Genomic DNA, 144179 nt, shown 5'->3' on the forward strand with positions numbered 1-144179 from the left:
TCCGACGGCGACAGGCGATGAGAAAAATACGCGCATGGGTGGACCTTGTCGTCAGAGAGGGAGCGCTGAGAAAGAATGGCTCCCACGCCCACCTCTGACGCGTCAACCTCGACAACGAACTGTCTAGAGACGTCAGGTGTAACAAGGATAGGAGCGGATGTAAAGCGATTCTTGAGGAGATCAAAAGCTCCCTGGGCGGAAACGGACCACTTAAAGCACGTCTTGACAGAAGTAAGGGCTGTGAGAGGAGCTGCCACCTGACCGAAATTACGGATGAAACGACGATAGAAGTTCGCAAAGCCGAGAAAGCGCTGCAGCTCGACGCGTGACTTAGGGGCGGGCCAATCAATGACAGCTTGGACCTTAGCGGGATCCATCTTAATGCCTTCAGCGGAAATAACAGAACCGAGAAATGTGACGGAGGAGGCATGAAAAGTGCACTTCTCAGCCTTCACAAAAAGACAATTCTCTAAAAGGCGCTGGAGGACACGTCGAACGTGCTGAACATGAATCTGGAGTGACGGTGAAAAAATCAGGATATCGTCAAGGTAAACGAAAACAAAGATGTTCAGCATGTCTCTCAGGACATCATTGACTAATGCCTGAAAGACAGCTGGAGCGTTAGCGAGGCCGAAAGGAAGAACCCGGTATTCAAAGTGCCCTAACGGAGTGTTAAACGCCGTCTTCCACTCGTCCCCCTCCCTGATGCGCACGAGATGGTAAGCGTTACGAAGGTCCAACTTAGTGAAAAACCTGGCTCCCTGCAGGATCTCGAAGGCTGAAGACATAAGAGGAAGCGGATAACGATTCTTCACTGTTATGTCATTCAGCCCTCGATAATCTATGCAGGGGCGCAGAGACCCGTCCTTCTTCTTGACAAAAAAAAACCCCGCTCCGGCGGGAGAGGAGGAGGGGACTATGGTACCGGCGTCAAGAGCTACAGACAAATAATCCTCGAGAGCCTTACGTTCGGGAGCCGACAGAGAGTATAGTCTACCCCGGGGGGGAGTGGTTCCCGGAAGGAGATCAATACTACAATCATACGACCGGTGTGGAGGAAGAGAGGTGGCCCTGGACCGACTGAACACCGTGCGCAGATCGTGATATTCCTCCGGCACCCCTGTCAAATCACCAGGCTCCTCCTGTGAAGAAGAGACAGAGGAAACAGGAGGGATAGCAGACATTAAACATTTCACATGACAAGAGACGTTCCAGGAGAGGATAGAATTACTAGACCAATTAATGGAAGGATTATGACAAACTAGCCAGGGATGGCCCAAAACAACAGGTGTAAAAGGTGAACGAAAAATTAAAAAAGAAATGGTTTCGCTATGATTACCAGAAACAGTGAGGGTTAAAGGTAGCGTCTCACGCTGAATCCTGGGGAGAGGACTACCATCCAGGGCGAACAAGGCCGTGGACTCCCTTAACTGTCTGAGAGGAATGTCATGTTCCCGAGCCCAGGTCTCGTCCATAAAACAGCCCTCCGCCCCAGAGTCTATTAAGGCACTGCAGGAAGCTGACGAACCGGTCCAGCGTAGATGGACCGACAAGGTAGTGCAGGATCTTGAAGGAGAGACAGGAGTAGTAGCGCTCACCAGTAGCCCTCCGCTTACTGATGAGCTCTGGCTTTTACTGGACATGAAGTGACAAAATGACCAGCAGAACCGCAATAGAGACAGAGGCGGTTGGTGATTCTCCGTTCCCTCTCCTTAGTCGAGATGCGGATACCTCCCAGCTGCATAGGCTCAGCTCCCGAGCCGGCAGAGGAAGATGGTAGTGATGCGGAGAGGGGGGCAACGGAGAACGCGAGCTCCTTTCCACGAGCTCGGTGACGAAGATCAACCCGTCGCTCAATGCGAATAGCGAGTTCAATCAAGGAATCCACGCTGGAAGGAACCTCCCGGGAGAGAATCTCATCCTTTACCTCTGCGCGGAGACCCTCCAGAAGACGAGCGAGCAAAGCCGGCTCGTTCCAGCCACTGGAGGCAGCAAGAGTGCGAAACTCAATAGAGTAGTCTGTTATGGATCGATTGCCTTGACATAGGGAAGACAGGGCCCTGGAAGCCTCCTCCCCAAAAACAGATCGATCAAAAACCCGTATCATCTCCTCCTTAAAGTCCTGATACTGGTTAGTACACTCAGCCCTTGCCTCCCAGATTGCCGTGCCCCACTCACGAGCCCGTCCAGTAAGGAGAGATATGACGTAGGCGACACGAGCAGTGCTCCTGGCGTAAGTGTTGGGCTGGAGAGAAAACACAATATCACACTGGGTGAGGAACGAGCGGCATTCAGTGGGCTCCCCAGAGTAACACGGCGGGTTATTGATTCTGGGCTCCGGAGATTCGAAAGCCCTGGAAGTGGCCGGTGGATCGAGGCGGAGATGGTGAACCTGTTCTGTGAGGTTGGAGACTTGGGTGGCCAGGGTCTCAACGGCATGTCGAGCAGCAGACAATTCCTGCTCGTGTCTGCCTAGCATCGCTCCCTGGATCTCGACGGCTGAGTGGAGAGGATCCGAAGTCGCTGGGTCCATTCTTGGTCGGATTCTTCTGTCAGGTGCGTGAATGAGGACCCAAAAGCGAATTAACAAACAGAGTTTCTTTAATGATGAACACACGTGGGCTCAGATGGACAGGTAGATTCCGACAGGACAGGACAAGGTTGCAGCAAACACGATGATAGTCTGGTTCAGGCATGAGACACACAAACAAGAATCCGACAAAGACAGGAGCAGAAACAGAGAGAGATATAGGGACCTAATCAGAGGGAAAAAGGGAACAGGTGGGAAAAGGGGTGAATGAGGTAGTCAGAGAAGACAAGGAACAGCTGGGGGAAAGAGGGACAGAAACGGTAACCTAGTACGACCAGCAGAGGGAGACAGGGTGAAAGGAAAGGACAGAAAGACACAACATGACAATACATGACATTAGCTAGCTAGCCAATGTTAGCATGCTAACTACGCTAGTCAGCATAGGCTGCTACATGATTCTTATCCCAACAGCTTAACCAGAATGAAATTTATGCTCAAGGGTGGCCAAAAATAACTATCTGAAAGCCACGCCCCTAATAAGCAACGCCTCCAGTCTTCTGATCTGACCTGCTGGGTCATATTTCAATAACCCAGCATCAATAACTCAGCATCAACATTCCAATATTGTTATTTTTAAAGAAATCAACCCAACTAATTGACTCAATGCTTGTAAAGCAGCAGTTGATTCTTCAAAACAACCCAGCCTTCTTTAGAGTGTACTAGCACTAATGTGTTCGGAGTTACCTTTCCAGCTAATGGGTCAACATAATGAAAATCTTTCTACCAAATATATTCATTTTGAAATCTTGATTACTTTTCCTTGCAATTACCTTTCACCTGATGATAAGACAAGACAGCTGGGAAAACATTTTTTGCTAAAATATCATGGGGGTCCCTGGGTTGCCAGTTTTCCTGGGCGGGGGTCCCTGAGCAAGAAAAGTTTGAAGACCCCTGATCTAGCGGTTCAGAGTCTTCTACTAACCAGTTGTGGTTCCCTCTCAGGTTATAATAACATACAGTTGGACAAGGCAGGTAGGTCAGATCAGAGAGCGCTGTGTGTGTTATCATACTAGAATGTTGTAGCTGGCATGGGGCCTGTCCTAATACTCTAATGCCTTACAGAAGGCCCTACTCACCAAGAAAACACATTGAACATAATATTTCCCTTCTGTCCCAACTCTCTCTGTATGTCTGCTGGCTTTAGGCAGGTTTTACTCTGAGACAACAATATGTCAGTATTTCACTAATCCTCTGATGGGTGTGTCTGTTATACTACCTTGTGAAATATGTCTGATGACCTTGTTCTCCCACAGACCGTCATAGTAAACCAAATATCTTTCTTCTTTGTCCCTGTTATCCACATTCACCACCCGTAATCCTAACTGGAGATGTGCACTTTTTTCAGACATATGTAAAAATTGTATTTGTTTTATTTTATCTGTCATTCACCCTCTCTCTCACACTCTCTTGCATCTATACCAAGGTCAGAAGCTTGGTCTCTCACTTTATTAACATTGAACCATTCATTGTCTCAGGGTCGGGTCATTGAAGTCATTTTCTTTAACTGTGTTTAATTTCTCTCCTCACTCCACAATTACTGCTGTACAGGTAACTAAAGGTCACTGCTAATATGTGTAGTGAGTCTAGCTGTACAGTTCACTCTCAGATGGAGAATGGAAAGTGTCACTAATCTGTTTGACAGGGCCGGCTGGTAGTGGACTAAATGAATAGTGATCCGTGTTGTTATGGTCTGGCTGCTTGGCTCTTTCTGTTCACTTCTTATACAAATACTGTTTCTCATTCAGCCAGTGAAAACCAAAGATACAAATTGCTTTTAGCAACACCAGTTTTCATTCAAGTGGAGCCCTATTTACATGTTTACTTGTTAATGAAAATAAACTCTTCGAATTTGTTAGCTGCTGAATGGTTGTGTTTTTGTATCATTATGTTTTAACGTCTTGTAAAATACTTGACTACTATGAGTCCACTGTTGTCGGTACATAGAACAACATGGAGAAACTGTTGTCTGACCTAACCAAGAGCATACTAATATTAGCTGACTTTCCGCTGAATATTTATCACACCATACACACACACACACACACACACACACACACACACACACACACACACACACACACACACACACACACACACAAAAAAAAAAACACACACACACAGCTATTCAGTCAGCTCTGATGAATAACTAAATAAAAACGTAATGCTGGGATACATTGACCTGTGCAATGTAAATTAATTTGATTTAAATTAGTTATAGTTCATGGCATATTTGTGAGTGTGTGAGAGTGCGTGTTTGTGTGTGTTCAGCTCAGCTCAGACATTAATCAACCGCTCTGTTTAATTCAGAAAAGGATTCATAATAAAGGGATTTATATAACTGCTTCTGTATTCACTTTGTCTCCTCAGATCAGGAGAGAAACAGGACAGATGTTATGTTTTAGACACACACACATGCACAGAAGCTACGCAGCTTTTAATTTCTGTGTTTTCTACCTGGAAAGGAACTGCCTGCCACTGTCGTGTGCTGGGAGAGCTGTGTGTGTGTATGTTTCTGTGTGTGTGTATGTTTCTGTGTGTGTGTGTGTGTGTATGTTTCTGTGTGTGTGTGTGTTTCTGTGTGTGTGTGTGTGTGTGTGTGTGTGTGTGTGTGTGTGTATGTGTGTGTGTGTGTGTGTGTGTGTGTGTGTGTGTGTGTGCACGTACATGTGTGTGTGTGTATTTGTGTGTGTGGTTTTTAATTTAGCGCACTGACAACCATCCGACAGTCGTGTGGCGACCCTGGATAACTTTACTATCCCAAAGCAGTTTGGGATATGTACCAAGAAAGTATGTCCAATCCCAAACCGACCCCAGCCCCTACGTCCTGTTGCAATTTGGAACCCAATTGTGTTTCCACTGTTCCTAAACAGTCTAGGACACAGGCTGATGGTCAGGGGCTGAGAAATAGTTATAAATAATTTGTACACTGCAAATGAACCTCAAGAATCCCAAACAGATACAGTATTTGATAAAAAAAAAAAAAAAAATCAAACTTGAATTATATTGAGATACAATCACATATGCCTCTATTTATTCATGGGAATACTTTCCTACATTCAAATGTAGGACTTCCTGGTTATTTTACAGTCTTGTATGTTCAACAACAAAAATTATTAACCCTTTAAACCTATTCTGATCTGGCTGGTAGAACATGTTTTGACAATGGATTTAGAAGTGGATATAAAAAAAAAATCTTGGCTTGAACTTGATTGGTCAACTCCCCCAGCCATTCTGCATCAATTAACATAATTTGTAGAATTTTGGGAATTGTGGCACTCTAATTTTGCCCACTCAGAGGGCTATAAGAAAACTCATAATAAGTCATCAAAGATATGGGATAAAAGGCAAGAAAGTATTTGGTAAGGGATTAATATTGCACCATTCCTGTTAGTAGAGACCTTGAAGAGTATGAGTAAGACATGTAAGTGTATTAACTCTCGCAAGGCTGCTGGCCCAGACGCAATCCCTAGCCGCATCCTCAGAGCATGCACAAACCAGCTGACTAGAGTGTTTACGGACATATTTATTCTCTCCCTATTTTAGTCCTCTGTCCCCACTTGCTTCAAGATGTCCACCATTGTTCATGTACCCAAGAAAGCGAAGGTAACGGAACTAAATTACTATTGCCCTGTAGCACTCACTTCTGTCATCATGAAGTGCTTTGAGAGGCTAGTTAAGGGTCATATCACCTCCACCTTACCTGACACCCTAGACCCACTTCAATTTTCATACCGCCCCAATAGATCCATGGATGACGCAATCGCCATTGCACTGCACACTGCCCTATCCCATCTGGACAAGTGAAATTACTATGTAACAATGCTGTCCATTGACTACAGCTCAGCCTTTCATCATCATAGTACAGCAACCGCAAGGCCCTCCAGAGGGTGGTTTGGTCTGCCCAAAGCATCCCCGGAGGCACACTGCCTGCCCTCCAGGACATCTACAGCACCTGATGTCACAGAAAAGTCAAAAAGATCATCAAGGACCTCAGCCATGGGCTGTTCACCCTGCTACTGTCCAGGTCAGTACAGGTGCATCGAAGCTGGGACCAAGAGCTGACAAACAGCTTATTTAAAATAGTCACCACTGGCCGGCCTCAGCCCAGTACCCTGCCTTGAACTTCAGTCACTAGCCGGCTATCACCCGGCTATCACCCACTCAACCCTGCACCTTAGAGCTGTCTATGTACATAGACATGGAACACTGGTAACTTTAATAATGTGTACATACTTTTTACATACTGTTTTACCCAATTCGTATGTAAATATACAGTACCGGTCAAACGTTTAGACACACTTACTCATTCCAAAGTTTTTCTTTATTTTAACTATTTTCCATCAGAAATCAAGGTTAGACCCAGATGCAGACTGTCAAAGTAACAATGTTTATTGTAGCAACAGGGGCAGGCAAGACAGGTCAAGGAGGCAGGGGTCGAAGATCCAGGGTAAGACAAAGGTACAGGACGGCAGGCGGACTCAGGGTCAGGCAGAGAGGTCAGGTGGGCGGGTACAGGGTCAGGGCATGCAAAGGTCAAGAACCAGGAGGAAGAGGAAAGAGAGGCTGGGAAACGATAGGAGCTGACAGGAAAAACTCTAGTTAGCTTGAACGAACAAGACGAACTGGCAACAAACAGACAGAGAACACAGGTATGAAAACATAGGGGATGATAGGGAAGATGGGCAACACCTAGAGGGGGGTGGAGACAAGCACAAGGACAGGTGAAACAGATCAGTGTGACAATTGTCTACATTGTAAAATAAAAGTTTAGACATCACAATTATGAAATAACACAAATGGAATCATGTAGAAACCAAAAAAAGGTGTTAAACAAATCGAAATATATTTTATATTTGAGATTCTTCAAAGTAGCCACCCTTTGCCTTGATGACAGCTTTGCACATTCTTGGGCCCACAGCATGATGCTGCTACCACCATGCTTCACCGTAGGGATGGTGCATGACACAAGTAATTTTTCCAACAATTGTTTACAAACAGATTATTTCACTTATAATTCACTGTATCACAATTCAGTCGAAGAACACCATCCCAACTGTGAAGCAATGGGGTGGCAGCATCATGTTGTGGGGGTGCTTTGCTGCAGGAGGGACTGGTGCACTTCACAAAAAAGATGGCATCATGAGGGAGGGAAATCATGTGGATATATTGAAGTAACATCTCAAGACATCAGTCAGGAAGTTAAGCTTGGTCACAAATAGGTTTTCCAAATGGACAATGACCCCAAGTATACTTCCAAAGTTGTGGCAAAATGGCTTAAGGACAACAAACTCAAGCTATTGGAGTGGCCATACACAAAGCCCTGACCTCATTCCTATAGAGAATTGGTGGGTAGAACTGAAAAAGCATGTGCGAGCAAGGAGGCCCACAAACCTGACTCAGTTACACCAGCTCTGTCAGGAGGAATGGGCCAAAATTCACCCAACGTATTGTGGGAAGCTTGTGGAAGGCTACACGAAATGTTTGACCCAGTTAATTAGAGATAGCCTCCTTTTTTTCAGTTTTCACCTAAATGACATACCCAAATCTAACTGCCTATAGCTCAGGCCCTGAAGCAAGGATATGCATATTCTTGGTACCATTTAAAAGGAAACACTTTGAAGTTTGTGGATAAGTGAATGTTTTTTAATTTAAAGCAATTTAAAGGCAATGCTACCAAATACTAATACAGTGTATGTAAACATCTGACCCACTGGGAATGTGATGGAAGAAATAAAAGCGGGAATAAATAATTCTCTCTACTATTATTCTAACATTTACATTCTTATAATAAAGAAGTGTATGTGATCAACTGTATGTGATCAACAACATTTGATAAGATTCGATTTGATTTTGGCATTAACTCCGAACTTTAAGGTAAGGGTAAAGGTTTGGGATAGGCTTAAAGCAAAATATATCAAATTAATAACTTACTGTAATTGGATTCAAACTTGAACCTTTGGAATGGTTAAGGCTTGGAATAGACTTAAAACAAAAACATCAAAACAACTTTATATCAAACTTTGAACCTTTGGAATGGTTAATTCTTGGGATAGGCTTAAAACAAAAACATCAAAACAGCTTTATATCAAAATTTGAACCTTTGGAATGGTTAAAGCTTGGGATAGGCTTAAAACAAAAACATCAAAAACAACTTTATATCAAACTTTGAACCTTTGGAATCAGAGGCAGATGCTTACGCCCATCCTCCATCCCCATCCACAATGCCCTATCAAAACCTAAATTTACATGAACGTAACAGTGCTCACTGTTGCACCTAATAGCTGTTGTGCTGTTTGTGGCTACTTGGCTATCTGCCAAACACTTCGGTTTTTACTTTTAATACATTTACCAACGTCATACTATTTTCCTCGCTCTACTTTTTTCATTCAACTTTTTCACCCTGGATGCTTTATCTGGACATGGTTCTACAGGACCTCCACCAGCTGAAAAAGCCAAGTAGTAACAATAACACTATGCCATCTAATTGCAGTCGCTGTACTCATAACATGTAGGAGAACTATCGCCTTATGGTGAGGATAGCCGTGTTGCAAGCACAGCTTCATATTCAATCGTTAGTCAAGGGCAATTTTAAGTGTTGGAAAGAATGAAGACTCATCTCTTCAGTAGGTCCTATGATTGAGTGTAGTCTGGCCCATGGGGTGTGAAGATGAACGGCAAGGCACTGGAGCGACGAACTGCTTATACTTATACTGCTTATACTCCCTTATTGTTTCTGTCTGGCCAGCTCCCCTCTCTCCACTGGGATTCTGTGCCTCTGACCCTATTACGGGGGCTGAGTCACAGGCTTACTAGTGCTCTTCCATGCCGTCCCTAGGAGGGGTGCTTTACTTGAGTGGGTCAAGTCACAGACGTGATCTTCCTGTCTGGTTTTGTGCCCCCTCGGGCTCGTGCGGTGGAGGAGATCTGTGTGGGCTATACTCAGCCTTGTCTCAGGATAGTAAGTTGATGGTCTGTTGCTATCCCTCTGTTGCTATCCCTCTAGTGGTATGGGGGCTGTGCTTTGGCAAAGTGGGTGGGGTTATATCCTGCCTGGTTGGCCCTGTCCAGGTGTATCATCGGACAGGGCCACAGTGTCCCCCGATCTGTCTCAGTCTCCAGTATCTGTGCTGCAATAGTCCATGTGCCAGGGGGCTAGGGTCAGTCTGTTATATCTAGTGTAATTTTCCTGTGTGAATTTAAGTATGCTCCCTCTAATTCTCCATCTCTCCCTCCCCTCCTGGAGGACCTGAGCCCTAGCATCATGCCTCAGGACTACCTGGCCAGATGACTCCTGGCTGTCCCCAGTCCTCATGGTCATGCTGCTGCTCCAGTTTCAACTGTTCTGCCTGCGGCTATGGAACCAGTACTGACCTGTTCACCAGACGTGTAACCTTGTCCCGGACCTGCTGTTTTCGACTCTCTCTCTCTCTCGCTCTCTCTCTACCACACTGTCACGATCGCTGTCTTGAAACCTTTTTATTTTGGAGCTGACTTACTCAAGAAAAAAAAAGAGACCATGTGTCTATAGAGCTTTATTAACTGAATTATGTATTTTTTTTACATTGTGCCTCAGGGTTGGATAATTTAACCTTTGTTTTTGTTAATCTATATCAATGACCTTGCTGCTGTGTCTTCTACCCTACTTCCTAATTTGATTTTATCACTAATTAATGAAGCCAACTCAGGCATAGTCACATTTTCTGAATGGTTCCAGAAAAAAAAAATGATCTTGAAATCGAAATAAATCGAACTTTATTGTATTCACATCCACTAGATTCCTTGGCGTTGTAAATGATGAAAAGTTGTCCTGGAAAGATCATATTCAATGTCTGCAGCAAAGTGGTAAAATAGATTGGTATCATCGGAAAAATGTGGGATCAGACTTGCTCTCTAACTCTATACTATAGCTTAATTTACCCATATCTCATTTACTGTAATATTGTCTGGGCCAGTACACTTGCCTCCTATCTACACAAATTAATCATCATACAAAATACATTTGCAAGACTAGCCACCTCCTCGAATTACCTGCATCCATTTGCACCTTTGTTTAAGAAACTCAATATCTTGTTTATTTACAACATTAATGTTAGACAATTATGCACCTGTTTCTACAAATAATCATAGCTCCCAGACAGTTTACCTAAACTCTTCAGTGTAGTCTTCCATGTTAATTCTGAATTCCATTTATATAACACAAGACACTGTGATAACATTCACCCTCCACACTGCCACACCTAACATAGTCAATTCTCTATCAGATTTAGAGGTACCATACTCTAGAATTCTTATCATCACATTGCTAAAACCTCATCACCCCTAGACAACTTCAATCGAAGACTGGGGTTCAGCCTGATGAATCAAACTACTCAGTAATCTCCTCCATATAGCCCAACTTTCACACACTCACATTCACACATGCTCACACATGCTCACACATTTAAACAAAACAAATACAGTTTATTTTCGTGATTGGAATTAAATTCATTTTTACATTTATAATTAGTAGATTTTGTTATCTGTTTTAACAAACCTTTTTAATTTTGTGCTTATGTATTGTATATACAGTATATATTTTCATATAGGCCCTTGGGCTTCCAACCACACATGCATACTGTTTTCTTTTCGGGGGCAAATAAATTAAACTTAAACTTAAATTGCACTGTACACCACTTGAAAACACATTAATTACCATAATTAGTACAAATGTCTTATTAAACAATTCTTGCCTATCTATAAAAGCCATTAAAGCAGACCTAAAGTAATTCATGTAATATTGTTGAAATGAGTATAAAATGCTATGCTAACTACTATTCTTATGTGGCATTGATGGTATGACCTTCTTTTGACTTCTCATCTGATTGGTAGAGATTTGTTATTTCCTAAATAAACATCCCAGTTGTGAAAAAAAACTTTTGGACGTTCCTATTTTAGTTTTTAGTAATAGGAATTTAAGGTGACATTTTTTTCAAGAAGGGGCAGTTGAAAAAACAAAACAAAACTGGCATTTATTGATTTTGCTCAGAGAACTTGGAGTGCTAAATGAAATCACCCGCCGGCCGAATTTGGAATGCAGTCTGCCTATTGGGAAAACCTGGTATATAGTGTAGCCTAGTTCACTGAACCTAATCTATACAACAGTTGTTTTACAGAGTAACACGTGTGCCTACTGTAGCGGCACTCTATGATACTCTATGATATTTTAAGGATTTTGATGCTAAGTACAGTGGTACTGGCAACCCAGGAACCATTCACTCTGTCCCTACCAACATATAATGTAATCTACTCTGTTTCTCTTTACGCTATTGACGGAAGAACACTCACACTAGGGGTGAGGTGTGTATGGAGGGATGTTTGTGCCCAGGCTCATCCTCTCCACAGGGATGGATTCACACAGCTGTGACTCTCTCTCTCTCTCGCTCTCTCTCTCTCTCTCTCTCTCTCTCTCTCTCTCTCTCTCAACATATATATATATATATATATATATATATATATATATATATATATATATATATATATATATATATATACATACATATATATATATATATATATATATATATATATATATATACATACATATATATATATAATTCCACGCACTTTCATGGGCACACATGCAGACATGCTCTGTGTCTATAGTGTTGTGCCAGCCAGCCACAATCCCTCTGCCTCTATACCCTGTGACGTATCTACTCTACTCCCAGGTGGAGGAGCAACACCCTCGGGCTTCACACACTGCCACACAAATATCCTCAGCTCTGGGGGAAAGCAACAGTGTTGATCAGAGGATACTGCAGATTGTACAGTAGTATAGTGCAGAGAGAGAATAGCTCCCACTGCCCCCCTGCCCACTCACACTCACTCTGCTGTTTCTGATGATACTCTACACTGCTGTAAGAAGAGCTGAACACACACACACACACACACTCACCAGGGAATCTGTACAGACAGTGTTCTTTCGTCGATAGAGTGGAGAGAGATCACACTGTAAGTAAAAACGTTTGTGTTAATCTAATGATATTTTAATATAATTTAAAAAGATTCAATATACCCTGTGGTGATGAACGATATTACTGTGAGGGGTATTACTGTGAGGGGTATTACTGTGAGCGGTATTACTGTGAGCGGTATTACTGTGAGCGGTATTACTGTGAGCGGTATTACTGTGAGCGGTATTACTGTGAGGGGTATTACTGTGAGGGGTATTACTGTGAGCGGTATTACTGTGAGCGGTATTACTGTGAGCGGTATTACTGTGAGCGGTATTACTGTGAGCGGTATTACTGTGTTGTTATTGGTTCCATAAAGTCCTATTGTGTTTTCTCTCTAGTATCAGGGTCAGTAGTTCAGTGATTACTGTCTTAGTCACAGTGTTTTACTGGTTTACTATTACTCTTTGTTGTGGGCGTAATGTCAGATGTGTAAACGGTGCCAAGACATATACCCGGGAGACAGTACTGTACACACCATAGATGCAGATTATACAAGTTATACCAAAGTGTAAGTGATCTCTCCAGGTCAAAGCAGACTGTAAATTAGCAGCATCTTTACCATAGTGGTGATAAGAATTCTGGTTGACTGTATGTACACTGTGTATAATTAACTCCTTGAGTAAAACTATGAATTGTATGTACTATCTGTATTCAATACCCAGTCATTATTAGTTAGGCTGGCTAACAGGTATTTTCAACTCTGAAAATTCACTGTGGACCTAATTATCTCTACAACTCCAGGGAATCATCAGAAACACCAGACAAAAAGTAATTAAAAGGTTATTGGGATTTCTGGGGAGATTGCCTTATCTTTTTGTCTCCATACAGCAGTCTGAGAACTGTTGAAGACACGCGCATGCACACCGCTGTGCCCCAGTCCCCTCCTTGTCTAACCTTGATGCCAGTAGTGGTATTTGAGGTGTAACCTGAGCATACATCTAATGGCTCTGGCAAGGATGACTCAGCTCAATCACACATTCCCTAGTCAGCACCCTGATTCATCTTCACTGGAGACTTTAAAGAGGTGGTTCACACTAATGATTGAATAAATGTGTTGATAATACAGTCTATGAGCCCATGCATTAGTCTTGTTTGGTTTGCCACTGCCACCAGCTGATAGTAGCCAAGACAGAATGTTCAATCAACAGGTCCATTCATTATTTAAAAAAAATTGAAATATATCATTTATCTCGGCTCTTCCACATGTCCTTTGATTCGAGGGAAGCAATGAATACGCTGAAAGGGTTCAGATTTTTACAAGTACAAACATGTGTGCCACTTGAGTGTGACAGATTCCACCGAACTCCGTCCACTACTCCTAACAACATGTGGTTGTGCATAATAACTGCTGTGTTCCGCTCCCTACGACCATCTTATACATGCTAATTAATAGTCATGTAGAGTAGCTTACTGTAATTGTCTCAATGAGCAGGGTGAGCTTATTTACTCCTGCCGTGACGTAGAGACTAGTTAAAGGTGCTGACAGTGGCTCATGCCTCTATGAGCCAGCTCTAACACACACACACATTGCCTAATGGAAGCTCCAGCCCATTAGGCAAAAATAGATCTCTCACAGCTGCCCTCTGTGTGTGTGTTGGTGTGTGTGAGAGAGAGAGAGAGAGAGAGAGAGAGAGAGAGAGAGAGAGAGAGAGAGAGAAAGTAATTTGTTCAGAGTTCCAGTTTGATGCATTAGTGAATGTGCACGGTTGCAACATGGTCTGTTAGGTTTAGTCACAGAGTGGGGCTCCACTAGCTGACCACTACCACAGAGAGATTAACACAACTACTCTGCTACTAAAACGTGATGTAGCTCAAGACACATTTCCATTTGACATTTGAGTCATTTAGCAGACACTCCTATCCAGAGCGACTTACAGTTAGTGCATTCATCTTAAAATAGCTAGGTGAGACCACCACATATCTCAGTCATAGTAATTACATTTTTACTCAATAACGTAGCTATCAGTAAAGTCACAGCTAGAAGATGGTATGGGGTGTTGTCAAGTGCAAGTGATGGTTAGGTATTTTTTTAGTGTGTGTGTGTGTGTGGGGGGGGGGGTTGATGTGAAGAGATAAGATACTGTTTGAAGAGGTAGCGTTTAAGATGTTTTCGGAAGATGGGCAGGGACTCTGCTGTCCCAGATAAAGGGGGAAGCTAGTTCCACCATTGGGGTGCGAGGACAGAGAAGAGCTTGGACTTGGCTGAGCGAGAGCTGCCCTCCTGTAGGGGTGGGAGGGCCATGAGACCTGAAGTGGCAGACACCTCACTAGTCTCACAGAAATACAATTTTACTGTGAAGTTGTTGCACTATAAAACAGCTAAAACTCTGACATAAACTCTCCCTATCTAGGACATAGTCTAGCTCAGGTAGCTGAATGCCCAGAAAGTGTGGTCATCATCAGACTTCATTCAACATTTAATAGCAAGGCAGAAAGCATGGAGTCACTTATGTCTATTTCCTCTCATTACACCTCTTCACACACAGCGTGTTAGGGTCAATGAACACAGGTGTAATTGAGCTTCCGGACCGCTCCTCTAAAACATGCTACCAGTTTCCTCCCCCATAGACTTGTCACTGGGATGAAAGAGCTAGCCCCCAGTACAAAGTGGTTGTTATGGTTTCCCTCCGGAATGAGAATTCCTTTTTTATTAGTAGGCTCTTTGTTAACACCCAATATGAATTCATGCTCTCTCAGTGGCAGGACTGTGATTTCCTGACCTCAGCTAGAATGTTAGAGGAATGCTTTCAGATGTGGTTTGGGATTCATCTACAAACTCATTCAGGTAGTTGAAGTGAATAGCAGTGTGTCAATGTGAAGTGGAAAATAGTAATCCTTTATACGAGGGTAAATATCACCAATCAACTCTGCAGTCAGGGAAGTCCAAAACATGATTCTTATTTGACAGGAATCTCAATTTTAATTCTAAGGAATGTTTCCGAAAAGAAAGCTAGAAATTCTAAAGTTGCAGAGGACAAACAAACATGCTTTTGACTCCTGGAATGTTGGTCACCAGTTTTATTGGAATGGGGCTCCATGAGAGAATGTGCCAAAGTGACTCACCACCTGGATTCGGTCTTATGTACCAACACTTTAACAACAAAAACATTTAGATTGGTAAAAAGTGGAGACTTGGTATATCATACACTGCATTTTTGAGGATTTTTGTCTAGCTGTGTCCAGTCCAGATGGTGCTTGTACAGGCAGAAGCTGAAACTGGGTCCCGATTCAGTCAGAACCCTCCTTGGCAACAACAACACCAGGCTCCAGAGCATCGAAGCTGTAAAACAGGAAATAACAAAACAAATTTGAAGACATTACAACCTTGCACTACATCAATTCACCTCCCAAGTTTAGATAATAAGAATAACCTCATACAATGCAATGAAAATTATATTAACCTGAAGTGCTGGTGCTTGATATGTGGCAGCAGCCTGAAGTACGGAGTCAGGTGTTGTTGACAGCCATAGCTTTCCACCAGCACCGTACCATCCTCCAGTCCAAACCAGCTGTGGGATGTTGACCCCTGTCACAGTGATGTCCTTCACAACACCAACAATCTCAGACAAAGTGTTCACACTGGTCTTTCTGAAGCGCTGCTTGATGAGGCCGAAGCACCAGTCAGGGGCAAACTTGGTGTGGCCTTTGATCAGGAAGTGAAGGTCCAGATTGTGGTGGAGCTTGTGCATGGTCCACCAGGCACAATAGCAGAGCACAAACTTGTTCTTGTTTTGGCCACTGCAGTTATCACAATTCAGGTCCACATGTGTTTCCCCAACTCCGTAGTTGGTGAAGAAATGGAGCATGTTGATGACTGCGCTTCTGCCTTTGCTGGATGACATGCCTTCATCAATCAAGTAGTTGACTTGTTGTGGTAATCCTTCACAGCAAACACCAAACAAGCCACACTTGCGAGGAGTTAAAAAGTAGATGGGACCTGGCTGCATAGGGTCAATTTTTTATTTTTCTGTTATTTAACTAGGCAAGTCAGTTAAGAACAAATTCTTATTTTCAATGACGGCCTAGGAACAGTGGGTTAACTGCCTGTTCAGGGGCAGAACGACAGATTTGTACCTTGTCAGCTCGGGGATTTGAACTTGCAACCTTTACGGTTACTGGTCCAACACTCTAACCACTAGGCTACCCTGCCGCCCCTACCCTGTCAAAAGGATAGTGCACCTGCAAACAACAAAATAACACAAGATAAATTACAATTATTTGTCTCACCCTTGTCAATCTGTCTTTACACCGCTCAGTGAAATGTATTTGCCTGCCTACCTGCCTCCCATATATACAGTGGGGCAAAAAAGTATTTAGTCAGCCACCAATTGTGCAAGTTCTCCCACATAAAAAGATGAGAGAGGCCTGTAATTTTCCTGCCGGGGCGGCGGGGTAGGTTGAAAATAAGAATTTGTTCTTAACTGACTTGCCTAGTTAAATAAAACAAAATTTTAAAAAATCATAGGTACGCTATGACAGACATAATTAGAAAAGAAAATCACATTGTAGGATTTTTTATGAATTTATTTTCAAATTATGGTGGAAAATAAGTATTTGGTCAATAACAAAAGTTTATCTCAATACTTTGTTATATACCCTTTGTTGGCACTGACAGAGGTCAAACGTTTTCTGTAAGTCTTTACAAGGTTTTCACACACTGTTGCTGGTATTTTGGCCCATTCCGCCATGCAGATCTCCTCTAGAGCAGTGATGTTTTGGGGCTGTTGCTGGGCAACACGGACTTTCAACTCCCTCCAAAGATTTTCTATGGGGTTGAGATCTGGAGACTGGCTAGGCCACTCCAGGACCTTGAAATGCTTCTTACGGAGCCACTCCTTAGTTGCCCGGGCGGTGTGTTTGGGATCATTGTCATGCTGAAAGACCCATCCACATTTCATCTTCAATGGTTTTCACTCAAAATCTCACGATACACGGCCCCATTAATTCTTTCCTTTACACGGATCAGTCGTCCTGGTAACTTTGCAGAAAACAGCCCCAAAGCATGATGTTTCCACCCCCATGCTTCACAGTAGGTATGGTGTTCTTTGGATGCAACTCAGCATTCTTTGTCCTCCAAACACGACGAGTTGAGTTTTTACCAAAAAGTTATATTTTGGTTTCATCTGACCATATGACATTCTCCCAATCTTCTTCTGGATCATCCAAATGCTCTCTAGCAAACTTCAGACGGGCATGGACATGTACTGGCTTAAGCAGGGGGACACGTCTGGCACTGCAGGATTTGAGTCCCTGGCCGCGTAGTGTGTTACTGATGGTAGGCTTTGTTACAGTTGATTTATTCAAACCAAGCTGCTTACCTATTGCAGATTCAGTCTTCCCAGCCTGTTGCAGGTCTACAATTTTGTTTCTGGTATCCTTTGACAGCTCTTTGGTCTTGTGGCCATAGTGGCCATAGTGGAGTTTGGAGTGTGACTGTTTGAGGTTGTGGACAGGTGTCTTTTATACTGATAACATGTTCAAACAGGTGCCATTAATACAGGTAATGAGTGGAGGACAGAGGAGCCTCTTAAAGAAGAAGTTACAGGTCTGTGAGAGCCAGAAATCTTGCTTGTTTGTAGGTGACCAAATACTTATTTTCCACCATAATTTGCAAATTAATTAATTAAAAATCCTACAAAGTAATTTTCTGGATTTTTTTGTCTGACATAGTTGAAGTGTACCTATGATGAAAATTACAGGCCTCTCTCATCTTTTTAAGTGGGAGAACTTGCACAATTGGTGGCTGACTAAATATTTTTTTGTCCCACTGTATATATATACAGTAAGTATAAAGGAGGAAATGTTGCTTACTTGTTGAGCAAAATCAAAGCTGTAATGCATCCTGATGTCTTTGCCTGCTGGTTCAGTAGGGCCTCCAGAGACAACTGCAGGTCTTGACAGGTGGTCTTGCAGTCAGCAACCATCTTCAGGTAGACAGACAGCTCACTCTGAAAAAGCAGGAGATGCTGCGCTTGCTTCTTCAGCTTGGCTGACTTAACAACTTCTAACCTCCTATAACATTAGTTAGCTAACAGCAAGCTTTAACTACGGGTCTTTTGTTTAGACATGTAACATTAACGTTAGCTAGCTAAAAAATTTACTAAAATCCCAATCCGTAGAGTAAAGTTAGCAAGCCAGCCTTCGAACTCCAGCTGGCTAGCTAACAGCAAGCTTTAACTAGCAATAGCAATAACAAACTGATTGTCATAGCTAGCTAAAGTTAACCGAAGATAGTAGGTTCAATGTTAGATTCCTACCCGTATGTATACATGGATGAAAGCTTCACGGCAGACTGCAACCCCTTTTATTAAATAAGATGTCCTGTGTCTTATTGCTTCTACCAGACATTCCACTGATTTCAAAACTCGATCAACTTCTTCCGTGACAACAACCCTGTTGATTGTCGACAATGTTTTCTTCAATTAAAATATTTTTACCTAAATCAGGGATTTCCTCATCATCTGATTCATTTTCAGAGTCAGAGAGAGTCAGCATGGCACGAGCGTCCTCCAGAAAGTAGTCCATTACAACTTTTTCCCACTGACCTTTGTCGATAAAGGGCTGCAATGTTATTGAGAGCAGAAGCAACATATTTGCAGTTTTCCATGGCTAATGTTTTTTCTTTCGAAAAAACTGCAGTAGAAAGGATTATCTACGCATTACGAGTAGCTCATTTTATAGACACATGATGCAACACCGCAGACCAATCTAAACTCATCTCCCGGCATGTCCAGCCCACTCATTTCTGCCTTCTCTGAACATGTGAATATTTGAATTACGTTCAAAAGGCTCTCCTGTAAAGTCGTGACTTACGACATACGCCTAGTTTCCTGAATCGGGTCACAAATATCTCAATTGGTCAACCAGTGAATTTAAACATTTAGAGAAACCTATTCCAACATCTAACAGAAAATGTACCCTGAAAATCCCAGTTAATAAGATATATTGTTTAGACATTGTCCCTCTGAAACATTAGTATGATGTATCATATTTAGCCTAATTTAGCACGCTACCTTGCTATCTCCAAGGTTATCTCAGAGGAGATCCCATCACAAACACACACAAACACACTCTTACACACACACGTGCACACACACACACACACACACACACACACACACACACAGACATGCACACACCCACACATACACACACACGCAGACACATCTGCTCAGTGTCAGGTTTCCCTCTCGACACTCTCTCAGACTAATGGTTGGGCCTCCAGCCAGTCACAGCTCTAATGGATGACTTTGTTATGTTTCAACCCTTCGCTCTGAAGTCAACAAAATGACACCATGGGTATCTTCTGATCCTGCCAAGCTCATTACAGGTTCTGGGCTTCTGATCTGCCTCTTGAGAGTTAGATTGACTAGATGTTTGGAGGGTGGGGTTTTTAGTTGGGTTTAGGGTGTAAGTAGGATTGTGCTACGTTTGCCATCAGAGGCTTTTGTGAAAATGTATTGGGGGAATCATCGGTTGTATTTAAGAATCACAACAAAGCGAACAAATTGTAGAATACCATTCAATGGCTGGTCTTTCCTTTCAGAAGGAAGGCTCCAGATAGAGACATCTGTAGATTAGTAGAAGTAGCGCATGCCTCTTTGTTATCCACTGATTCTCACTACTGTAGGGTTTTCCTGTGCATTCTTCCTCTCTCCACATACTCCTCCTACTCTCCCTCTTCTATTTTGCTCTTTCTATCCATCAGGTCCTCCTCTCCACCCCCTCATCTCTCCCTCCTGTCTTTCTGCTCCCCTGCCTCCTGTGTTCCTCTACTTCCTCTGCTCCCCCTCCCCCTCCCTTCTCTGTTCCCCTCCCCCCTCTGTTCCACCTCCCTTCTCTGTTCCCCTCCCCCCTCTGTTCCACCTCCCTTCTCTGTTCCCCTCCCTCCTCTGTTCCCCTCCCTCCTCTGTTCCCCTCCCTCCTCTGTTCCCCCTCCCTTCTCTGTTCCCCCTCCCTCCTCTGTTCCCCCTCCCTTATCTGTTCCACCTCCCTTCTCTGTTCCCCCTCCCTCCTCTATTTCCCCTACCTCCTCTGTTCCCGCTCCCTTCTCTGTTCCCCCTCCCTCCTCTATTTCCCCTACCTCCTCTGTTCCCCCTCCCTTCTCTGTTCCCCTCCCTCCTCTGTTCCCCTCACTCCTCTGTTCCCCCTCCCTTCTCTGTTCCACCTCCCTGCTCTGTTCCCCCTCCCTCCTCTATTTCCCCTACCACCTCTGTTCCCCCTCCCTTCTCTGTTCCCCCTCCCTCCTCTATTTCCCCTACCTCCTCTGTTCCCCCTCCCTTCTCTGTTCCCCTCCCTCCTCTGTTCCCCTCCCTCCTCTGTTCCCCCTCCCTTCTCTGTTCCCCCTCCCTCCTCTGTTCCCCCTCCCTTCTCTGTTCCCCCTCCATCCTCTGTTTCCCCTCCCCTTGTCCCCCTCCTCCATCCTTCTGCCAGTTCATGCTATGTGACCCGTCAAGTGTAGCTCCTCCCCTTCTCTCCCCCTGGTTGCCAATGTTTGCAAACTGTGACAAAATATCAAATTCTGTCTATTCAGGAGGTGCAGGGAGTGTGTAGGAACAGGGCATCTGGGCTTGTTCCTCTACAAACCCCCTTGAATGCCCTCACATGCTCACACACTCACTCAAACCCGTGGCATCCTGGGCCAGGAAACTCAGACAGGTGGTTCTGCATGAGCTTCTGCCTCCGGTTGGTGAGTGTGTGTGTGAGTGTGTGTGTGTGCGTGTGCGTGTGCGTGTGTGTGCGTGTGCGTGTGTGTGCGTGTGTGTGCGTGTGTGTGTGTGTAAGGGCGTGGGGTTTAAAGGAGTGATGGGGGAATACCTCGCTTTACCTTACCCTGAGTGATTTGTCTTTCACTCCAAGCCCTACTTGGTGATCCAGAAATGTAATCCTCAGGTTCTCTGGCCCTCTTCGCTCAGCTGTGTGATGGACAAAGCAGAGAGCGGGTGGGGGGGTTCAATCAATATTTGTCTGGATGTCTCTGGGACAAGAGAACTGTGATTCCCTGTCACAGACAGGCCGTTGCCTGGACCGTATCAATGAAAGGAATCACAGGACCACTTTGTCTGATGCAAATACATGGCTGAAAATAAGAAACACACTGTATGGGTGCCAATAAGGCCTCCTCGAGGAGACACCTTCATACATGTTTTCCCGGTGCCCACCCCATAGCACCCAAATAATATATACACTTCCCCTCTGCCGCAGATTCAACTCCTCACCTGTGATCAGGGAGAGAATGAAGAGAGAGAGAGGGAACAAAGAGAGTACAGAATAATAACACTAGATAATGACAGCACATAACTTCCATTCATACGATTACTTAAGAATAACGACTAGGCCTGAGAATTTATTATAGACAGTGAAAAGTATGTAATTTGATAAACTTCTCTAAAAGGTGAGGTAAAAGACAAACTTTGAAAACTGCTTGCTGTCTGAACGGCATAGCAGATATCTTAATCTGTGTAATGAGTCATGGTCTTCATAAGGGAGTAATTAAGATAAAGTTAATGAACGTAGCTATAATTAAGATATGAGGAATGGTCTTGTCTGGTACTCTCATTAACACCACGCTGCCTGCTCATTCCTGCTGCTCTTATCTCATATTACAACAGATGGTTGGCTGCTGTTTAAAAGTGTTAAAAATACAAATCCTTATTTCTATTGTTTTATTACAGATATAATGACATTGAAAGGAACAATAAAGTTATTATAGTTTTAAAATTAATATTGTGTCCCCTATTCTACATTAAATGTCATTAGGATGGATGACATTTACTCTCAACTCAGACTAGTCAATGACTTTCTAGTCTTAGGTATTCTTCATCAAGTCTTTGTTAGTTGAAGTCAGAGTTGAGTCTTTATAGGGGGCCTTTGCTCCCTAAAATGGTGTTGAGGTGGAAAGGGGGTGCCCATGCTGGAGTGGTGGGATGCAGTTGGGTATACAACGTGCCATATAGTGATGGGGTGGGGTCCCCACAGACCACAAACATAAAGCCTGGGTGCCCATTATGTTTTATTTCATTCAGGGGGACATTAGTTGGGCACAGGTTTTGTCCAAACAAATTCCTTATGATTTTAACAGCAAATGAATTTGCTTTTTTACATTTTAAGTCTTTCTTTGGTGCTTTGCATATCCACCTCAAGATTAACAGCCTACATACAAGTCAACAGTGGTTGTTTGCGTGACATTCCTTAATGATGTTTGGATCTAGGCTCAATTCACAATTTCCAGCAGGCATGTTCAGGCCCACCTCAGAAAGGTAGCTAAGGTCCCATCGCGTGCCTAGAACACACAAACACACACCATAACCACTGTCTTGGCAGGGGCGTGATCCCAAGCAGTGCTTGTCAGGTGGTCGCTCAGTGTCCTGACCCATTTAAGCCTGTCTCAGACTAGAACTAGACGATGGGGATACCTTACAGTATTTCCATGTTTTCTTCTTCCTGGAGCCTAAGTGAGTAGAAACCTTGGCTATCAATGTTTTGAGATATAGGTGAAGTAATATGGTGATTTTGAACATTTAAAGCTCAACTAAAGGCAATATAGAACTTATCTGATAGAAACAGCCTATGTGGCATCAATATTAGTCAGAAACATTTATTGTAGTCTTAAAATTGACTATAATGTATAAAGAGGATAATTTTGGTCATAATGTCAGTTTTGTCCAAAACAGTTTTGTAAGTCATCACTTACTCTAGGATTGGGTTTGATTTTGACAATGTTCACTTGCCCACTAACACTGGATACACAGCTGAGGTGATTGCCTCTGTCCAATCCTACCATAGAAAAAACAGACAGTGAGACATGCTGCCCTTGAGGAATTGATACTGGCTAATGGCGTCTCACGGGGACAAACATCAGTAACTGCCACATCGAATCACACCCCAAAGACTGAAATCTTGTTTTTCTTAATGAGCAACAGAGAAACACATGCGGAATTGGTGTGTTCAGTCGCTCTTTCAAGATTTCGAGGAAGTCTGTTTACAACAGGAACCAAATGCTTGCCTGATAACTCTCTCTGAATTTAATACCTGCTGCTCTATCGATCGCTCCATATGAGAAGAAATGCTAGTTTGTGTGGCGTTTGGCCGATGTGGATGGTTTGTCTGGCAATGTAACTGAACAAGAACAGTTGGCTCCCAAGACGACTACTAGGTCTTTTTTATGGCATAATTAATTTCCATAAATGAGCATACATTGTTGGACAAGTTCAGCGAGTCTCTCCTCCCATTCGGTGCCTACTGAACCTGAGCCTGGCCTGCAGACTCTGACATCTGAGCCATACACAGTACAGAGCAGACAGAATGAGACTGGGACAATAAACGGCTCTCACAATCTGGGGACAACACTACAGTAACACAACCTCCACAATACATTATGCAACAGCAGAGTAAGCAGGGCAGACTAGCCTCTACCCACCCCCAATAAATGCCACACAGACTGGGCCAGGAGAAGGGGGTAGGGCTGGATAGAAAGGTGGTAGGGCTGGAGCACAGTTAGGGTTTTGCTGAACACTGTTTTCTCTTTACTAGCCAAATCGGAGACAGAATTCTGAGATACATTAAATAAATATATAGATTTCACATAAAAATCGAAGTATCATAATGCGTTATGTAACTCTGCCAAACTTTGGCCCAGAAATCCTAAATGTTTTAGATGTGTACATGGGAGAGAGAGAGCTTTGTTTATTTTGTTTGTGTATGAGACAGCATTACATCAAACAACACCATGTCTCTGGTAAATGAACAGAGAGAGTAGAGTACGTGAAACGGGGGAAAGCTTGATCCCTTTGTTGTGTGTGAGGGGTAGCAGTGCCAATTTTCCCCCTGCTTCCAAACAGTGGCCCCCTTAAATTTTTGTCCATGTCACCCAGCTAAGCTCCCAGCCATGGTCCTGCCTCACCATCAGTGTTCTATGGGCAGAGGACCGCCAGAGAGGAGAAGAGAGTCAAAGGAGCTGGAGAGGGAGAGAAAGAGGACACAGGAAGGGGAAAGGGAGAACGAGAGTAGCAAAGGATGTGAAGAATGTAGAGGACATTTGGTCATTTTTATTTTATTTAACTAGGCAAATCAGTTAAGAACAAATTCGTATTTACAATGATGGCCTTTGGAACAGTGGGTTAACTGCCTTGTTCAGGGGGAGAACACATTTTTACCTTGTCAGCTCAGGTATTTGATCTAGCAGCTTTTCGGTTACTGGCCCAAAGCTCTAACCACTAGGCTACCTGCCGCCCTGGCAGGTAAGCAGAACAATGCAGAAGAAGCCCGTGCTTCTTCACCTGCATTGCTTGCTGTTTGGGGTTTTAGGCTGGGTTTCTGTACAGCACTTTGAGATATCAGCTGATGTACGAAGGGCTATATAAAATAAATTTGATTGATTGATTGATTGAATGCAGAAATACCACTACTAAATGAGAGACCACTTCCCTTGTCCGTCACTGGCAGTGATTTGTTCTGGGTTTAGGGTGGGCAAAAGGGACAGTTTTGCAGTTGGACAGAGTGTGACTGTAACTATGCTGTGTGCCTGGGGCTTGGCAGAGAGAGAAGCCTGGCTAATGTAGCGTGAGTTACTGGGCACAGAGGGTAGGAGTTTCTGGGCATGAGCTTCTGCTTAAAAGGACAGCTGGGCCCCTCTCCTGCATAGATACACAATACTGGTTCCCCTTAGCTCATTCTCCTCTCCTCTCATCTCCTGTCATTTCTTCTCCTCTACTCTCTTCCCAATCTGTTTTCAGTGCCTGAATTCTCCCCTCTCATGCTTTACCCGATCATGGAGAAAGTGGCTGTGGTTATCAGCTCTTTTATCAGAAAAAGAGAGTTGGTTCTGTGTTTATCTTCTCCCTCCATGTAACAGCTTTTCTCACTGAGCCGTAAATCCAAGCAGTTACTGATACTCCAGCTAAGGGGGCTATAGCATAAACATAACACCCCTTCACTTTTTCTGTTTCGGGAGCTCTAACTCCAGCTGTACGGTGAACATCTCATATTAACTTACAGGGATGTGGGCTGTCTGCGTGCAATAACCCTAAACACAGAAACACTACATAGTTTTAATGCATTTTGAATTACAGTTTATAAAATGTAATATGCTTATGAATATGTTTGACCACTAATTAATAGACATATGTATGCACTTAATTTGTTATCACTTGACATGGCTCTTAAAGAATGCTCTACAGAGCAAGCCCAACTAAAATAGTTACCTCAAACGTGACTTAACCCACAATCAAATTACTCTATAATGCTGAAATCGCAATGGTCAAGAGAAAATATTGTCATGTCTCCTTGGTTTTATAGCTTCACATGGTCATTTGTTATTTAACTAGGCAAGTCAGTTAAGAACAAATTCTTATTTACATTGACAGCCTACCATGGAACAGTGGGTTAACTGCCTTGTTCAGGGGCAGAACGACAGATTATTTTTACCCTGTCACCTCAGGGATTCAATCCAGCAACCTTACTGTTACTGGCCCAACGCTCTAACTGTTACATAGATAGCAGTAAAAGTTTGTTCACCAGCTGAGGTTGTTAATACCTGTATATAACAACACACACATGTGTTAAGAGCAGGAAGAGAGAGTATCCTGTATGGTTTATGATGGTCTGTGTCCCACTGTTTTTTAGGTACATTGACCAAAAACGTTGCAGTTCATGGTCTAGTAGCGTAGTGTACCCTCTGAAACCTTGGGAAATGGACAGGGTATTGTCACGCCCTGACCTTAGAGATCCTTATTTATTCTCTATGTTTGGTTAGGTCAGGGTGTGACTCGTGTGGGAAAATCTATGTTTTCTATTTCTTTGTTGTTTTGCCGAGTGTGGTTCCCAATCAGAGGCAGGTGTCTATCGTTGTCTCTGATTGGGGATCATATATAAGTTGTGATTTTCTGTTTGGGTTTTGTGGGGTGTCATTTTCTGGTTAGTGTCTGTGCCTGACGCAACTGTTCGCTTTCGTTTTTGGATTTGTTATTTCTGTTTGAGGTGTTTCTTGTAAATAAATATCATGAACATTTTCCAAGCTGCATTTTCCACCAAAGAAGGAACAAGCAGCATGGCCGGGAGGACTGGACATGGGAGTAAATCCTGGAGGGAGAAGGACCCTGGACACGGTCCGGGGAGTATCGCCGTCCAAGGGAGCAGATGGAGGCAGCGAGAGTGGAACGGCGACTATGCGAAGAGTTAGCTCAACGACGGAAGCACGTCGGGGGGCACACGGGGAGATTGGCGGAGGTAGGGTTTAGACCTGAGCCAGCTCCCCGTGGGGAGCGTGTGACTGGTCAGGCACCGTGTTATGCGGTGATGCGCACTGTGTCTCCAGTGAGCATTCACAGGCCGGTGCGCTCTGTGCCAGCACCCCGCATTTGCCGGGCGGAAGTGGGCATCCAGCCAGGACGAGTTGTGCCAGCTCTACGCTCGAGACCTCCAGTGCGACTCCACGGCCCAGTGTATACGGTGCCTGCTCCACGCACCAGGCTTCCAGTGCATCTTCCCAGTCCAGTGAGACCTGTTCTGGTTCCACGTACCAGGCCTCCATCATGTCTCCCCAGCCCGGTAAGCCCTGTGGTAGCTCCACGCACCAGGCTTCCAGTACGTCTCCTCAGTCCGGTGAGACCTGTTCCGGCTTCACGTACGAAGCCTCTAGTGATGATCCATGGCACGAAGCCTCTAGTGATGATCCATGGCACGAAGCCTCCAGTGATGATCCATTGCCCGGAGCCTGTAGTGATGATTTTCCATTTGGGTTTTGTGGGGTGTTATTTTCTGGTTAGTGTCTGTGCCTGACGGAACTGTTCGCTTTCGTTTTTGTTATTTTTGTTTGAGTGTTTCTTGTAAATAAATATCATGAACACTTTCCACGCTGCGCTTTGGTCCACTCTTCCTTCCACCGACGACGAGCGTTACAGGTATGGTGAGAAGAACGAAGAGAGTCTGAAACCTTGGGAAATGGACAGGGTATGGTGAGAAGAATGAAGAGAGTCTGAAACCTTGGGAAATGGACAGGGTATGGTGAGAAGAATGAAGAGAGTCTGAAACCTTGGGAAATGGACAGGGTATGGTGAGAAGAACAAAGAGAGTCTGAAACCTTGGGAAATGGACAGGGTGTGGTGAGAAGAATGAAGAGAGTCTGAAACCATGGGGAAATGGACAGGGTATGGTGATAAGAATGAAGAGAGTCTGAAACCATGGGGAAATGGACAGGGTATGGTGAGAAGAATGAAGAGAGTCTGAAACCATGGGGAAATGGACAGGGTATGGTGAGAAGAATGAAGCGAGTCTGAAACCTTGAATATTTAAATATACAAATATTCAGTTTTCAGTTGGCTTTCTCTCATTCAACTGACTTGGCTACTCTTATACAATTCAAAATATCCAACATACAACAACAAAAAAACATTTTGTAAAAAGGTATTAATTATCATCTTATCTCGTAGATACATTTTCATCATGTAATTCTCAACATATCCCTAGGAACAGAAAGTTACAATGTTTTCCTTCGTTTACAGTGTGTGAATGACAGGCTTGCTTGACTGGAGCTAACTTTAGCCAAAATTAATTAAACTATAACAACATCATCAAGGAATAAAAACAATGATATAATTACACTCCGGTTAACTTGGTGTTTCATATCCTATGTGTTACAACTCGCTCATCGTGATGATAACATTTCAAATATTTTGTTTATCTGGCGCTTCTCTTCAGTTTTCTTTTGGCTCTCATTCAACTGACTCAAGGACTAAGGAGGCTGGCACAAGAGCCACTGTAGAGTGAGAGCGCATCAACCAACCACTAGAGTGAGCGTCTCTCTCTGCGGGCCAAAACAAGCTTAACACCCCTTGACTGTAAATACTGTAAATTATTATGCCAAAGATTAGCCTACCATATACAGTTGAAGTCGGAAGTTTACATACAATAGGTTGGAGTCATTAAAACTAGTTTTTCAACCACTCCACAAATTTCTTGTTAACAAACTATAGTTTTGGCAAGTCGGTTAGGACATCTACATTGTGCATGACACAAGTAATTTTTCCAACATTTACAGACAGATTATTTAATTTATAATTCGCTGTATCACAATTCCAGTGGGTCAGAAGTTTACATACACTAAGTTGACTGTGCCTTCAAACAGCTTGGAAAATACCAGAAAATTATGTCATGGCTTTAGATGCTTCTGATAGGCTAATTGACATCAATTGTGTCAATTGGAGGTGTACCTGTGGATGTATTTCAAGTCCTACCTTCAAAAACTCAGTGCCTCTTTGCTTGACATCATGAGAAAATCAAAATAAATCAGCGCAAGAACTCAGAAAAACCATTGTAGACCTCCACAAGTCTGGTTCATCCTTGGGAGCAATTTCCAAATGCCTGAAGGTACCACGTTCATCTGTACAAACAATAGTACGCAAGAATAAACACCATGGGACCACGCAGCCGTCATTCCGCTCAGGAAGGAGACGCGTTCTGTCTCCTAGAAATGAACGTACTAAGGTGCAAAAAGGGCAAATCAATCCCAGAACAACAGCAAAGGACCTTGTGAAGATGCTGGAGGAAACAGGTACAAAAGTATCTATATCCACAGTAAAACAAGTCCTATATCAACATAATCTGAAAGGACGCTCAGCAAAGAAGAAGCCACTGCTCCAAAACCACCATAAAAAAGCCAGACTACGGTTTGCAGCTGCACATGGGGACAAAGATCATACTTTTTGGAGAAATGTCCTCTGGTCTAATGAAACAAAAATAGAACTGATTGGCCATAATGACCATCGTTATGTTTGGATGGAAAAGGGGGAGGCTTGCAAGCCGAAGAACACCATCCCAATCGTGAAGCACGTCGGTGGTAGCATCATGTTGTGGGGGTGTTTTGCTGCAGTTGTGGCTGAAATACATTTAAACTCAGTTTTTCACAATTCCTGACATTTAATCCTAGTAAAAATTGTTTTTTGACCTGTTTTATGTCAGTTAGGATCACCATTTTATTTTAAGAATGTGAAATGTCAGAATAATTGTAGTGAGAATGGTTTATTTCTTTCATCAGAGGATCTCTCTTTCACCTGCAGCTGACAATAACTGTATGCAAGATGTTCTACATCATTGTAATTATATGTCTGAATTGCAGTTTGTCTTAATTTTGGCAGATTAACTCGTGCTTTTTTCTAAAGTCTTAACTCATGTTTTTCTTCTTTTTTTCTTCTACTCTGGAACCAGTCCGGCAACAACCCTTACTGTACTGGTGGTAGGTAGTCCATCGGCTTTGGAGTTGGACCTGTGACAGCACTTGGTCCTATGGCTGAAAGATGGCCGGTTTGAATCTCGGGCTGTGCGCTGGAAAAAAAATAGGTGGAATTGATTTGACAACTGGAAGGCTTCTGGCTTCACATCCTCAAAACATTCCCCTACCGTTGGGCCCTTGAGCAAGGCCCTTAACCCCACAACATGCTCTTCATTCAGGTGCACTGCACTGCAGCTTGAACCTGTACTCGTCTCTCAACTGTATTTGTGAAGTCTGCTGTTTGTGGGGGTTGAGAATGGAGCAGAATACACATCTTTGTTAATGGTAACTAATGAACAGAGTTGTATTGTATTGTATTAAAAATGTCAGCCAGAGTTGACATGGGCCTTCATTTAAACAAAGAGATGCCTCCCTGGCCTCCAGTGCACATTTACAAACAATGTTTGCATATAATGACAATAAATTATTAAAGCTCTGCTGGTATTCTCTTGTCCATTATTTCATTGTTTATTCACTTTTGTTCTTAGAAAAATAGTAGTAGCCATAATTCATAAATGGCACCATGCAGGGTTCTCTATGCAACCATGTTGGCTCAGTGAAGATTCCGATCAAAGAACCCTATAAAAGGGTGCTATATAGAGCTTTTAGGGTTTCAATATATGAAGCAAGAGAACCCTTTTTGGTTCTATAAGGATTTTTATTTTAAGAGTGTACAAATAATGTCCTTACAAAAGGTAAGTGTGGCTTGTAGTGAACCATGTTCCTCCCAGTGTAAGTGGCCTGTTTCTCTGAGATGTTCAGCTGTAGACAGGGATAACTCAACACTCTCAGCACTAACACTAACTAATGATCCTGTCCCCTGTCCTCTCTGTGAAATGAATGGGCTTGTGTCCCTCTCTCACCCCACTCCTCCTCTATAGCTCTAGATATAGGTGATTTAGGATGGACAGATATGACCAGGCTACAGGACCAAGCTCAGTGGAGATTGTCAGGTCTGTGTGTGCGTCAGTGTTTTGTGAGGAGGTGTATATCGGGGAGGAGGGGAGTAAAACCCACTGATCCTTTATATGTTTGACCTCAGTTTAGCATTACAGACAACTGATAAAGTACAGAACTGATTGATTGTGTGTGTGTGTGTGTGTGTGTGTGTGTGTGTGTGTGTGTGTGTGTGTGTGTGTGTGTGTGTGTGTGTCTGTCAGCTCAGGCACTGATAAAGGGTGTGTATTGTTTGGACTGGTCCTCTTATTCAGCTGCAGTGAAAGCCATAGAGATAACCATCAAGTTTATTGACCTGTATTCTACTTCTCTCCATGGAGAGAGATTATTCATCTCTGACAGTAATTGTCCATGGCCCACGGCCCCTATTGCTTATGTTTGTAGAACATCATCCACACTTTCACCATTAGATCATTACTGCAGTGACATCGATACAACCATCCAGTAATCACAGATCCAACATTACTGGATGTGTATAATGTTGGTGATCTCGCTCGCAAGATGAGCAAACTTGCCAGATACCTGATAATTAATTTGTGTTAGCTTGCCAAGCTAATGCCTAGGCGTTAGCTCAGCAGGCTACCAGAGTCTAATGGCACGAAGGAATAGGGGGAAGGAAGGACGCAGTTGTTTTCAAACTGTTCAAATAAGACCTCACAAGTTTGCCTCCATTTCAGCTGTTCCAAATTAATTCTAAAACAATTGGACATCAGGCTTAACTCCCTGTGACACATGGAGCCCCCCTCTGCCCTGATCAAAGGGACGGCAGGGGTACTGTATTAACCCCCTATGGATGTTCAATGATTCACCCCCACCCGACCTCTGACCCCCTGCCTCTTGCCTGTCTCCTCTGGTCCTTCATGCTGATTGGATTGCAGATGATGTTGAATGTGTTATTAATTTGTCTAATGGATGGTTCTCTCTCTCCCGCTTTCTTTCTCTCTCTCTCTCTCTCTCTCTCTCTCTCTCATAAACAGACATGTTCTTGTTCTGGACTAATTCAAGCCATGTAACACCACTCACTCTCTAAAATAGGATGATTATTATTTCTACTGCTTCTGTAGGAGTTGGCAGAACACTTCACTGAACATAGAAAGATTTGACTCTTTTAAAAATAGTGTGTATCCTGAGGAATGTTAAAAGTGTTCTGTTTGAAGGAGGTGAAACAGTAGCGTCTGTGTTTCACTAACCACTCTGCTTTGGGCACTGCCCACAAAGAGGGAACGAGGAGTCCAGAGCCAGTGCCATTTTAGCTGTGGAGAAGTTATTGTTATGTCTACTGCAAGGAGGTGTACCATTACTAACTAGGCTATGTGCTAGTCCCACTCTCCCTTTCTTTGTTCTTCTCCTCCACTCTCTCTTTCATCCTCAGACTTAATGGAATCATTTAGGTGGCTTCAGCATGAAAGGAGAGAGAGATGGGGGGTACATGGTTTTGTTCAGTGAGTCTTGTCGAACCTTGAGCCAGTGCATGTGTGTGTGATGTCTAGACCCTTGTCACTATGGACTGACGTAGGCCTGACCACTGAGTCAATAAACAAGACTAGTGTGATTGGTTTCAGACAGGTTTTTACTAATAACATCTACATGTATCCATTTTTAAGAACACTATTTGGTATTTTTCCGGACACTAAACTACAGGATCATACACACACAGTCATGCACAAGCATACACACATACCCACACGCACACACACACACGCATGCACATGCACACACACACACACACACGCACACGCACACGCACACGCACGCACACGCACACACACACACGCACACACACACGCACGCACGCACGCACACACACACACACACACACACACACACACACACACATACACACACACACACTGCATGGTAGTGAAAGTTGAGCAGTAACTGAAACCTCAGTTTGCTAACGTAGGTGTTTTATTCATAAGTGATTTAGGACTTCTAGGTCAGTAAATCTGTAAAACTGTTCCACTTTTACAAAGCTCATAAAAATATACATTACGTGTGACAGATGTCTGGGTTAATAATCACATACAGTTTCACATGCACAACGCCCAGGATGGAAATATGATCTCCACTGATTAAGGGTGAGGTAGCAGAGGCAGTATTTCAGCTGTGAGTGACATCACGTTACTGTTGTCTCGTTTGCTGAAGTATTTTGTCATTTAGCCTACCTCAGAAAAACAGCAAGGCAAAATGCTGTGAAAGTTGAGTGAAATACATACATATACAGCAATACATACAATATAAAAGATACACTATATATATGAAGTCTGTCTTTAGCGTCACGGGGAGGGTGGGGGGGAAAGATTAGGTTTCTGTGTGTGTGAATTCCCAGGCATGGTGAATACATTAGAGCACAGCTGCACTTCCCCTGGCTTCTCAGAATCAGAATCAGATTGTTCATGTACGTATTAGACATTAGCGATGAACAATTAATCAAAGTACAGTAGATGAGCATCAAACACAGTTTTTACTGAACAAAAATGCTGACAGCTGTGCCATACAGGTTGCAAAATAGATGGGAAGAGATTTTGAATGTTTCGATTCCGTGTTACCTGGTGTATGAACTGATACACAAAACAGGGCTTGATTCAACATTTTAAGTGTTTCAATTTAAATTGTTATGTACAATTCTTGCCACCAACAGAATGTTACATACATACAGTACCAGTCAAAAGTTTGGACACATCTACTCATTCCAGGGTTTTACTTTCTTTTTACTATTTTCTACATTGTAGAATAATAGCGAAGACATCAAAACTATGAAATAACACATATGGAATCATGTAGTAACCAAAAAAAAACGTTAAACAACTCAAAATATATTTAATATTTCAGATTCTTCACAGGAGCCACACTTTGCCTTGATGACAGCTTTGCACACCTGGAATGCTATTCCAAAATGAGTAGGTGTGTCCGAACTTTTGACTGGTACTGTATATATGGGGCATACAACAATCTCAGCTCTGCAGATTTTGCTGCGAAATGTCAGAATAATTAGATAAGTTATTCTGGACTTTTCCTCGTCACAGGTTCAAGAATGGCTGAAAAATCACAACGTTAATTTAAAATTAACTCTACAAATAGCAATGTTGGACGATTTGGAAAGCCATCAATCAACAATATCAATCATTCGAATGTATTTATAAAGCCCTTTTTTCATCAGTCGGTGGCACAAAGTGCGATACAGAAACCCAGCCTAAAACCCCAAACAGCAATGTAGATGTAGAAACTCTCAGGGCATTGTCTTCATCGTTAACTCACAATCTGTGGATACTATGCAATTAGAAAGGTTCAAATTCTTGTAAGACATCACATGTCACGCCCTGGTCAAAGTATTTTGTGTTTATCTTCATTTATTTGGTCAGGCCAGGGTGTGGCATGTTTTTTTTTTTATGTGGGGTGTTTTGTCTTGGGATTTTCGTACGTTTTGGGATTGTGGCTTAGTGGGGTTTTCTAGGTAAGTCTATGGCTGTCTGAATTGGTTCTCAATTAGAGGCAGGTGCTTATCGTTGTCTCTGATTGGGAACCATATTTAGGCAGCCATATTCTTTGAGTGTTTCGTGGGTGATTGTCCTTAGTGTCTTGATGTTCCTGTCTCTGTTTGTTGTCACCAGATAGGCTGTATAGGTTTTCACGTTCCGTTTCTTGTTTTTGTATTGTTCGTTTCGTCTTCATTAAACATGTATGAAAATTACCACGCTGCATTTTGGTCCGACTCTCCTTCACCCAAAGAAAACCGTAACAGAATCACCCACCACAACAGGACCAAGCGCCGTGGTAACGGGCAACAGCAGCGAAAGGAGGAGAGGACATGGGAGGACATTATGGACAGCAAGATTATGGACTATACTAATTGGGAAGAGATAGACAGGTGGGCGGTCGACCCAGGGAGAGTGCCGGAGCCTGCCTGGGATTCGATGGTGCAGTGCGCGGAAGGTTATCGGAGAATGGAGTTGGCGAAGCAAGCACGGCGGCGCGGACGGAAGCCAGAGAGTCAGCCCCAAAAATGTATTGGGGGGGGGGGGCTAACAGGGAGTATGGCTATGCCAGGTCGCAGACCTGAGCCAACTCCCCCTGTTTATCGTGAGGAGCCAAGGAGGAGACCAGAACCAGAGCCGGTATTGGAGGTGAGCGAAGCAGAGACTGTGAAGGAGTTAATGGGGAAAGTGGAGGAGAGAGTTATGAGGGAGTTGCTAGTTTGGTGCTTTAGGTACGATATTCGCCCAACGGAGCGTGTCGGGGACTTGATGGCACCTGGGTCAGCGCTCCATACTCGTCCTGAGGTGCGTGTTAGTTGGCTGGTGAAGATTGTGTCAGCCTCACGCACTAGGCCTCCTGTGCACCTCCATAGCCTTGCACGTCCTGTGCCAGCCTTGCTCTCAAGTTCTCCAGTACGCCTTCACGGTCCGGTCCATCCTGTGCTACCTCCACACACCAGTCCTCCGGTGGCAGCTCCCCGCACCAGGCTTCCTGTGTGTGTTCTCGGCCCAGTACCACCAGTGCCAGCACCACGCACCAGGCCTTCAGACTCTTCCAGATCTGCCAGTCAACCAGACTCTTCCAGATCCGCCAGTCAGCCAGGATCTGCCAGAACCACCAGCCAGCCAGGATCTGCCGGATCCAACTACCTGCCTGAGCTTCCCCTCAGTGCTGAGCTTCCCCTCAGTGCTGAGCTTCCCCTCAGTGCTGAGCTTCCCCTCAGTGCTGAGCTTCCCCTCAGTGCTGAGCTTCCCTCAGTGCCGAGCTTCCCCTCAGTCCCGAGCTTCCCCTCAGTCCCGAGCTTCCCCTCAGTCCCGAGCTTCCCCTCAGTCCCGAGCTTCCCCTCAGTCCCGAGCTGCCCCTCAGTCCCGAGCTGCCCCTCAGTCCAGTGGGATTCTGGGTGAGGACTACTAGGCCATGGTCGGCGGCGAGGGTGGACTATCCTAGGACGTGAGGAGGAGGGACTAAGACATTGATAGAGTGGTGTCCATGTCCCGCGCCGGAGCCGCCACCATGGACAGACGCCCACCCGGATCCTCCCTATTGTTTTAATGTGCGTTCGGGAGTCCGCACCTTAGGGGGGGAGTTCTGTCACGCCCTGGTCAAAGTATTTTGTGTTTATCTTCATTTATTTGGTCAGGCCAGGGTGTGGCATGTTTTTTTTTTTATGTGGGGTGTTTTGTCTTGGGATTTTCGTACGTATTGCGATTGTGGCTTAGTGGGGTTTTCTAGGTAAGTCTATGGCTGTCTGAATTGGTTCTCAATTAGAGGCAGGTGCTTATCGTTGTCTCTGATTGGGAACCATATTTAGGCAGCCATATTCTTTGAGTGTTGATTAGAACGCTTATTTAGAATGTCCAGTTTCGATTGACACAACAGTTAGCATTTGAGCTAGCCACATTGTTTTATTTTACAGAAAGATTTTTCACAAACACAGTCCTTACAAAGTTATGTCCTGAATGTGGCCCTTTCATTTTTGGACGCAATGTTCAGACATTCACAGAAGTAGCTGCAGCATAACACAATCATCTAAATCGGGAAATGTAGAATACATTAGTCCTGGCGCTAAAGGAGGAAAGATTGACATAACACAAGAGGTCATATTTAGAGAACTCTCGTCTGACAGAAACCACAATATGAATTAGCTAATATCAATTACTATTTATAATTCATCACATCACGGTTCAGCTCAACATTGATCGAAATAATTGAGTAAAACACTTTTCCAGAAATCAAATGTAATCCGATGATGGGTAGTTTGTGCACGCCGCCCGTGTTTGATTTTTGGCGTCAACCGAAGATAATAAGAGGAGACAAGATGAGTTTGTTCTGTTTGCAAGAAGTACAGTATATTAAAGGGGGTGTGTCATCTACGGTCGTCTACGATCATTTACTTCTGGAAGTTTACTCGAAAGACAAGTGAACAATTCCTTCACCTCATTATAACATTTTTGGTCTGACAGATGTTTACGTGACACGCAGAACGCATTGTATGATGTCAACAAACATGGCGCCACACATAGCTGGCAAGAACACTACCGTTCAAAAGTTTGGGGTCAGAAATGTCCTTGTTTTTGAAAGAAAAGCACATTTTTTGTCCATTGAAGTAACATCAAATTGATCAGAAATACAGTGTAGACATTGTCAATGTAGTAAATTACTATTGTAGCTGGAAACGGCAGATTTTTCATGGAATATCTACATAGGCGTAGAGAGGCCCATTATCAGCAACCATCACTCCTGTGTTTCAATGCCACGTTGTGTTAGCTAATCCAAGTTATCATTTTAAAACGCTAATTGATCATTAGAAACCCATTTGAAATTATGTTAGCACTTGAAAACGGTTGTCCTGATTAAAGAAGCAATAAAACTAGCCTTCTTTAGACTAGTTGAGTATCTGGAGCATCAGCTTCATTAAATAGTACCCGCAAAACACCAGTCTCAACGTCAACAGTGAAGAGGCGACTCCAGGATGCTGGCCTTCTAGGCAGAGTTCCTCTGTCCAGTGTCTGTGTTCTTTTGCCAATCATAATCTTTTATTTTTATTGGCCAGTCTGACATATGGCTTTTTCTATGCAAATTTGCCTAGAAGGCCAGCATCCCGGAGTCGCCTCTTCACTGTTGACGTTGAAACTGGTGTTTTGCGGGTACTATTTAATGAAGCTGCCAGTTGAGGACTTCTGAGGCGTCTGTTTCTCAAACTAGACACTCTAATGTACTTGTCCTCTTGCTCAGTTGGGCCTCCCACTCCTCTTTCTATTCTGGCTAGCGCCAGTTTGCGCTGTTCTATGAAGGGAGTAGTACACAGCGTTGTAAGAGATCTTCAGTTTCTTGGCAATTTCTTGCATGGAATACCCTTCATTTTTTAGAACAAGAATAGACTGATGAGTTTCAGAAGAAAGTACTTTGTTTCTAGCCATTTTGAGGTTTAAAAAATAAATCGTAATCACCTTTCTTTAACTAGGTAGGCCAGTTGAGAACAAGTTCTCAATTACAACTGTGACTTGGCCAAGATAAAGCAAAGCAGTGCGACAAAAACAACGACACAGAGTTACACATGGGATAAACAAACGTACAGTCAATTACATAATAGAAACATCTATGTACAGTGTTTGCAGATGTAATGAGATTAGGGGGGTAAGGCAATAAATAGGCCATAGTTGCAAAATAATTACAATTTAGCATTAACACTGGAGTGATAGATCTGCAGATGATGATGTGCAGGTAGAGATACTGGGGTGCAAAAGAGCAACAACAAAAATAAGTTATAATAATAATATGGGGATGAGGTAGTTGGGTGGGCTATTTACAGATGGGCTGTGTACAGGTGCAGTGATCAGTAAGCTGCTCTGACAGCTGATGCTTAAAGTTAGTGAGGGAGAAAAAAGCCTCCAACTTCAGTGATTTTTTTCAATTCGTTCCAGTCATTGGCAGCAGAGAACTGGAAGGAAAGGTGGCCAAAAATGAATTGGCTTTGGGGATGACCATTGAAATATACCTGCTGGAGCGTGTGCTGGGGTGTTGCTATGGTGGCCAGTGAGCTGAGATAAGGTAGGGCTTTACCTCGCAAAGACTTATAGATGACCTGGAGCCAGTGGGTTTGGAGGTGAATATGTAGCAAGGGCCACCCAACGGTCGCAGTGGTGGGTAGCATATGGAGCTTTGGTGACAAAACGGATGGCCTTGTGATAAACTACATCCAATTTGCTGAGTAGGGTGTTAGAGGCTATTTTGTAAATGATGCTGAGGTCAAGGATTGGTAGGATAGTCTGTTTTACGAGGGTATGTTTGGCAGCATGAGTAAAGGAGGCCTTGTTGTGAAATAGGAAGCTGATTCCAGATTTCATTTTGAGTTGGAGATGCTTAATATGAGTCTGTAAGGAGAGTTTAAAGTCTAACCAGACACCTAGTTATTTGCAGTTGTACACATATAAGTCAGAACCGTCCAGAGTAGTGATGCTAGTCGGGCGGGCAGCCGCCCTTTCCCTTGTCTGCACCTGTACACATATTCTAAGTCAGAACCGTCCAGAGTAGTGATGCTAGTCGGGCGGGCAGCCGCCCTTTCCCTTGTCTGCACCTGTACACATATTCTAAGTCAGAACCGTCCAGAGTAGTGATGCTAGTCGGGCGGGCAGCCGCCCTTTCCCTTGTCTGCACCTGTACACATATTCTAAGTCAGAACCGTCCAGAGTAGTGATGCTAGTCGGGCGGGCAGCCGCCCTTTCCCTTGTCTGCACCTGTACACATATTCTAAGTCAGAACCGTCCAGAGTAGTGATGCTAGTCGGGCGGGCACCCGCCCTTTCCCTTGTCTGCACCTGTACACATATTCTAAGTCAGAACCGTCCAGAGTAGTGATGCTAGTCGGGCGGGCAGCCGCCCTTTCCCTTGTCTGCACCTGTACACATATTCTAAGTCAGAACCGTCCAGAGTAGTGATGCTAGTCGGGCGGGCAGCCGCCCTTTCCCTTGTCTGCACCTGTACACATATTCTAAGTCAGAACCGTCCAGAGTAGTGATGCTAGTCGGGCGGGCACCCGCCCTTTCCCTTGTCTGCACCTGTACACATCTGCGGGCAACAATCGGAGTGCTGATCGCTTTGAATTTGATGTCGGCATTTGAACTTGGCCTTGTAAGTCTTGTTGTAATTTGATAGCCAGGGGTTCATTTCATTGGGAATTGTGAAGTTTGGAGCTCTCCGTTTTTGGTTGACCATTAGAAACCAAAAGCTGTTTTGTGGATATTAAAATATAGGTGGTGAGAGCTGTAAACTTAATTGTTATTTTCATTTATTTTCCCAGTAGACTAGTGCAAGTTTGGTTTCATGTTTCAGGCCTATTGGTATGAATATAAACAACTAAACATCTTCCTATTTAGAGCATTCCCCAAAAGACATGTCTTGTTTTAACTTCAAAGACAATAGCAATTGTAGACTATAACAAATGTGCATTGTCATGCAATGACATAATGATAATTTAGATAATGCAAACAAATAATGATTACCTAGTTGGGCTAACTTTTTTTTACTTGTTGCTGTAGGCCTACGTCATCATCCTCTGCCTGCATCTCTACCTGTAGCCTACCTGTCTCTGGTATATTGCATCTCCACTTCCACCTCTCATCAGTCTTGCTTGTCCATCTTCCTGAATTAAAATGAGATATTCTAACAGATCAATCTTGCTGGCAAAAAGTCATTACATATTGCTAAGTTATTTAGTGTGAATGAAAGGCTGTTTTTCTGTATATAATGAGCACCCAGATGCTGCGTAGGCTACACAATAATATCAGACATAGATAAGCTGGCCACCTCCTCATTGCCTACTATGTTGCAATATTAATATTCTCAGAACTGCCTCGTTCATTGATATTTTTTTTTAAATATTCTCAGAAACACCTTGTTGAGGCAATGCTTCAATATTCTCAGAATGTTTCCCTTCCCTGGTGTAATAACGTAGCTGTGAGTCCAGAAGCAGGTGCAGGTGAAACGTTTAATAAAGCAACAAAACCAGTAACGAGACAATTCCATAATGCTACACGCCGGTAAACATGTAGATCTTGCGTCTGGAGCTGTGCGTCAGGGAGGGGGTACTGTCACGTATCCTTGCTCTCTGGCCTCTAGGTCACCAGACTGCTGATTATTACGCACACCTGTCACCATCGTCACGCGAAACAGCGCTTATTGACACTCACCTGGACTCCGTCACCTCCTTGATTACCTGCCCTATTTATGTCACTCCCTTTGGTTCCTTCCCCAGGCGTTATTGTTTCTGTTTCATGTTGGTGCGTTGTTCATGTCTCTTGTTTTGTTCATGTTAGTTTATTTATTAAATATATTCACTCCCTTACCTTGCTTCCCCACTCTCAGCGTACATCGTTAAAGAATAACGCTTCACCAAAGGGAAGCATCAGAGAATGTTTTTTTTTCTTTGTGTTGGAGGTGATGTCGGGTCTGGGTTCCGCTGCCAGTGGATCTTCAGGATTTCATGCCTCAGCCGGTACATCAGGGTGTCAAGACTCTGTTGCCGAGTCTACTGAGGATGCCTCAGCTAACTCGTCAGGTTTTCAATACTCAGTAGACTTTGCAGGCTCCCATGCCACAGCTGGCTCGCCAGGCTCCAGCTCTTCAAGCTGCTCATCAGGTTCCTGTGCCTTTACGGAGGTAACCGATCCACTCCTGATCCCCGGGAACGTCTCTCTGGTCGGCATCCTGCTGCTCAAGCCGCGCGTTGGAGCGGTGGTGCTCTTTCGTCTGCTCCTTCTTCGGCCCTCTAGGTCACCAGGCTCCCACGCCCCACCCGGCTCGACAGGTTCCCACGCTTGGGCAGAGGTGTCCAGTTTGCTCCTGATCCACGGGATCATCCCTATTGTTGGCGTCCTGCGTCTGGAGCTGCGCATCAGGGAGGGGGTACTGTCACGTATACTCCCTCTCTGGCCTCTAGGTCACCAGACTGCTGATTATTACGCACACCTGTCACCATTGTCACGCACACCAGTGTTTATTGACACTCACCTGGACTCAGTCTCCTTGATTACTTGCCCTATTTATGTCACTCCCTTTGGTTCCTTCCACAGGCATTATTGTTTGCTGTATCTGTTTCATTTCGTTGCGCTGTTCAGGTTTCTTGTTTTGTTAGTTTATTTATTAAATGTATTCGCTCCCTCAACTTGCTTCCCGCCTCTAATTGTACATCGTTACACCTGGCGAACAATGCAGTCAGGCAAATACAAAAATGTATTGGCCGCACACATTATAAGGAACATCTCTAAACACAAAGCAACACTTTTGGTGGGAAGCACACTAGACAATGACCCTGTATGCGCCATTCCACAAGGGTGACGTCCTATTGCCTGTAGCAGGGGCTCTGCAACGTTTTCATATGAGTGACATTTTCCAATTGATCCTAGAATTTCTAGGTCTGCGCGCCAGTTATGATTTTGATATAAGCATTGTAGGCTCCTCAACTGTGCCCAGAAAATGTTTAAGTGCCCACAAGCTGAATAGCCTAATTCTAGCTGGCTACTAGACAGAGGCCAGTCCATTCAGCCACACCACAGGGAGCTTCACTGTGTACCGAGGCGCTGTCCATTAAGCGGTGCTGAATCACGGGTGAGGCCTTAATGTGTAGATTGTTCTTCTTTCCTTGGTCAAGTTTGTTTGTCTTGATGTGTTCTTGTTGATTGTAAGCCTAATGAATTCCTAGGATTTATCTGGTATGGTTTGCATTTGCAGTCAGCTGTTTTATGCTCTGGTTGCACTGTATGCGCTGTTCCACAAGTAGGCTACATAAGTCAATGTAGCCTATGTATGATGAAGTTGAGTAGTACATTGTACACACCATTCCAAAGACTGTTAAACCTAATATAAACCTAATATTGCGGTGATGATGCCTGGGGGACATTTTTGTTTGTTGGTTCTGTTCTCCAAATTGCATTTTAGAGTTAAAAAAAATACACAAAATTAGCTTCTACTGTTGGGGGTATTTTTACACACCCCACTTTACCATACCCTAGGTTTAGCTGAACTGACAACTCCCCTCGTCGGGGGAAAGAAATGGAGCACCCCCACCCCCTAACTACTTCCAGCGGCTATGGTCATGCAGCATAAGACAGCATCTCTGTCCAAGTAACTTATTGAGCTGTACAGTTATATATTCTTTATTTTTTCTCATCCACCAGAGGACCAAATTATCTTTGAATTGCATGTTTTGTTTTTACATATACAGTACATTTTACACACATTTGACATACAGTACATGGTACTTTAATACACCACATTCACAGACACAAAAATACACATTACATTTTGGATAGATAGTACTCAGACACCATCAGTATACAATATACACTGAGTGTACAAAACATTATGAACGTTCCATGACATAGACTGACCAGGTGAATCCAAGTGAAAGCTATGATCCCTTATTGATGCCACTTGTTAAATCCACTTCAGTCAGTGTAGATAAAGGGGAGGAGACAGGTTAAAAAATGATTTTTAATCATGAAGACAATTGAGACATGGATTGTGTATGTGTGACATTCAGAGGGTGAATGGGCAAGGCAAAAGATTTAAGTGCCTTTGAACGGGGTATGGTAGTAGGTGCCAGACTCACCAGTTTGTGTCCAGAACTGCAACGCTGCTGGGTTTTTCACACTCAACAGTTTCCCATGTGTATCAACAATAGTCCACCATCCAAAGGACATCCAGCCAACTTGACACAACTGTGGGAACAATTGGAATCAACATGGGCCAGCATCCCTGTGGAACGCTTTTGACACCTTGTAGAGTCCACGTCCTGATAGTAAGGGGATAGAAAGATAAATAAAACACAAAGGCATGAAGCGATAGATAGGTATGTACATGTCGGCAGTGATAAAGGGGGCACCAGGATAGATAATAATTAGAGTAAAAAACTAGGTAGCTGCAACATATAAGATGAGTGTATACAGGACCTTCAGAAAGTATTCACACACCTTGACTTTGTCCACATTTTGTTGTGTTACAGCCTGAATTGAAAATGGATTCAATTGAGATTGTGTGTCACAATACCCCATAAGGTCAAAGTGTTTTTTACAAATAAATAAAAAATGAAAAGCTGGCTTGGCAAAAAAATGTGGCACAGAAATCTACTTCATGTCCTGAATACAAAACGTTATGTTTGGGGAAAATCCCAAACAACACATCACTGAGTACCACTCTTCATATTTTCAAGCATGGTGGTGGCTGCATCATTACATTTACATTTTTACATTGAAGTAATTTACCAGACGCTCTTGTCCAGAGTGACTTACAGTAGTGAGTGCATACATTTTCATACTGTTATGTGTATGCTTGTCATCGGCAGACTACGGAGTTTTTTTAGGATACAAAGAAACAGAATGAAGTTAAGCACAGGAAAAATCCTAGAGGAAAACCTGGTTCAAGCTGCTTTCCAACAGACACTGGGAGATGAATTCACCTTTCAGCAGGACAACAACCTAAAACACAAGGCCAAATATGCACTGAAGTTCCTTACCAAGACAACATTGAATGTTCGTGAGTGACCTAGTTAAAGTTTTGACTTAAATCGGCTTGAAAATATATGGCAAGACTTGAAAATAGCTGTCTAGCGATGAACAACAGCCAACTTGACAGAGCTGGAATATTTATTGTTTTAATGTGCAAATATTGTATTTCATTTTCAAAACATAAAAAAAATGTCTAAAAACATGTTTTCACTTTGTCATTATAGAGTATTGTGTGTAGAAGGGTGAGAAAAAAATATGTTGATTTTGAATTCAGGCCGTAACATAACAAAATGTGGAATACAACACGGTGTAGGAATACTTTCTGAAGGCACTGTACATGTGTGTGAGCGTGTGAGCGTGTCAGTGCAAAACAGAGTCAATGCAGGTAATATAGGTAGCCATTTGATGAACTATTATGCAGTCTTATGGCTTGGAGATAGAAGCTGTCTCGGAGCCTGTTGGTCCGAGACCCGATGCTCCGGTACCGCTTGCCGACTGTAGCAGAGAACAACACTTTTCAACACCGTATTTGTAACAGATGATTTAACAGAACCCTAAGCTCAACCCACAGCAATAGAACCAAGACAACTTGGCGCGACTGTGGTAAAAGGTAAATGTCCCTATCCCAGTTCGTGTCATCTCTGTGTGGATAAACATGCCGGTGCAACTCAGGAAGACTCACAGTGAAATATTAATGACAGATAATAAATGAATGTGGAGGTTGAACAGGCTGAGAACAGTGAAGCAAGGCCCTTAGAGCTCTGCTGATCCTGCCAGTTATCCAAAGGAATTCCTAAAGACTACTCCCTTATGACAGGTAGGCTCACTGTATTTAATATACTTAACTCGAATATACTGGGTCAAATATCACCTTCACAATGTGCACCTATTAGTAAACAGCACTGTGCACTAGTTTACTAGTCCTGCAGAGGGATTTAGTGGTAGGAATGCTAAACGTTTGTCAAGATGACTGGCAGCAGGTAATGTACACCCTAACAACGCTAATTTAGCGTAAACATCTGTAACCGGTTCATAAACAGCGTTTATGTGCTTTTACGCTCCACTACATCCCTGGCTGCATGGACATATAGGGTGGATAGGGTGGATAGGGTGGGGCTGCGTGGACATATAGGGTGGATAGGGTGGGGCTGCATGGACATATAGGGTGGATAGGGTGGATAGGGTGGGGCTGTGTGGACATATAGGGTGGATAGGGTGGGGCTGCATGGACATATAGGGTGGATAGGGTGGGGCTGCATGGACATATAGGGTGGATAGGGTGGGGCTGCATTGACATATAGGGTGGATAGGGTGGATAGGGTGGGGCTGCGTGGACATATAGGGTGGATAGGGTGGGGCTGCATGGACATATAGGGTGGATAGGGTGGGGCTGCATGGACATATAGAGTGGATAGGGTGGGGCTGCATGGACATATAGGGTGGATAGGGTGGATAGGGTGGGGCTGCGTGGACATATAGGGTGGATAGGGTGAATAGGGTGGGGCTGCGTGGACATATAGGGTGGATAGGGTGGGGCTGCATGGACATATAGGGTGGATAGGATGAATAGGGTGGGGCTTCGTGGACATATAGGGTGGATAGGGTGGGGCTGCATTGACATATAGGGTGGATAGGGTGGGGCTGCATGGATGTTGAGGACAGAACACTGTCCCCAGTCATTTATTCATAGCTCTGTGCTTTTCACTCTGTTTTCTGATAAATGTTTCATTAAGAAACAGTCAATTACCAACAACGTGTGGTTTATTGTTTTATAAATACTGCATGGACTACTCTGTCTATTTAACCATACTCTGTCTCTGTAACTACAAAATGTTTACTAAAACATTGTTCTGTGCTCATACTGTTGCGGCATATTTTCCTAGCACATCTCACCCATGAGGGTTTTAACTGTCTGGCATGTCTAAGGGACACATTTCATTTTAACTTTAGTCCTCAGAATTAGGCAATGAAGGGCCCTGCCTCAGTGTTTCCATTGTGGTAGACAGTTGCTGAGTATAAAATATTTCCATAGACTAACCAGTGGTAGAATAGGTTCCCTCACTCTAGCCAGTCCTGGTAGCTCCTTCAGTGATGAAAGACAGACCCTTCTCTCTCCCAGGTCAGAGCCCTAGCTGCCTAAACAGCTGGCTTCCATCACTGAGGGAAACATTTGTATGTGTATGTGTGTGTTTGTGTGTGTCCATTCTGACCAGGATACCAATGCATCTATCTCATCGTCACCGGCAACTCAATATCCGTGGCAATGGGAGAGACTCACTCTTCTGTCATTCAGAGATATTTTTATTCATTCATCGGTCATTCATTCTGCTATAAGACAGACAGAAACAGAAGACTTTCCCTGACAAATCACAGAAGAACCCACTAAATGCATTATCATTAGCCCAGCCACTGCATCAAAACGGGCCGTAACAGTGAGACCAGTCATTTATATCTGGGTACATTTCTTCAGCATTGAACCTGTTACAGTAACTATTCAGATGTTGAATGCGTATTGTAGGGGGTATGTGGGTAAATGGAAAAGGATTGACTGTGTAGACAGTCTTGTATTGACGGGGGTCGGTGCGTGGTTAGGGAGATGTCTGTACATCAGGGGTCGGCAACAGACGCAAGCCAAAACCATCCCGCAAGAAATTCTGGAATTCTGCAAAAATAAATGTTAATATAGTAAATATTATCCCAAGTATTCCCACAAATTAAAAGAATTGACATATGTGATTGTGTGTCAATGTAATCAAGGTACATGGGGGGGCAGGGGGTGCAGCGATGGGGGATGGTATTGTTTGAGAGGGGCTGAGTGAGTTCTGATGGGGGATCCTGAATCCCAATTGGAATTAACAGAACCCCTCCACTAACCCCCAATCCATAACATACCACAACCACTCTACTGCCTGATAAACTCAACCCCTTCCCCCTCTCACCCCAGAAACATCTGAGTTTAAAGCTCTTCAGTCCTTTGAGGTGAGACCACTTGAGGTCCTCTCAGTTGAGTTTAGACTCTGCCTCCTTGAAACACAGAAACTCTCTTTGAGCTCTGTATATCCACGGACCTACTGGATACTGTCGGAATAATAAAGGACATATCTGTTAAATTAGACTAACGTAATTTTGTGTGTTTCTGAACTGTAACTGAGCTGAAAGGAAAGGCAGAGGAGACCAATATTCAGAGGTTTACAAGGTTGTAAAGATGAAATCAGACACCGTGACCGAGAAAAGGAGAGTGAGAAGGAGAGAGAGGAGAGAGAGTGAGAGTTTGTGTCTGGTTCAGGGGATTTGATAGCACAAGAGAGAGGAGTGAAGAAAGGAGGAGAGGAAAGGAGCGAGAGGAATGGAGAGGGGTAATGGAAGAGGAGATAGATAGGAAGAGAAGTGGGGGGGTGATAGGGGGTGATGAGTGGAGTGAGGTGGAAAGAAGAGAGGAGGAAAAGAGGAGTTAAGACATGAGGAGGAGAGGTGGAGAAAGGGACAGAAATAAGTACAGATGGTTGAAGAAGGAGAACAGTTGAAGGGGTGACGAGAGGAGGAGAGGGAGCAGTGGAGGACTCTTGAGTTGTCCTGAATACATTCCCTAAAAGGAATGGATGGGTACTCACCACTCTCTGTCTAGGAGTCTGAACACAGGAGGTTGGTTCCACTCTTCTAGCAAACTGATAACCTTCCATGAGATTGAATTATAATTCAATCCCAGTTGTCAACAGATGGGAAAGAAGACAAAGTGTGTTTTATCAATCTCAAGTGGGCCATTCACCAGTCATCCATCTCAACAATAGTTCTGTCTGGTTTCAGCGTAGCAGATAGGGTTACATCCTCAGAATAATGAACTAGTGTCGCAACGCTGCCAGTCCCCAGTTTCAGATAAAAGCTCCTGTCTGTTCCACCTCTTAATCCAGCCTGTTTAGGAAGTACTATGTGTGACACTCGTTCTGTTTGTGTGTGTGTGTGTGTGTGTGTGAGAGTGTGTGTGTGTGTGTGTGTGTGTGGGGGGGGGGTGTGTGTGGGCGTGTGTGTGTGTGTGTGTGGGCGTGTGTGTGTGTGGCTACATTACCATAACCATGAGTCCATCCGTTTCAGTAGGGGATTAGTTCTGCTGTTCTCTGTGTGTCTGAAGGGTCTTTATACACTCTGCTATGGCCTATTAGTGGTCCCTGCCATCAGCTGTAAGCCTAGACCAGATACATAGACCTAGAATAACTAGAACACACATCGCCATTCAAAGTTAGGTTCTGTGGTGGGTAGAGCACTGATGACCAGATGTGCCATTTGAATTGTTGAATTACTTCAATTCTGAATTCGGTACACAACATAATTCAGTGTCTTGCTCAGTGTTAAAAACATTCAACAATGACACATTTTATTCTGCTCATTCTGATACTGGGTGGGAAATGATGTTGATTTCAGGGTTATGTCAGTTCTATCAGTCCTGAGTCTATGGCCAGAGCATCCTCACTATAACTCATTATCATTCACTATGGTAGGGAGACAGCTTGCTAACTGTCAGACGTTTGTTAAGGAGTGACGTCCCACTTTACCCGCTTTAAGAGGGAAGTCAACCGTCCTCTTGTTTAGTCTATGATTGATGACTCTCTGGTTATGGCTTTGTGTGTTGATTGATGGTGTTTATTTATATTTTCCAGTTTTAACCTTACTTGTTTGTGAAAACTGGGCGATATTTGCTGATTGTGGAAATATCAAAACAGTATGTGATAGTGAAAGAAAACTGTACGCTTTTATCTTTTAATTGCGAAAATATCTAATTGATTGTATCTGGTAGTTTGTGTATGAAATAGGTATGTACAGTGGGGCAAACAAGTATTTAGTCAGCCACCAATTGTGCAAGTTCTCCCACTTAAAAAGATGAGAGAGGCCTGTAATTTTCATCATAGGTACACTTGAACTATGACAGACAAAATGAGAAAAGAAAATCCAGAAAATCACATTGTAGGATTTTTAATGAATTTATTTGCAAATTATGGTGGAAAATAAGTATTTGGTCAATAACAAAAGTGTATCTCAATCCTACAATGTGATTTTCTGGATTTTTTTTTCTCATTTTGTCCGTCATAGTTGAAGTGTACCTATGATGAAAATTACAGGCCTCTCTCATCTTTTTAAGTGGGAGAACTTGCACAATTGGTGGCTGACTAAATACTTTTTTGCCCCACTGTATGTATATCTCATTAAACTGTTAAAACAGTGTACATGGACCAAACAGTGGTTCTGTCCTGTCCTGAATTCAAAGCATCATGTGATCTCAGTGAGCTCCTATAACAACAGTTTTCCAGTTCGCTTCTTGGAACGTCCTTGTGTGACTGTATGAGTGTGGGAATACTATATATATCAGACAGAGAGAGATATGGAGAGCATGGTGTATGTCTCTATGTGATCAGGGTGCAGAGTGTCTGAGTACTATAGCCTTGCGGGAACTTCCCCAGAAATGCATGTCCTACATAGTGTATATACATGTACCTAGGATGTTTTGTATTGTGATAGAGCCAGCATGGTGTGTGTCTGTCTGTAGGATTAACCATGTTGAATCCCTTACATCATGTTGTTTAGACCTTGGATGTTTGAGAACCTGATGATCACACAGAAAAAATATCAAGGGCACAGTTAAGGAATGGGACATTGTGCATTGATGACCTCAGAAACCAGGAGAGGACAATCCTTCAACACTGCACAGTTTTCTCAGAAATACACAGGGTGTACGTTGTGCCGTAACACCGTGAGCTGACCGCTTTGGGCACCGATAAGATTGGGTAACTCTGTCGCCACTGAGTCTTACTTAAAGATAGGTTGTTAGATATCTATGTCCCCTTGAATGGCTGAGGTTCCACTACACAGTGCAGCTTTTGTATTTGCAAGAGCAACTGAGAAATCTACCAAGAAGTGATGTAATAACAGTAGACTTTCTGGTACTTCAAAGCAGTCAACAATACACATAATAATTTCCTAGTAGGCTTACTTAAAGGACTTTAACCCTCAAACTACTGACTGGGGTCATTTTGAACATGGCTCAAAGGTGGTTTATTCAAATCTTTAATTTTTTTCATGACTTTGTCAATCAACTTGCTCTTGACAATGATGTGTTTCTGTATCAATATGGACTTTTTAAGTTTGGGTTCATTTTGACAGCAGCCAAAAACACCTACTTCCAACCAGTGGCGATACAGTAAATGTCAAAGTTTGGATATGTCACGTTCTGACCTTTATTTCCTTTGTTTTGTATTTATTTAGTATGGTCAGGGCGTGAGTTGGGTGGGCAGTCTATGTTTGATTTTCTATGATTTGGGGATTTCTATGTTTCGGCCTAGTATGGTTCTCAATCAGAGGCAGATGTCATTAGTTGTCTCTGATTGAGAATCATACTTTGCCCTGTTTGTTTGTGGGTGATTGTCTAGGTTGATGGCTTGTTTCAGCGCAGCTCGCATTAGCTTCACGGTTGTTATTTTGTTTACTGTTTTGTATAGGGTTTCAGTGTTCAGTGTTTTCTTTATTAAAATTCACGATGAACACATATCACGCCGCATTTTGGTCCTCCGATCCTTCTCGTCTCTCCTCTTCAGATGAGGAGGACAACCGTGACAGGATACACTTACTCATTCAAGGGTTTTATTTTATTTATACTTTTTTTCTACATTGTAGAATAACAGTGAAGACATCAACTATGAAATAACACTTATGGAATCATGTAGTAACCAAAAAAATGTTAAACACTTTTTAGATTTTAGATTCTTTAAAGAAGCCAACCTTTGCCTTGATGACAGCTTTGCACACTCTTGGCATTCTCTAAACCAGCTTCACCTGGAATGCTTTTCTAACAGTTGAAGGAGTTCCCACATGCTGAGCACTTGTTGGCTGCTTTTCATTCACTCTGCGCTCCAACTCATCCCAAACCATCTCAATTGGATTGAGGTCGGGTGATTGGAGGCCAGGTCATCTGATGCAGCACTCCATCACTCTTTGTCTTTGTCAAATAGCCATTACACAGCCTGGAGGTGTATTGGGTCATTGTCCTGTTGAAAAACAAATGACAGTCCCATGAAGAGCTAACCAGATGGAATTGCGTAACCCTGCAGAATTGGTAGCCATGCTGGTTAAGTGTGCCTTGAATTCTAAAGGAATCACTGACACTGTCACCTTCAAAGCACCACCACACCATCACACCTCCTCATCCATGCCTCACAGTTGGAACCACACATTCAGAGGTCATCTGTTCACACACTCTGCATCTCACAAAGACATGGCGGTTGGAACCAAAAATCTCCAATTTGAAATCATCAGACCAAAGGACAGATTTCCATCGGTCTAATGTCCATTGCTTGTGTTTCTTGGCCCAAGCAAATCTCTTATTATTATTGATGTAGAGGTTTCTTTGCAGCATTTTGACCATGAAGGCCTGATTCATGCAGTCTCCTCTGAACAGTTGATGTTGAGATGTGTCTGTTACTTGAACTCTGTGAAGCATTTATTTGGCCTGCAATTTCTGGGACTGGTAACTCAAATGAACTTGTCCTCTGCAGCAAAGGTAACTCTGGGTCTTCCTGAAGGTTCCATGAAGGTCAGTCAAGACTGAACATTTCAAGAGCTTGTACGTTTCTTCAAGTGCAGTACAAAAAACATCAAGTGCTTGGAAAAAAGCTGTCCTTGAAACAGTCTTGAAATGTTTGTCAAAAGAGAGATCAGGGTCCAGAGTAACGCCGAGGTCCTTCAGTGTTATTTGAGACAACTGTGCAACCATCAAGATTAATTGTCTGATCCAACAGAAGATCTCTTTGTTTCTTGGGACCTAGAACAAGCATCTCTGTTTTGTCCAAGTTTAAAAATAAAACATTTGCCACCATCCACTTCCTTATGTCTAAAACACAGGCTTCCAGGGAGGGCAATTTTGGGGCTTCACCATGTATCTTTGAAATATACAGCTGATCTCTCTTTTGACAAACATATTTGACGACTGCTTCAAGGACAGCTTTTTTCATTCTATGTAACATTACAACAATCTGAAACGTTCTGTCTAAAAATGATCCAGAAAAAATGTATCCTTGCTTTTGTAACTTCTAGATTAGACTACTGCAATGCTCTACTTTTTTAGTGCTATACCCGGCTGCTAGAATAGCAATGAAAGTTAACATTATGTTTTCGAATGACATTACCAAGAGGTAGAATATATAGTGAAAACAATAGTGGTCCTAAAACGGAACCTTGAGGAACACCGACATGTACAATTGATTTGTCAGAGGACAAACCATCCACAGAGATAAACTGATAACTTTCCGACAGTGTAGCGATGAGACAATATAGTAACTACTAACAATTGGATACCATGAAATTGGGGAGAAAAGGAGGTAAAATTCATAAATAAATAAATGAATTATCAATGTTTGACAAAGCCAGATATGGCCTGGGCATTACTGTAATGGTAGTGTTTTCACAGGACAATAATCTAAAACTTAGTCCGTTCTCAGAGCTACTAATCTGTAGCCCACTTCAACTACGGTAGCAAGCTGTTATTACAATACCATTAGCTATCCCTCTCTCGTTCTCTCCCGCCGTCTCTCTCCCACACTCATCCCTCTCTCTATCTCTATTTGTTCTTTCTCAGTCTCTACCCCCTCTCCTCCTCTCTGTCTAACACCCTCTCCTCATCTCTGTCTAACCCCCACTCCTCACTCTCTATCTCTCTCCCTCTCTCTGTTTCAAGGACAGTGAAGTCCTTGGGCCTGTTTTGCGAGGCTGACCAGTAAATTGTGTGTCTGGCTGTACAGCCAGCCAGGCCTGTAGAGGCTGTATGGGAATATTATTATGGAGCATTTAGACTGTTGAGTGACTTGGATCGAACCTGTCTAATACCCATTAGACCAATTACTTAATGTCCTGGCAGTGGTACTGAAAGAGTCCTGCTGTCAAAGATACAGTATATCAGGATACGGTAAACTGGGAGAAGGACAATAGAGGAGGTCAAGGGTAGAGGAATAGGGAAATCTGAGGTAGAACAGTAGAGCTCAGTGTAGAAAAAAAACAGTCACAACCTCTCTGTTACAGGATTCACTTACAGTACAACATTCACTTACAGCACTTATCTATACTACTCTCTCTGCCTTCCTTCTCTCTCTCTCTCTCTCTCTCTCTCTCTCTCTGTCTCTCTCTCTCTCCTCCTCACTTTTTCACTCTAGCAGCTCTCTCACACGTCCCTGTGCTCTTTCTCTTACTCGTCTCCACTCCCTCCACCCCCTTCTCTCTGGCTGTGCTGGCTCCCTCAGCTGTTCTCAGTTGCTCTGTGTGCAGTGTGTAGTGTGGACAGGGCTAGGCTGAGCTGGGCTATGTTGAGGACATAGAATGTCTCAGTGAAGACTATTTCCCAAGCTAACTGGATTAGGAGCTGGAACATACTGGACCTGTTTGTCTTTACTAACTAAAGACAGAGTTTTAATTGAGGGCATGCTGGAAGAGAGAAAAGAGAGAAACAAATAGAGAGTCAACACTAGAGAATTGTTGGAGCAGAGACCCACGTAAAGACTGATCTCTAGCCCAGCTCCCCTCACTCTCCCCGGGATCGGTATTGTGGGACTCCCCTTGCCTCTGACCTCCAACATTGAGGTGGTATGAGTCTGCTGTGTGGGTCCGGTTCAGCTCGGTTCAGTTCCACTCAGTTCGGTTTGACTCGGTTCTGTTTGGCTTGCTTAGACTGGCTGTCTATAGCACTTACCCATACCCCTGCTCCATTTTCAGGTTCTGTGTCTCTGGAACACCTGACCCATAACCCCTGAACGTAGGACAGGTTCTGGTCCAGTTTTGCAAAATTACTGGACTGAACAGACTTCTGTTTGACAGTATTTCAATACTTTTTTATTTTCTGGAAACTCTACCCCTGATCTGGGACTGATCCTGGTTCTGCTGACATCTATTCTGTGTTCCGGAGGACTGGTTCTTCAGGGACCTGTCTGGCCTCTCTCTCCCCAGGATCATGGCCTCTTTCTGGGGCATGGTGGTGTTGCTGTATGGGATGGTGGTTATTTCTGGAGCACAGAAGACGAAGAGCAATATGCCCAGGCTAAAACTCTCTTATAAAGGTGAGTCTTATTCATTTACCTTGACACTTACTGTACCATATTTCTTCCCTCTTTCTACTATTACTCTAAAGCTATCTTAAAAGAAGAATCATCTATGCTTACTCTGTTCTTACCAGCTGCTCTATATTCATACTTGTCTGTATGCATATCCAGCAGGGATAGAGGTTTCTGCTGGTGCCTGTGTCTGTCTGTGTTGAGAAAGAAGTGATTCACTTAACTACTAAAGATTGACTGTGATACGGCATTTCTGCTAAAGTGTGTGTCAACATAAAGTGCAACCTATATTTCCATGATGTTGTTTGGTTGCTTTTAAAATGTTTTATGTATTTGGCTTTATACAGCACATTTTCAGCATCAATTAATTTTTTTTTACTGAGAATGTAAGATATGTGTCTGCCATATGCATGGGATTGAAAAGGAAACCACATTGATAGCCCATGTACTCTGCATCTGAGATATGTTTGATGTGCATAGGTACACAACTTTCTTCCTCAGAATTCCATGTGCCATATGGCTGATCAAAGACATGCTTACTGAACATAGTAGGATCTGTTACAAAATATAATTACTGACCATGTAGACCTTCAGATCAGAGGAGATATGTATCAGAGTGGATATGGAAGAATCTGTTAGATCACACTGGATCGAATCTGTTAGATATTTATTGAACATACACTGTTACCAGCTCTGTGAGATACATCAATCTGTTCTGATATCCATCTCTAGAAAACTATACACTAGAATTGATTTTATACTATTTTATACTATTTCCACTGTGTTGTCATGGGTAACCTTTATTTTATCAGAGAGTCATACTGAGACCAAGGTCTCTTTTACAGATGAAACCTGAATTATATAAATTACAGAAAATACTAAACGCTAGCAGAAAGAAAAACACAATCATCAAAAAAAACACATTTATCTGTAAAAAGGTCCTCAATCAGGTTTCTGAATTGCTCTGCCACGCTGATCCTCAACAGGGGTGCGTGCTTAGTCCCCTCCCGTTCTCCCTGTCTACCCACGAATGAGTGACCAAGCACGACTCCAACACCATCATTACGTTTGCTGACGACACAACAGTGGTAGGCATGATCACCAACAACAATTAAACAGTCTATAGGGAGGAGGTCAGAGACCTGGTAGTGTGGTGCCAGGACAACAACCCCTCATTCAATGTGTGCAAGACAAAGGAGATTAATGACTATAGGAAAAGGAGGGCCGAACAGGCCCCCATTGACATCGACTGGGCTGAAGTGGAGAAGGTTGAGAGTTTCAAGTTCCTTGGTGTCCACATCACAAACAAGCTATCATGGTCCAAACACACCAAGACAGTTGTGAAGAGGGCATGACAACACCTTATCCCCCTCAGGAGACTGAAAAGGCATAGGTCCCCAGATTTGTAATTGAAGTGCTATGATAAACTGCATCTAACGGCTTTAATGAAGTGGCAGCTGAGTTCGTATAGATGATGTCGCCATGGTCTAGGACCGATAGGAACGTCATTGCATTCTACTATTGAGCGAGAGGCAGGACCTATTTCTATAGAAGCCCATTTTTATTCCCAGCTTGTTAACTAACTCATTAATATGTTTTTAAAAGACAGCTTTTCATCTATCCAGATGCCCAGATATTTGTAAGCAGGGACACGGTCTACATGGACACCACCCAAAGTACATATGCTTAAATCATCAGACTTTTTTTAATGCTCTCTAGAGAACAACATATACTTAGTTCTACCTGAATCTAGTACTAATTCCAGGTCAATAAAGTTTTGCTGTATTACAATGAAGGCATACTGTAGTTCAGATAGAGCCTGGTTAACAGTAGGGGCAGTAGATTACACAACAGTATCATTGTCATACAAGAGGAGTTTTTTTACGGACAAGTCGATATTGTTAGTGTAAACAGTAAAAAGTACAGTACCCAGAATCGACCTCTGCGGGACACCTTTAGTAATATCCAGGAAACCTGATTTATCATAATTTATAACTAGGGATGCAGTAGAGATATTGCTATGACCTGGTCTAAAACCAGACTGATGTACATTTAGAATACATTTCAAAGACAAGAAACATATTAGCTGAGATTTAATAAAGGACTCTAATATTTTAGCTAGGCAAGATAGTTTAGAAATAGGCCAATAATTATTTAGGTCACAAGGGTTACCACCTTTGTGAAAGGGCCACCTTCCAAACCTTGGGGATAGTACCAGATATAATCTTCAGGATAAAAATATAGGTTAATGATTCAGCAATCAGGTGAGCAGAGAGCTGCAGCAAAAATGGATCAAGCATATCAGCCCCAGTGGATTTTTTACATCAATCTTAATCAAGGCATCTAGCACCACAGATAGTAAATTGTTCAAATGAAAACAAAGATTCACTAGAAGTTGATGGGTTAAGCATTGAGTCAGCTAGAGGCTGGCGCAGAGAAGAGCTGACCAACTACACCACCGTTTCTCTCAAGTAAAAAGCCTGCAGAGATAACATGATGATTAAAAGCATCACTTATCCCATTCTTCTCAGTTATGACGCCAGTCAGACAGAACTTGCTTGGGAAGAAGAGGAATTTGTACTCTTCAGTGCATTTACTGTTTACAAACTTCAGAAGGATCACCAGCAGAGTCAGGGATAGAGCTTAAAAAGTAGCTTGATTTAGCTTTCCTAATCAAGATAGTACATCTGTTTCTCATCTGAAAGATTTCTAGTCCACTACAGAGTCAGTTTTCCTTGCTTTTGCCTAGGCCTGATTTCTCATCTGAATGAGCTCAGATAACTCAGAAGAAAACCAAGGATTCAATCTGTCATTGGAATCTCAAAGTATCTTGGACTCAGCAATGTGTATGAGTGTACAATATTCTCTGCTGTCTACTGTTGTTAATGAAGAGACATGCCAGAGTGACTTGCCAGTGGTTAAGTGAAGTATCGTTAATCTGTCTATCCGTCTCTCCCTCTCATATTCCTGGTTGCCGTTTTTCCGCTCTGTCGTTCACTGCATGGTAATTACGTTGAGGATGAATGGTGTGAGTCTGTCTCAACAGATGGCTCTCTCAAACAGAGACATTTCTTTCTCAGCACCACCACAATCATAATTATACACGCGCATACAAACACACTCACACACGCACATACACACACATGCACTCTCTCTCTCTCTCTCTCTCTCACACACACACACACACACACACACACACACACACACACACACACACACACACACATTCTCACACACTTTGGCCATCAGTAGATAATGATACCTGTGTGTGTGTATCAGTCATCTCTATATCACGCCCTCTGTGATTTCTCTATTGGACCACAGCACTACACATACAAAACACAGCTGAACTACTGTACTTGGATGGAACAACACACAAACAGCAGACCTGCACAAAGAACAGGGTAGAGAGACAGTCTCTGTTAATGATATGGACCCAGTTTTCAATTATAAATATAGGCTTACATACAGCTGTGGATAAAAGGTAAATTAATGTTTGGCATTGCTAAACATTTGTGGAGTGAGATGTGAGGTGTGTGTGTCTGTGTCTGTGTCTTCTGAGTGTGGGGTTGGCTGTTGCCAAGGTCTGTTCTCTGTGACCGACAGGTCCGGCAAGTGTAGGGACCCTGATCCTTACAGGCGCCACTCTGCACACACATGCATGCACATCCCCCCCCCCCCCCCCCCCCCCCCGTTCATACATGTGTCCTAGCCAGGAGAAGTGTGTGTGTGTGTGTGGGGGGGGGGGGGGGGGGGGGGGGGGGGTATTGTTAAGTGTCTGGGAACTAGAGGAAGAGAAAACTAAAGAGTATGAAGGAGAAGAAATGAGAGGGAAGGAGAGTGAAAGAAAGGGTACTTTAGTTTAATGGCCGGTGGGGGGACTTCCAGGAGCTCCGTCTCTGTCAGACCTGTCCACCCCTTTGATACCCGCATCCAAGAGCATCCCCCCCCCCCCACACACACACACACACACACACACACAAGTACACTCACGTGACATAAACACTCATGCACATGCATACTCACACAACACATATACTCTCATACAGCAGACACCAGCCAAGATCTAACCCCACAAAAACAAAAGCCGATGTTTAAAACAATAAACCACTGAACAACACCAGCCAAGGTCTAACCTCACAAAAACAAAAGCCACTGAATTGCAAAAATAAAAAAAATCTCTCCCTCTTTCTCTCTATCCATCTCTCTCTCCTCCTGAGGTCATGCAAATCTTATTGTAGTAATGTTATCCTCTGGGTTTGTCTCGGTGTGAATAGACTTTTAATTAGGGCATGGAATGAGGAAGGTTCTTTTAAAATGTTTAGTCCATAAGTATGTAGAGAATCTAGAGACCAGGGTTGGGTTTCTCTCTGTGTGTGAGACAGAGAGGTTCTCCATAGGTCAGTATCACACAAACACTGGAGTGGGGGTGGAACTGTATTACATGGGCTTGCCTCTCTACACATCCCAACCATGCAGACAAGAATGTGTTGTGATTGTGTGAAATCTCCTGTTGTGTTAATGGGAACTTCTCTCATCACCTTCATAGTTTTTTATTTATTTGTATGTTTTTTATTTACCTATTCAGACAATGATGTAGTTATTTGTCTAAGCTTTACCCATCAGCATCCCACAGAGACAGATGACATGCTGAAATGTGTCTGTGTGTGGTGTTGTGGACAGTGACTAATGTGATGGTATTGCAGCATCTAGAACACTTCATTGGTCATTGACTATACTCCCCCCTCCCAAAAAACAGCAAGACAACCTGACGGGTATGCTATGAAGGAAACAAGATCTACTCAGGGTTTTCTGAAACCAGCCAGCATCAGTTAGCCACCCATTCGAGCTCAGGCTTCAACTTGATGACAACAGATGACATGATCAGTCCAATCAAAGCTACTGTGGATATAATGTAATTGTGGCCAATGACCTTGAGCCTTCTTGGAAGGGCACTTTCAATCTAAGTCTATGGCAGAACTCAAAGGGCTCACATTCTTGATGTGTACCCTTACTAAATCAAATCAAATGTATTTATATAGCCCTTCTTACATCAGCTGATATCTCAAAGTGCTGTACAGACACCCAGCCTAAAACCCCAAACAGCAAGCAATGTAGGTGTAGAAGCACGGTGTGACTAACAGTGACTAAAGTGTGTGACGTAGTGTCCTCATGAGTGACAGAACACTGAGCCAATCACGGTGCAATGCTGAGCCAATTATGGTGCAATGCTCTTATTTTCTGCTGGCCTGCCCCACCACAACAGAAAGCACTGAGCTACGCTGAAACACCTGCATTTTGAAGCTGGGTTTTTGAATGCGGCTTTATTAACTCAATGATATATATATATATATATATATATATATATATATATATATATATATATATATATATATATATATATATATATATATATTTTTTACATTGTTTGCAAACTGATATGTGACACATATTAATGCAAAAATAACTTGCGAAACAGGCAACCCCCCTCCCCCAAAATATATTTAGAGTGGGGCAAAAAAGTATTTAGTCAGCCACCAATTGTGCAAGTTCTCCCACTTAAAAAGATGAAAGAGGCCTGTAATTTTCATTATAGGTACACTTCAACTTTGACAGACACAATGAGAAAAAAATCCAGAAAATCACATTGTAGGATTTTTTATGAATTTGCAAATTATGGTGGAAAATAAGTATTTGGTAACCTACAAACAAGCAAGATTTCTGGCTCTCACAGACCTGTAACTTCTTCTTTAAGAGGCTCCACTGTCCTCCACTCGTTACCTGTATTAATGGCACCTGTTTGAACTTGTTAGCAGTATAAAAGACACCTGTCCACAACCTCAAACAGTCACACTCCAAACTCCACTATGGCCAAGACCAAAGAGCTGTCAAAGGACACCAGAAACAAAATTGTAGACCTGCACCAGGCTTGGAAGACTGACTCTGCAATAGGTAAGCAGCTTGGTTTGAAGAAATCAACTGTGGGAGCAATTATTAGGAAATGGAAGACATTCAAGACCATTGATAATCTCCCTCGATCTGGGGCTCCACGCAAGATCTCACCCCGTGGGGTCAAAATGATCACAAGAATGGTGAGCAAAAATCCCAGAAACACACGGGGGGACCTAGTGAATGACCTGCAGAGAGCTGGGACCAAGGTAACAAAGGCTACCATCAGTTACACACTACCCCGCCAGGGACTCAAATCCTGCAGTGCCAGACATGTCCCCCTGCTTAAGCCAGTACATGTCCAGGCCCGTCTGAAGTTTGCTAGAGAGCATTTGGATGATCCAGAAGAAGATTGGGAGAATGTCATATGGTCAGATGAAACCAAAATAGAACTTTTTGGTAAAAACTCAACTCGTCGTGTTTGGAGGACAAAGAATGCCGAGTTGCATCCAAAGAACACCATACCTACTGTGAAGCATGGGAGTGGACACATCATGCTTTGGGGCTGTTTTTCTGCAAAGGGACCAGGACGACTGATCCGTGTAAAGGAAAGAATGAATGGGGCCATGTATCGTGAGATTTTGAGTGAAAACCTCCTTCCATCAGCAAGGGCATTGAAGATGAAACGTGGCTGGGTGTTTCAGCATGACAATGATCCCAAACACACCGCCCGGGCAACGGAGTGGCTTCGTAAGAAGCATTTCAAGGTCCTGGAGTGGCCTTACCAGTCTCCAGATCTCAACCCTATAGAAAATCTTTGGAGGGAGTTGAAAGTCTGTGTTGCCCAGCAACAGCCCCAAAACATCACTGCTCTAGAGGAGATCTGCATGGAGGAATGGGACAAAATACCAGCAACAGTGTGTGAAAACCTTGTGAAGACTTACAGAAAACGTTTGACCTCTGTCATTGCCAACAAAGGGTATATAACAAAGTATTGAGATAAACTTTTGTTATTGACCAAATACTTATTTTCCACCATAATTTTCAAATAAATTCATTAAAAATCCTACAATGTGATTTTCTGGATTTTCTTTTCTCATTTTGTCTGTCATAGTTGAAGTGTACCTATGATGAAAATTACAGGTCTCTCTCATCTTTTTAAGTAGGAGAACTTGCACAATTGGTGGCTGACTAAATACTTTTTTGCCCCACTGTATATATATACACTACTGTTCAAACGTTTGGGATCTTTATTGAATAGTACCCGCAAAACACCAGTCTCAACGTCACCAGTGAAGAGCCGACTCCGGAATGCTGGCCTTCTAGGCAGAGTTGCAAAGAAAAAGCCATATCTCAGACTGGCCAATAAAAATAAAAGATTAAGATCGGCAAAAGAACACAGACACTGGACAGAGGAAGATTGGAAAAAAGTGTTATGGACAGACTAATCTAATTTTGAGGTGTTCGGATCACAAAGAAGAACGTTTGTGAGACGCAGACAAAATGAAAAGATGCTGGAGGAGTGCTTAACGCCATCTATCAAGCATGGTGGAGGCAATGTGATGGTCTGGGGTTACTTTGGTGGTGGTAACGTGGGACATTTGTACAGGGTAAAAGGGATCTTGAAGAAGGAAGTCTATCACTCCATTTTGCAACGCCATGCCATACCCTGTAGACGGTGCTTAATTGGAGACAATTTCCTCTTACAACAGGACAATGACCCAAAAGCATAGCTCCAAACTATGCAATAACTATTTAGGGAAGAAGCAGTCAGCTGGTATTCTGTCTATAATGGAGTGGCCAGAAGTCACTGGATCTCAACCCTATTGAGCTGTTGTGGGAGCAGCTTGACCGTATGGTACGTAAAGAAGTGCCCATCAAGCCAATCCAACTTGTGGAAGGTGCGTCAGGAAGCATGTGTTGAAATCTCTTCAGATTACCTCAGCAAATTGACAACTAGAATGCCAAAGGTCTGCAAGGCTGTAATTGCTGCAAATGGAGGATTCTTTGCCGAAAGCAAAGTTTGAAGGACACAATTATTATTTAAATTAAAAATCATTATTTATAACCTTGTCAACGCCTTGACTATATTTCCTTGTCACAAATCCCCCTGGTACTGCTGCTCCTTCTGTTCACCAATTCCGGAGGTCCAAGTCACAGGCCTTCTAGGCTGCACTGAACTGTCATTACGCACACCTGGTTCCAGTTCCTCACTGATAGTGTTTGTAGAAATGTGCCCTTTGGTGCCCCGTTGGGCTGTAGATTATTCTTCCCATGTCCGTTGGTCGTGTGAGTACCTATGCGGTGGCTCAGCATGTGCTGTGAGTTTTGTGCATTGTATATTACGGGTGTCGTTCTTTGAGGTTTACCCTTGCTTTTTTGTTTGGGTACATCCCAGTGTTTTGTATGTGTATTTTGTATGTATTAAAAACCCAGATGTATTCCTGCGCCTGTCTCCAAATCCTTTACACCAGCGTGACGTTCCTATTCATTTTGCAATTAATTTCATGTATGTTTTCATGGGGAAACGAGGACATTTCTAAGTGACCCCAAACTTTTGAACGTGTGTTGCAAAAAAAATTGGGTCTCAAAACAGGTTCTATCCTGAATGACAGGTCACCACTGGTAATGTGATGTGTTTTAACATATTAATGTTTTTACAAAAAGCATGTTAGTTCTAATGGATAAGTTGACATTGATGTACCTAGCTAAAAGGTGAGCCACTTTTGTAGTACCGGTCATCCCGTGTTGAACTCCAGAGTTGACCAAAGTTACCTCAGTAACTCCTCAACTGATACATAGAGTAGGCCTCTGGAGTCTGTTGAAATGATCAGGATATGCTTTATCTGTCACCGAGCGGACTGCCAGCCATGCGGCTATAAACTGATCTATAGGAACAAAGCCTTGAGATATAGAACTCCGTACACTACTGGCTCATGTTTTGTTTAGATATTTCCTATGGCAGCACTTAATAACACTCCCTATGCCCTCCAGCCCAGAATGAGAGTGAAAGAGAAGGAATGTAGGGTAAAATAGTTCATCAGTCTCACACAAGACTTGATTTTTTGCCTCCATTTGCCTTCGCCCTTGCTCTCTCCTTTCCTCTCACTCCCTCCAACCAAGATCCATTATAATAAAAATACAGCTGTATCCTAACAGGGTGAGAGAAAGAGGGAGGAATGTTGAGTAACCTATATGCAGATAGGGGGTGAATAGTAGGGCTAGGAGTCTCTAAAATGGCTGAGTTCACTTTGATTATTAAAATAGTGATAAGATTTTGTGTGCATCCACATGAGCTTGAGCATGTGAGTGTTGTCAATGATTAGTTATTGGAGAAACAAGACCAAGATGAGACTCTGGACAAGGCGGATACGGTATATTTGAGGCTTTTAATCGAGCATAGTGATAGCTGGCAAACGTGCAGCACGGCTCCTGTCGTCCACTCTTAGGGAGCTTTCGGAAAAAGAGGGCGTAACACATATTTGGGCAGTACATTTATACATTGAAATGACGTAGGTAGATTCTAGTAGTCCTGGCTCCTGGTTGGTTGTTCGTAGGTGATAGACAGTCCTCTCCAGCCTGTTGTCAGTATCCCCTTGGTTCTTGACAGAGTTCTTTGTCTTTGTAGCCCATCCCAAAGGGTTTTGAGCAGTGTATATTCATGGGTTATCAGTGTGTTTAACAACAGTCAGTGAATGCGTCATTACATGTTTTAATATGTTATTACAACAGTGTCAATGTATCCGTTTATTGGTTTAATCTCGCAATACTCTGGTGAATGGATGGTTTCCATGGATGCTAGTCCCACACAAACACACTTACCTGAGCGGTGTTTGAATACCCATACAACATACTGTATTCTACCTACTTAATGAGTATATACTATTAGTTCATTTTAGTATACTGTAAGTGAACGGTGTCCTTTCAGTTGAGCACTTCTGTCTACCAGAAGTTGATGCTGTTGCTATGCAAACTCTTGCTAGCTTGTTAGCATGACAAATTAGTAGCTAGACATTTTACAACTGAGTGTTATTAAATTCAATCTGGAGTGCGCTCAGTGTCCGTGAATGTAAATTGAGTGTTTCGCTCTCGGAGCATTCAGAGCGCACACTGCCAGGCAGTATCAATGGACGTTCTAGCTGAGGAGTAGTGTTGATCCAAGCAGTAGTGTTGATCCAAGCGTTCCGACTTGACAATGGCAGTCAAGCACCCAAGCTAACTGGCTAGCTACTTCCAAACACAAATGAGAGAACACCTCAATCTGACCATTTTACTTGCCCTAGCAGAGCTGGTTAGGCTGTTTTCGAGTTATCCAGAGTTAGTGTTTGTGCTGCTGGCAACAATTTAATTACGCTTTAATGCCGACGTTTACTGACACTGGTGTTGAGTGTTCATAAATCTGAGCTCTGGTACACTCAAACAAGTGTGCTCTGAAATCGGAGTAGATAGCCAGAGCGAATTTACGAATGCACCCAAATGTCCATTGAGAATGCACAACTAAACTAAGAAAGACAGGAAAAATCAAGTCAATAAACATTGGGTAGTTAGCATATAGTTTATATACTGGCAAGTTCGATAAATTAGTAGCCAACTGACGTTAGGTAGCTAGCTAACATACCGGTACATACTGCTGTAATTACATGTTATGTGGTTTGTAAGGATAGCGTAGTTAAGAAATTGTCAGCCAACATAATGTGGTAATTATTTGAAAAGTCATTGCTTAGTTACGTTGCTGAACATTATCTTAACATTTGTCATTAGTTAAAGCAATTGATTTGTATGCGCTCTCGTTGGACATTTTATTCAAATCTAAAAAGGTTGTGAAGCCACCCCGATTTTCTGAAGGATTGCATGATAGGCCCTAAAAGCACAGAAATAGTGTCTAATGCTTGTATACTTCGTATTTTGGCGAATGTAGTACAACATCCGGGAATTTTTGACATACTATGACGAATAAGCATGATATATATATATATATATATATATATATATATATACTCAATTTAGGTCACAAATAGTACGGTTAGTATGAGTATTAGAACACAACTATGATTTCCAGACTGGCTTTCTACATGTCTGACACCACTGTTTATACGACAAGCAGCCTGGGCTCTCGGCAATTTAACTGTTTCCTTTTCACATGGTGGATAGCATATACAGTAGGGTTACAGTAACACACACCTGTCTCGTTGTTTGTTCAGGTGACTGTGTGTGTCCGCCTGAGGGGATTTGTGCTGGGCTGTGTGTGTGTGGGAGCAGAATTGAGGGCACTTGAGGGAATCTGTTTCTAACTACATGCAGGTCTCTCCTCTTTCTTCCCCTCCCTCACTCACTCTGTCACTCATCTTTTTCTTTCATTCACTCATTTTCCTTCCATTGCCTTTTTTTTGTAATGCATGTCCATCTCTCCCTTCTCTTATTTTCCAAACTTCTCTCCCTTTTTCCTCCCTTGTCTCACTTCCATTCTCCTCCCTCTCTCCTCCCTATCAGGGCTTCAGACATAAAAAAAACACACTTCAGAGAGTGGGGCATTTTCCCTGATGAAACATTAATGATGTACAGTTATTTTATACAAGAAAGAAAGATTTTAAAAACTCAGCAAAAAAGAAGCATCCCTTTTTCAGGACCCTGTCTTTCAAAGATAATTCATAAAAATCCAATTAACTTCACAGATCTTCATTGTAAAGGGTTTAAACACTGTTTCCCATGCTTGTTCAATGAATCATAAACAACTAATGAACATGCACCTGTGGAACTGTCATTAAGACACAAACAGCTTACAGACGGTAGGCAATTAAGGTCAGTTCTGAAAACGTATAACACTAAAGAGGCCTTTCTACTGACTCTGAAAAACACCAAAAGAAAGATGCCCAGGGTCCCTGCTCACCTGCGTCAACGTGCCTTAAGCATGCTGCAAGGAGGCATGAAGACTGCAGATGTGGCCAGGGCAATAAATTGCAATGTCTGTACTGTGAGATGCCTAAGACAGCGCTACAGGGAGACAGGACGGACAGTTGATCATCCTCGCAGTGGCAGACCACGTGTAACAACACCTGCACAGGATCGGTACATCTGAATATCACACCTGCGGGACAGGTACAGAATGGCAACAACTGCCCGGGTTACACCAGGAACGCACAATCCCTCCATCAGTGCTCAGACTGTCTGGAATAGGCTGAGAGAGGCTGGACTGAGGGCATGTAGGCCTTTTGTAAGGCAGGTCCTCACCAGACATCACCGGAAACAACGTTGCCTATGGGCACAAACCCACTGTCACTGGACCAGACAGGACTGGCAAAAATTGCTCTTTCCTGACGACTCGCGGTTTTGTCTCACCAGGGGTGATGGTCGGATTTGCGTTTCTCGTTAAAGCAATGAGCGTTACACCGAGGCCTGTACTCTGGAGCGGGATCAATTTGGAGGTGGAGGGTCTGTCATTGTCTGGGGCGGTGTGTCACAGCATCATCGAAATGAGTTTGTTGTCATTGCAGGCAATGTCAACGCTGTGCATTACAGGGAAGACATCCTCCTCCCTCATGTGGTACCCTTCCTGCAGGCTCATGCTGACATGACCCTCCAGCATGACAATGCCACCAGCCATACTGCTCATTCTGTGCATGATTTCCTGCAAGACAGGAATGTCAGCGTTCTGCCATGGCCAGCGAAGAGCCCGGATCTCAATCCAATTGAGCACGTCTCGGACCTGTTGGATCCGAGGGTGAGGGCTAGGGCCATTCCCCCCAGAAATGTCCGTTAACTTGCAGATGGAAGAGTGAGGTAACATCTCACAGCAAGAACTGTCAAATCTGGTGCAGTCCATGAGGAGGAGATGCACTGCAGTACATAATGCCGCTGGTGGCCACGCCAGATACTGACTGTTTATTTTGATTTTGACCCCCCCCCCCCCACACACACATTGATCAGGGACACATTATTCCATTTCTATTAGTCACATGTCTGCGGAACTTGTTCAGTTTATGTCTCAGTTGTTGAATCTTATGTTCATACAAATATTTACACTTGAAGTTTACTGAAAATAAATGCAGTTGAAAGTGAGAGGGCGTTTCTTTTTTTGCTGAGTTTATATACTACATACAGTTGAAGTCGGAGGTTTACATACACTTAGGTTGGAGTCATTAAAACTCATTTTTCAACCACTCCACAAATTTCTTGTTAACAAACTATTGTTTTGGCAACTCAGTAAGGACATCTACTTTGTGCATGACACAAGTAATTTTTCCAACAATTGTTTACAGACAGATTTCACTTATAATTCACTGTATCACAATTCAAGTGGATCAGAAGTTTACATACACCAAGTTGACTGTGCCTTTAAACAGCTTGGAACATTCCAGAAAATGATGTCATGGCTTTGGAAGCTTCTGATAGGCTAATTTAAATCATTTGAGTCAATTAGAGGTGTACCTGTTGATGTATTTCAAGGCCTACCTTCATACTCAGTGCCTCTTTGCTTGACATCATGGGAATATCAAAAGAAATCAGCCAAGACCTCAGAAAAACAATTGTCGACCTCCACAAGTCTGGTTCATCCTTGGGAGCAATTTCCAAATGCCTTAAGGTACCACGTTCATCTGTACAAACAATAGTACGCAAGTATAAACACCATGAGACCACACAGCCACCATGCCGCTTAGGAAGGAGACTCATTCCGTCTCCTAGAGATTAATGTACTTTGGTGCAAATAGTGCAAGTCAATCCCAGAACAACAGCAAAAGATCTTGTGAAGATGCTGGAGGAAACAGGTAGAAAGTATCTTTATGCACAGTAAAATGAGTCCCATATCGACAAAACCTGAAAGGACCCTCAGCAAGGAAGAAGCCATTGCTCCAAAACCGCCATAAAAAAGCCAGACTATGGTTTGCAACTGCAGATGGGGACGAAGATCGTACTGTTTGGAGAAATGTCCTCTGGTCTGATGAAACAAAAATAGAACTGTTTGGGCATAATGACCATCGTCATGTTTGAAGGAAAAAGGGGGAGGCTTGCAAGCCGAAGAACACCATCCCAACCGTGAAGCTCGGGGGTGGCAGCATCATGATGTGGGGGTGCTTTGCTGCAGGAGGGACTGGTGGACTTCACAAAATAGATGGCATCATGAGGATGGAAATGTATGTGGATATATTCAAGACATCAATCAGGAAGTTAATGCTTGGTAGCAAATGGGTCTTCCAAATGGACAATGACCCCAAGCATACTTCCAAAGTTGTGGCAAAATGGCTTAAGGACAATAAAGTCAAGGTATTGGAGTGGCCATCACAAAGCCCTGACCTCAATCCTATAGAAAATGTGTAGGCAGAACTGAAAAAGTGTGCACGAGCAAGGAGGCCTACAAACCTGATTCAGTTACACTAGCTCTGTCAGGAGGAATGGGCCAAAATTCACCCAACTTTTTTTGTGGGAAGCTTGTGGAAGGCTACCTGAAACGTTTGACCCAAGTTAAACAATTTAAAGGCCATGATACCAAATACTAATTGAGTGTATGTAAACTTCTGACCAACTGGGAATGTGATGAAAGAAATAAAAGCTAAAATACAGTTTTTACAATCACTTTGTCACTAATTTCAGAACTTTGCGGTCATTTTTCAAAACTCAAAAAGGTCATCACTTGTAACACAGGCTGTCCAATGTTCAACACATTGCATTGTGCATTCAATTGTTTAATGAAACCTTGCACTTGCAGAATCGTTGGTTCAAATAACTAATTTATCATGAAATACTATAGGATTATTTATTTAGATCACCCACACACAACATATTGATAGTTTCACTGTGTAGTTGTTCGTACAATCATTAAATACTGTAGTACAAAATATGTTTCATTATATAAATACATCACTGTAAAAGGACTAGTAGAGAGAATACTACAGACACAGTGGACTAATTGAACAGAATATGAAATGTATTAAATCACAGGTTTCCTTGAATCAAAGCTAAAGTAATTAGCTACAAAAAAAGAAAAAAAACTACAGAAAAATGTCAACTGCAGTGTTCCTCCCCTGACATCACCTGACATTATCCCGCACAATGACATAGGTCATGCCATCAGCTCTACAGGCCTCATTAGGCTCATCTAGGAAGGTTACATACGAACAGCGAACACTATGTGGCTGCCTGAAACTCAATATATAGAGTAGGAGAACCATGTGCCAAAGTTCTGAGTTACTCCTTATAGACAGCTGTACTGCCTCAGTTAATAATGCAGCTTGTGATTCATCAGTGAATATAGGAGCTTTAGTTGTTTTTCAGCCTAACATTAGAACGGGCAAGATGAGTAATCTAAGCAACTTTGACCATGGTATGATTGTTGATGCCACACATGGTGATTCCAGCATCTCAGAAACAGCTGCCCTCCTGGGATTTTTACGCACTACAGTCTCTAGAGTTTACAGAGAATGGTGCGATAAACAAAACACATTCAGTGAGTGGCATTTCTGTGGGAGAAAAACACCTTGTTAATGAGAGAGGTCAGAGGAGAATGTCCAGACTCATTCAAGCCAACAGAAAGGCCACACATGCTCAAATAACAGCAGTTTAAAACAGTGGTGTGCAGAATGGCATCTCTTAATGTACAACACCATGAATAATTCAGGCTGTTGTGGAGGCAAAAGGGGGTCCTACCCAGTACTAGATAGGTGTACCTAATAAAGTGGCCGGTGAGAATACAGTAATGTCAAATCTGAAAACATGGTCTGAAAAAATGGTACATGGGACCATAGAAATGGTGTCTGATAAAGAATGATGATGAAATATTACAGCCATAGATAATGTAGTCCAATTGGTTCATATTCCACGGTAATTGGTGTCAATGGATCTCGTTATCCAGAAACTTTCATGATCTAAACATGGGATATTGTTTGTCAGTTTCCATAAAACTATGCATTAAGACTAAAGCAACAGTTACTTATCATTCTGAGCAGTTGTATCAATTGATAGTTAGATCATTGTAATGAAATGAATAGACAGTCATTTCAGATGTAATGTGTGATTTGCTTTTTGAAATGGTAATACTTTGATGTCAAGTTGTGTCATTTTGAACAAGTGATTTTAATTCAATGAACAAATGAGCTTAGCTTTATGTGTATTGTATCCAGGAAATTGGAAAAAGTGTTAGAGTTTTGAAAAATTTGCATTTTGATCATTGGTTGTCAGTTTTTGTGTCTAGAGTCTAAATTAGTGCCAAAGTGATTGTAAAAAACTGTAAATCATTCTCTCTACTATTATTCTGACATTTCACATCCTTAAAATAAAGTGGTGATCCTAACTGACCTTAAACAGGGAATTCTTACTAGGATTAAATGTCAGGAATTGTGAAAAACTGAGTTTAAATGTACTTGCCTAAGGTGTATGTAAACTTCCGACTTCAACTGTACATCATGTGGCACTCAGGACCCAGTCACCAATGAAAGTTTCAATTTATTACAAGTCATTATAAAACGGGTTGTTTGGATTCTGTTTGTGTTTGTTTGTGTGTGTGTGTGTGTGTGTGTGTGTGTGTGTGTGTGTGTGTGTGTGTGTGCGTGTGCACGCGTGCGTGCGGCTGAGGGTATTGTGCTGGTGTGTTTGTGACAGAGCAGAATTGAGGGCACTTGAGGGATTCTGTTTCTAACTACAAGCAGAAGTTCTCTCTCTCCCTCTCTTTTTCTTTCTCCCCCTCCCTCCCTCTCTTACTCTGTCACTCGTCTTTTTCTTTCATTCACTCATTTTCCCTTCCATTGCCTTTTTTTGTAATGCATGTCCATCCCTCCTTTCTCTTATTTTCCCCACTTCTCTCCCATTTTCCTCCCTTGTCTCCCTTCCCTCCCCCTCCCTCTCCCCTCCCTCTCAGGGCTTCTGACATAAAAACACACTTCAGTGAGTGGGGCATTTTCCATGATGAAACATTAATGATGTACACAGTTATTTATTCCAAGAAAGAAAGAAAGAAAGATAATCCATACTACATACATCATGTGGCAATCAGGACCCAGTCACTAATGAACGTTTTCATTTATTACAGAGCATTACGAAACGGGTTGTTTGGATTCTGTTTGTGTTTGTGTGTGTGTGTGTGTGTGTGTGTGTGTGTGTGTGTGTGTGTGTGTGTGTGTGTGTGTGTGTGTGTGTGTGTGCATGCATGATGTGTGTGTGTGTGTGCGGCTGAGGGGAATAGTGCTGGGCTGTGTGTGGGAGAGGGTGTGTGGGAGAGGGTGTGTGGGGACTCTGGTGTGTTTGTGACAGAGCAGAATTGAGGGCACTTGAGGGAATCTGTTTCTAACTACAAGCAGCAGGTCTCTCTCTCCCTCTCTCTTTCTTTCTCCCCCCTCTCTCTTTCTTTCTCCCCCTCCCTCCCTCTCTTACTCTGTCACTCCCATCTTTTTCTTCCATTCACACGTTTTCTCTTCCATTGCCTTTGTTTATACTGCATGTCCATTTACTCTTATTTCCCCTCTTCTCTTCCTTTTTCCTCCCGTCTTCCTTCCCTTCTCCTCCCGTCTTCCTTCCCTTCTCCTCCCTCTCCCCTCCTTCTCAGGGCTTCTGACAAAAGAAATAATTACATCAGAGATTGGGGCATTTTCCCTGGTGAAACATTAATGATGTACACAGTTATTTATTCCAAGAAAGAAAGACAGATAATCCATACTACATACATCATGTGGCAATCAGGACCCAGTCACTAATGAACGTTTCAATTTATTACAAAGCATTATAAAATGGGATGTTTGGAATCTGGATGATGATTGGTTGAAAGCAGGGAGTTACAGCACCACAATCCCCGCATTTCACAGGTAATGCCTGTTTTAACAGTTCCATTAGATTTATCAATGCGCATCCACTGTCCCACAGCCCAGCCAATCAATTTATAAAATTCATTCATTATATATATTATAATGGATATAAAAGACAGGTAACGGTTGCAAAGAGCAACATTAAAATTAAAATAATGAGACTATATACAGGGTACCAGTACCGATGTACGGGGGTACAGGTTAATCAAGGTTATTTAGGTAATATGTACATGCGGGTAAGGGTAAAGTGACTATGCCGGGATAATAAACAGATTAGCTGTTTGATTAGATGTTCAGCAGTCTCATGGCTTGGGGGTAAAAACTATTAAGAAGCCTTTTGGACCTAGACAATTTTCTCCAGTACTGCTTGCTGTGCTGTAGCAGAGATAACAGTCAATGAATAGGGTGGCTGGAGTCTTTGGTAATTTCTAGGGCCTTCCTCTGACACTGCCTGGTATAGAGGTCCTGGATGGCAGCATTACCCTCTGTAGCGAAATTGCAGGGCGCCAAATTCAAAACAACAGAAATCCCATAATTAAAATTCCTCAAACATACAAGTATTTTACACCATTTTAAAGATATGAGGACACATGCCAAGTCTTTTCAGTCTCCTGAGGGGAAATAGGTGTGGTTGTCTGGGTGTGATTGGACCATGATAGTTTGTTGGTGATGTGGACACCAAGGAACTTGAAGCTCTCAATATAATCCACTACAGCCTCGTCAATGAGAATGGGGGTGTGCTCGGCCCTCCTTTTCCTTTAGTCCACAATCTTCTCCTTTGCCTTGATCACGTTGAGGGAGAGGTTGTTGTTCTGGCACCTGTTAAGGCTGTGTAAGGCAGGCAAAGTCAGGTGCAGGAGAGCAGAGTAGAGTAAAGAGGCACACTTTTATTCTGGTCAAAAAATAGGCACAACATGACATCTAAGTGCCCATAAAACACGGAACAAGAATACAAAAGTATAACGCGTGAACATAGACCATTAACAAGTAAACAATTACACACAAAGACATGGAAGGGAACAGAGGACTGAATACATGCAGTGTGATTATGGAATGAAAACCAGGTGTGTATGAAACAAGACAAAACAAAAGTATGAGAAGTATGAGAAAAAGTATGAGAAATGGAGCGGAGATGGCTAGAAAGTTGGTGACGCCGATCGCCGAACACCGCCCGAACAAGGAGAGGAGCCGACTTCGGTGGAAATCGTGACAGCACCACACTGTCAGGTCTCTGACCTCCTCCCTATAGGCTATCTCATCGTTGTCGGTGATCAGGCCTATCACCGTTGTGTCGTCAGCAAACTTAATGATGGTATTGGAGTCGTGCTTGGCCACGCAGTCATGAACATGACTGCGTGTCATGAACAGAGAACAAAGCAGGAACAAGCATGCACCCCTGAGGGGCCCCCGTGTTAAGGATCAGCGTGGCAGATGTGATGCTACCTACCCTTACCACCTGGGGGCGGCCGGTCAGAAAGTCCAGGATCCAGTTGCAGAGGCAGGTGTTAAGTTCCAGGATCCTTAGCTTAGTGAGGAGCTTTGAGGACACTATGGTGTTGAACGCTGAGCTGTAGTCAATGAACAGCATTCTCACGTAGGTGTTCCTTTTGTCCAGGTGGGAAAGAGCAGTGTGGAGTGCAATAGAGAATGCATCATCTGTAGATCTGTTGGGGCGCTATGCAAATTTGGGTGGGTCTAGGGTTCCTGGGATAATGATGTTGATATGAGCCTTGACCAGCCTTTCAAAGCACTACATGGCTACAGACGTGAGTGCTACAGATCGGTAGTCATGGTTGAAAACAGGTTGAAGACAGGTTGAAAATGTCAGCAAAGACACTTGGTAGTTGGTCAGGGCCAGTGGTGTAAAGTACTTAAGTAAAAATACTTTAATGTACTACTTAATTAGTGTAATGGGGTATCTGTACTTTGCTATTCATATTTTGGACAACTTTTACTATTACTTCACTACATGCCTAAAGAAAATATTATATTTTTACTCAATACATTTTCCCTGACAACCCAAAGTATGTAAATTGTTACATTTATGAAGAGAACAAGTGGTCGTCCAAACTGTCTATGACCTGTTGGACTCACTAATCACAAAATGCATCTTTTGTAAGTAATGTCTGAGTGTTAAAGTGTGTCCCTGGATATCCATACATTTTAAATACACAGATTTTGAAATTATTTATATTTATACTTTTACTTTTGATTATAAAGTATATTTACAACCAAATAATTTTTGACTTTTTTGGAAGCAGTATTTTACTAGGTGACTTTCACTTTTCCTTAAATAAAATAAAAAATCCTCCGCAATCTGAACGCAATAATGACAAAACAAAAACTGTCTTTCAGAATAGTCTGCACACTTATAAAACATTAATACAATAAGTACCTTATTTACATAAGTATTCAGACCCTTTGCAATGAGACTCGAAATTGAGCTCAGGTGCATCCTGTTTCCATTGGTCATTCTACAACTTAATTGGAGTCCACCTGTGGTAAATTACATTGATTAGACATGATTTGGAAAGGCACACACCAGGTACCAAAACATTTCTGCAGCATTCAAGGTCCCTAAGAACACAGTGGCCTCCATCATTCTTTATTTATTTTTTTTGTACTGTGACCCCTTTTTCTCCCCAGTTTCGTGATCTCTAATTGGTAGTTACAGTCTTGTCCCTACTCTGCATTTTCCCTACACGACCCTGCCAAGCCGCACTGCTTCTTGACACACTCCTCGCGTAACCCGGAAGCCAGCCGCACCAATGTGTCGGAGGAAACACCGGCCAGCTGGCGACCGAAGTCAGCTTGCAGGCCTCCATCATTCTTAAATGTAAGAAGTTTGGAACCAACAAGACTCTTCCTAGAGCTGGCTGCCGGGCCAAACTTAGCAACCAGGGGAGAAGGGCCTTGGTCAGGGAAGTGACCAAGAACCAATGGTCACTCTGACAGAGCTCTAGAGTTCCTCTGGGGAGATGGGAGAACCTTCCAGAAGGACAACCATCTATGCAGCACTCCACCAATCAGGCCTTTATGGTAGAGTGGCCAGACGCAAGCCACTACTCAGTAAAAGGCACATGACAGCACGCTTGGAGTTTAAATGTCAAATTTCGAAGAGGTTCCAAACTTCAAATTTCAGGTTTAGTCATTAACTCCATATTTTTAAGGTTAGGGATAAGTTCAGACATTAACTCCAAATTCGTAAGGTTAAGGTGAGGGTTAAGGCTTGGTATAGGCTTAAAACAAAAATAACTTTCTATTGCTGGATTCAAACTTGCAACCTTTGGAATCAGATGCTTAACAACATCCTAGCAAAACCGAAACCTACTTGAAGGTTACAGCGAACACTGTTGCCCCTAGTAGAGTTTTCACATCTTCTCCGACAGCATCATACAGGATGGATGTCAAATACTGACTTTTGTCATGGGTGACCTTGCTGGTACATAAACCCAGGTTTTCTAATGCTATGTATTTGACCAAATCAAATCAAATCAAATTTTATTTGTCACATACACATGGTTAGCAGATGTTAATGCGAGTGTAGCGAAATGCTTGTGCGTCTAGTTCCGACAATGCAGTAATAACCAACAAGTAATCTAACCTAACAATTTCACAACAACTACCTTATACACACAAGTGTAAAGGGATGAAGAATATGTACATAAAGATATATGAATGAGTGATGGTACAGAACGGCATAGGCAAGATGCAGTAGATGGTATCGAGTACAGTATATACATATGAGATGAGTAATGTTGGGTATGTAAACATATAAAAGTGGCATTGTTTAAAGTGGCTAGTTATACATGTATTACATCAAGATGGCAAGATGCAGTAGATGGTATAAAGTACAATACATACATATGAGATGGGTAATGTAGGGTATGTAAACAATTTATTAAGTGGCATTGTTGAAAGTGGCTAGTGATTAAATTTTTTACATCAATTTTTCCAATATTAAAGTGGCTGGAGTTGAGTCAGTATATTGGCAGCAGCCACTCAATGTTACTGGTGGCTGTTTAACAGTCTGATGGCCTTGAGATAGAAGCTGTTTTTCAGTTTCTCGGTCCCAGCTTTAATGCACCTGTACTGACCTCGCCTTCTGGATGATAAAGGTGTTGTCAGTACAGTTGCATCAAAGCGATATTGGCACATCCCAGAAGAAGCAGTCCTCCATAGGAATTAATAGAATTCTACAGTATTTCAATTTAATGTTTCAAGGACAAAATTACAGTCACATTAGAACACTTTAATAAATTATTCTTTAAAGAAAATGTGGGGAAGTGCCAAGATGGAGGTGCGGTGGCTTCAAAAGTGCACCCCTGCTTAGCCAGCTAGTGTATATATAAATAATTAGTCATAACATGAGAATAAAACCCTTTCCTGCTGTCAAATGACCAAAGCACCCTCTAGTTACCTCAAAGTGGAATGTTCTAAATATTTTTCATAATTTCATAATGAATAAACATTTCAACTCTATGTCTGAAATGGTACAGGTGTCTTCTTTTTTTAAAGCCTGTACCATGTGTGAGAGGTGTATACTTTCGTTTCAAAGTAGTTTTGTTTAAGACTACCAAGCAACACTCTGTGTGACCCTGATTTTTCCCACTGCAGTAATATTAACGACCAGCCTGTTTGGTTAGCAACTTAAGAAGCTCAGAAATAACAAATCATTTTTGCCCGGACTCTATTGTCTGGTGGAAGGATGAAATAAAACAAATGTACTCGGTAAAATAACGTCTTTAAGTAAAACATGTCGATAATCTTTTTTAAATATGTTGGCAACCATTTTATAAACGCAATAAGCTCCTCGAACCTGTGAATTATCATTTTATAAAATAAATAAGGCCCAAGATCCTGGGAATTACCATTGGCTTTGCCTCGGATCTAAGAACAGCCCTTGGTCGGGAGTTATCACATGACAATCCCTGGGTTCTCATGTCTTATTACTGTACTTAAATATACATTTAGCTAACAACCAACTGCCCACTAACAGGCTGACCACACCACTCACGTTACTCGTGCGAACGTTGCAAAATAAATGTACACATACATGTTATTCAATCATTGCATCCACACCGCTCATGCGCGTCAACGAGCAACTACGTAGCCAGGCGCTAAAGTAGAACTTGGATCTATTTTTGATGTGTGATACGCTGCAAGTCCCGCCTCTCCCATCTCATCATTGGTTTTTAGGAGCATATACCCACGTGGGTGATTGAAAGATGAACTGAGGTCCATACTCCAGTCCAGGTGGTGGTGGTAATGCACCTTGAAGTTGGTTGCCAACCGCCATATAAAGTCCAAAAAACAAGAAGAAGCCTGAAGGAGGAGACATTACTAGAAACAATCTCGGTTTATCCTTTTATCTGTGGATTAATTGTTGGAGAAGAGGACCTTAAAATAACAACCCAATGTTTATATCCCAGGAAAATGAGCTAGCAACAGCACGATAGCTAGCTAAATTGCCATAAATATTCAATGCTTTTCGACCTGTTCCCAAATTAATATAGTTGGTTCAGAGTTCGTTTTGATCATTCAACCTGCGTGTCCTGATCTCGTCTGGTGTGGGTGGACAAAATCAACATGCGCACGATGGCACACGTGCACGCACTGTGTAGTCATTATGTAAGGTGTTGATTTATCATAAAACCCTTTGAAACCTTCCACCAGCTAATGTTTCCATTTATCACACATAGTAATACATCTACTATCAATCCCACATTGGGCTGCAGATTAGTTTTAGAGGCCTCGGTTTCAGATTGGTTGTACTGTATATTGGTTGTAGGGAGGTCTCAGGGTGGTTGTAGATGATTGGTTGGTATAACACAGACAGCTGAAGACAAATTCAGTGTAATGTATGACTGTGGTGTGACCTGGACTACATCAACAGGACATTCCCATTAGTCTACTGAGCAATTTGAATACAGTGTTGACTTGACATGACAACGAATGAAAAAGGCAGGTAGGCGTTCATAGAATTAGGAATTAAAATACTAATAGGATCTCATTGCAGGTGTTATTGTTACAGGGTAGGAACCAAAGTGTTGGTCAGTGCTATATCTTTACCCCAACATAGAGTCTAGTGAGCTATATCTCTACCCCCACATAGAGTCTAGTGAGCTATATCTCTATCCCACATATAGAGTCTAGTGAGCTATATCTCTACCCCCACATAGAGTCTAGTGAGCTGTTTCTCTACCCCCACAAAGTCTAGTTAGCTATACCTCTACCCACACATACAGTTGAGTGAGCTACACCTCTACGCCACATAGAGTCTAGTAAGCTATATCTCTACCCCCACAGAGTCTAGTGAGTTGTATCTCTACCCCCACAAAGTCTAGTGAGCTATATCTCTAACCCCACAGTCTAGTGAGCTGTATCTCTACCCCACACATATAGTCTAGTAGGCTGTATCTCTACCCCCACATAGAGTCTAGTGAGCTATATCTCTACCCCCACATAGAGTCTAGTGAGCTGTATCTCTACCCCCACATAGAGTCTAGTGCGCTGTATCTCTATCCCACATATAGAGTCTAGTGAGCTATATCTCTACCCCCACATAGAGTCTAGTGAGCTGTTTCTCTACCCCCACAAAGTCTAGTTAGCTATACCTCTACCCACACATACAGTTGAGTGAGCTACACCTCTACGCCACATAGAGTCTAGTAAGCTATATCTCTACCCCCACAGAGTCTAGTGAGTTGTATCTCTACCCCCACAAAGTCTAGTGAGCTATATCTCTAACCACACAGTCTAGTGAGCTGTATCTCTACCCCACACATATAGTCTAGTAGGCTGTATCTCTACCCCCACATAGAGTCTAGTGAGCTATATCTCTACCCCCACATAGAGTCTAGTGAGCTGTATCTCTACCCCCACATAGAGTCTACTGAGCTGTATCTCTACCCCCACATAGAGTCCAGTGAGCTATACCTCTACCAACACATAGAGTCTAGTGAGCTGTATCTCTACCCCCACATAGAGTCTAGTGAGCTGTAGCTCTACCCCACACATAGAGTCTAGTGAGCTGTATCTCTACATCATACATAGAGTCTAGTAAGCTGTATCTCTACCCCCACATAGAGTCCAGTGAGCTATACCTCTACCCACACTTAGAGTCTAGTGAGCTATATCTCTAACCCCACAGTCTAGTGACCTATATATCTACCCCACATATAGTCTTTTGAGCTATACCTCTACCCCCAAATAGAGTCTAGTAAGCTGTATCTCTACCCACACATAGAGTCTAGTGAGCTATATCTCTATCCCACACATGGAGTCTAGTAAGCTGTATCTCTACCCCCACATAGATTCCAGTGAGCTATACCTCTACCCACACATAGAGTCTAGTGAGCTATATCTCTAACCCCACAGTCTAGTGACCTATATATCTACCCCACATATAGTCTTTTGAGCTATACCTCTACCCCCAAATAGAGTCTAGTAAGCTGTATCTCTACCCACACATAGAGTCTAGTGAGCTATATCTCTACCCCACACATATAGTCTAGTAGGCTGTATCTCTACCCCCACATAGAGTCTAGTGAGCTATATCTCTACCCCCACATAGAGTCTAGTGAGCTGTATCTCTACCCCCACATAGAGTCTAGTGAGCTGTATCTCTACCCCCACATAGAGTCTAGTGAGCTGTATCTCTACCCCCACATAGAGTCCAGTGAGCTGTATCTCTACCCCCACATAGAGTCCAGTGAGCTATACCTCTACCCACACATAGAGTCTAGTGAGCTGTATCTCTACATCATACATAGAGTCTAGAAAGCTGTATCTCTACCCCCACATAGAGTCCAGTGAGCTATACCTCTACCCACACTTAGAGTCTAGTGAGCTATATCTCTAACCCCACAGTCTAGTGACCTATATATCTACCCCACATATAGTCTTTTGAGCTATACCTCTACCCCCAAATAGAGTCTAGTAAGCTGTATCTCTACCCACACATAGAGTCTAGTGAGCTATATCTCTATCCCACACATGGAGTCTAGTGAGCTATATCTCTACCCCACACATATAGTCTAGTGAGCTGTATCTCTACCCCACACATATAGTCTAGTGAGCTGTACCTCTACCCCACACATATAGTCTAGTAGGCTGTATCTCTACCCCCACATAGAGTGTAGTGAGCTATATCTCTACCCCCACACAGAGTCTAGTGAGCTGTATCTCTACCCTCACATAGAGTCTAGTGAGCTGTATCTCTACCCCCACATAGAGTCTAGTGAGCTGCATCTCTACCCCACACATAGAGTATAGTAGGCTGTATCTCTACCCCACACATAGAGTCTAGTGAGCTATATCTCTATCCCACACATAGAGTCTAGTGAGCTATATCTCTACCCCCACATAGATTCCAGTGAGCTGTATCTCTACCCACACATAGAGTCTAGTGAGCTATATCTCTAACCCCACAGTCTAGTGACCTATATATCTACCCCACATATAGTCTTTTGAGCTATACCTCTACCCCCAAATAGAGTCTAGTAAGCTGTATCTCTACCCACACATAGAGTATAGTGAGCTGTATCTCTACCCCCACATAGAGTCTAGTGAGCTGTATCTCTACCCCACACATAGAGTCTAGTGAGCTGTATCTCTACATCATACATAGAGTCTAGTAAGCTGTATCTCTACCCCCACATAGAGTCCAGTGAGCTATACCTCTACCCACACTTAGAGTCTAGTGAGCTATATCTCTAACCCCACAGTCTAGTGACCTATATATCTACCCCACATATAGTCTTTTGAGCTATACCTCTACCCCCAAATAGAGTCTAGTAAGCTGTATCTCTACCCACACATAGAGTCTAGTGAGCTATATCTCTATCCCACACATGGAGTCTAGTGAGCTATATCTCTACCCCACACATATAGTCTAGTGAGCTGTATAGCTACCCCACACATATAGTCTAGTGAGCTGTACCTCTACCCCACACATATAGTCTAGTAGGCTGTATCTCTACCCCCACATAGAGTGTAGTGAGCTATATCTCTACCCCCACACAGAGTCTAGTGAGCTGTATCTCTACCCCCACATAGAGTCTAGTGAGCTGTATCTCTACCCTCACATAGAGTCTAGTGAGCTGTATCTCTACCCCCACATAGAGTCTAGTGAGCTGTATCTCTACCCCACACATAGTCTAGTGAGCTGCATCTCTACCCCACACATAGAGTATAGTAGGCTGTATCTCTACCCCACACATAGAGTCTAGTGAGCTATATCTCTATCCCACACATAGAGTCTAGTGAGCTATATCTCTACCCCCACATAGATTCCAGTGAGCTGTATCTCTAACCCCACATAGTGTTATTACACACATGGCCACACTGAACATTACTAATGTCACCTCAGAGAACACTCACACATGTTGGCTGTCACTATTTCAGGAAAAACACGATTTGACAAAAACATTTAAGGGAAAATAGTTTTGCTCAGGAGTCCAACAATCTGGAGCCCTTCCTCCCATCTAACTTTTTTTTCTTCCCTCCTGATAGACGAGACCAATGTTTAATCATACTGGCTACGTTTTTCTAGGACTCAGGTAAACAGATATTCCATCCAGCTTTCCAGCCATAAGTGTGGAGGGAGTGTATCAATACTGCTTCTATCCAACCACATTGGTCTGTGGGGAGAGACAGAGACATAGATAGAGAGAGACAGTGAGGGAGACCAAGAGACAGAGGTGGAAAAATACAACGAAAGGATGCAGGGACTGAGGCGCCCAGAATTACAGAGTATTACAGACACTCATCTCAACAGTTCCTTGGAGACTACTTCATTACTGGCTCTCCCTCACACTCTCTCCCTGTTCCCCTCTCTAACACATACCCTCCTTGCCCCTCCCTCTCTCTCTTCCTCCCTCCACCTGACTGTCGCTAATTCACAAGTTTCACAATACATTTCCCATTATTATGCATCATTATTTTCCCTTCTCCCTTGCCCTCGATCTCTCACGCGTGTGTGTGTGTGTGTTAGAGATGATGTGTTAGAGAGGTTTAGGTTTGAGAGAAACAATTTTGGCACCAGGTAATGGTGAAAGTAAAGGTGACAGTATCATATCAAAAGGCGGTTTACTTTCAGTAAACCTTTGGGTTACTTTCCCCTTAAAAGGCATTAGAAGATGACAAAAAGATCCCATCAAATGCATTTTGGTGTATCATCATAGTGGTCTCTGACGTGTGGTCAGACTCGCTCAGGTGGAACAAACATAAACTTTTTTCAATGCTGAAATGAATGTAATTGAGAAAGGAGTCATAATGTATTTTTTCCACAAACATCCTTTATTTCAACGTAATCCAAGAAGTAATCATCTAGTTTTTCAAAGTATTTGTAATCTGATTAAAATATGTTTGCTGGTAAAGTAACTGATTACAGTTACCATTTTTTTGTAATCAGTTTACATGTAATCGATCACTCCCAACCCTGGCATTCAAAATAACACCCCTCAGATAAAAATGTGGCAAATATTTCATTGCATAATACTGGGCTGTTAGTTGACAATGACCTAATGGTTGCTGTAGTGGTTTGAAGTTCTTCACCAGAGCCTACAGGAAAACAGACATCCAGACAGTCATTATTGTCTATTTTTACTCCAGTGTTATATTCATATTCCCCACAGTTCTCCATTGTGAGTTATATAGTCTTGCTCTGTTTGGCTAACCTGTTCAAGCACCCAGGCATTACACAGCAAAAACACTGGGCTGGCTATTGAGACAATAATTACAATGACCTCATGGTTGTTGTGGTTTGCAGTAATTAACCAGTGTCTACACTGAGACTGGCTGGTCGTAATAGTGAATGGAGAATAGTCTCTGTTTTCCACTGTGAGTTGGCTCTGTGATCTAGTTCTGCTTGACTGGCCCAGTCAAGGTCAGTTCCCCCAGCCAGACCATTTGGTCGTTGGCTCTCCAGCATAGGCACTGCCGAGTGGCCACACAGTCTAAGCATGGTTGGCAGTGCTGAATCATAGAAAACATTTTGTTGCATGCAAGCTAGTGTGGGGAAGAGGGTGCGAGGGAGTATGTGTGATGGGCAAGAGAGAACACAATCAACAGAGAGATATGAAATCTGAGCCAAAGCACTCTCTCTCTCTCTCTCTCTCTCTCTCTCTCTCTCTCTCTCTCTCTCTCTCTCTCTCTCTCTCTCTCTCTCTCTCTATTTCTCTCTCTCTCTCTCTCTATCTATCTATCTATCTAGACTCACTGAGCACAGACGTCAATTCAACATCTTTTCCACATTGGTTCAATGTAATTTAATTGAAGTGATGTGGAAACAACATTGATTCAACCAGTGTGTACCCAATGGGGACCCTGCTTCATGTCTCCATGTGGGGATGGGATGTTTCCTCCCTGACATGGTGAATATACTGAGGAGACACATCACGAAGTCTGCTATAAGATGCTATTAGATGATGTGTATGCTAAGACTTCACTGCCTCCCTTATTCACTTTATTTATCTTTAGTCTAATGTATTTATTTCCCTGGGTATATCAGATACCGTATGAATGTCTGCGGTCTTTTATTGTAAATGCTCTCTCTCCCTCTGTTCTCTTTCCAGAGATGTTGGAGTCCAATAACTTGGTGACATTTGAGGGCCTGGCCAATAGCTCAGCTTACCACACGTTCCTATTGGATGAGGAGAAGGGTCGTCTGGTGGTGGGAGCCAAGGACCACATATTCTCCTTCAACCTGCTCAACATCAGCAGAGACCTGGCACAGGTACTGTACGCCTTATAATACATCATAACCTGGTCAATTCAGCAGTCATTTGGCACAGGTACTATGCTGAACATATAATACAGATATAACCTATTTATGATGCATTATAACCTAGTTCACATCAGCAGATCCCTGGCACAGGTACTGCACACCTTATAATACATTAATAACTATCTATGATACATTACAACCAAGTCAACATCAGCAGAGTCCTTGCAACGGTAACTGTTACATTTGGTCAATATCAACACACTTTTAAATACAATACATTATGAACAAATATGAAAATGCTCTGGAGAATAGCGTCTGCTAAATTACTAAAATGTTAAATGGCGCTGACGGACAGGGCTGCCGTGTTTCTAGCTCTTAGGAAACTTTGCAGTATTTTTTATGTGTTATTTCTTACATTATTAGCCCAGGAAATGTTTTGTGTTATGACGTACAGCCAGGAAGAACTTTTGGAAATTCGAGAGGCGGTAACTCACCAGCATTATGACCAGGAATTTGACTTTCCTGAATCGGAACCTTTGTTCGTACCCTTCAGGGCAATTGAACTGATTCCAGAGTCTGTTCCAAAACACCGCAGGTGGAAAAAAGGTACTGGGAGAGGACTTTTAGTCCGATTCAGGAGGTGCGCACACCACCCACCGCTTCCGATGATGTTTCTCGCTATTGTTCAGTCTCTGGATAACAAAGTTCACGAGCTCAGGGCGAGGATTTCCTTCCATAGAGACATCAGGGATTGTAAAATACTCTGTTTCTCGGAAGCATGGCTCTCGCAGGATATACTGTCTGAGTCCGTTCAGCCAGTTGGGTTCTCAGTTCATTGCGCATACAGGAATAAATATCTCTCTGGGAAGAAGAAGGGTGGTGGTGTATTTTTTATGATTACTACTTATGGTGTGATTGTGATAACATACAGGAACTCAAGTCCTTTTGCTCACCTGACCTAGAACACCTCACAATCAAATGTCGACTGTATTACCTCTCAAGAGAATTTTCTTCGGTTATAGTCACAGCCGTGTATATTCCCCCTCAAGCCGATACCACGACGGCCCTCAAAGAACTTCACAAAACGTTATGCAAACTGGAAACCACATATCCTGAGGCTGCCTTTATTGTAGCTGTGGATTTTAACAAAGCAAATTTGAGGAAAACGTTACAGAAGTTCTACCAACACATTGACTGTAGTACTCTCGCTGCTAAAACACTCGACCACTGCTACTCCGGGATGCCTACCTCATTCCTATAGGCAGAATCTCAAACAGGAAGTATCTGTGCTAAGGTCTATTCAACGCTGGTCTGACCAATCGGAATCCATGCTTCAAGATTGTTTTGATCACATGGACTGCGATATGTTCCGGGTAGCCTCCGAGATACATACACTGATACGGTGACTGAGTTTATCAGGAAGTGTATAGGAGATATTGTACCCACTGTGAATACTAAAACCTACCCTAACCAGAAACCATGGGTAGATGGTAGCATGCGAACCATTGCATTTAACCATGGCAAGGTGACTGGGAATATGGCTGAATACAAACCGTGTAGTTATTCCCTCCATAAGGCAAACGTCAGTATAGAGACAAAGTGGAGTCGCAATTCAACGGCTCAGACACGAGACATATGTGACAGGGTCACTGGTGTTCCTATACCCAAGAAGGCAAAGATAACTGAACTAAATAACTATCGCCCCACAGCACTTACTTCTGTCATCATGAAGTGCTTTGAGAGACTAGTCAAGGATTATATCACCTCTACCTTACCTGACACCCTAGACCCACTTCAATTTGCTTACCTCCCCAATAGATCCTCAGACGATGCAATCACCATCGCACTGCACACTGCCCTATCCCATCTGGACAAGAGGAATACCTATGTAAGAATGCTGTTCATTGACTATAGCTCAGCATTCAACACTATAGTACCCTCCAAGCTCACCATTAAGCTCGAGGCCCTGGGTCTGAACCCCGCCCTGTGCAACTGGGTCCTGAACTTCCTGACAGGCTGCCCCCAGGTGGTGAAGGTAGGAAACAATACCGCCACTTCGCTGATCCTCAACACTGGTGCCCCATAAGGATGCATGTTCAGCCCTCTCCTTGTACTCCCTGTTCACCCATGACTGCGTGGCCACGCAGGCCTCCAACTCAATCATCAAGTTTGCAGACGACACAACAGTAGTATGCCTGACTACCAACAATGACAAGACAGCCTACAGGGAGGAAGTGAGGGCCCTGGGAGTGTGGTGCCAGGAAAATAACCTCCCAACCAATGTCAACAAACCTAAGGAGCTGATTGTGGACTTCAGGAAACAGCAGAGAGAGCGCCCCCCTATCCACATCGATGGGACCGCAGTGGAGAAGGTGGAAAGCTTCAAGTTCCTCGGCGTACACATCACTGACAAACCAAAATAGTCCACCACCACAGACAATGTGATGTAGAAGGCGCAACAGAGCCTCAGCAGGCTGAATAAATGTGGCTTGTTACCTAAAACCCTCACAAACCTTTACAGATGCACAATAGAGAGCTTTCTGTCGGGCTGTATAGCAGCCTAGTATGGCAACTGCACCGCCGGTGGCACCCGATGTCACAGGAAGATCATAAACAACCACCCAAGCCACTGACTGTTCACCCTGCTATCATCCGGACAGCGAGATCAGTACAGGTACATCAAAGCTGGGACTGAAAAACAGTTTCCATCTCAAATCAAATCGAATCAAAATGATTTGTCACATACACATGGTTAGCAGATGTTAATGCGAGTGTAGCGAAATGCTTGTGCTTCTAGTTCCGACAATGCAGTAATAACAAATGAGTAATCTAACCTAACAATTCCAGAACTTCTACCTTATACACACAAGTGTAAAGGGATAAAGAATATGTACATAAAGATATATGAATGAGTGATGGTACAGAATGGCATAGGCAAAATGCAGTAGATGGTATCGAGTACAGTATATACATATGAGATGAGTAATGTAGGGTATGTAAACAAAGTGGCATAGTTTAAAGTGGCTAGTGATACATGTATTACATAAAGATAAAGATGCAGTAGACGATATAGAGTACAGTATATACATATACATATGAGATGAGTAATGTAGGGTATGTAAATATTATATTAAGTAGCATTGTTTAAAGTGGCTAGTGACATATTTTACATCAATTTCCATCAATTCCCATCATTAAAGTGGCTGGAGTTGAGTCAGTGTGTTGGCAGCAGCCACTCAATGTTAGTGGTGGCTGTTTAACAGTCAGATGACCTTGAGATAGAAGCTGTTTTTCAGTCTCTCGGTCCCTGCTTCATTGCACCTGTACTGACCTCGCCTTCTGGATGATAGTGGGGTGAACAGGCAGTGGCTCGGGTGGTTGTTGTCCTTGATGATCTTTATGGCCTTCCTGTGACATCGGGGGGTGTAGGTGTCCTGGAGGGCAGGTAGTTTGCACCCGGTGATGCGTTGTGCAGACCTCACTACCCTCTGGAGAGCCTTACGGATGTGGGCGGAGCAGTTGCCGTACCAGGCGGTGATTCAACCCGACAGGATGCTCTCGATTGTGCATCTGTCGAAGTTTGTGAGTGCTTTTGGTGACAAGCCGAATGTCTTCAGCCTCCTGAGGTTGAAGAGGCGCTTCTGCGCCTTCTTCATGATGCTGTCTGTGTGGGTGGACCAATTCAGTTTGTCCGTGATGTGTACGCCGAGGAACTTAAAACTTACTACCCTTTCCACTACTGTCCCATCGATGTGGATAGGGGGGTGCTCCCTCTGCTGTTTCCTGAAGTCCACAATCATCCCCTTTGTTTTGTTGACGTTGAGTGTGAGGTTATTTTCCTGACACCACACTCCGAGGGCCCTCACCTCCTCCCTGTAGGCCGTCTCGTCGTTGTTGGTAAACAAAGCCTACCACTGTAGTGTCGTCCGCAAAGTTGATGATTGAGTTGGAGGCGTGCATGGCCACGCAGTTGTGGGTAAACAGGGAGTACAGGAGAAGGCTCAGAACGCATCCTTGTGGGGCCCCAGTGTTGAGGATCAGCGGGGTGGAGATGTTGTTACCTACCCTCACCACCTGGGGGCGGCCCGTCAGGAAGTCCAGTACCCAGTTGCACAGGGCTGGGTCGAGACCCAGGGTCTCGAGCTTGATGACGAGTTTGGAGGGTACTATGGTGTTAAATGCTGAGCTGTAGTCGATGAACAGCATTCCCACATAGGTATTCCTCTTGTCCAGATGGGTTAGGGCAGTGTGCAGTGTGGTTGAGATTGCATCGTCTGTGGACCTATTTGGGCGGTAAGCAAATTGGAGTGGGTCTAGGGTGTCAGGTAGGGTGGAGGTGATATGGTCCTTGACTAGTCTCCCAAAGCATTTCATGATGACGGAAGTGAGTGCTACGGGGCGGTAGACGTTTAGCTCAGTTACCTTAACTTTCTTGGGAACAGGGACAATGGTGGCCCTCTTGAAGCATATGGGAACAGCAGACTGGGATAAGGATTGACTGAATATGTCCGTAAACACACCAGCAAGCTGGTCTGCGCATGCTCTGAGGACGCGGCTGGGGATGCCGTCTGGGCCTGCAGCATTGCGAGGGTTAACATGTTTAAATGTTTTACTCACTTCGGCTGCAGTGAAGGAGAGTCCGCATGTTTTGGTTGCGGGCCGTGTCAGTGGCATTATATTGTCCTCAAAGCGGCAAAAAAGTTAGTTAGTCTGCCTGGGAGCAAGACCTCCTGGTCCAAGACGGGGCTGGTTTTCTATTTGTAATCCGTGATTGACTGTAGACCCTGCCACATACCTCTTGTGTCTGAGCCGTTGAATTGTGACTCTACTTTGTCTCTATACTGACGCTTAGCTTGTTTGATTGCCTTGCAGAGGGAATAGCTACACTGTTTGTATTCGTCATGTTTCTGGTCACCTTTCCCTGGTTAGAAGCAGTGGTTCGCGCTTTCAGTTTCACGCGAATGCTGCCATCAATCCACGGTTGCTGGTTTGGGAATGTTTTAATCGTTGAAGTGTGGAATCAGATTGGTCAGACCAGCGTTGAACAAACCTGAGCCCGGGAGCTTCTTGTTTTAGTTTCAGTCTGTAGGCAGGGAGCAACAAAATGGAGTCGTGGTCAGCTTTTCCCGAAAGGAGGGCGAGGGAGGGCCTTATATGCGTCGCGGAAGTTAGAATAGCAATGATCCAAGGTTTTACCAGCCCTGGATGCGCAATCGACATGCTGATACAATTTAGGGAGTCTTGTTTTCAGATTAGCCTTGTTAAAATCCCCAGCAAAAAATGAATGCAGCCTCAGGATATGTGGTTTCCAGTTTGCAAAGAGTCAAATAAAGTTAGTTCAGGGCCATCGATGTGTCTGCTTGGGGGGGAATATATACGACAGTGATTATAATCGAAGAGAATTCCCCTGGTAAATAATGCGGTTGACATTTGATTGTGAGGAATTCTAAATCAGGTGAACAGAAGGACTTGAGTTCCTGTATGTTGTTGTGATCACACCACGTCTCGTTAATCATAAGGCATACGCCCCCGCCCCTCTTCTTACCAGAAAGATGTAAGAAGAGGGGCGGGGGTGTCTCTCAAGGCCATCAGACTGTTAAAAAGCCATCACTAACACATTAGTGGCTGCTGCCCTATATACATTAACTTGAAATCACTGGCCACTTTAATAATGGAACGCTAGTCACTTTAATAATGTTTACATATTTTGCATTACTCATCTCATATGTATATACTGTATTCTATCCTATTCTACTGTATCTTAGTCTATGCCGCTCTGACATTGCTCGTCCAAATATTTATATATTCTGAATTCCATTCCTTTACTTTAGATTGTGTGTATTGTTAGATATTACTTGTTAGATATTGCTGCACTGTTGGAGCTAGAAACACAAGCATTTTGCTACTCCCGCAATAACATCTACTAAACACATGTATGTGACAAATACACTTTGATTTGTTGTCAAATGTAAACACTCTTATACATACAAGTCTGTTTGCAGTCTGTCTGTCTGCATATCTTCCCCAACCCCTGTCAGTCTAAGCCAGTCTCAGCCAGGTATCCAGGGACTCTCTTTCTATAGAGAAATGACTTATGAATAATTCAGACCTGAGCTGTCGCACAGGATCTCACGCTGCGCCAGGCATGTTAGCCGCTCCCTGCACACCTGGATGAATAATAGAGTAAACGGAAACAAAGTGGAGAACAAATCTCATTGTGACTCCTCTACCCCTACCACATACATATACACACGTGAACGTACATACTGTAGGTGCACGCAGACACACACACATATATCAACGCAATCTAAAAAATATGCCCCACCTCCGCAAAAAGTACATTTTTAGCGACGCTGCTGGCAGAAGCACCTCAGCTAATGTAAGGAATGTTAGCTGACCAGATGCTTGGTGAAGATGTTAGGGTTGGAGACTGGTTAAAGTTAGTGTCTGATTTAATGTATCCATGTGTATTGTGTAGTGAAGTATCCTTATCTCTCTGTGTCTGTGTAGATCCCGTGGCCTGCATCCACCTCCAGAAGAGATGAGTGTAAATGGGCAGGGAAGGACCTCATGGTGAGTAGCTACCTCATCTTACACATCACACATCTCTCGCTCACATAGTAATGCCTTTTACACTATCTCTCCCTCCCGATGTATTGCCTTTTACACTGTCTCGCACTCACATAGTACTCACTCTCTCCCTCTTGGAGTACTGCCTTCTATACTGTCTCTTCCTCCCGAAGTACTGCCTTTACACTAGCTCTCCCTCCCGGAGTACTGCCTTTACACTAGGTCTCCCTTCGGGAGTACTGCCTTCTATACTGTCTCTCCCTCCCGAAGTATTGCCTTTACACTAGCTCTCCCTCCCGGAGTACTGCCTTTACACTAGCTCTCCCTCCCGGAGTACTGCCTTTACACTAGGTCTCCCTTCGGGAGTACTGCCTTTACACTAGCTCTCCCTCCCGGAGTACTGCCTTTTACATTACAGTGTTGGTATAGTCTGTGTGTTGTCACATGGACAGAAATCTCTGAATCTGATCATAATCCACTGGCCAAGTTAGAGACATCACATGACCATAGTCATATAGAGTCCAACCACAGAGAAGTTGACCTAGCCACTGGGATACAGGGTTAACAGTGGACAGCCAATGGACTTACAGTCACTACTTTCAACACAGGAGCAGTATCCTAACAACAGCTATGGCTTTGTCGAGACATGGGTATTTGTTAGTTGCAAATGCAGCACGGTTTCAGTCCACACAGTCAGATGGCATATCACAAGATCATTTATGTGTGTGTTTTCCTTAGTCTAAGAAGAGTCATGTCAATATCAGTGGCACTTCAATACTGTGAGTCTGGCGTGCATGAATAGCTTAGCCATGTACTGTATATTTGTCCTGTATATCTGTCTCAATACAAGCAGTACACTGTGTAAACACCCAAAGAGACACAGTTGCATCTCTCTCCTTCTGACTTTATTCTCAGATACAGCCTGGGGCCATGTGCTGCCTGCAATATAAGATCTTAGCTCCGCTGTATCTGCCTCACTGAGATCACAGGCACAGGGTCAGCTTCTGCTGAGTTTCTATAGGGCTGATTTTGAAGGGCCATCAGGTCTTTTGTGTGTATGTGCGTGTGTTTTCTGTAAACATTCTGGCAGAGATGAACGGGAAGCCCTGAAGGATGGTCTTTGTGTTTGAAGGGCATAGGAGACAAGGAGGAGAGGAAGAAAGACCACAGATGCTCTTTGATGAACTGCAACAAAGACACTTGTGAACATGCCATGGTGAAGACAGTGAAAGAGAGAAGGAGAGAGAGAAAATTGCTAATTTACTGTACATCTATGAAGAAGGGAGGGTGATACACAGGGCCAGGAAAAATAATGTTGTGCCAAAAAGTTAGATTACAGGTCTTTACGTCCAAGCTTCGCTAACTGTTACGAAACTTCCATCATACAAACTCTGTTGGTTCAGTGCATGGTTTGGCTAATGGGTTCACAATGTTAAACTTGATCTCACAAAAAACTTTAACACCATCCAAATCACACTAGCGTGAGAAACGTTAATGTTATCTGATCATCAACCAGGTAAACCACCCTGAAATGACAGACACCTCTTCAGATGACAACAAAGGCATATACAATCAACAGAGCTGCTTTCTGTTAGTGACCTACTAAAGGCAGATAAACTTAGTCATGCATTATTTGTGGTTCTTTTTTCTCTTTTTTTTCTCTTGTGATGACATTCATTTTCATATGAGGTCAGGCCTGCTGCCTGCTCAGGCAAGTGCTGACAAATCACGGGGGAAACTGTCTTCGCAGCATGGAGACACACACACACACACACACACACACACACACACACACACACACACACACACACACACACACACACACACTACACAGTAAGCTCAGACGAGGTTACAGTATGTGATACTCTTAACATTTAGTTGTTGTGGGACGTTTGCTTGTTGGTTGCAGTGCAGTTATGCATTGAAAGTCTTACTGTTGATGTCCATCATAAAAATCCTGGCTGTTTTAATACTCAGATGTCTCTGAGCCTTTCTGATCAGGAATCTGGATTGGAGAGATCATGAGTACACATGGGGAGAGGGAAATGGAGAGAGAGGAGAAGGATGGAGAGAATAAAAGATAACTGAGAATTACAGATTACTGGTCTCAATCTGAACAGCGAGTTGTTGAGTTATTACCCACACAACAGTGGATTATCTCTAAAACACCACAACCGTGACTCACTCAGCTGGCCTGGCCATGATGTCATTTGTACAGTAAAATCAATCAGGGCTGTTCCTTTTCCCAACACTGTTATTCATGTAGATCAGGTCATTCCTAAATATTCCTGGAAAAGTACTTCTATATTATACAGACAGGACAAGCCTTTAATTCTGATTACAGATGCCCTTAATTCCCTCAATTGAAATGTTTGTTTTTCTGCATAGCTCTATGTGATGTTGTGTTACGTCCAGAGAGGGTTAACCCTTTTCTCTGTCCAGTGGATCAGCTCTATAGGAGGGCCTACTTCTGATGAACAAACTGGGTTTTGACCCAAATGGGCAGGACTGGGTTTTGACCCAACAGCTTTAGACAGCTTTATCCTCTATGTTAGTTGTTTACAGAAACTGTTTATCTCCTGGCAAACCCATGCTATATAAAATGTCTCTCTTTCCCTATCTCCAGAGGGAATGCGCTAACTTCATCAAGGTGTTGCAGCCTTTTAACCAGACCCATCTGTATGTATGTGGAACTGGAGCCTTCCACCCTGTCTGCGCCTACTTGGAGGTGGGGAAGAAACTAGAGGTATGCCAACCGGTAATACCCTATTCAGCCATCTGTCAGCTTACTGCAGTTATAGCTCTAGTATTCTACTATTTACTAACCAGTATGAACCTTGGTAGAAGAAAAGGGGAAGGGGGATACCTAGTCAGTTGTACAACTGAATGCATTCAACTGAAATGTATCTTCCGCATAGGGCATGTCATGGTTCTGACTGATTCAAGTCTTGTGTGAGCTACAGCTAGTGTATTAAGTATTAAGAAAAATAGTATTAAGTATAAATAGTATTAAGAAAAACTCTTCACTGAAATGTGATATTATGGTTTTGGGTTTCGATTTAAAATCATAAGCCGTGGAGTGTGAGGTAATCTCTCGTAACGATTCGGTCATGGCCTTAGGAAAAGTTTTATTCATTCAGTAAATGAGGTGGAAAATTAAACAGAGTTTCATCGTTTAGAGGTTCCCAATTCGCTGTGTGTGTGTGTGCGCGTGTGTGTGTGTGCGTGTGTGTGTGTGCATGCGTGCGTGCGCGTGTGTGTGTGTGTTCTATGTCTCCTCTCAATGTTAGTGAGTCAGGCTTATAAATGTGTTTCCTATTCATTAGGCTGCAGTCATTTTCAGAGAATTAGAGAGGGAGAATAGCTCTGAGAATAGCAGTCTCCTCTCTTTACTGCCCTGACTGTGGCCCCTGGTTAAAGTGACTCTAGGAGAAGGTAAAACATCTAATTCTGAAAAAATAGAGAGATTTTTTTTCCAAGACGCCAACATCATGCGTTGATGTCAATAGGACAATACAATAAACTCTGAATTCTAAATGCTCTTTATGTTGACCTATTTTTCATGTAATAGGACAGTGTGTTCAGGCTGGAGCCCCTGATAGAGAACGGTCGAGGGAAGAGCCCTTATGACCCCAAGCTGCTCACAGCGTCCATGCTCATCGGTGAGTGACCCAAACAAACAAGCATACTCAACTTTTTTTTAAGGCACCAATTTCCTCCAGAACTTTTCACCACATAAAGAGGGAGTTGTACCTCTTCTCTCATCTCCACTCATTCATTAAGCATATTTACAGCTGAGAGGAAGTGGGTGAATGACAGGGCTGGCTATATATAGTGTTCATCATTAGGAGTGCTCTACAGTGGACACCCACTCATTTCCATGCCTATGTGTAGTGGACGCATGTGTGTGTGTCAGCTTCATTTCTTCACCATGTTCAGGACCAGTCATACTTTATGACATCACATCGCTCCAACCAATAGATGGTCATTTTCCATCACCCTTTATCTCCTCCTGTCTCTCTCTCTCTCCTCTTACCACATATCCTTGCTTCTCTTTCTCACATCTCTGATTTCTCCTCTCATCCATGTCTCCTCTCTCTCGCTCTCTCTCTCTCTCTCGCTCTCTTACCCTGTATCCCTCCTTCTCTTTCTCTCCTCTTTGTCTTTTCACCTTTATCCCTCCTCTCTCTCTCTCTCTCTCTCTCTCTCTCACGCTCTATCTCTCCTCTTACCCCGTCTCCCTCCTTCTCTTTCAATCCTCTTCCTCCTGTCAGCCCTGTCTCCCTACTCATCTCTCTCCTCGATCTTCTCCCACCCATGTCTCCCCTTCTCCTCTCTTTTTCTTAATCCCCCTCCCTCCTTTAATACTCCCTTAATGCAACCACCTGGCCCTCTTAGTCTCTTCCTGTTAAATCTGACTTTCACACTTACTTGTTCTGGTTTATTATCTGATAGATGGAGGTGTTCCTTGTGAGAACACATTCTACTAGTACTGTTAAGCCTGCAACCACCACACTGTACCTGATAGACTAATACAGACACGAAAGGTCATGAGATGCACACACACAGGATACACAAACACTCACATGCACACGCACAAAACATATATTGCAGCATGCACACACACGTTCACATATACACCTGATATTGTCCTCCTCCCCTGTCCTCCAGATGGCGAGCTGTATTCTGGGACGTCAGCGGACTTCATGGGGCGGGATTTTGCCATCTTCCGTACGTTGGGACAGCATCACCCCATTAGAACTGAGCAACACGACTCCCGCTGGCTGAATGGTGAGACGGAAATAAAGATCATTCTCAGTTCTGATGTTCTCAGTTCAGTGAACTATGCTTGCATGATGAAAAACCTTGCTTGAGTCCTGAAGACTTGTGTTAGCTCCCCAAGATGATACCCAGGCTATAGCTCAGCAAGCTAACAGTCTGTTGGCATGCAGACCAGTCTGATTTAATGCATTTCGTCTCAAATTGAGACAGAAAGTGTTTCAAAGACAGAAACTAAAAAGACAGAAACTGAGACAGCAAGTTTTTCACAGAGTAAGAGAACAAAGGAGACATACAGAGAAGACAGAGAAGCGTGAGAGGGAGGACAAAAGAAGGAGGGAAAGGGAATAACAAAAATAGGCAGCATTAAGTTTAAATCCTCCATGATTGACATGGCTGTAGTGGGGGAGTGGTAGCAGACACAGTGGCTCGATTGCAACAAACAGGCAGAACCCAACACGCTCCTGAGGTTATCGCTGGATTTCTTAAAACGCTACAAATGGGAAATTACATGCACCTGTGGCCTAAACTAAGCTGCATTGCAACGAAAAACCCACAAGGATAGACCAGCAGATCAATTGATCTCTCGCTGTTACCATGTCAAGTGATTATGCCAATGAGTGTATGCGGACAGCTAGTCTAGATTCTTTACTCTTGCCCCCAATGAAATATCGAATCACTCTGTGTGCAATATATCACGACTCAGGATATGACCCAGATGCAGACACAGGAGGCGGATAGTTCAATACTATTTATTATACAAAGGGGCATGCAAAGGGCAGGTCGAGGGCAGACAGAGGTTTGTAATCCAAGGCACGGTCAAACAGGGACAGAACGGCAGGCAGGCTCAGGGTCAAGACAGGCAGATAGGTCAGATCTGGGAAGACTAGAAAAACAAACTTGAGAGCAGGAGAAACGGGAAACACGCTGGTAAGACCTGACAAGACAAACTGGCACAGACCAACAGAAAATGCAGGTATAAGTACACAGGAGATAATGGGGGAAAATGGGAGACACCTGGTGGGGGGTGGAGACAGGCACAAGACAGGTGAAACAGATCAGGGTGTGACAGTGCCCCCATCCTCCTCCTGATGGCGCAACCTGGAGTCCTAACCGGGCACATAGCTTGTTGACCGGGGTGCCGGAACTCAGTGATGAGGGCTGGGTCCAGGATGTTCCTAGTGGTAACCCTGCACCTCTCCTCCAGGCCATAACCCTCCCCGTCAACCAGGTACTGGAATCCCCTGCTCGAGGTCGAACATTCAGGAGGCGCCTGTATGCAGGTTTGGCCGTCGATTGGTTGGGGGGAGGGGTGGGCCTGGAGCCACAAGACAAAGGGCTATGAGACAGAGGTTTAATTCCTAGACACATAAAAAGTGGGATGTATAGTGGGGCAAAAAAGTATTTAGTCAGCCACCAATTGTGCAAGTTCTCCCACTTAAAAAGATGAGAGAGGCCTGTCATTTTCATCATAGGTACACTTCAACTATGACAGACAAAATGAGAAAACAAAATCCAGAAAATTATGGTGGAAAATAAGTATTTGGTCAATAACAAAAGTTTTTCTCAATACTTTATATACCCTTTGTTGGCAATGACAGAGGTCAAACGTTTTCTGTAAGTCTTCACAAGGTTTTCACACACTGTTGCTGGTATTTTGGCCCATTCCTCCATGCAGATCTCCTCTAGAGCAGTGATGTTTTGGGGCTGTTGCTGGGCAACACAGACTTTCAACTCCCTCCAAAGATTTTCTATGGGGTTGAGATCTGGAGACTGGCTAGGCCACTCCAGGACCTTGAAATGCTTCTTACGAAGGCACTCCTTAGTTGCCCGGGCGGTGTGTTGAGGATCATTGTCATGCTGAAAGACCCAGCCACGTTTCATCTTCAATGCCCTTGCTGATGGAAGGTGGTTTTCACTCAAAATCTCACGATACATAGCCCCATTCATTCTTTCCTTTACACGGATCAGTCGTCCTGGTCCCTTTGCAGAAAAACAGCCCCAAAGCATGATGTTTCCACCCCCATGCTTCACAGTAGGTATGGTGTTCTTTGGATACAACTCAGCATTCTTTGTCCTCCAAACACGACGAGTTGAGTTTTTACCAAAAAGTTATATTTTGGTTTCATCTGACCATATGATATTCTCCCAATCTTCTTCTGGATCACCCAAATGCTCTCTAGCAAACTTCAGACGGGCCTGGACATGTATTAGCTTAAGCAGGGGGACACGTCTGGCACTGCAGGATTTGAGTCCCTGGCATGGCGGCGTAGTGTTTTTTTTACTGATGGTAGCCTTTGTTACTTTGGTCCCAGCTCTCTGCAAGTCATTCACTAGGTCCCCCCGTGTGGTTCTGGGATTTTTGCTCACCGTTCTTGTGATCATTTTGACCCCACGGGGTGAGTTCTTGCGTGGAGCCCCAGATCGAGGGAGATTATCAGTGGTCTTGTATGTCTTCCATTTCCTAATAATTGCTCCCACAGTTGATTTCTTCAAACCAAGCTGCTTAGTGTGACTGTTTAAGGTTGTGGACAGGTGTCTTTTATACTGATAACAAGTTCAAACAGGTGCCATTAATTCAGGTAACGAGTGGAGGACAGAGGAGCCTCTTAAAAGAAGAAGTTACAGGTCTGTGAGAGCCAGAAATCTTGCTTGTTTGTAGGTGACCAAATACTTATTTTCCACCATAATTTGCAAATAAATGTATTAAAAATCCTACAATGTGATTTTCTGGATTATTTTTTCTAATTTTGTCTGTCATAGTTGAAGTGTACCTATGATGATATTTTTAAGTGGGAGAACTTGCACAATTGGTGGTTTACTAAATACTTTTTTGCCCCACTATATATGGAGGGTGCGGGGCAACAGAAGACGAACAGCAGAGGGGCCAAGGATTTTAGAGATGGGGAAGGGGCCTATAAAAATGGGGGGAAAGTTTACGGGACTCCACCCAGAGGGGCAGATCCTGAGTGGACAGCAATACCCTCTGCCAGAGATTATAGCGGGAAGCAGGGGTCCGGTGGTGGTCCGTCTGTCACCGATATCTGGAGGTGGTCTTGAGAAGGCCGGGCTCTCTTCCAGGTACGACGACAGTCGGATGAACATGTGGGCAGAGGGTTTGTTGACTTCTTGCTCAGGGAAGAGCAGGGGCTGAACACTCAAAAGGCCAGTGGCCAAGCAGGGAAGGGTGTTGTGGGAATATTCCACCCACACAACTTGCTGGTTCAGGTGGTGGGGTTGGCCGAGACGAGGCAATGAAGAGCCGTCTCCAGGTCTTGATTGGCTCGCTCCAACTGGCCATTAGACTGGGGATGAAAGCCAGAGGACAGGCTGGCTGATGACCCAATGAGGGTGCAGAACGCCATCTAGAACTGGGACCAGAACTGAGGACCCCGGTCAGAGACCATGTCGCCTGGAAGTCCATGGATCTGGAAGACGTGCTGCACCATGAGCTGGGCAGTCTCCTTGGCTGAGGGCAACTTGGGAAGGGGAATTAAATGGCCAGCTTTGGAAAACATATCCACCACCTTTAGGATTTAGATTCCCATCTGATGGAGGGAGACCAGTGACGAAGTCCAAGGTGATATGAGGCCAGGGGCGGTGAGGAACCGGTAGTGGTTGAAGGATGCCTTGCAGAGCTTGCCGCCGAGGGCCTGTGCAAACACGCAGTGTAGGCGGCGAAGAACTCTGAGACGTCAGGAACCATGGTGGGCCACCAAAAACGTTGTCGGACGAAAGCCAAAGTCCGACGGGAGCCAGGATGGCAGGTGAGTCTGGAGGAACGGGCCCGTACCAGGACCGGAGAATGGACAGAGTCCGGGACAAACATCCAGTTAGCATGTAGGAGATTTAAGGAAATTTAAGTGAGTGAATAACAGCCTTGAGCCTGCCTTGAATTGAGGCACTAGGCGGTTCAGACACATTCCAGATTCTTATGGTCAGTCCGACACTAAGAATTGATGTTCCGCCACCTCTAACCAGTGCCTCCACTCCTCCAACGCCATCTTAACTGTGAGTAGCTCGCAATTTTTCACATCATAGTTCCTCTCAGCTGGATTAAGACAATGGGAAAGGAAGGTGCAGGGATGCAGATTTTAGTCCTGGGCAGAACACTGGGACAGGACAGCCCCTACTCCGACGTCGGAGGCGTCGACCTCCACCACGAACTGATGGGACGAGACCGAGTGGATTAAGATGGGAGCTGTAGTGAAACGATGCTTGAGATTTGAGAATGCCCGGTCTGCTGTTGGAGACCATATGAAAGGAACCTTGGGAGAGGTGAGTGCTGAGGAAGGAGGAAGCCAAGGTGCTGCAATGCCGGATGAAGCGGCGGTAGAAATTAGCAGATCCCAGAAAATGTTGCAACTGCACTCTGGATGTGGGTTGAGGCCAATCCACCACCGCTCTCACCTTGTCAGAATCCATCTGAATATTTCCTGTACCGATGACGTATCCTAGGAAGGAGATGGTGGAGCAATAGAATTCACGTCTCTGCTTTAACAAACAGCTGGTTCTCCAGGAGATGCTGGATGAACTGTTGGACACGGAGGACGTGCTCTTGAGCTGACTGGGAAAAATGAGGATGACTCCAAGGTAGACAAACACGAACGGGTTCAACATGTCGTGGAGCACATCGTTGACAAGGGCCTGGAACACTGCGGGAGCGTTGGACAATCAGAATGGCATCACTAGGTACTCGTAGAGCCCGCTATCCATGTTAAAGGCTGTCTTCCATTTGTCTCCTGCCCGTATCCTACCAGGTGTTCCGAAGGTCCAACTTCGAGAAGATGGTAGCCCCCTGGAGAGGTACAAAAACTGAGGAGATGAGTGGTAACGTTTTTTAACCGTGATATCATTAAGGCCCCGGTAGTTGATACACGGACGCAGGGTTTTGACCTTTTTCTCCACAAAGAAGAATCCTGCAACAGCAGGGGAGACAGATGGACGAATACTCCCTGCCGCAAGAGAGTCCCCAATGTACTTCTCCATAGTCTTGGTCTCCGGACCCGACAGGGAATAAAGTTGTCCCCCGAGGTGGTGTAGTACCCGGGAAGAGGTCGATGGCGCAGTCGTAGGGTCGATACGGAGGAAGAAATGCGGTGCCTTATAATGCCTTATTGTAAACCTTCTGGAGGTCCTGGTACTCCGCAGGAACAGCGGAGGGATCCGAGGAAACCCCAAACCCCAAAACCATGGGTACATAAGGGGATTCGATGAGTAGGAACTGCATAGACTCACTGGCATTACCTGACACTTGCAGGTTGATAGGAACCGTATTGTGGGTTACTCTGCCAATAAAGTACCCATCCAGCACAGTGACATGCAATGGAATGGAAAGGGGTTGTGTGGAGATACCCAGCTCCGACACTAGGGGAGTGTCCCAAAGTCAATGAGCACCCAGAGAAATTGGGACCGGTCACCCCACAGCAGGATGGCATGAAGATGGGTACGAGTAATGAGCAGATTGGAAACTCCCCGTATGGCTCACCAGCGTATTCATAACACTGATGAGCCTGGTCTTTTAATGGACAGGTTGATATGTAATGTCCTGAAGTACCACAATACAGACAGCTCTTGGTGCTCAGTCTGTGCAAGCATTCAACAGGAGACAATCCTCCCCAGTTGCATGGGCTCCAGAGGAGATGAGTCGACTGCCCTCTGAGATTCCCGAGGAAATTCGGGCGATGTCGGATTCTCTCGGCCCTGTAGACTTCAGGAACTTCCAGGATTCTTCAGAGGCGAGGTGGGAATCATGGATGAGCGAGTGTGGCCAGGAACAGACCTCCTCTCCCTCCTACGTTCCCGTAGCCACCCATCGATCCGTATGGTTAAAACTATGAGAGAGTCGAGATCCAATGGCAGCTCCCAGTCTGCGAGCTCATCTTTAATCACCTCTGATAATCCATGAAGGAATGTGTCGAACAGGGATTCAGGGTTCCAGGCACTCTCGGCTGAAAAAGTGCCAAAATCCACTGCGTAGTCTGCCACACTACAGGAGTCTTGATGCAGTTGAAGAAGCTTTCCAGCAGCCTCTCATCTGGACAACGGAGAATCAAACACCTTTCTTACCTCTGCCACAAATTCCAGACTGAGACAAACGGTTGATTGTTGCTCCCACACCACCATAGCCCAGGCAAGTGCTCTCCCAGACATGAGAGTTATCAGGTACACTAATTAAGAAGGCTGCAGCTCGAAGATGAGGGAGCACTGGGAGAGAAACTCCTGGCAGGAAAGCCGGGGTAGGCTGGGGAGAAACGCTGATGATTACTGAGATTCTAGAAGGTTACCGTAGTGGCTTTCTGCCTGCTTGGGAGCAAACAGCGTTGCGGAGCTGGCCCGAGTCTGCTGGGCCAGTCATGGACAGTTCGTACTATCACGACTCAGGATATGAACCAGATGTAGACACAGGAGGGGGATAGTTCCATATTATACAAAGGGGCAGGCAAAGTGCAGGTCGAGGGCAGGCAGAGGTCCGTAATCTAAGGCAGGGTCAAACAAGGACAAAACAGCAGGCAGGCTCAGTGTCAGGAAAGGCAGATAGATCAGATCCGGGAAGACTAGAGAACAAAGTTGAGAGCAGGAAAAATGGGAAACACGCTGGTAAGATCTGACAAGCCAAAACGAACTGGTACAGACAAAGAGAAAACGCAAGTGTAAATAAATACACAGGAGATAATGGGGACAAATGGGAGACACCTGCGGGGGGGGTGGAGACAAGGCAGGTGAAACAGATCAGGGTGTGACACAATAATAGTGTTAAACATTCTTTTTTAATGACTACCTCGTCGCTGTACCCCACACATACAATTATCTGTAAGGTCTCTCAGTCGAGCAGTGAATTTCAAACACAGATTCAACCACAAAGACTAGGGAGGTTTTCCAATGCCTCTCAAACAAGGGCACCTATTGGTAGATGGAGAAAAAAAGACATTGAACATCCCTTTGAGCATGGTAAAGTTACAACAAAGATACAGGCGTCCTTCCTAATTCAGTTGCCAGAGAGGAAGGAAACTGTTCAACGATTTCACCATGAGGCCAATGGTGACTTTAAAACAGTAACAGTTTAATGGCTGTAATAGGAGAAAACTGCAGATGGATCAACAACATTGTAGTTACTCCACAATAATAACCTAAATGATTAGAGTGAATAGAAGGAAGCCTGTACAGAATAAAAATATTCCAAAACATGCATTCTGTTTGCAATAAGGCACTAAAGTAAAACTGCAAAAAATGTGGCAAATAAATGTACTTTACGTCCTGAATACAAAGTGTTATGTTTGGGGCAAGTCCAACACAACGTATTACTGATTACCCCTCTTCATATTTTCAAGCATGGTGGTGGCTGCACCGTGTTATGGGTAGGCTTGTCATCAGCAATGACTAAGGAGTGTTTTAGGATAAAAGGAATAGAGCTAAGCACAGGAAAAATACTAGAGGAAAAGCTGGTTCAGTCTGCTTTTCAACAGACAATTAGAGACATTCACCATCGGAATTGGAAACGAATAAAATAACAAGAATTGACTACACTATCAACAGTAGTATTCCATTCATACAGCATGTCGATAAATTGCCACAATAGATTTCGCCCTGTTAGAGGAATTCTAAATTCCTCTGTATTTTTCCCAATCAGAATTCAATACTCTGTCAATGCATTCTAAAGGGATTATAAGACCCAGTATTTTTATAAGAATGGACAGAGCCCCGGTCTTAAAAGTCAGGTAACAGCGTTTAATTCAAGAGAGTACTGGTACATACAGATTTTTCCACAGGTTATAAACGGAAAATGACGTCAGCGTTTTCTAAATGTTCTATCTCTTCATGACACTAGTAGAGAGGCCCTATAGTTCTCGAGCCTTCCCTCCTCGCCTGAAGACAAGGTCAGTCATTGTAAATCAGCATTCTAGACAGTCTGGAGATAGTCCGTCCCTGCCATCTGGAGATAGTTCATTCATTTGTACAAAGGAACAGACCGTCATTGTTACTAAACTCCTGACTATATTATATAGAATTGGGAATGTGAGCAAGAGAGAAAATTCATATATGTACAGTACATAATAGCATTTGGACTTGTCAGTCCTGATTGAAATGTATACATAATTAGTCATCATTGATAAAAATTCCCTTAACATATCCACCCTTTGATTAAATATTATACATTCAAACACACATTGTAGTTATATTGTACTATTGAAAAGCCCATTTCTATTTTTATTAGAGATATTTCTTGTCATCAAAACATCACCTAAACATAACCCAACACTTGCATTCGCCATAACTGTTTCTCAGGTCTACATCATAACTCTTCTTATCAGGATTTTCGTTACAATCTTCATTAAAAAAACAGTCTAATATTGAGATGGGATACAACCTAGCCTCCCTAAACATCAAATGGTCTCATCAAATATAAATTCCCCACAAATAAAAGATCCAGATTCGTCCACTTGTTCTGTAGACATGAATTCAGTCCTCCACGGGTCAGAACCTGGAATCGGCCCATACCGCACCATCTATTGTCATAGATTTCTCCAGAGTCCTGGAAATAAGGCCTCATACACAGGGAATTAGACAACAGCCCCCTAAAACTAAAACAGTCACACAGGTGAATGTAGCCCATAACACAGTGATCATAACATTTTTCCATTTTCCAAACGTACTATCAAACCCAATCAGTCAGAGAAGTATCCACCCCAGAGTTTTCTGCCAAACCGTGAGCCAGGGTGGTCAAACCAGCTGAGGCTTCGGGCACTGATTCATCCGGAGCTGTGTCATTTGGGATGTAAGCACAAACATGGTCCTGATAATCACGCATACTTCTCCCTTTTCAGCCATTAACATATCTAATGCAATTCTATTCTGCCAAGCCATCCAGCTGGTTGCTTCAGTCTGTTCTGCAAAACCTTTAATAGCATCTCTGGTATACTTGTTAAAGCGCTGTTGATTATCATAAATATAATTAATCCAGTCCACGTTCTTATTGAGAGTAGACCCCCCGGAAATGCTTAACTCTAATCCTGCTAGGATCTGATTTCTTGCTTTGACTCATCTGGCACCCCCCTTGGAACCCCAATGTTATCAATGTATACTTAGTCAATAAGAGACCCGGATGGAATAGCTCTTTTCTCCCATTTGGCTATACTTCATGTCTTGGTGTTGAATGAGTGTGAAAGGCATACAATGGAGCATAATCCTGTCCAATCTGTTGGTAAAACCTCGCCCTGACATCATTTCCCAAGAGTACTGTACCGGGCCCAACGGTAATAATCTCCTCCGGTCACTGTAAAGGGAGGAACCTGGGGATTTAAATAGTGCAAATCAATACAACTGTCATTATCTGGCATTCCTGCTTTCGTGAACAGCTTTACCATACCGGCCTAAACTCCTCTACCCAGAACCGTACTAGGGTGTCGACCAAGACCTGGTCATATCCATACCACAACCCTAGATCCTCCTTCATTTCTGTTTGAAGGGTTAAGCGTATCTTTATGCAATACATCCCTCTCTCCTGATTACAATCAAAAACTCTCATCTTCACTCTACTCTACCTTCTTCCATACTGGGTGAGTGGATTCATATAGCCCTCTCTCTCCAAATGAGCTATGACCTGTGTCCACAATCAATATGGGAACCTGCACCGATATATGCCATAATGGCTCAGAGTCCTAGACTGTCATGTAGTTAGAGACTCCATTTTGGTCTACATAAAACTCCATTGGGAGATCCTTCCCAACCTCTACTCTAACTTCCTGTCTACCCAGATCTAGGGATCTCTTATGCTTTTTTTGGAACAAAATCCTCATCGTCTAAACCATGGGTCGAATTACTTAAGTAGGACGTGCTGTATCAGGAATATGTCACCCACAATAAAACAGTTCAGACGAACAGCTTCCATGTGAAGCCCCACCCTCTCCCCGAGAACACATCACTTAGCAAGAGCCAGACACATCTTCACTTCTATGAACAACAACAGGGATGAAAAGACAGGGAGGGTTTTTTCATTCGAGAGATGGCCCCCGGAATTCTGTTAATTCCAGTTCTCCTCTCGAACACTGTTTATTGTTCGACAGTGTTGTGGTGTCTTACCCTCCCGCCGTGCAATATGAATCCGGGTAGCTCTTTCAGCTAGCTGTCACCAGGAGTCCTTGGTATGGTCCCCCCAACAAGCCTCTGGGACTGGATTGAGTGACTTCACCTGTAGTTCACCTGTAATGCATAAAATCCTGGACATACAGGCTTGGTTAACAAACAGTTTCTCATTTGTTCTATCTGATTATTAGCTAATAATTTTTTAGATGTTTTATTAGTTAATTATCCCGTAGGTCACCTCCTATCCTAGAACACAATTTACCCATCCCCCTTTGTTACCTGGCTCTCCCGCTACCATCTCCCGCTAGTTTCCGACACTTCTTTTGAGGAATTTCTAAACAATTCTTAACGTTACTTAGCTATGGTATTTAATCACTTACAGTGCCTTGCGAAAGTATTCGGCCCCCTTGAACTTTGCGACCTTTTGCCACATTTCAGGCTTCAAACATAAAGATATAAAACTGTATTTTTTTGTGAAGAATCAACAACAAGTGGGACACAATCATGAAGTGGAACGACAGTTATTGGATATTTCAAACTTTTTTAACAAATCAAAAACTGAAAATTTGGGCGTGCAAAATTATTCAGCCCCTTTACTTTCAGTGCAGCAAACTCTCTCCAGAAGTTCAGTGAGGATCTCTGAATGATCCAATGTTGACCTAAATGACTAATGATGATAAATACAATCCACCTGTGTGTAATCAAGTCTCCGTATAAATGCACCTGCACTGTGATAGTCTCAGAGGTCCATTAAAAGCGCAGAGAGCATCATGAAGATCAAGGAACACACCAGGCAGGTCCGAGATACTGTTGTGAAGAAGTTTAAAGCCGGATTTGGATACAAAAAGATTTCCCAAGCTTTAAACATCCCAAGGAGCACTGTGCAAGCGATAATATTGAAATGGAAGGAGTATCAGACCACTGCAAATCTACCAAGACCTGGCCGTCCCTCTAAACTTTCAGCTCATACAAGGAGAAGACTGATCAGAGATGCAGCCAAGAGGCCCATGATCACTCTGGATGAACTGCAGAGATCTGAACTTTTTGGCAACAATGCAAAACGTTATGTTTGGCTTAAAAGCAACACAGCTCATCACCCTGAACACACCATCCCCACTGTCAAACATGGTGGTGGCAGCATCATGGTTTGGGCCTGCTTTTCTTCAGCAGGGACAGGGAAGATGGTTAAAATTGATGGGAAGATGGATGGAGCCAAATACAGGACCATTCTGGAAGAAAACCTGATGGAGTCTGCAAAAGACCTGAGACTGGGACGGAGATTTGTCTTCCAACAAGACAATGATCCAAAACATAAAGCAAAATCTACAATGGAATGGTTCAAAAATAAACATATCCAGGTGTTAGAATGGCCAAGTCAAAGTCCAGACCTGAATCCAATCAAGAATCTGTGGAAAGAACTGAAAACTGCTGTTCACAAATGCTCTCCATCCAACCTCACTGAGCTCGAGCTGTTTTGCAAGGAGGAATGGGGAAAAAATGTCAGTCTCTCGATGTGCAAAACTGATAGAGACATACCCCAAGCGACTTACAGCTGTAATCGCAGCAAAAGGTGGCGCTACAAAGTATTAACTTAAGGGGGCTGAATAATTTTGCACGCCCAATTTTTCAGTTTTTGATTTGTTAAAAAAGTTTGAAATATCCAATAAATGTTGTTCCACTTCATGATTGTGTCCCACTTGTTGTTGATTCTTCACAAAAAAATACAGTTTTATATCTTTATGTTTGAAGCCTGAAATGTGGCAAAAGGTCGCAAAGTTCAAGGGGGTCAAATACTTTCGCAAGGCACTGTATCTATGCCTTTCTTCATTTAATTTTACTTTATATGTGCGTGTACTTCTATAAATTTGCAATTTACCATTACTAAATCACTTTTGTTCCTTTTCTGTCTGACTATGTGTGTGTCTCTTTTATGGAAATCTTATCAATAGCTTTGACTTTTGGATCAGATATTAGGTCTTACCTTACAACTATAAGCCCAGGGTTTGTAAATCCCTAGTTAATATCTTATTTTCCGGTTGTGTCAGAGGGCTTTTAAAGAACGCTAATAATCGTTATCTCACGCCACTAATTGTTAGACTTCCCTCGCGCATGGAACTTTCCTGTCTATAGATTTGGCTTTTATCTAATTTCTTTAGATTTAGGTTCCCTCTCCTCCTTATTTGGATATTTCAGTAGTATTAGTTGAATCGGAACGATGATCAATACTGCCACAATTCAAATGACCAATCCAGTTATCTTGCGCATTCCCTTCCTGTCTCCCCACGCCCAGTATTTGTACAAGATCACCATCCTATCCCCCAGCACCTATTTAATATCCCGTCTTAATCTCGGGCGGGTGTGCCTCTCATGATTAAGTTTAGTTTATTTACGGTAGTGCACATTACCACAGGTTATTTTCGAACCTGCTTCAGTGTATATTGGTTATACAAAACCCAGTGTATGTTGGTCATACAAAACCCTGTGGGAATTGCAAAGCTCCCATTATTGATGAATTCTGAAAATCTTTGAAAATCTTTGAACATCAATCAAAGAACTCAAATCCGTGAATAAAGGCTACTGACCTGATGCCGACTGGGAAAAGCACTGTTCGTTTGAATCTGTCACCTATCCTGTATTCTGTGGTAATACGCAGGCCTGTAATTTAACCTCAATTCGGAGGCCAGGTCTTTTTTTAGCAAACGGGTCAGAACCCGTCCGTGCACGCTTTTCGGCGTACTACCTCCAGATAACAGGGAGGGGTATTTAGATCCGGCTCGAAGGACCAATTGTTAGAGGAATTCTAAATTCCTCTGTATTTTTCCCAATCAGAATTCAATACTCTGTCAATGCATTCTAAAGGGATTATAAGACCCAGTATTTTTATAAGAATGGACAGAGCCCCGGTCTTAAAAGTCAGGTAACAGCGTTTAATTCAAGAGAGTACTGGTACATACACATTTTTCCACAGGTTATAAACTGAAAATTACGACGTCAGCGTTTTCTAAATGTACTATCTCTTCATGACACTAGTAGAGAGGCCCTATAGTTCTCGAGCCTTCCCTCCTCGCCTGAAGCCAAGGTCAGTCATTGTAAATCAGCATTCTAGACAGTCTGGAGATAGTCCGTCCCTGCCATCTGGAGATAGTTCATTCATTTGTACAAAGGAACAGACCGTCATTGTTACTAAACTCCTGACTATATTATATACAATTGGGAATGGGAGCAAGAGAGAAAATTCATATATGTACAGTACATAATAGCATTTGGACTAGTCAGTCCTGATTGAAATGTATACATAATTAGTCATCATTGATAAAAAATTCCCTTAACACGCCCTTAATAGATTTCTCCCTTAAATCGCCCTTAGTCTGCTCATAAAGTAGGACTAAGTTGTTCCGATGATACTGTAACACCAACCAGAGGGCGAAATGGTCTTGAAAAATATTGGCTGCAATCAAGACTAAAAGATAACCTTGACATCCACGTCAGGGAACGGTTAATTTCGGCCAAATGTTGGTTGCAATTGAGATCAGCTGTGCGGGTGATGTTAGCATGTATTGATGGTTTAATAACGATAAATCAGCTGATGATAATCTAGTGGCTTCCGATGGTTGCAATTGGCCCACTATGCGTTTTACTGGGGAAGAAGTTTCTGATTCCCATTTCATAATTTCTTAAATATTATATATTTTTGTGTAGATCCCAGGTTTGTGAGTGTCTATCTGATCCCAGAGAGTGACAACCCCGAGGACGACAAGATCTATCTGTTCTTCAGAGAGAACGCTATGGATGGGGAACACGCAGGGAAGGCTACACACGCACGCATCGGACAGCTCTGCAAGGTACTGTACACATTCAGAACACAAACACATTCAGACACCTCAGACTAAAACAGCTCCCTCTATCTCAAACAGAGTTGATGAATGACAGTGATTTCCATAATGGATGCTTTCCTAACCAGTTACCTCTCTCCTCTCAGGTAATATTTAGGTTTGTTGTGCTTGGTGTGGTTCTCTTATTGAGGAAAACCTGAGAGAGAGAGGTGGTTTAAAAATGACACTGGAGCCAGAGAGAGAGAGAGAGAGTAAATAACAATGGTGGTACTGTTACAAAATGGTTCTTCAGCTGTCCACGTAGGAGAACCCTTATTGGTTCCAGGTGCAACCATTTTGGGTATAACCCAAAGGTGTTATATACCTGGATCCTGAAATGGTTATTCAAAGGGTTCTCCTATGGGGACAGCCAACATCTTCTAGATTGAACCTTTTTTTCTGAGTGTAGGATGATGGCTGGTATTGGCAGAGACTGGTGTCTCCTCTGTCACCCTTTAGCCTGCCCAACACACACAATTACACACACAGACACAGACACGCACACACCCTCCCAGCCTGATCTCTCAGTATGTGAGGTATCTGCTTTTCTCTACTCAACACAATACATTCATTATTTATAATGCCATATCAATTTAGGCTGAGCATATTTGGGGCGTCGGTCTTAATAGACCGTCAACAATCACTGGGAGCCTGTATTCTGTCGATGTGTGCAGAAAAACAAAGTCACTTTTTATTTTGATAACGTATTATGAGAATCTGCAAGACAGCTGCATTAAGCCATTGTTGTCTTTTCAGGTGTCAATCATAGTTAACATAACAAAATGCAGTTACTGTATTGCAGTATTGTTTTGTGGGGGATGTAGTAAATATTTGGACTCTGGTGTGTTTCCTCTAACAGAATGACTTTGGAGGCCACAGGAGTTTGGTGAATAAGTGGACAACTTTCCTGAAGGCCAGACTGGTGTGTTCTGTACCTGGACTCAATGGCATAGACACACACTTTGACGAACTACGTGAGTGTTTACATTAGCCTTTGTGTTGCATGTTGTGTGTCTGTGTGGCTGGAAAAGGGGGCTGTGGTGTGTGAGAGTGTGGTTTGGGCAAACAAATATCACATGTATACCAGTCTATTGTATTCTGTTTATTCCTGACACTAACTCTTCTTTTGGTTGTTTTTGTTCTCAGAGGATGTGTTTCTGATGAGCGCTAAGGATCCCAAGAACCCCACCATATATGCAGTGTTCACTACATCCAGGTACTTACTTCAGTCAGCCACCTGTCTACAGGTGGATCCTGAATGGATCCTGCAGAAGATTGTTGTAGTAGATGTGTATCTCTAATTGATTCTCTCTCTCTCTCTCTCTCTCTCTCTCTCTCTCTCTCTCTCTCTCTCTCTCTGTCCCTCAGTAACATCTTCAAGGGCTCAGCAGTGTGTTTGTACAGCATGGCAGACATCAGAAGGGTGTTTCTAGGTCCCTATGCCCACAGGGACGGCCCTAACTATCAGTGGGTTCCCTTCCCCGGAAGGGTACCGTACCCACGACCTGGCACGGTGAGGGCATGATGGGGTCTTTGGGTGGGGGAGGGACACACTTTACATAAAGGGGCTATACATAAGGCATACATACCACCTTTATAACATTTTGAATTGTAAACTAGTGGAATACATGAAGGAAAGGATCCACATAGTAATGGATGTTTTTTCATCCACAGTGCCCCAGCAAGACATTCGGAGGATTTGATTCAACAAAGGACTTGCCTGATGATGTCATAACATTTGCGAGAGGACACCCAGCGATGTTTAACCCCATCTATCCCATCAACAACCGACCAATCATAGTCAAGACGGACACGGACTACCAGTTCACACAGATAGTGGTGGACAAAGTGGAGGCTGAGGACGGACAGTATGACGTCATGTTCATAGGCACAGGTACACACACTCACACACACACATGCACACACACGCACACATGTACACACACACACTAAGAATGTGTGTCTGTTGTTTCTGCGTTGTAGACATGGGTAAAGTGCTGAAGGTGGTGTCCATCCCCAGAGGGTCCTGGCATGACCTGGAAGAGGTTCTACTGGAGGAGATGACTGTGTTCAGGGTAGGTCACTCCTACTGCTATCAGATCATGTTTATGTTAAAGTCATACAGCTGAAACAACATCACAATTATTACTTTATCAAAATATGGGTTTGTAACATTTGGGACATTTCTCCTGTATTTTGTCCTAGGAGCCAACTGCTATTACAGCGATGGAACTCTCCACGAAGCAGGTAACCAATGCTGATCATATTCCTCATGACACGAAGAGAACAGGAAAAGGAATGGGTGTACTAGAAAGTCCTACATTATAGAATCATGGCCTTAATGAAGCTACAGACACTTAACACAGCCCATGTAATACAGATCCACTCTCTAAACAGAGATACGTCATATTTCTGAAAGGCAGAGTCAGCTATATTCATATGTAATGAAGTAGTGGTGCTTCTAGGTGAGTGTATCCCACTAATAGTCAGCTTTCATCAACACAAAACAGTGTTTAAATCCCCCACTTACTGTACACACTAAGCTGCAGAAGAGAGGGACACGACTATAGAAGAAGAATTTAACTAAATTGTATCTATGCTATTTATAAAAATGAATTGTATTCTTAGTACAGACTTGATGTGACCTGTCAACGTCATGGGTAACACCTAGCCTGAGGACTGTATAAGGACAAAATAAACACTTGTTAGAAGACGTTAAAATGATGCTGACTGTCTAAGATGGATGTCAACCAACAGATCTCTTGTGATAATACAATGGTAGAAATACTGTGCTGTAGAAACCTTCACCTGTAACAATATGACGAGGCCTTTTTTTACTGTACTGTACCAGGCACTGAGAACCTTTCTAAACCATTTTACATTTGCATAATGCAAAAAATATGGTATCAGGTATTTAGAATGTTTCCTGTTCTGTTTCCACAGCAACAGTTGTACCTAGGCTCAGAGCTGGGCATATCCCAGATGCCTTTGCATCGCTGTGAGGTGTACGGGAAGGCGTGTGCTGAGTGCTGTCTAGCTAGAGACCCTTACTGTGCCTGGGATGGGACCGAGTGCTCACGATACTTTCCCATGGCCAAGAGGTACACACATACACACACACACTCATCGCATAGTGGACATTCAAGCACTATTTATCCCATTCAAAGACTGTAAATAATGAGTACATTGTGTACAGAAAATCAGATCTGTTAGCCCTGAAGGTAGCCAGGTCACATTTCTCCCTGAGACACAGAAACATACCCTGAGCTGTGTTTACTGCAATGAGAACTAATGTTAGTCATATCTGCAGGCAGACTGTCTGGGTGAGTGCAGGGTGAAATAGAGTGTTAGAAGTTCTAGCTGTTCACGGGAGGAGGGTGCGCTGTTTGTGTGTGTGTGTGTGTGTGTGCACTGTAGCCTCCCACCCACGCATAAAGCCTCCATTGGGTTATTGATTTGAGCTTTAGCCTAAAGGTCTCATATTTCTACATATTTTAGACTCTGAATACTCTGATACTCTCAGAGAGAACAGCCCTGTGGGGAAGGGAAGATATGTGAGAGAAGACACTTGTTCTTTCTCAATGAATAAATCTCTGTTCTGTTTCTCACTCTGGATATTCCATTGTTTATTCAGTCATTGTTTACAATACATGTGTGTGTTTCGAATCCATCCCCTCTGTATCCTTGGCTGAGAGTAACTGTGTTAGTCAGGCTGTGTAAAATAGCTATGAGTGACTGATTGATTGGATTCCTCAGCCACCCTGTAATTAGAACTAAGCCGGTCTACAGTGGAATGAAGCTCACTGGTGTTAGCTAATCTGCCTGGCTGGCTCACAACCACAAGTACAGCACATCCAAAACCACACACATGCACGTGCATACTTGCAAACTGAATCTTGACGTGTCTTTTTGCAGGAGGACAAGGAGACAGGACATCAGGAATGGAGACCCTTTAACCCAGTGTTCAGACCTGCAGCATCATGGTATGTATTCACAAATAAACCTCCTCATGGAAGATTCCTCTCTTCCCTTCACATTATAATGGTGCTGAGTTCACGTTGTGTTCACAGTATGATCTGTGTGTGTGTCCCTGTAGATAACCTGAATGTGCAGCCCACGGTGCTGGATAAGACAGTGTATGCAGTGGAGAACAGCAGTACGTTCCTGGAGTGTAGCCCCAAGTCCCAGAGAGCACTCACCTACTGGCAGTACCAACAAGTCAACGACGACAGGAGACAAGACGTATGAAACCGTACACTAGTCCTTACACATAACACAGCATTTCAATCATGATGTCCATCAAATGACCGGTACACTGTTCAGTGCATTACATAAATGACTGCATACTGTATTACAGATACTAGGTACTGTGTCTGAGCTGCAGATCTACAAATAATATTGAACATATGGATCTCAAATGTGGTGTTGTTTATCTTAGTATGCTAGATAAAATGTAAGTCAAGTGAAGCAAACATTGTTCTATTACTCCTCTCTGTGCAGATCAAAGCAGAGGATCGTTTTGTCCGTACGGAGCAGGGCCTGCTGATCCGCATATTGAACAAAAAGGATTCTGGGACTTATGTGTGCCAGGCTGTAGAACACGGCTTCATGCAGACGCTCCTAAGGGTCACCCTGGAAGTCATCGACACTGAACGCCTCGACGAGCTCATTCACCGTGATGACGAAACTGCCACACACACCACTGCCACACACACCACCTCCTGGGACACGCCCACAGCCCGGGAATCATCCAATCAGAAGCTATGGTACCGTGACTTCCTGTCATTAGTGAACCACCCGACCCTGAACAGCGTGGATGAGTTCTGTGAGCAGGTGTGGAAGAGGGAAAAGAAGCAGAGGAGGCAGAAAGCACACCTATCCCAACAGGTCCAGCTACACCAGCAGCAGCAGGGCCTCGTGCACGCTCACACCCACGTGAACGCCCATGGGCTTGCGGCCAAGTGGAAACACCTGCAGGAGAGGCAGAAGGGCCGCAACCGTCGGACCCATGAACTGGAGAGAGCCCCCCGCAGCGTCTGACCTCGCACCGACTAAATCCCATGACCCCGCCTGACCCCCAACCCCTAATCCATGTACACTGTCCTCATCCTCAGATCCCCCCTGAACCTCCTCCCCTGCCTCATCTCTCCTTACAGAGATAAAGACTCGTTCCACACTGACTTTGTACAGAGAATCTCAACTGGAAACAAAGGCAATATCCCGCCCTGGTCTGTGCGTGTAGGCTGCGTGGCCACCCATGTTTACAGTGACACGGCACAGAGACAAAGGATGTTACAGGACACCAGGTGATACAGTACTCTTCTATAATCTCAGCTGGCCTCTGTAGCCCCAGCACCATGGAGGGACAGTGTTAGCCTACATGTGGACTGGACTCCACGTACTGCAGAATAACTTATTGAAAACATGGCTCTGTCTCCGCTGTAGTGTAGCTTTGTTTGTTAGTCGTGTCTCGTCATTGTTGTCCACCCAGATATAGTAGTTAGCTTCTCCTAACAACCACTATCTTGGAACAAGGGATGATAGTGTTTGATGAAATGACGGAGCAGGGACGGACCTCGTGTGTATCACAAGGACATAACTACATACAGGTCATGTAAAGCACAACACTTTGATGTTGATTGGATTCTATGAGAAATGAAGAGTCCTAAGGAGAGAGGAGGATGACTGAGCACTGCAAGATACTTCAGAGTAGCCATGGATTTACAACTAATTATGTTATTCTAACTTAAATCCAACATGTAAATGTGCTTTGACATCCTCATACTAAAGGGAATGGTTTGCGGTTATCTTGTTACATGATGTTGTTTCCCCATAAACAAATGTATTTAACAGAAGGTGATTTGGTTTTTCCCGAAAGCAGTAGGTAGATAAAGTATCCAACATGATTCTGAAAGTCACTGTGTTAAGTGTATAGATAAGCTCTTCCAAGGCACAAATGTTTTCATGTTTTATTTAAACGTGTATCTTTTTGATTTGCTCAGAGCCCTGTATAAGTATTTGTTACATAGTGGAAGTTGACTTTATTTTCTTTATGTTATGTTTCAGTCCAACCACTGCATCCCATCTTAACTAAAACTTTAACATGTCGCTGCATCAACTATGTCACATTGTTTGATTGAATCAATTTGCAAACAAAACTTGTTTTCACCACATACAGTGCCTTCAGTATTCATGCTCCTTGACATACTCCACATTTTGCTGTGTTATAGCCTTAATTGAAAATGGATTAAATCAATATTTTAAAACCCATCAACACACAAAACCCCAAAATGACAAAGTGAAAACATGTATTTTTAATTTCTTGTGATTTTATTGAAAATGAAATACATAAATACAAGCATACACGTAACATGATGCAGCCACCACCATGTTTGAAAATATCAAGAGTGGTACTCAGTGATGTGTTGTTGAATTTGCCACAAACATAATGCTTTGTATTCCGGACATAAAGTTAATTTCTTTGCCACATTTTTTTCAGTTTACTTTAGTGCCTTATTGCAAACAGGATGCATGTTTAGGAATATTTTTATTCTGTACAGGCTTCCTTATTTTCTATTTAAAAGTCACAATTAGCCTCATGGTGAAATCATTGAGCAGTTTCCTTCCTCTCTGGCAACTGAGTTAGGAAGGACTCCTGTATCTTCTCAGCGGCTGGGTGTATTGATACACCATCCAAAGTGTAATTAATAACTTCACCATGCTCAAAGGGACATTCAATGTCTGTTTTTTTTGTATCCTTCTACCAATAGAAAACCTCCCCTGTCTTTGTGGTTGAATCTGTGGTGTTTGAAATTCACTGCTCGACCGAGAGACCTTACAATTATCTGTATGTGTGGGGTACAGAGATGAGGTAGTCATTCAAAAATTGTTTGTAAAAATGTCTAAAAACATAATTCCACTTTGACATTATGTGGTACTGTGTGTAGTCCACTGACACACAATCTAAATGTAATCTATTTTACATTCAGGATGTAACACGACAAAATGTGGAAAAAGTCAAAGGGTATGAATACTTTCTGAAGGTACTGTACATATATATTGATATACAGTATATCTACACTGTGAAAAATTATATGATATAAGTTTATCTATTTGAGAAACCATTGTGTAACATGTCAATATGCCTGTAACTGTTACTTTACGATAACACCTACATGTAACATGTACATGCTGGCAAACAGGACCAACTAACAGAGCAAATACTTTCCACTCTTAAAAAAAAACACCACTGGTGTTGTATGGAGCATGCAGGGTTCTATTACAATATTTAGCATACCACTACTGTACCATCTGTCTATGTCTGTTTGCCCATGTCAGCCTGCAAATGTACTTTCAAGCATATCTTACACTTCCAGCAATACACACATGTATTTTGTTATTGTCCAGGAGTATATCTGTTCTATGTATCTTTCCTTGAATCACTACATTACTCTGAGAGTATGTACATCAGGAGATGTTTTTTTCTGACATGTGTTTCTTATGTACGTCAGGAGATGTTTCCTTTTGAAATATCTCAACACAGTGAGACATACAGAGACAGACAGAGAATCTGGAATGTACACACCTGTGAACATAACATAAACATTGAAGAGTCAATCCCATGGTCCAACAGTATGCCACTGTATACTAATTGCATGTGAATGCCATTCTAGTCTACTTTTGTTTCTTATAACGATGCATTGTTTAATGTTGTTTGTGATGGTCTGCTCTTAGCTTAGAGGCAACACACATTTACCTGTTACTGAGGTGTAAAGACACACAGAACGAGTTACTGGAAGTACGGCATAAATTAAGTACTCTGGTGTATTCCACTGGCACTCAGAGATACTCTTGTTTATCTGGGCTGGAAATCACTTTGGATGCAAACATCTATACAGATCTGTCAATCACACATAGTTACAGTAAATATAAAGTATATTAAAATGTAATTCTCATCAAACACAACAACGCAACATGGATCAGTACACATGGACAGGTAGCAAGAGTATACATGATCTCCCAATTATCTGTATCAGTGTGGATGTTGAGATCCAGGTGGAACAGCCTAAGCAGAGTTTGAACCAGTGACATACTGCCTACAGAGTCCAGACCTCTTACAACAGGTGCTAGTGGGCTCACATAGTGAAGCAGTACAGAGGGTCTGTCTCTGTATCGGGATCAGTTCTTAAAGTGCCATACCAGGTCCTATTTTAGAGCCGGTATTCTACAGTATAAAAGGTGCTGATTCTCTGTACCATTCATCTCCGTCCCACTTCAACCACTGGCAGGGCTGCTGAGTGTAAATGAGGGAGTAAACTGCTGCTGCTGTAAAGACTGTGTTTGGTATGATGATGATGATGACGACGATAATGACGATGATGTATTCTACTGTTCTAATAAAAACATCTTCCTAAAGCCTGTTCTTATTGTCATGTGTTATTTGTGATATCTGAGATTGTTACTCTACACTGCCACAATGTTACTATGTCATATGACTGAAGCCCACGGTGGACTTGGGCACATTAATCTATATAAAATATCAACTCCATGAGATGAGAGATCTGGTTGTCAAGGGTGATACAATAGTTTTAATACAATTGCGGTATTGTAAATTGTAAATAAACCATATTTATAGAGTTATACATTTAATTCAAACACAATGAACTTCCATGCGCTAAAGCTATAGACCTCTTGGTGCCAAAATGTAGTTGTTTTTATACATTTAGTTATGAGCACACAGCCCATTAACCATCAGGATTAGATAAGTATTATAAATTACAAGCACTGAAAAGTATAATTGATGTTTGACGATTAATCATCTGGTCCTACGCTGAAATTCAACAAAAATAAATCTCTGCAAGTTGATGATATGGTTGTTTGACATAGCTGACATGCCTTTGCATTGGAACATCACTGTCTGTCTTGTGGTACATGACTGCCCCCCTCTGGCAGAGCAGACCTTTGTCATCATGCATCAGTCACATCATCAGTCTGATTGGATAGACCTGTCGTCCCATCCCTCACCTCCAGGGGACACCACAATACTCACAAAGAACTGATAGGAGGGACAGAATGAGAGACAGACACAGGGAGAAATACACTTCCCCTTTACTGTTGATTATTAAGAAGTAACTTCAGTAAGAAATCACAAAATCAATTACCAATTGGCAATATGAATAAGAGTAAAAATGTAAAGTAATCTTGTCACTTTGGTAACCACACCACTGATTCAACACTCCTCACACACACACACACACACACACACACACACGGAGGGATGGGGACCATTGGTGGTTCTCAGCTGGTTAGTTAGGGGTCGCAGCTTGTGAAATGGGTGATGTTTATACAGTGGGTCAATGGAAAATTCCAAAAGCAAAAAGCGAAGATTCCATTCTCTGTGATATATACACCCATGTGTGTTTATTGACAACCTATTGACCCAGAGGTCTTTATCTATATTCATATAGCCATTGGTGGGTACTACACATGCAGATGCCAGTTACAGTTGACTTCAGATTCCATGCATAGACCATATGCATAGTGACAAGGGTCACTTGAAAGCAAAGTTTAGTAAAGTTAGAGGGGCCTACTGCCCACTTTCACACCTTCCCCTTGAACCTCAACATGTCTGTTGTTTACACCTAGAGAATGACCCCTCAGAACATTTATCACATTACAACAACTACAATAACATTATTTGAAATAAACCTTGCATGTGGCAATGGTACTTTCTTTCTTTCTTTCATTCGTTCATTCTTTCTTTCTCTTTTTGTCGCTCATCAAAGGCTTGTAGGGTTGTGTCGCTGCCCTGTCTCATTGAGTCAATACTGACACAGTTGAAGTGATTTACTGAAAAATCGAATTCTGCAGACTTGTGGATTGACTTGATCATGAGTAATGCCTCGGAGCAATCCTCATGCTCTCTAAATAGTCTGGGTGTGTACTCTGTTATTTTGAACCCCCTGAGTTGGCAGTATGCTCAATGTGTCAGAACATCACTAGTAGAGGAGAGGAACCTGTTTGAGTGTTAGCACTAACACTGACGTTGTGTTTTAACCTTGGCAGTAGCAGTGTATAAGTGTGTTTTAGGATTGGCAGTAAACCTCTAGGGCTGGACTATGCTTTGGTCTGGGTTCATTACCTCAGTTCCCACTTCCAAGTGATCTGCTTTACTTCACTGTCGTTCTATGCTACCAACCAGATGGGTAAGAGAATGAGAGAGACGAACACAGCATATTTGCGGGTGTTAAAATCTCGTGTTGAGGTAGAAATTGTTCTGAATGTAATATCTGAGTGTTGATTATATTGGGTTAACACCAGTGGGATTGAAATTGATGCCACCTGTAGTGAATAAATGAAGTGTTATTTGAATCACAGTGGAATCAACATCCGTTAACGCTCTCAGAGACTCTCTCATTATCATATTTCCCAGCATGCTTTGTTACAGGTTGCTTTTTAGAATAGTTTGTTTTAATATCTATGTTTCTGCATGCACACTCATTAATTGATCTTATACTACATGAAGATAAATAACATAACTTTTTTCTAAACTAATCCAATCTGTAAGTGGTTGAATTTATTTAACTCGTTAATGAGATGGTTTATTTAGTCTCCTTTTTTAATCTTCGCTATATTGGCAGTCATTCAAACTGCAGATTGCAGGTGATCTATGTATAGCCACTTCACCCCTACCCACATGTACAGATTACCTCGACTAACCTGTACCCCCGCACAATGATTTGGTACTGGTACCTCCTGTAAATAGCCTCGTTATTGTTATTTTATTGTTTTACTTTTTATTGTTTTTTACTTTAGTTTATTTGGTAAATATTTTCTTAACTCTTCTTGAACTGTATTGTCGGTTAAGAGCTTCTAAGTAAGCATTTCACGGTAAGGTCTATACTTGTCGTATTCGGCGCATGTGACAAATACAATTTTATTTTATTTTATTTTATCAAAAGTTCTAATACGCTTAATGCATTCTAGCACCGCCCACATTCCATTCCTCTTCACATGGGTTTCATTTCCGTTTGACTTCGGTTTGACTTCGAGCCCATCGCGATGTTGCGCTAACTCAGGGAGGAAGGAGATGTGGCTAAATATGGATCAAATTTGTTGAAATTGTTAAATGACATTTGCATAATTTGTAAGCTACAGCAAGACATTGATGAGAAAACTTGAGTAAAATCTTTTCACGAGTGTTTCCACAGCATTATCGCTGCAAAACTGACACTAGCTAGCTAGCTTCTTTTTCATTTAAATAACATGGCTGGTAGCTAGCTAGCATAAGAGATGTCTGGCTAGCCTGTAACTTATGGTTGTTATTAAGTTGTGTAACAGAGCAAATAGTCTAGGTATTTATCATTTGTGACTCACCACCTGGATTCGGTCTTACGTAGCAAAATTTTAAATGGTGTTTTTTACATTGGATAAAAGTAGAGCTACAAGATGGTATATCATACACTGCATTTGAGGAACAATGGGGAAGTAATTCTGCTTTGAAAGTTGATCAACTTGTAAACACACTTTTGAGAAAATAGCCTTTGAATGTTTTGAAATCTAGTGAAAAGGTCTTCTTTGTCTGCACCCATTCAGCATCATTCACACCCTCTTAAGCTTTAGCCCCACCCATCTCGTTTCGCTCTCGGAGCGCACACTTGACGCTCTGGCAGATGATTTGTTTACCTCTGGATAACATGAAAACAGCCTAACAAGTTCTGCTGGCAACAATTTAATGACGCTTTTTTGCAGACGTTTACTGACACCGGCCATATTCAACGGATGTTGAATTTGGCCGGCCAGCTAACATTAGCTAGTTAAACAACAATGAATAGTGCCAACAATGCCACAGTGCTGGGAGCTAACCAACCAGGTTCAGTGTTAGCTAGCTAACATTAGGCTCTAACTACAAAAGCAAACAGCTCTAGGAAATGAATAATAATGTCATCTAGGGAGCCAACCAGCTAACGTTAGCTAGCTAGTTAACAGTACACTTTAGCTTGAAATCAAACCACTTTCTGTCAAAATTCAAAATGTGTAATATCTGAAAATGTAGCTAGCTAACGCTAGACAATATTACCTGTATACGTCATCATGCATGATGGACCCGTCTCCCTGTCAGGAATGCCATACAACGGTTGCCCTTAGTTTGAAGATGTAATCTGGAGACAGGTGTTTTCTCCATCTCTTTAGCTATCATACTCTAATTCCACTGACTTCAAAACTTGATCCTACAGAAAGTGGAGAGCAAAACGTATGCAGCTCCACTACACAATACCTTTTTTTTAAAATCCGAATTACCAACACAGACTGATTACTAACATTAGTTTAAATTGGATCAATTAGGAAGACCAACAACTGTTCAGAATGACATGTTCATGACTGTTGATATTCACAGGACTCTCCAAAAGCTGTGTTGAACGAGCACCACGGATGAAGGAGGGGGAGGAAATTAGTTTCTCTCTACCAAACCTTCACCAAGTTGTCCAATCTTTGCTTCATGAACAATTGTTGCATCTTCTAAAATAAATAAAGGATACATTTTGTTAATTTTGTTTCCAACTTTTTTATAGGTGTGAATAATTTAGGAGATCAGTAATATAATGTTGTTTTTAAAAAAAAAATATAAAACACATATTCAGTCACAAGTCACTTGGATTATTTTATGATGGCTTTCAAAATGTTAGCAAAGATTATGTTTTGTTACTTTATAAATGCTGAAACATTCTCATTAGTTTTCTTTAAATGTCTACTACCCATTTGAAAAAGTAGTACTGTTTCTATTAGTTGTTTGCTACTGTCTGGTAAAGTGGTGGACAATATGGAATACATCGAAGGAAGGGAGAATAAATGAGTAATCAGTTTATGGATGTATAAATGGAGAGCTGTAAAAAACATGGACAATGTCAGGGAATAATCAGGTAAATATAGAGCCTATAAATGACAAATGAAACGGTGCAGGGAAACGGTGCAGGGAAACAGTGCAGGGAAACGGTGCAGGGAAAAAGCACTGCTTAGGATAAGATTTTCAAAACATTGGTTCAACTTGAGGAATGAGATCTCAGCTTGCTATATAGGAAAGCCAACCAAATATACACCTTAGCGAACATTCATTTTGTAAAGTACATAGACCTATTTCTCTGAAAAGCAATGTTAGATCCAGTCTATGATATTAACCAGGCTCTGATGTAAGCTAGCTAACCAGTTAAGTCTATGGAAGAGGCTACCTTGCTAGCATCAGCTTTGCAGTGGTTATACTATGTTGAAATACTCGTTTTCAAATTTTCTAAATTTTTTCTCACAAGCGCATTGCTGTAGTTTTTAAATTCTGTGAATGTCATTTAGTAATTTTAACGAATTTGATCCATAATTTCCAAGATCTCCTCCATGTTCGCAATGGCTGACAACGCTCTGGAAATGGCTCCCCGATGTGAAGAGGGTTTGGAACATTTGAGCGTGGAATGTGCATTGAGGGTATTGTTGGACATCAAAACTTCAGCAGGATTCCAATACAAATTATAGAACACTTTGCAAGCCATTACAAAGAGACTTGCAGGTGTGACCTGCAAACCAGGAGTTTCAGACTGCTGTGTTAGTGCAAAACTAGGGTGTCGACGTGTGGTATTGTCAAAAAAAAGTTATCTATTGTCAGAAATAATGACATTCTTATGATAAAATATTAAGTTAGTTGAACAAAGACTGTGCAGTTTGAGCTACAGTTGAAAAGACAAAGGAGTCTGAGCTCCATCTTGTTTTTAACTTCTGTCTGTAAAACATTTTTTTGCTAAAGATAAACTACGTATTTGGTGGCTACCAACTAATGTTGAATCACAAGACAAATAAATATGTCAGATACAGAATAGAACAGAATCTTAAGCTGCCGTAAAAATGTGTAGTCTTCCATTTTGACAAACAGTTTTCCATTTGCCATAAACAGCACTTTTACTATAATTGTGAGTGAAAACCAGATTATTTTCAGAGCTCTACTCACACAATCAGAGTTGATGTTTTGACGATGTTTGGTATAAGTTGCCAGTTGCCAGACAAACACAGAGAAAAACAATACCTGGAGTTTTACAGATTTACAGGAAACACAACAGTCTCACACTCATATGCATCATACCAGACTCTACTATAAACTGGTCAGACACTGGCGCCTGTCTCAAACCTAGTTGAATACTTTATTCGGAACAACAATGAAGACTTGTGGGTATAAAGGATCCAATTACGTTAGAGGTCTCACGGATGCTTGGACCTGTTAGTCAGTGATGTGGGTCTTTCCCTGAAATCAATACTTTTTAGGTAGTGTAACTTTGTGTGGGACAAAAACATTATATTTTAACATTCTGTCATGACGTGTACATCTTCAACTTAACAAAAACATGTTTTCCCATATCAAGAGGTTAAATAAAAAATATATACATATATATTGTAAGTGCGTAATAGGTGCCAAATAAAGTAACAGGGTTGACCGTAACAACTTTGACCGTAACAGGGTTGACAATTTCATCTTAAATCAGCCATAAATCCCCTTGTGACAGAGGGAATGGGAGATTGCTGTGTGACACAGGGAGGGGCAATTGCATGCAAGGCTAACAAAACAAATGTAATTGTTAAAACACTTCTAGCCTGTCTATCTATGGGTCACAGGGTTAAATAAACTTCAGTTAGTGCTAAATACGGCTGCTAGAATCCTGACTAGAACCAAAAAATTTGATCATATTACTCCAGTGCTAGCCTCTCTACACTGGCTTCCTGTCAAAGCAAGGGCTGATTTCAAGGTTTTACTGCTAACCTACAAAGCATTACATGGGCTTGCTCCTACCTATCTCTCTGATTTGGTCCTGCCGTACATACCTACACGTACGCTACGGTCACAAGACGCAGGCCTCCTAATTGTCCCTAGAATTTTTAAGCAAACAGCTGGAGGCAGGGCTTTCTCCTATAGAGCTCCATTTTTATGGAACGGTCTGCCTACCCATGTCAGAGACGCAAACTCGGTCTCAACCTTTAAGTCTCTACTGAAGACTCATCTCTTCAGTGGGTCATATGATTGAGTGTAGTCTGGCCCAGGAGTGGGAGGGTGAACGGAAAGGCTCTGGAGCAACGAACCGCCCTTGCTGTCTCTGCCTGGCCGGTTCCCCTCTTTCCACTGGGATTCTCTGCCTCTAACCCTATTCAGGGGCTGAGTCACTGGCTTTACTGGGGCTCTCTCATGCCGTCCCTGGAGGGGGTGCGTCACCTGAGTGGGCTGAGTCACTGATGTGGTCATCCTGTCTGGGTTGGCGCCCCCCCCCCCTTGGGTTGTGCCGTGGCGGAGGTCTTTGTGGGCTATACTCAGCCTTGTCTCAGGATGGTAAGTTGGTGGTTGAAGATATCCCTCTAGTGTTGTGGGGGCTGTGCTTTGGCAAAGTGGGTGGGGTTATATCCTTCCTGTTTGGCCCTGTCCGGGGGTGTCCTCGGATGGGGGCACAGTGTCTCCTGACCCCTCCTGTCTCAGCCTCCAGTATTTATGCTGCAGTAGTTTATGTGTCGGGGGGCTAGGGTCAGTTTGTTATATCTGGAGTACTTCTCCTGTCCTATTCGGTGTCCTGTGTGAATCTAAGTGTGCGTTCTCTAATTCTCTCCTTCTCTCTTTCTCTCTCTCGGAGGACCTGAGCCCTAGGACCATGCCCCAGGACTACCTGACATGATGACTCCTTGCTGTCCCCAGTCCACCTGGCTGTGCTGCTGCTCCAGTTTCAACTGTTCTGCCTTATTATTATTCGACCATGCTGGTCATTTATGAACATTTGAACATCTTGGCCATGTTCTGTTATAATCTCCACCCGGCACAGCCAGAAGAGGACTGGCCACCCCACATAGCCTGGTTCCTCTCTAGGTTTCTTCCTAGGTTTTGGCCTTTCTAGGGAGTTTTTCCTAGCCACCGTGCTTCTACACCTGCATTGCTTGCTGTTTGGGGTTTTAGGCTGGGTTTATGTACAGCACTTTGAGATATCAGCTGATGTACGAAGGGCTATATAAATAAATTTGATTTGATTTTTGATTTGATTTGATGTGTTATGCTCGACCCACACAGTTTTCCACCACAAAACCAGCTCACATATTAGTTTCACCATATTAAAACGACCTTAAAATGAATCACTAATCACATGAGATAAATAATAATCTTTAGAAATGACTTTGTCAAAGCAACAAAATAACTAGGCCTTTACATTAATGATGAAAACTTGGAGAAATGTTGGAGTTAAGTGGGTTGAAATCTTCAGAGAAGTCACAGAGAGTGCACAGAGGGACATGTATTTATTCATATAAAACATAACATTGATTGATTTGTCCATGTGGTTTATATTAAAGGACACTTCATTTCATATAACAGGCTTTTACAATCTAGCATTGGTGCACAATTTCTACTTGAAATATCAAAGGGATGCAAAGGGGACTTATTTGTAATTGCAGACTACAATAGGGGACTCATTAGGGGGACTCATTAGGGGACTCATTAGTAATTACAGACTACAATAACCACAGCAGCTACAACAGTTGTAAAGGTTATCTGTGATTCATCTCTAGCCAGTGTCCTGTGGTGTCTGGTCCTGGTGAGCCAGGAGTTTTAGCTGAGCCTGAGGATTCTGTACAGCTGATGATTAAACTGAACCCTAAGCCAACTCCTGCTCCTCCACACAGGAACCAGCTGACATGATCAACGTGTTGATGGGGAGGATGTCTGTGATTTCTAGCAGACAGATAGGCAGGATCAGCCTTGTTACAATAGCACACAAATCAGTGAAGGGGCTATTGTGCAACAAGCTCTCACAGTCTCACGTCAAAATTAGATGTTCATCCATGTTAAATTCGAATGGTTAAGGTAAGAGTTAAGGTCTGGGATAGACTAATTCCGAAGTGTTTAAGGTTCAGTTTAGGCATTAAGTCCAAATTTCTTAAGGTTAGGTTTAATTAAGGAATGAACTCTGAAATCTTAAGGTTAGGCATTAACTCTGAATAGTTAAGGTAAGGGTTAAGGTTTGGGATAGGCTTAAGAAAATGAATGAAAAAAATAAAAAATGTATTGCTGCATTTGAACATGCCCGTCCAACATACCCGTCCACAATGTCTGAGGAAATACCAAAACCCACTTGTCATCCCTACTGCCTCTGATCAAGAGGACTCACTAAACAAAAATACAGAGTTTGTAAATGATGTTGGAGTTTTGGCAAATGCCTGTGTCTGTCCGTCTGGGTTGCTTAATTTAAGGAATTTGGTGGATAGCATTTACTTTTACTTGAGTACTTTTTTCACAGTGCCTTGCAAAAGTATTCATCCCCCTTTATTAAAAATGTTTGTTTAATTAAAACCTGTAACTTAAATGGAATTGTATTTGAATTTCATGTAATTTACATACACAAAAGTGTCCAAATTGGTGAAGTGAAATGAAAATAATTACTTGTTTAAAAAAATTCTAAAAAATTTAAAACAGAAAAGTGGTGTGTGAATATGCATTCACCTCCTTTGCTATGAAGCCCCTAAATAAGATCTGGTGCAACCAATTACCTTCAGAAGTCACATAATTATTTAAATTAAGTCCACCTGTGTGCAACCTAAGTGTCACATGATCTGTCACATGATCTGTGTACATATCCACCTATTCTGAGAGGCCCCAGAGTCTGCAACACCATAAGGCAAGTGGCACCATGAAGACCAAACAGGTCAAGATGAAGTTGTGGAGAAGTACAGATGAGGGTTGGGTTATAAAAAAATATCAGAAACTTTGAACATCCCATGGAGCACCATTAAATCCATTATAAAAAATGGAAAGAATATGGCCCCACAACAAACCTGCCAAGAGAGGGCCACCCACAAAAACTCACAGACCAGGCAAGGAGGGCATTAATCAGAGAGGCAACAAGAGACCAAAGATAACCCTGAATGAGCTGCAAAGCTCCACAGCGGAGATTGGAGTATCTGTCTATAGGACCACTTTAAGCCATACACTCCACAGAGCTAGGCTTTATGGAAGAGTGGCCAAAAGAAAGCCTTTGCTTAAAGAAAAAAATATGCAAACACGTTTGGTGTTCACCAAAAGGCATGTGGGAGACTCCCCAAACATATAGAAGAAGGTACTCTGGTCAGATGAGACTAAAATTGAGCTTTTTGGTCATCAAGGAAAACGCTATGTCTGGTGCAATCCCAACACCTCTCATCACCCCGAGAACACAATCCCCACAGTGAAGCATGGTGGTGGCAGCATCATGCTGTCGGGATGTTTTTCATCGGAAGGGACTGGGAATCTGGTCAGAACTGAAGGAAGGATGGATGGCCCTAAATACAGGGACATGTCTTAAGGGAAACCTGTTTCAGTCTTCCAGAGATTTGAGACTGGGACAGAGGTTCACCTTCCAGCAGGACAATGACCCGAAGCTTACTGCTAAAGTAACACTTGAGTGGTTTAACGGAAAACATTTAAATGTCTTGGAATGGCCTAGTCAAAGCCCAGACCTTAATCCAATTGAGAATCTGTGGTATGACTCAAAGATTGCTGTACACCAGCGGAACCCATCTAACTTGAAGGAGCTGGAGCAGTTTTGTCTTGAAGAATGGGTAAAATCCCAGTGGCTAGATTTGCCAAGCTTATAAAGAATGCCCCATGAGACTTGCAGCTGTAATTGCTGCAAAAGGTGGCTCTACAAAGTATTAAGTTTGGGGGGGAGTGAATAGTTATGCACACTCAAGTTTTCAGTTTTTTTTGTCTTATTTCTTGTTTGTTTCACAATAAAACATATTTTGCATCTTCAAAGTGGTAGGCATGTTGTGTAAATCAAATGATACAAACCCCCAAAAATCAATTTTAATTCCAGGTTGTAAGGCAACAAAATAGGAAAAATGCCAAGGGGGTGAATACTTTCGCAAGCCACTGTATTTAAGTACATTTAAAACCAGATACTTTTAGTCTTTTACTCGAGTAGTATTTTACTGGGTGACTTTCACTGTTACTTGAGTCATTTTCTATTAAGATATCTTTTCTTTTACTCAAGTATGACAATTGAGTACTTTTTCAACCACTGCTATTGTGTGTGTGTGTGTTTGTATGTTTGCATGAGTTCTTCAATCTCAGACAATCAATGTGTCTCTGGTTTGGGATCTTATTGCCTCTATGTCACTTCAAAAGGACTGTGGCTACATGGAGACTGACAGAAAGTGCCAGGACCTTTCCCCTGTTTCCCTTGTAGCTCTGTTCATGGTGGTCCTGTCCTGGAGCAGGATGGCAGCTCTCTGATTCAATTAAAAACACCACCAATCTAGCACACACACACACACACACACACACACACACACACACACACACACACACACACACACACACACACACACACACACACACACACACACACACACACACACACACACAGCATTCCACAGTGGTCTTTGTAATTCACAACATCCCTCAGATACAGCTCTCTCTCAGATCCAGTTCCACATTCTTCTGTTCCATACCACTTTAATAACATGCTCTGCACTGAACGACAAAGGCATGTCATTTGTCATAAACTGATATAAATGAGTGAAGGGTTGAATGTTGTTGGAATGACAGCCATTGACAGGTGTCATGCCAACCGTTCTGATGGTCATTTGTCAGTATGTTAAGCTCCACAAATCGAATCAGAATGGGAACATTCCATAAACAAGGTCAACCAAAGCAGAGGTCAGGAGAGAGAAAGACCTCAGGTCTCCCCAGTCATAAAGCCAACCGTGTCATAGTGCTTTTCAAATGTTTTTTTCAATTCCGCTCCTCTGTTCTGTTCTCCTGAACCCAAACTTTACAATCATAAATACACATGTCACCAGGTCTAGCATTATGAATGACAATACACAGGAGGCTGGATGGGCACTTCACATTGTCACACACACACTCACATACTCACACCCACACACAGATCAGTACATTTCAGAGTGCTCCGTATGATGGATGACAATATACAGCAGCTTTGACGGTCACTTCCACAGATCACTTGAGCGGTGTAACCCAGCCTTCCACTGAACCATCTCTGACCAGGCCCGGGTTTCACATTACTGGCACTATACACAGGGAAACTGTCTGTCCAGGGAGCCCAAGCACATTACAGGCTCTGAGCCAACATGGTGGCCACATAGCTTCCATAACTTTATGGAATGTCTGACCAGGTGAGCTGCTCAGAAATTATCTCTGGTGTCTGACAACGGGAGGGAAGAAGAGAGGGAAAGGGGAAAGAAGGGAAATGGGGCCGGGGTTCAGGGAGCTATGTAAGAAGTTGATGAGTTTTTCCAATACAGGCAGAAAACAAGTGATATTTTTTACGTGTGTATGCCGAATGCGTTCAATGTGCTGGGAGAGTGAGGGTGCTGGGCTGTACCAACTAAGGAACTGGACAGCCCAGATATATGTCATCTATGAGTGTTCAACAACATTCTGTTGGCCAACCATAACAGACCTGGATTCTCAGTCAGAATGCTTCATATCTACCTTTCCTTTCTCCCTCTCCTTCTGTCCTCTCTACCTCCATACATTTCTACCTCTCCCAGAGCTACTGAACTGATGGTATCAGAGTTTCACAACACGCCAAATACTGAATGGGCTCTAAGACGGATGGACACAAACACACACACAATACTAAGAAATCACACAGTGCATGTGTGCCGAGCCATATGACGTGCACCTGTGTAAACGGGCCTGTAATCTGGTGGCTCTGTAGAACAGTGGGTCCTCTCTGCTTCTGAACACTGCTGGAGAAGAGTAGTAGCCATCCCTGATCCCGGCCTGACCTCTGAGCATGGGGTCTGGTATATACACACTACACGCTCCCTGCTGCTGCTGCTGCTGCTGTGCACTGTGGTGTGTGTGTGTGTGTGTGTGTGTGTGTGTGTGTGTGTGTGTGTGTGTGTGTGTGTGTGTGTGTGTGTGTGTGTGTGTGTGTTTGTGTGTGTGTGTGTATGTTCAGAGTTGGTGTGTGCAGGAAAAGTCGTTGGACAGAGGCGGATATTGACCCAGCATTAACATGAGTGAAAATATTTGGACTGTGTGAGGAGACCTTGAGAGGAACTCCTGGACATGGCATAGTAAAACAAACCATCGACAACAACAGTCATTCACACTATCGCTCCCAGACATTTTGGAAAAGCTTGCTACATGTTTGTCTGAGAGGAAGCATAGTGAGGCTTCTTTGTTATAGGCCAGGTGGGTAACAGTGAAATGTTTGACATGAATATAAAACAGTCAGATACGTCAAGATCAGATGTTTTAAATGTTTACGGACCTCAGATAACCTACATGGAAATATGTGCAATCCCCGAAATTTGCCTGATTCTTGATTCTAAATGAATAAGGGAATGTTGGAATACAACAGTGCATACAGTACATTCACACAGACTCCTCACCCCCACTAATTTGTCTCTCCTCTCCTCCCATCTCCTCTCCTCCCCTCCCTTCTCCTCTCCTCTCCTCTCCTCTCCTGGATTTAAAAAAAAAAAAAAAAAAAATTTATTTCACCTTTATTTAACCAGGTAGGCAAGTTGAGAACAAGTTCTCATTTACAATTGCGACCTGGCAAAGATAAAGCAAAGCAGTTCGACACATACAACGACACAGAGTTACACATGGAGTAAAACAAACATACAGTCAATAATACAGTAGAAACAAGTCTATATACGATGTGAGCAAATGAGGTGAGATAAGGGAGGCAAAGTAAATACAATATAGCAAGTAAAACACTGGAATGGTAGATTTGCAGCGGAAGAATGTGCAAAGTAGAAATTATAGGTTGGCTATGTACAGGTGCAGTAATCTGTGAGCTGCTCTGACAGCTGGTGCTTAAAGCTAGTGAGGGAGATAAGTGTTTCCAGTTTCAGAGATTTTTGTAGTTCGTTCCAGTCATTGGCAGCAGAGAACTGGAAGGAAAGGCGGCCAAAGAAAAAATTGGTTTTGAGGGTGACCAGAGAGATATACCTGCTGAAGCATGTGCTACAGGTGGGTGATGCTATGGTGACCAGCGAGCTGAGATAAGGGGGGACTTTACCTAGCAGGGTCTTGTAGATGACATGGAGCCAGTGGGTTTGGCGACGAGTTTGAAGCGAGGGCCAGCCAACGAGAGCGTACAGGTCGCAATGGTGGGTAATATATGGGGCTTTGGTGACAAAACGGATGGCACTGTGATAGACTGCATCCAATTTGTTGAGTAGGGTATTGGAGGCTATTTTGTAAATGACATCGCCGAAGTCGAGGATTGGTAGGATGGTCCGTTTTACAAGGGTATGTTTGGCAGCATGAGTGAAGGATGCTTTGTTGCGAAATAGGAAGCCAATTCTAGATTTAACTTTGGATTGGGTCTGGAAGAAGAATTTACAGTCTAACCAGACATCTAGGTATTTGTAGTCCAAGTATTCTAAGTCAGAGCCGTCCAGAGTAGTGATGTTGGAGAGGCGGGCAGGTGCAGGCAGCGATCGGTTGAAGAGCATGCATTTAGTTTTACTTGTATTTAAGAGCCATTGGATGCCACGAAAGGAGAGTTGTATGGCATTGAAGCTTGCCTGGAGGGTTGTTAACACAGTGTCCAAAGAAGGGCCAGAAGTATTCAGAATGGTGTCGTCTGCGTATAGGTGGATCAGAGACTCACCAGCAGCAAGAGCGACATCATTGATGTATACAGAATTGAACCCTTTGGCACCCTCATAGAGACTGCCAGAGGTCCAGACAGCAGACCCTCCGATTTGACACATTGAACTCTATCAGAGAAGTAGTTGGTGAACCAGGCGAGGCAATCATTTGAGAAACCAAGGCTATCGAGTCTGCCGATGAGGATGTGGTGATAGACAGAGTCGAAAGCCTTGGCCAGATCAATGAATACGGCTGCACAGTAATGTTTCTTATCAATGGCGGTTAAGATATCGTTTAGGACCTTGAGCGTGGCTGAGGTGCACCCATGACCACCTCTGAAACCAGATTGCATAGCAGAGAAGGTATGGTGAGATTCGAAATGGTCAGTAATCTGTTTGTTGACTTGGCTTTCGAAGACCTTAGAAAGGCAGGGTAGGATAGATATAGGTTTGTAGCAGTTTGGGTCAAGAGTGTCCCCCCCCCTTTGAAGAGGGGGATGACCGCAGCTGCTTTCCAATCTTTGGGAATCTCAGACGACACGAAAGAGAGGTTGAACAGGCTAGTAATAGGGGTGGCAACAATTTTGGCAGATCATTTTAGAAAGAAAGGGTCCAGATTGTCTAGCCCGGCTGATTTGTAGGGGTCCAGATTTTGCAGCTCTTTCAGAACATCAGCTGACTGCGTTTGACAGTGATGAGTGGAGGTTGTTTGACCGCTGACCCATTATGGATGCAGACAATGAGGCAGTGATCGCTGAGATCTTGGTTGAAAACAGCAGATGTGTATTTAGAGGGCAAGTTGGTTAGGATGATATCAATGAGGGTGCCCGTGTTTACGGCTTTGGGGTGGTACCTGGTAGGTTCATTGATAATTTGTGTGAGATTGAGGGCATCAAGCGTAGATTGTAGGATGGCTGGGGTGTTAAGCATGTCCAGTTTAGGTCGCCTAGCGGCACGAGCTCTGAAGATAGATGGGGGGCTGTCCAAAGCACAGATGTCCAGAGCACAGCTGGGGGCAGAGGGTGGTCTATAGCAGGCGGCAACGGTGAGAGACTTGTTTTTAGAGAGGGGGATTTTTAAAAGAAGAAGTTCAAATTGTTTGGGTACAGACCTGGATAGTAGGACAGAACTCTGCAGGCTATCTTTGCAGTAGATTGCAACAATGCCCCCTTTGGCAGTTCTATCTTGTCTGAAAATGTTGTAGTTTGGGATGAAAATTTCAGAATTTTGGGGGGTCTTCCTAAGCCAGGATTCAGACACAGCTAGAACATTCGAGTTGGCAGAGTGTGCTAAAGCAGTGAATAAAACAAACTTAGGGAGGAGGCTTCTAATGTTAACATGCATGAAACCAAGGCTATTACGGTTACAGAAGTCATCAAAAGAGAGCGCCTGGGGAATAGGAGTGAAGCTAGGCGCTGCAGGGCCTGGATTCACCTCTACATCACCAGAGGAAAAGAGGAGGAGTAGGATAAGGGTATGGCTAAAGCAATGAGAATTGTTCATCTAGAATGTCTGGAAAAGGGAGTAAATGGAGATTTCTGGGGGCGATAAAATAACGTCAAGGTAAAATGTACAGACAAATGTATGGTAGAATGTGAATACAGTGGAGGTAAACCTTGGCATTGAGTGATGATGAGAGAGATAGTGTCTCTAGAAACATCATTGAAACCAGGAGATGTCATCGCATGTGTGGGTGGTTGAACTAATAGGTTGTATAAGGTATAGTGAGCAAGACTAGAGGCTCTACAGTGAAATAACTCAATAAACACTAACCAGAACAGCAATGGACAAGGCATATTGACATTAAGGAGAGGCATGCTTAGTCGAGTGATCAAAAGGGTCCAGTGAGTAGTGAGGTTGGTTGGGGTCACGGCGATTCAGACAGCTAGCCGGGCCATCGGTAGCAAGCTAGCATAGGATGGAGGTCTGTTTTTAGCCACCTCGTGCGTTTCCGTCGGTAGGATTAGTGGGGTTCCGTGTGGTAGAGGGGATCAATCCAATTCGCAAAAAAAATAATAGATATAGTTATAGAGGCCCAAGAAAAAATAAAAAAATTGTCCGATACGTCTATGCAGATAGCAGCTGATAAGACAGCTAACAATTAGCGGACTACAGATGTTCTACCGACGTTCAGGTAACGTCGCGACGGAGGAGCCAGCTGGATAACTCCCTCGGGCAGATAACGTCGGTAGTCCAGTTGTGAAGGCCCGGTGGGGCTCCGCGTTGGCACTAAAATGGGTCTGGATAGGTGATTGTAGCCCAGGAGTGACTGATGGAATTCTTCAGCTGGCTAGCTCCGGAATAATTGATGTTTGCTCCGGAATCGACGTAAGCCGATAGTCACACGGCTAGCAGGTGAGATCCAGGTATAAATGTCCAGAGCTTGCGGTTGAAATCCGGGGACATGGAGAGAAAAATAGGTCCGGTATGTTCCGGTCCGAGCCGCGCCGTATAAAACTGGCAATAGATTATCGAGCTAAAGAATAGCTGATGACCACAAACCGTGGTTAACTGAATACTAACGATTAGCCAGTAAAGAAGCTAACTAGCTTCTGGTTAGCTTCAGGCTAGCTTCTGGCTAGTTTCTGGCTAGCTTCTGGCTAGCTTCTGGTTAGCTTCTATGGAGGATTACAGCTTTGAGGTAAATAATACTTTCTTTAAAAAAATATATAAATTGGTGAGGCGGGTTGCAGGAGAGTGTTTTGAAGATGAGTTTATGGAAAAGAAAAATATATATAAAAAGGTATGCAAAGAAAGTTGTAAATATACAGTATATATATATATGGGACATGACAAGACGAGGACAAAAGACGTCCGACTGCTATGCCATCTTGGTGACAATGTCAATGGGATGGGGTGGGGTGAGAGGAAGAAAATAAGATTATTCACGAGAGATATATGGCAGACAGCTGATTGACTAAGAGGGAGGAATAAAAGGGGTGTATACTATGATAGACAATGCTAAGGCATATCTGAATGATCCCTACCATTACACTGAGAAAGACAGTAATAAGAAGGAGTGTAATAAGGAAGAAATGTAATAAGAAGGAGCGTAATAAGAAGGAAGGAGTATAATAAGGAAGGAGTGTAATAAGGAAGGAGTGTAATAAGAAGGAATGTAATAATAAGGAGTATAATAAGAAGGAATGTAATAAGGAAGGAGTGTAATAAGAAGGAAGCAGTGTAATAAGGATTGTAATAAGGAAGGGGTGTAATAAGGAAGGAGTGTAATAAGAAGGAGTGTAATAAGAAGGAAATAGTGTAATAAGAAGAAATGTAATAATAAGGAGTCTAATAAGAAGGAAGGAGTATAATAAGGAAGAAGTGTAATAAGGAAGGAGTGTAATAAGAAGGAATGTAATAATATGGAAGGAGTGTAATAAGAAGGAAGGCGTGTAATAAGAATAAATGTAATAATAAGGAGTGTAATAAGAAGGAAGGAGAATAATAAGGAAGGAGTGTAATAAGAAGGAAGGAGTGTAATAAGGAAGGAGTGTAACAAGAAGGAGTGTAATAATGAGTGTAATAAGGAAGGAGTGTAATAAGAAGGAGTGTAATAAGGAAGGAGTGTAATAAGAAGGAGTGTAATAAGGAAGGAGTGTAATAAGGAAGTATTGTAATAAGAATGAGTGTAATAATAAGGAAGAAGTGTAAGAAGGAGGGAGAAGAAGGAGTGTAATAAGGAAGGAGTGTAATAAGAAGGAGTGAAATAAGAAGGTGTGTAAGAACGAAGGAGATGCACATCAGAGTGATTTCAAATGTGGAAAATAATCGGATAACCATTCCACTCACCTCCTCCTCAACAACAGATGCTGATTTATAATTAAGGGTTGTTAACAAAACTGTGTGTGTGTGTGTGTGTGTGTGTGTGTGTGTGTGTGTGTGTGTGTGTGTGTGTGTGTGTGTGTGTGTGTGTGTGTGTGTGTGTGTGCGTGCGTGCGTGCGTGCGTGCGTGTGTGTGTGTGTGTGTGTGTGTGAGTGCGTGCTTGTGTGCATGCGTGTGTAATGTGAGCTCTGTTGTGTTCAGCCAGTGAACAGGTGCAGAGTGGGAGTTAGATTCGACCTCTGGGAGGACAGCTGCCTCTCTATGGACCATGATCCTCTCTGCTCCTGATTTAAGCATCCTTTACAATCAAATAATCCATGCCGATGGATACACACTGTATGTCAACTGCTGGCTTACACTCTCTCTCCCTCTCCCCCTTGTTCTCTCCCTCAACTTTAGAAGCAAATGGCCTGTCTCTTTTGAGATGCGGTCCTATTTCCTGCTTATCACACGTATCCTGAACATGCTGTGTAATGGAATCAACAGACCAAGGTGGGAAGGACTGCAATTAGAATAGTTGCGTCAGTGGTTGTGAGGTTACACATGTCTTTCAAACATCAGAGAAACATCCTATCACAACTGTAACTCTGCTAAGCCTGAATCATATCAGATCTCCTGATTGTACACCAATCACACAGCTAGAGAATAATAATACATATTAAGGCTGTCATGGTGACATTTTTATCACACACATACACATACCCAGACACACACAACACTTTCATCATACAGAATGCACAAAATTCAGTGAGAAAAATAACTGTAACGTTTCAAATAGATCCATGTAATTGAAGATAATCAGATTCACAGAAATGGTCTCCTTGAAGAACATGGAAAGACAAAAAAGAAAACCAAGGACTCCAAAGAGGTGGACATTTGTTCACTGTTATAAACACAATAAGGAGTGTTGACCATATCTGTCACAGGCTACACACAAACACACAGCTTGGAGAAAGAACAGACAGTAACAGCAGGATCTTCTGGAGAAGAGAACACACTAATAACAGGGCTTCAGACAGGTGAGAGAGAAGAGGGGGAGAAGAGAGACAGAGAGCAAGGGAATGAGAGACATACAGTGGAGATAAAGGAGAGAAGGAAAGTGGAAAGTGACAAGTGAGAGTACAATTTTAAACAAAAAGCTAATAAAGAGTGAGAAATAAGGGTCAGAGGGGAAAGGAAAGAGAGAGAAGGAGATAAAAGAAGAGGGAGAAACTAGAGTCTGGATAAACTTTGGCTGAGGTCCATAATAATGCTGCAGGAGAAGGGCGGTCGGGAAGAAGTGGAGGGGGACAGGGAGAGAGGGAGGAGAGGAGATGAGAGGTGGTGGGCTGCACTGTGCGGTTCAGTGCTGTGTGGCGCGTGGAGAAGGAGTATTTCTTGGAGCAGAGCAGGGGAGAGGCTGACCCTGAGATACACCCTGCAGGCTGCACTTCAGCTGTCAGAGAGAGAGACTGCGAGAGAGAGCGAAATTGAGGCGAGATAGGAGAGAGACTGAGAGAGAGAGAGAGAGATTGAGGAGTGATAGGAGAGAGAGAGAGAAAGAGAGAAGGGGAGTGAAAGAGAGAGAGACAGAGTGGGGAAAGAGAGAGGAAGAGAGAGAGGTTTCTTCTCATTAGCAGGAGTCAATCGTCAAATTAATGAATTAATGAATGGCACACACACACGGGTATGTATCCTCTGCTCTGAGGAGTGGAAGCAGTACACATTAGTGAGCACAGTTGTTTGGATCCTCCTTGCCTGATCAGAGGGGGGAAAGAGAGAGAACACAAGAGAAACATCACAAGAGAGACAGAGAGAAAGAGAGAGAGTCTCCCTCTGCCTCTCCTGCTTCCCCTGGGCTAGTGGCCAGACACTGACTCTGTTGGATCCTGGAAGAACACAAGCTGGGGATACCACAATGCTGCCTTAGACAGAATGACAGAACACACAGCAGCACTTTGGAAGGACTATCAGCAGAATTTATTTTTCTTCATTTGTTCAGACATAAAGAAGATACAACATCCCTGCCAGGCTGCCACAAGAACGACAGTCAGTCGGACAGACGGACAGAGAGCAGCAGTGGTTATGCAGCACGGGCTGTAACAGCTGGAGTACTCTCTCTTGCCTGAAGCAATTGGTTTTAGGAGCTAAGTTCCTCACTACCTCTCAATCATTGAATCATAGTTCTGTAGGATCTCCTCTCATAAAGATAGACACAATACTGCAGTAGTCCCTACAGACTGAGACAGAACAGTACAGCTCCACTTGGAGATCAGTAGAACGAAACCGTGGATTCTTCCCTCTCCGAGGGCTGAGAAACCTGCAATACCTGTGGTCAGAGACTGGATTGCTGCCTTTTCCTATGGAGGACAGATTGATGATGATACTGTATATCTGATTCATTATAACATACTCTGGTCATAGAGCCTGGACTCTCCCAGGTGGATATTTCCTACACTTCCCTTGGACTTAAGTAGTGATTCACACTGGATTGGCTTACTCCCTGTTCGGTGTGTTTGTGTCAGGATGGAGTGTGTGAAGAATGTGTCTCTGATTCTGAGTGTTTTCCTGTTGAGCTCAGCACACTCAGCCCAGAGCGTCTACCCCAGAATACGACTCTCCCATAAAGGTAGGAATCAGGAACGTTAGTATGTGAGTGCTGGCTAAGCGTCATCATTAATGACATATTCATGCACAGTGTTCTCTATAGTCCTAACTAGTCAAAGCATGCTAACATTTTTATTCCAGTTATGTCACGGCAGGTGTGTCAGTGACAATATAGAATGTTTACTAGTAGACACCTCTGCACAACCCCTTAACAACTTGGAGAAATGAGTTATTACTTTACTAAACTGCTCGTATTCATCACTAAGTGTATAGCTGGCCACAGTATCATCTCTGCTGTTAGAAACTGTTAATGAGTATTTGAGATTACTCTATGTAAGATGAAAGAGGACCTAAACTCATCTATGACATTGTAAAGTGTGTTTTCTCCTTGTGATTGTCTTGGTATTTTATTAGGATCCCTCATTAGCTGTTGCAATAGCAGCAGCTACTCTTCCTGGGGTCCCCACAGAACATGAAACAGTCAAAGGTTTGGACACACCTACTCATTCAAGGGTTTTTCTTAATTTTTTTATATTTTCTACATTGTAGAATAATATTTAAGGAATCAAAACTATGAAATAACAGATATGGAATCATGTAGTAACCAAACATTTTTTAAACAAATCTAATCGATTTTAGAATCTTCAAAGTAGCCACCCTTTGCCTTGATGACAGTTTTGCACACTATTGGCATCCTCTCAACCAGCTTCAGCTGGAATGCTTTTCTAACAAACAAAACAAAAGGAGATCCCATTTATGCTGAGCACTTATTTTCCTTCACTCTGCTGTCCAACTCATCCCAAACCATCTTAATTGGGTTGAGGTGGGTTATTGTGGAGGCCAGGTCATCTGATGCAACACTCCATCACTCTCCTTCTTGGTCAAATAGCACTTACACAGCCTGGAGGTGCGTAGGGTGATTGTCCTGTTGAAAAACAAATGATACTCCCACTAAGCGCAAATGGGATGGGAGTGCGTATCGCTGCAGAATGCTGTGGTAGCCATGCTGGTTATGTGTGCCTTAAATTCTAAATAAATCACTGACAGTGTCACCAGCAAAGCACCCCCACACCATCACACCTCCTCCTCCATGCTTCACGGAACCACACAAGCAGAGATCATCCGTTCACCTACTCTGCGTCTCACATACATGTAACCAAAAATCGCAAATTTGGACTCATCAGACTAAAGGACAAATTTCCACCGGTCTAATGTCCATTGCTCATGTTTCTTGGACCAAGCAAGTATCTTCTTATTATTTGTGTCCCTTACTAACCACTAGTTTATTTTGCAACCTCTGAGTAGTGGATGTTGAGATGTGTCTGTTACTTGAACTCTGTGAAGCATTTATTTGGGCTGCAACTTCTAAGACTGGTAACTCTAATGAATTTATCTTCTGCAGCAGAGGTAACTCTGGGTCTTCCTTTCCTGTGGCGGTACTCATGAGAGCCAGTTTCATCATATCCCTTGATGGTTTTTGCGACTGCACTTGAAGAAACTTTCGAAGTTCTGGAAATTTTCCGTATTGACTGACCTTCATGTCTTAAAGTCATGATGGACTATCGTTTCTCTTTGCTTATTTGAGCTGTTCTTGCCATAATATGTACTTGATCTTTTACCAAATAGGGATATCTTCTGTATATCCGCCCTTCCTTGTCACAACACAACTGATTGGCTCAAACACATTAACACCTGTCTATGACACACGTTCCGCTAACGGAACCCCACCCCAACATTCCGCTGAAAAGGCAGCGCGGGAAATTCAAAAATATTTTTTAGAAATATTTAACTTTCACACATTAGCAAATCCAATACAGCAAATGAAATATAAACATCTTGTTAATCTACCCATCGTGTCCGATTTTTAAAATGTTTTACAGCGAAAACACAACATATATTTATGTTAGATCACCACCAAATCCAAAAGAACACACAGCCATTTTTCCCAGCCAAAGATCATACAAAAGCAGAATTACAGATAAAATGAAACACTAACCTTTGATAATCTTCATCAGATGACACTCATATGACATCATGTTACACAATACATTTATGTTTAGTTCGATAATATGCATATTTATATCCACAAATCTCGGTTTACATTGACGCCATGTTCAGAAACTGCTCCAAAATATCCAGAGTAATTACAGAGAGCTAAGGCAGATAACAGAAATACTCATCATAAACTTTGACGAAAGATACATGTTTTACATATAATTAAAGATACATTGGTTCTTAAGCCGCCGCTGTGTCAGATTATTTTTAAATGTTACAAAAAAAGCATTTTATGCAATAATCTAAAACGGCGCTAAGACGTAACTATATTTCTCCGCCATGTTGGAGTCAACAGAAATACGAAATTACATCATAAATATTGTCTTACCTTTGATGATCTTTCATCAGATTGCAGTGCAAGGAGTCCTAGTTCCACAATAAATAATTGTTTTGTTCCATAATGTCCATTACTAGTGTCCAATTAGCTGCTTTTGCTAGGACGGTTAGTTCACATGTCCAAAAGCTGGCGCTGGTCCAGGCGAACTCGGACGAAAACTTCAAAAAGTTATATTCCAGGTCGAATAAACTTATTTTCATATATATCCAATAACGTTCCAAACGGAGCATTCATTTTTGTCTACAGAGTCATGGAACGCAGGCGATATCAAAAGTAATGTGCGCAACCAGGAACTGGCATTCTGACAGACCACTGACTCATTCCCCTCCCATCTAGTGGAAGGCGTAGGAAGTGCGAACATATCCATATCTTGTTTGGATGTGAATAGGCGATGACTTGAAATTCGACCAGCCTCAGAATTTCCACTTCCTGTTTGGAAATGTGCCTGCCCTATGAGTTCTGTTATACTCACATGCATAATTCAAACAGTTTTAGAAACTGAGTGTTTTCTATCTAATAGTAATAATAATATCATATATTAGCATCTAGAACAGAGTAGGATGCAGTTCACTATGGGCACGCAATTCATCCAAAGTGAAAATGCTGACCCAATTCCTAACAGGTTTTAAGAAGGACAGAAATTCCACAAATGAACTTTTAAGAAGGCACACCTGTTAATTGAAATGCATTCCAGGTGACTACCTCATGAAGCTGGTTGAGAGAATGCCAAGCGTGTGGAAAGTTGTAATCAATGCAAAGGGTGGCTGCTTTGAAGACTCTCAAATATAAAATATATTTTGAATTGTCTTTTTTGGTTGCTACATGATTCCATATGTGTTATTTCATAGTTTTGATGTCTTCACTATTATTCTACAATGTAGAAAATAGTACAAATAAAGAAAACCCTTGCATGAGTAGGTGTGTCCAAACTTTTGACTGGTACTGTACATTTAAAAACGGCACACTTCTTGTTGTTGACTAGAGGATTGTTTTCTTCCCCTGGCCACGGTGACTGGCATTCCACAATGTGGCATTCTACTGTTATGCTGGTAGGATGAGAGAGGGGCACAGGTAGGTTTATGGTGGTGGTGTGTGTGTGTGTGTGTGTGTGTGTGTGTGTGTGTGTGTGTGTGTGTGTGTGTGTGTGTGTGTGTGTGTGTGTGTGTGTGTGTGTGTGTACATCAGCTGATCAGCTGATGTACGAAGGGCTATATAAATAAATGTGATTTGATTTGATTTGATTTGATTTGTGTGTGTGTGTGTGTGTGTGTGTGTGTGTGTGTGTGTGTGTGTGTGTGTGTGTGTGTGTGTGTGTGTGTGTGGTCTCATCTGATTATTTACAGTCTATATCTTAGGGAGTATGAGGTTCGGTCTTTGTAGTTAAGTCTGTAGTTAACACAACCCTTTCTTCTCTCTCCACTGTGTCTTTGATCACTATAGCAACACTAACACATACTGTAATTCCACATAAAAAGGTGTCGGACATTAACCTTTTGTAACTAGGGGGCAGTATTTTCATTTTTGGATAAAAAACGTTCCCGTTTTAAACGGGATATTTTGTCACGACAAGATGCTCGACTATGCATATAATTGACAGCTTTGGATAGAAAACACTCTGACGTTTCCAAAACTGCAAAGATATTGTCTGTGAGTGGAACGGAACTGATGTTACAGGCGAAACCCAGATAATAATCTAACCAGGAAGTGCCCCATATTTGGAAAGCCCTGCATGCCAATTACTCCTTATATGGCTGTGAATGGGCTACGAATGAGCTTACGCTTTATACGTATTCCCCAAGGTGTCTACAGCATTGTGACGTCTTTTTACACATTTAAGTTGAAGAAGAGTCGTAAGGGACCACATTGAGCAAGTGGTCACATGATGGCTCCCGCAGAAAATCTTGTGTAAAGTACAGAAGTAGCCATTTTTCCAATCGCTTCTTATGAGAAACCAATTGTCGCGGTGGATATTTTATTGAATTGATATGTGAAAAACACATTGAGGATTGATTCTAAACAACGTTTGCCATGTTTCTGTCGATATTATGGAGCTAATTTGGAAAAAAGTTTGGCGTTGTAGTGACCGCATTTTCCGGTCGATTTCTCAGCCAAACGTGAAGAACAAACGGAGCTATTTTGCCTACAAAAATAATATTTTTGGAAAAAAGGAACATTTGCTATCTAACTGGGAGTCTCCTGAGTGAAAACATCCAAAGTTCTTCAAAGGTAAATGGTTTAATTTGATTGCTTTTCTTATTTTCGTGTTGCCTGCTGGTAGCAGAGCCTAGAATAGCATTATGCCATGATAAACTTACACCAATGCTTGTCTAGCGTTGGCTGTAAAGCATATTTTGAAAATCTGAGATGACAGTGTGATTAACAAAAGGCTAAGCTGTGTCTCAATATATTTCATTTGTGATTTTCATGAAGAGGAACATTTTAATTATGATAATTAGTTTGAGGCTATGATTACGCTCCCGCATGCGGGATGGGTAGTATCTTAAGAGTACGTGTGGAATTTCCCTGGTCAATAAATAGGATCTGTGTAAGGGGCAAAGCAGTGAGTTTGTCCTGGGAGTAGAACAGCGTGGTTTATCTACTTGGTACCCCACTATGAAGGTTCGCTGGGGTACTATGAAGGTTCGCTTTCCCTCTCTTATCACCATGCGAGGTTAGATAACATCTCACAGTAAATTACCTTAATAAATACAGATGTAGGATATTCATTTGAGCCAGTTTGCTACAGCAGGAAAATAATCCTCCAGGAACAGGAAATGTGAATTATTATGTTGATTATAATTTTTGGACATTTTTGTAGGGGTTGATACATTTTTTATTAGGGTAAATCAAGTCTGACATTTTAAAGTGGAATTACAAACTTTAGAATCCTTTTAAAACTCAAATACACTACAAGTTTACATTTCCTGCTGTGCAAATTCTCAGCAACAAAAGAGTGATCAAATTAAGATCCTACATCTGTAGAATGAGGAGGGAGAGAGAAAGAGAAGGGAGATAGGAGGAAAGGAGAGCTAGAAAGGGATGAATAACTGAAAAAGTGAAGAAGAAAGAGAATGCTAGAAGAAGGGAAATAAGGGAGAGACGAGCCCGGGACGCAGGGAAGGAAATACAGAGAGATGAGAAATGGTAGCAATGGAGAGGAGAAACAGAAATAAGGGAGGGATGTTATGGGTTTGTTTGGTTAGTGAAGTGTGTTAGGCTGGTATATTGACAGAATCCCTTGCTGAGTGTTGAGTTGTGCTGATGTGTTCAGCCATAAACGTCACCTCAATTACAGTAATAACACTGACATTCATACATGTATTTCACCTGAGTCATTACTAACCTGGGGGAGAGAAGCTCCACTGACTGATTTACACACACAGAGGGACAGAGAGAGAGAAAAGAGAGAGAAAGAGAAAGAGTTAGAGTGAGAGCAAGAGAGAGGGAAAGAGAGAGAGAAAGGCAGACAGATGGAGGAAGACACACCACAGGAGAGGAGAGGAGTGGAGAGGAGTGGAGAGACGGTGGGCACTGGAACAGGCCTGTGGTTACCACCATCCACCATGAACTTGTTCCAAAGTTCTATTTCAAGCTCTCTCATACTGAACTCGATCTTAAACAAACTTTAATTCTGTCTGCTGTATGTCTCCTCTCCCTCAGTCCACCCTTTTCCACTCCATCGCTCTCTCTCCCCCATCATTCTCTTACTCAAAATCAAATCGAAGTTTCTTGGTCACGTACACAGATTTGCAGATGTTATCGCAGGTGCAGAGAAATGCTTGTTTTTCTAGCTCCAACAGTGCAGTAATTATAATAAAAAACAGAATCCTGAAGAAAAAAAATATATATAATTTATATAGGATGAGCAAATGACTAGAATACAGTATATACAGTTGAAGTCGGAAGTTTACATACACCTAGGTTGGAGTCATTAAAACTAGTTTTTCAGCCATACCACAAATTTCTTGTTAACAAACTATAGTTTTGGCAAGTCAGTTAGGACATCAACTTTGTGCATGAGACAAGCCATTTTTCCAACAATTGTTTACAAACAGATTATTTCACTTATAATTCACTGTATCACAATTCCAGTGGGTCAGAGGTTTACATTCACTAAGTTGACTGTGCCTTTACAGAGCTTGGAAAATTCCAGAAAATGGTGTCATGGCTTTAAAA

At 42.9% G+C, this 144179-nt stretch overlaps 2 protein-coding genes across 5 annotated transcripts in view; both read left to right on the forward strand.

Moving 5' to 3' along the window:
* Positions 1-52418: 52418 nt before the first annotated feature.
* Positions 52419-114978, forward strand: LOC110496116 (semaphorin-3ab). Its single transcript, XM_021571821.2, has 17 exons — positions 52419-53872; positions 83121-83281; positions 89783-89845; positions 92469-92588; positions 93414-93504; positions 94514-94633; positions 108404-108546; positions 109436-109550; positions 109723-109792; positions 109945-110089; positions 110251-110470; positions 110560-110651; positions 110782-110823; positions 111520-111677; positions 112492-112559; positions 112673-112818; positions 113077-114978. The coding sequence occupies exons 1-17, from the start codon at positions 53767-53769 to the stop codon at positions 113614-113616; spliced, it is 2400 nt and encodes a 799-aa protein (XP_021427496.2). The 5' UTR covers positions 52419-53766; the 3' UTR covers positions 113617-114978.
* Positions 114979-134618: 19640 nt separating this feature from the next.
* LOC110496126 (semaphorin-3E) overlaps positions 134619-144179 on the forward strand; it is a 52524-nt gene continuing 42963 nt past the window's right edge. For all 4 annotated transcript variants that reach the window (XM_036955513.1, XM_036955515.1, XM_036955514.1 and 1 more), the window contains exon 1: positions 134619-137633. In XM_036955513.1, the coding sequence (XP_036811408.1) occupies positions 137531-137633 (103 nt within the window). In that variant the 5' untranslated portion in view covers positions 134619-137530. The remainder of the gene's footprint in view (positions 137634-144179) is intronic.

Source organism: Oncorhynchus mykiss, chromosome 2 (assembly GCF_013265735.2).
Source record: "Oncorhynchus mykiss isolate Arlee chromosome 2, USDA_OmykA_1.1, whole genome shotgun sequence".
NCBI classification, from domain to species: domain Eukaryota; kingdom Metazoa; phylum Chordata; class Actinopteri; order Salmoniformes; family Salmonidae; genus Oncorhynchus; species Oncorhynchus mykiss.

Bases quoted from the DNA above. Each gene is read 5' to 3' on its own strand.
- LOC110496116 (XM_021571821.2), top strand. From the start codon at position 53,767: ATGGCCTCTTTCTGGGGCATGGTGGTGTTGCTGTATGGGATGGTGGTT. The intron at 53,873-83,120 runs GTGAGTCTTATT...TTCTCTTTCCAG, and splicing joins GCTAAAACTCTCTTATAAAG to AGATGTTGGAGTCCAATAAC. The intron at 112,560-112,672 runs GTATGTATTCAC...GTGTCCCTGTAG, and splicing joins TTCAGACCTGCAGCATCATG to ATAACCTGAATGTGCAGCCC.